Raw genomic sequence first — 144,179 nt, forward strand, 5'->3', positions numbered from 1 at the left:
CTATCATACCTCTATATTTTGTAGGGTCAACAAGTGTGCCATCTTCATCTTTGGACATTTTAACTGATGTACCCATAGGAGTAATAGAAGATTTTTGTCCAACAATGTCAAACTTTTTCAAAAGTTCTTTAAGATATTTAGTTTGACTAATGAAGATCCTATTAGGGTTTTGTTTAATTTGAAGTCCTAGAAAAAATTTCAACTCTCCCATTAGACGCATTTCAAATTCATTTCTCATAGTTTGACTAAATTCATGACAAAGTACTTCATTTATAGAACCAAAAATTATGTCATCTACATAAATTTGAACAATAATTAAATCATCTCTTTTATTTTTAACAAATAAAGTTGTGTCAATTTTCCCCATCGAAAATCCATTTTCAAGAAGAAGCTTACTCAATCTTTCAGACCAAGCTCTTGGAGTTTGTTTCAAGCAATACAATGCCTTCTTGAGTTTATAGACATGGTTTGGATACTTGGTATCTTCAAACCCTGGAGGTTAAATGACATGTACTTCTCTATTTATAAAACCCGTTAAAATACACTCTTAACATCCATTTGATGTAGTTTAAAGGTTCTTATAACATGCAAATATAAGTAGCATTCTAATGGATTCAAGTCTAGCTATAGGTGCATAAGTTTCATCAAAATTAATACCTTCTTGTTGGTTATAGCCTTGAGCAACCAATCTAGCCTTGTTTCTTGTTATATTTCTATCTTCATCAGTTTTGTTTCTAAGCACCCATTTTGTTCTAACAAATCCACGTACCACCCCTGAAAATTCCATGTACCACCCCTACTGTACCCCCTAAAGCCATTAAAGTCCACACCAGGTGTTAAATGCTAAAAAGACCAAACTACTCTTTCTTTTATCTTTTCTAAAATTTGAAAAGACCTAATTGCCCTGACCTATTTGCTAAAATTTAAAAATATCAAAATACCCTCATCTTCCCCAAATCATCATCTTCTTCTTTTACATACCCAATACTACCACCACCACCCACCATTAACACCATCGCCACTGTGAAGCCCCACCTCCAGCACCACCTCCAACTCCTCCAACTTTACCGATTCCACCATCGTGAAGCATCGGTCTCTTCCCCCAGCCCTCTCCTAGTCTCCCTTCTTCCTATTTAGTTAGCTATTTTAGGGTTTTCTTTCAAAAAAATCTGAATCAGATTATAACTCAGAATCCTACTATCTCAGTTATAAACCTTCCGCTGATTTTGACGATTCCACCTCCGCCTTTACTACCGCTGTCTTTACCGTCGTTGACTTAGATGATTCCACCTCTACATTTACCACTGCTACCTTTGCCGCCTCAGAAATAGCAGCATTATCCGTCTTCACAGTAAAGCTAAATTCAAATTGATTCGACCTTAATGTCACATATGGAGCTTTCGTGGTGTTTTTTGCTGCTTCCAATGTCGCCTTTGCAGCCTCTGCCACGTCTACCGCCGAATTTGAAATCATATCTAAGAAAGAACAAAAACTTTGGTATACCGAATCCTTTGTTAGGATGAGTCTTGACAAAATTGCTTTGATGACTATTTATAAAGTGTGGTAGCGCCTCTGTCTTTCTCTCTCACCACTCCACCCTAAGAAGAAGAAAAAAAAACCGGAAGCTCAAGGGGTTCTTGCATGATTTCCAATGCTTAATTAATTCATCGGTAAGTTTTTCTTTAAAATTCAAGGTAATCAATGGGACAATCTAGTTCATATTTTTCTCAACCACTAGTCAGATTTATAACTGAGATACAGGATTCTAAGTTATACTCTGATTTTGATTTTTCCTTCCGAAAGAAAACCCTAAGACAGCTAACTAAATAGGAAGAGGGGAGATTGGGAGAAGGGTGGGGGAAGAGACTGATGGTGGAATCGGTAAAGGTGGAGGAGTTGGAGGTGGGGCTGGAGGTGGGGCTTCACAGTGGTGATGGTGTTAATGGTGGGTAGTGGTGGTGGTGGTAGTATTGGATATGTAAAAGAAGAAGATGATGATTTGGGGAAGATGAGGGAATTTTGGTCTTTTCAAATTTTAACAAATAGGTCAGGGCAATTAGGTATTTTCAAATTTTAGAAAAGATAGAAGAAAGGGTAGTTTGGTCATTTTTTAGCATTTAACACCTAGTGTGGACTTAAATGGCTTTAGGGGGTAAAGTAGGGGTGATATGTGGAATTTTCAAGGGTGGTACGTGGACTTGTCTAAACCTTAGGGGGGTACAAGGAAGGGGGTACGCGTATTTAACCCTTATTTTTGTGTTCATACGTTTTGGTACTAGTTTCCAAACTTGATTTCTTTTAAATTAATTGAGCTCTTCTTGCATAGCAATTATCCAATTACTATCCAATAAAGCTTTTTTTATATTTTTGGACTCAATGTTAGAGATAAAGGCTACATTTGAACAAACATTTTGAATTTTACTTCTTGTTTGTATACCTTTCTCTAAATCTCCAATAACAAGGTCAAGAGGGTGATCTTTGTTGGATCTAATTTCCTTTGGAAGTTGATGTTCATCATCATTAGATTCTTCTAAAGGGATGTTTTCTACTCTTTTCCTTATTTCAAGTACTTCATCTTCATCTTCTAAATCTTTTTATTTTTCTGTAGCCATTGATTCATCAAATTTAATATTCATAGACTCTTCCACAACAAGAGTTCTCTTATTGAATATTCTATAAGCTCGACTATTTGTGGAATAGCCTAGAAATATGCCATCATTGACCTTTTCTTCAAATTTTTCCACATTATCTTTTGTGTTTAAGATAAAACAGGTACAACAAAAAACTTTAAAATAGTCTACTTTGAGTCTATCATGAAATAGTTCATAGGGACTTTTCAAAAGAATAGGTTTTATTAAGACTCTGTTCAAAACATAACATGCCGTGTGAACGGCTTGGGCCCAAAAGTACTTTGGCAAAGAATACTCATTGAGCATTGTCTTTGTAGTTTCTTGGATGTTCTATTTTTTCTTTCAACCACACCGTTGGATTGTGGTGTTCTAGGAGTCGAGAAATTATGAGTTATACCTTGTTCATTACAATAGTCTCCAAATTCATTTATATTGTCAAATTCACCACCATGGTCACTTTTAATTGTGGTGATTACATATCCCTTTTGATTTTGTATTCTCTTACAAAGAGATACAAATTCCTTAAAGCGTCATTCTTATGTTTGAGAAATAATGTCCAAGTAAATCTTGAGTAGTCATCTACTATAACAAAAGTATATTTTTTTCTCTTAAACTTGTGATGGAGATGGGTCCGAACAAGTCAAGATGGAGTAATTCTAATGGCCTAGAAGTAACAACTAAGTTTGTGACCTTATGAGAAACTTTTGTCAGTTTACTTCTTTGACATGTACGACAAATGTGTTGCTTGTCAAAGTTCAACTTAGAAAGGTTTCTCACCAAATTCTTTGAAGAAAGGGATTTAATTAACTTAGAGTTTATATGCTCTAATTTTCTATGTCATAAGATAGCATCATCAATTTTAGATATAAGGCAAGCATCATGAGAATCTAAGTTAAATATGTAAGTACATACGTTATTTTTCCTACATCCTTCAAGAATCACATGGTCATCATGATCTTTAACCACACATTGTGTAGCATTGAAAATTACATGATATCCTATATTGCATAATTGACTCACACTAAGTAGATTATATTTTAAATTGTCAACTAAGCTAACATTCGAAATGATTGTACCATTAAATTTGATGGAGTCATTTTCTATAATTCTTCTCTTGCCATTATCTCCAAAGAATACCCATCCACCTTTTTGCTTCTTGAGCTCGAAGAAAAGCTTTGGGTTGGATGTTATGTGCTTGGAGCAACCACTGTCAATGTACCATTCCATGTTGCTCTTTTGCTCTTACAAAACAACAATACTAATAAAATTTTGGTCCCCATTTCATGTTGCGTTCGTCAAGGTTAGTATCATACATTTCTCTTAGTCTCCAAACCATTCGGTTTTCATTCATCCTTTGTTTATCATAACAATTGTTGTATGATTGGGGGTTCCAAGGTCTTTGGTTTTGGGGTATCCTATGTGGTCCTTGCATCTTAGGAGGGTTCCTAGGTGGTCTTTGCACCTTTAGAGGATTTTTCCTATATTGACCATTTTCATGATAAGGTCTTCTAGAGTAATAGAATACTTGATTAGTATTCTTTGAACCCATATAGTGATTCTTCCATTAAGTATCATAACATTCCCAAATTGAATGTCCCTTTTTGTTACAATTATTACATACAGTACTTTGGGAGATTTTCAATCTGTTAATCTTTCCTTTAGGATTGGATTTCTTTACTTCTGGATTTTTTTTTTTGGAATAGCATTCCTCAAGAGAATGTCCTTTCTTTCTACAAAAGTTGCAATACTTATTTTTTTTTGTTCCCTTACTTGCTATTTTTCTTGGACTTGGCTTTTTGGTTTGGTTTGAATCGTTATTTATACCATAGCCTAACCCTTCTTTATTGAAAAATACTTTTGATGACGGTCCAAGTAAAATATCAATATTCTTTTTGCCATTTGTAAATGACTCTAAGGCTTTAGACAAATTTTCTTTTTCTTCTTCCAAGTCATCTACTTGAGAAGTCAAAGTCATGATTTGGTCCTTAAGGTAATTAATCTCTTTTAAGAGATTTTTCTTGGTGTTTGCTAATTCTATGTTATTTTGGTAAAGTTCCTCAAAAGTTTCTTCTAATTCTAAGTTATCTTTAGCTTTAGGAGATGAAGGTATAGAAGTTACCTCGACTTGGTTCTCCTCATCTTCAAGAGCCATGAGTGCTAAGTTGGATTGCTCTATATCTTGAGATTCTTCATCTTCCTCTTCTTCATCACTTGAGTCAAATGAGTATTCAACTTTGTATGCCTTTTTATATTTCTTCAATTTTGAACAATCTCCCTTGTAATGTCCTGGTTTCCTACACTCAAAGCAAACAATATCTTTTGAAGAAGTGTCAACATTTTCTTTAATTGTATTCTTACCTTTTTGATCTTTTGAGAATCTCCTTTTGTTGAATGAGGTTTTATCCTTGTTCTTTAGGAACCATGAGAACTTCTTTGAGAGATATGCAATCTCATCATCGGAAAGTTCTTCTTCATCTTCACTTACTTCATAGCCAGTTTTGAAGGCCACGATCTTTTTCTTTGGATCTTTTGGTTCTTCTTCTTTGGCATCTTACTTGAGTTCAATTTCATGGGTTTGGAGAGATCCCAATAACTCGTCAAGGCTTAATTTTTCAATATCTTTTGATTCCTTGATGGCTGTTGATTTGGGTCTCCATTCTTTGGATAGAGATCTCAAAATCTTTCTTACATTTTCTTCATTTGTGTAGACTTTACCTAAGCCTTTCAACTTGTTGACAATGTTAGTAATTCTAGTAAACATAGAATAAATATCTTCATCATTTTTCATTTTGAACAATTCATACTCATTTACTAGTATATCAATTTCGGATTGTTTGACTTCAGTGGTTCTTTCATATGTTACAATGAGTTTGTCAAACATTTCCTTAGCGGAATCACACATGCAAGTTTTATTATATTTCTTCTCACCTAGAGCACATTGTATATAACTAATGGTTACAAAGTTAAGTTGGATTTTTGTTTTTTCAATTGTAATCCATTCTTCTTTGGGTTTGGTCATAACGTTTGATCTATTTTCAATGACATCCCATGCATCAATATCATGAGCACAGACAAAGTTCTTAAAATGATTTTTCCAATAAGCAAATCCTTCACCTTCAAAGAAATGAGGTATGAAAATGTTATATCCCTCGATCTTTCGATTGCTAGAGGGTCCCATGGATTTTTGACTCTTAATAAGATTAAGTCTTTAATCAAGGTCTTGAGCTCCCGCTCTGATACCAAATGTGAATTCACCTAGAGGGAGGTGAATAGGTGAAAGTAGTAGATAATAAAATCTTTTGTGGAATTATACGTTATTAATACGAATTAAAATAATTGCACAAATAATACAAAGATTTTATGGTGTTTCGGCCAAATCTTGCCTACAACCACTCCTCTCTAATTTAGAGAGAATTTCACTAATTAAAACAATCTTGATAGAGAGCAAGATGACTCTTACACAACTCTTGATTTCGAGCAAGAGGACTCAAAACAACACTTGATTCCGAGCAAGAGGACTCAACGAATCTTGATTCCAAGCAAGAAGACTTAATCAATTTTGATTCCAAGCAAGAGGACTTAACCAATCTTGATTCCTAGCAAGAGGACTCAATTAATCATAAATAACTACTAAGTAAAAATGTTACCTCAACCTTCGTAGAAGTGTGTGCTACCTTCCAACTGTGAAGCTTGAAGCTTGATGTGGTGGAGGAGCTTGAGTGTGTGAGCTTGTGATCAATGAATGCTTGCAATCAATGTATGCTCACTTGAGACTATGGCACTTAGAATATTATAGCTTATGATGATGTCTCTTAGTAATGGTGATAGATGGCTTTAAAGCTTGAGCAAATAGTCTATTTATAGACTTGAGAGCTTAAACCAATAGAAAGTTGTTTTTGAGTTCGGATTCAGAAACAACATCAATTCGGTGTACCGATTTTCAGTTCGGTATGCTGGATCATGAAAATCACATAGGAACATAGCTGTTGATCCAACGGTTAGATTTTCTGATTCGTTGTGCTGGATCATGATCCGGTATGCCGGATCCAATCCGGAGCAAGCCGTTTGCTCTCGGAAAAAAACATGTCTGAGGTTTGTACAAAATCGGTATGCCGTTTTCGGATTCAGTATGCTGAATCAGCATTTTTGCTGAAAAAGGTTTAAGTCCCATGTTGGACTGACTTAGGGCGATTCCACTGGTCTTAGCCATATGGAATGAGTTCAAATAAACCGGCTAAGGTCATTCTATATGTATGCATGCATGTGTATGTCCATTACATCAATTTGTGACTTAAGAACAAATTCATAATTTAATACAAATTTAAGTCTTCAATACACTTCAAGTCTTGAGCTCCATTGCTTCTCTTGAGTGTTTGACTTTATGATGTGTTCTTCTTACTTCATGATTCTTTGATGTCTTGAAAGCTTGGGCTATGGCTTCAATTACTTTGATCATCAATTTCTTGAATCGAGTGCTCTCCCTCACTTGGTGCCATGCTCTTGTATAGGGATTTTATGCATCTCAAATAAGAGTTAGTATAATTTGGTTTATTCGTTATCATCAAAATTTTGATATCATCACAGTGGATGATGGAGTTTGTGTGTGAGGACTTTCCCAGAACATGGGGGACGCTGTCCGTCTTGTATAATTGCATTTATTTAAAGCGTACATGTGTACATTTCTTCCGTTAACTTTTTATTTTTAGTACGATGTAATCTTTTCAAGTATTCCTTGTGTAATGTACAGTAGTTAGTATAACGTAGTTTAATTTAATTAAATAGTTGGTGCATCATTATTTAACCATACATGCAAAAATATGACATTTATAAAGGGAGAATATTTGAAAACAAGCATCTAGTAGAAAGATCGGTTCATCCGGGCGAGGTGGGTGCCTAATACCTTCCCACTCTTGTAACCTAACTATTTATCCAAAATTTCTAACCAGACCAACCAAAGTCTCGTAGCCCTTATAGGGCTACACCAATGGGTCCTAGGCCCTAATCTTAGGTGGCGACTCCATTTCATTTTATTATATGATTCCCATCCCTTGATGAATTGAACCATACCCTTGAAAAGACGTATTCCTTCTCCCTCCAACCGAGGAGTAGACATAAAACACCTCTCCACGCGCCATTTGAGCATGCCCTGAGAGAGAAAAAAATAATGGATCCTCACACCATCAACAAAGTCAGAGAAACACATCAAAATTATTGTTCCAAAAGGAAAGGCAATGCCATAAAAAACAAAGATATAGGGTTTTGGATTTAAGTGTGGTATTCGGTTTGGTTTTAGTTCAAATCAATGGGTGTTTTTTTAACTAAAACTGAAACCGAGCCGAACCGAAACCAAATTAAATGCTAATGTATTAGAACCGAAACCAAATCAAATTTATTCGGTCTGATTCGATTAATTTGGCTCGGTTTCAAGTTCCGTGTTTGATATTCGGTTTTGACACCCTTAGTTGTAGGAGGAAGAAGAAAAAAGAGCAAAATTGTCTTCTACATTTCAAAACTAACACCTCACTAACACCGTTAACCTTCAGGAGTGTGGATGTAATTGTTCAAAATACGAGGTACATGTAATTTACTTAAAAAAAAAAAAAAGGAAAAAGGAAAGAAAGAGAGAAAAGAACAGAAAAGAATTATAGCCAGATCCGTCTCTCGGTTCTCATATTCTCTCATCGCAGGCAACAATAGAGGTAAAGTTCCGGTCATTCATCTCTATTATGGCGAATCCATCTTGCGAGATCTCAACCAGAGGACCCATCATCACTCATGTCATCTTCGATATGGACGGTCTCTTACTGGGTAATATTGGAAATTGCTTCAACTGCTTCTTAATTCGTTCTATCTTGGATTGTTTTTGTTTGGATTTCAATTTTCTAATGTATTTTTTTTAAGGCTAAATGTACCTGGAATTCATGCAATTATGAGAATGTATCTCATAATTTAGGCATTTGGTTACGACTTAATGACCAGAAACAGATTTCGAAGTCCATGGTGACTGGGCTCTTGAGAAAAAGGTGAATGACCCTATGGGTTTACATTAATTGGCTCAGAATCTCATAGAACACTCTTAATCCACTTCCTTCACCCATCTTCTACGACCTCTCAGACAACATTACCAATTGAGAGAACAAATGAAATCCCATGAATTCATGTGAAACTTTTGTTGATTCACATGCTGATTCACCCTTGGACTCTCACATAGTTCTCTCGATCTCTATATGTAATGTAAGCCAAACCAGGTCCTCTGTTTATCTTCGCCTAATTAATCCTATTCTTCAAATGTTGAATTTCTAGGTGAGTGGTAGAGAACCAGTGAAGCTTCTGAAATGTGTGTCAAGCCATTGATTGGTTTTAGAGTCTTGAAATAAGCATAATTTTTAGTGATGTCCATGATGGCCAGAATCGAAGTTTTTAAGTTTTGAGATTATGAAACCCTCCGTGGAATTCATGTCCTTCATTTTCCTTACCTGGTCAATTACTGATAAGTGTTGCAAAGTACATTGAAATTCTCATTCTCTATTTTGTTAGCATACATAAAATATGGCCACACAAGGTTCAATTGTTAGTGATATGGCCATGTGGCCACATCCCTATCCACAGTATAACGGAGATAAGAGGTATGGGCGATTCCGTGTCTTCTGGAAGAGCATTTAATCTTCCTTTTGTCTCCCAAACCAGTTATATGTAGAAGGGGTTGGAAGATGGAAAATAACAAGCGAAATTGAGACCAATCACAAAAGAGCCCTAATCTCTAGTCAGTGATTTACAATCCTCATTGTCACTGAGACTCAATACTAGTATTAGAGCTTCGCTTTGACATCCATTGCTATTGTTTTCTGTTTTCTTTTCCCGTCCTCATGTAAAAATTCTAGCCGGCAGTAGTCAAAACGGAAAGGAAAACTCAGGAGAGGTTCTTGTTTATAATACCCAGTTCAGCTAAAGAATTTTCATTTTTTTTCTCTCTACTTGGGACTGCACCTCGCTATCACTGCCGCTGCACCTCTCTATCCCTGCCGCTGCACCTTAGAGCTTTGGCTAACCAACCCTCTACGAGCATCCTTGGCTGCTGTCGCGATCTACGTCAACAACTGGATTGTCTGATCAAAGCCCTTTTTCTCTATTGTTGACTTGAATCTGCAACTAAGGCACCATTGTAACAATCGACATGTACTCGAGGAATGTGGCATAAATGAAAGTAAGTTGATAACACCACCACCAACTAGCCCGTAGAGCTTGTACTTAGTATCCTATTTATGTTGTTTCATATGACTCTTTCTCCGTCTTTCCATGCTTTGTTCCTCGTTGTCCTCTGTTTCCATTCCTAACAGTTGGCAGGAAGCACTAGGTAATTCAAGGTGGAAAGAAGCACTGAATGAAGAAATGAGTATCTTGGGAAAAAAATGACACATTGGATTTGGTGAGTCTTCCTCCAGGAAAGAAACCTGTGGGCAGCAAGTGGGTTTTCGTAGTCAAACAGAAGGCTTGATGAAATAGTGGAAAGATAAAAGGCGAGGCTGGCTGTTAGGGGGTTTACGTAGACACATGGAATAGACTATTAGGAAACATTTGCTCCAGTAGCAAAGATGAACACTGTCAAAGTCATTATTTCCTGTGCGGTTAGTCAAGGATGGGATCTTCAACAACTTGATGTGAAGAATGATTTTTTCCGTGGGGAGCTAGAAGAAGAGGTATATATGGATATCCCTCTTAGTTTTGCTGCCCCAGAAATCCAGAGCAAGGTGTGCCATTTAAAGAGAGCTTTATATGGTCTAAAATAGTCAGTTCCCAAGAGCTTGGTTCAGTCATTTCCATAGAGCCATGGTGTCAATTGGTTATAAACAAAGTAATGTTGATCACACTTTGTTTATCAAGAAGATGAGCCAACACATCACAATTTTGATTGTCTATTTATATGACATGGTAATGATGTTGATGAAATAAGTAGACTGAAGACATATTTGGTGATGGAGTTTGAGATCAAGGACCTAGGAAAGCTACAATATTTTCTGGGATTCGAGGTTGCTCATTCAGATCAAGGTATCTTCCTCTTTCTCAAAGGAAGTATACACTTGACCTCTAATCTGACATAGGAATTGATGCAAAAGTTGACCTCGAACCAGGGAAGAACCAGTGAGAGATTGATTGCAGCTAGGATCAACACAATAAATTGAATATAATTGAAACTTTATTGCTTTTTTTGGTTTACATATGAAAGAAGAAATATAAAAGGATAAGAATAAGAAGAAGGGGATATAGAAGGGGGGATAGGATCAGCTCTCTCAGCCAGGCTTTCTCAGCCCATCATCCTCTCACCCACGGTCTCTCACCGTTGCCGCGTCTTACAGCTTCAACCATAACTCTTTTCTCTTCAATCTTTGTCCTTCTCTGCTCAACCTCATACTCTTACTTATAATAACCCAATTACAAAGCAACCCAGTCTTAATCTAATTAAGAGCCTTAATAAATTTAGAAAAGGAAACTACTAATTCATAAAACCTATAAAATATAAACTTCCTATAAAATCTAGCTGCAATGCTCCAATACGAGTTGTGCCTCATTGGTCTCCTCCCTAAGGCGTTGGTGGTGGGCAGCCTAGTTGCCTGGTCTTTCCCATTCCATCACATCTTCTAGAACGGAATCAATGATTTCATGAACAACCTTTGAAGACGGATGATGCTCGTCAAAGGAAAATAGGGATCCGACATGGAACAGATCTACTAATTCTTTGATTCCAGTTAGTAAGAGGGATTTTGAACTAAGAATAGACCCTATAAGCTTCTTTTTTTTTTTAACCCAAATATTGCCTGGAACCCGGGCTGGCCCCTAAGCTTTTATTAGAATCATGAAAATTAATAAAGAATACAGGGGGGGACATTCCACCTTAACCCAACCCATGACACCAAGAGGACACACCACTCAAGATAGCCTAACCAACCCATACAAGAGCAAGAAAAACAGCCATTAACTTCGTAGGACAGGTAAACCTACCTTATCCTCACGAAGAATGGCTTGAAGAGGTCCCAAAGGCGTGCTCCCAGGCTGAAACCTGGCAGATGACTCCGTATCACAAGAAAGATTGGCCAACCAGTCAGCCGCTCTATTGCTCTCCCGGAAAGCAAATGACACGTGAGCCCGCATAGAAGCCACTAACTCCTGAATCTCCTTGAAATAGTACCAGCCTCCCCACAAACTGCACCTCTTCAGATTAACAACCTTGACAGTTGCCTCTGAATCACAATTAACCACCACATCCATAAAACCCATCACCTTGCACAATTTCAGTCCATCCCTCAATGCCCTTAGCTCCGCCAGTGAGTTAGTGCAAGGGCCATAAAAGTTAGAGAAAGCAGCTAGGACTTCCCCTTGTCGGTCCCTAATGATCCCTCCCCTGTCGCCCAGGTCAGGGTTACCACGACACGCACCATCCACATTCAGCTTAACCGAGACAAATGGGGGGCACCAGTATACTGGGATAGGGTGTTTCCTCCTGGGAGAGGGAGCTGACAAACCAAAACACTGCAATAATAATCCATCCCTAGCAGACCCGTGAGTGCCTACCTTGGCCGGATAGGGTAGTTCCCTCACCCAAGTTTTGATGCATTCAATTATGGAGCTAGCTGTCCGCCTCTGTTCCCTCACCCATTCTATTGTTTCTTTCCTCCCAGAGCTCCCAGATGATCAAAGATGGCAGAATCCTTGTTATATACGCACTGAGGCGATGGCCGCCCGCCATCCCCTGCCAAAGTAAAACTCGACTTCTGGCATCCTGGGTGGGGAGATGGACAATGTCAAAAACTCAGACGAAGTAGCCCCAGACCTTGGTCGCCATGCCTCCAGCAACGAGGCAATGATCTGTCGTCTCCCTCCGAGGCCTTCCACAACAATTACACTTTGAAGCCAGGGGGGATGCCTAGCGACATCAAGGAGTCATCAGTGGGTATCTTCCCATTCAAAAGCTGCCATGAAAAGAAACCCACTTTCACCGGGAGTGTATGATTCCAGATCCACTTCGCATAGGAAACCGTGGGTGACCCACCCCGCACCACATTCCAAACAGCCTTGGTAGAGAACAAGCCATTACTAGAGAGGATCCAAACCAACACGTCCTCGCAGTCAGACAAGAAGAAGGAGCCTGACGAAATACAATCTTTAATAGCATCTGAGTCTATGCTGTCCAACACATCTTGCCTCCAAGAACCATCCTCACAAATGGCATCCTTCACCCGCAGCCCCAAATCAACCACAAGCCCATTGTCCACTGTGTCTATCAGCGGGCCAAACCCCGTCCAGTTATCCAGCCAAAAGAATATGTTACCAGCCCCTAGTAACCATCTGGAGTTGTTCAACAGGAGATCCTTGTGATACAGCGTGTTCCGCTAAGACTTCGAACTAGTCCCAGACGACTTTGAAAGTGCCACATGTTGATTCTTAAAGAACTTGGCCTTAAAGAAATCACTCCACAATGACCGTTCCGCAAAGGCCCTCCACAGTCCCTTAAGCCTGAGGGAAAGGCCTACATCCTCTAGCAGCCTAATCCCCAAGCCACCTTCCTCGATCGGCTTGCAGGCCCTCTGCCAACCAACCCAGTGCTTTCGCTTTCCCCACTCCGAGCTGCCCCAAAGAAAATCAGCAAAAACTTCATAAATTCGCCTAGTAACCGCTTTAGGCGGAGCCAACGTAGTAAGAACATGTATGGGGATCGAAGACAGCACATGCTTTAAAAGGGTGATCCTGCCACCTGGGACAACAACTTTCCCTGCCAGCTTGCAACTTTGTTTCTAATCTTATCAACCAATCCATCAAACAGACAAATCTTCAGCCTTCCTGAGTGGAGAGGTGCCCCCAAGTAGGTGATAGGCAGAGACTTCCTTGGGAAACCTGTAATCTCCCCTACTAGGTGGGCCCTAGCAGGAGACGCCATACCACTTAAAACAAAACAGCTCTTCTGCCTATTGACAAGCTGACCCGAGAAACCTTCATATCTGCTGAGAAACCCCATAATCTGCTTAAGCGAGCCCTTCAGCGCCCTAGAGAATATAATAGTATCATCTGCAAATAGGCAATGAGAAACCCCAGGGCACCCTCTCGGTAGCTTGTAAAAGGATGCATGCCCTTCTGTAAACAGATTTTTAATACCCCTGCTAAGAACCTCCTCTGCAAGAATAAATAGAGCTGGTGATAGGGGATCTCCTTGCCTCACCCCTCTAGTTGACTTGAAGAAGCCCGATTGTCTGCCCCCCAGCACTATAGAGAACCAACAGTTAACCACCATCTTCTTAATTAAGTAGCCAAATCTTGAGGGGACCTGCCAAAGGGACACCCATTCCAGTCGGTCATAGGCCTTCGCCATGTCAAGCTTTAGGATGACATTGGCCCCCCTAGTTTTCCTGTTGATATCCTGGACTACCTCTTGAACAATGGAGATAGTGTCATGTATGCTTCTGCCCTACACAAAAGCCCCTTGCTCTTCCGCTATGACAGAAGGCAGGATACTTACCAGCCTGGATGCAAAAATCTTGGCAATAATCTTATAAGCAAAATTGCATAGGCTAATAGAGCGGAGATCAGACATTACCTCAGGGTTCTCCTTCTTGGAAATGAGCACCAAGTTGGCGGAGGTGAAGCTCCTGGGCAGTTCACCTCCCGCAAAAAAATCCTGGACCGCTGCCCAAACATCCTTACCCACCACATCCCAGTAAGATGTGAAGAAGTATCCTGAGAAGCCATCAGGGCCCGTCGCACTATCACAAGACAAGGAGAAGACTGCCCCCTTGACCTCGTCCAACGAGGGCAACACAAGAAGCACTGCATTATTAGCCTCTGAAACTACCTTAGGGATTACAGATAGCAGGTCCTCGTCCACCAAACAGCCCTGAGAGGTAAAAATGTCTGAGAAATGCCACTCTGCCTCCGCCTGAACCCCCTCCGGGTCTGTAATCCATTCACCATCCCCCCCTTTAATTCTCTGGATATTGGCCTGCCTCCTACGACTGTTCACCATAGAGTGGAAGAACTTCGTGTTTCGATCCCCCTCCTTTAACCAAGTCACCTTGGATTTTTGCTTCTAGAAAATTTCCTCCTGTAACAACATTTCCTGCAGGTTTTCCCTGGCCGTCAATAAAGCCTCCCTGGAGGCATCGGAGGCCTGTTGATCAAAAGCAATTTCTGCCCTACTTACTGAATCCTTCGCATCCCTGACCTTCTGATGGATATTGCCATAGACCTCCTTGTTCCACTTTCGCAGAGCACTGTGAAGTAACTTTAGCTTCATAAACAGAACGAAAAGAGGCGAGCCAGTAACCGGCCGGGCCCACTGGTCCTTAATAAAGTCATGAAAGCTTGGGTGCCTAAGCCACATCTGCTGAAATTTGAAGGTAGAGAAGGTATGATGTCCAGTAGCCAAGAAGGAAAGCCCAACGGGCGCATGATCTGAGCAGGTCCTGTTGAAGTGGGTGACAGTGCTCCTGGGGAAAGCATTAAGCCAAGTTGTATTAACTAGGAACCGATCCAGTCTAGGCTGCACCCTACCAGCCCCAATCTGATTATTAGACCAAGTGAACATGTTACCAACATAGCCCGCATCAACAAGGCCAGCCCTACTCACAAAAGACCCAAACTCCTCTAAAGAGAGCGAACAAGCCGGTCTACCACCCAACTTTTCCAAGGGAGACACCACTGCATTAAAATCTCCCCCCACTACCTAAGGTTGAGTGACGCTTCGAGAGAAAAGCTCAAGCCTCTCCCACAATTCCCTTCGCTCCATGGTTGAGCATCGGCCATGGACAAAAGTAACAAGGAAAGTCCCCCTGCTGGCCTCTTCACATTCGAGAGTGATAAACTGATCATGTTCCTGTACCACTCTGACTTTAATGGAGGCCCTCCAAAAGACCCAAAATCTGTCCAGCAAATGTAAAGAATCTAACCCAATTTTTCGCAGCACCATACGCGCTTTCGTAACTTGAGCTTTAGGTTCAGCTACAGCAACAATGTCCACTTTGTGCAAACACACCAAAGATTTCAGCCACCTGATCGTGGGCTTATTTCCAACTCCCCGGGCATTCCAAAAAACACAACTCATAAGGAATTATTGCGGGGGGCGGCTGTCGATCGCATCGATCTCGTTACATGTCTTTGGGCTCCCTCCCTGTTATGCCTACCCTGTCTTGCCTTCTTGATCTTCTTTCTGTTATACACAAGTGCCACACCGAGGAAAGCAGTTTTTGGGTGCACTCGGCTTCGAACATGACGACCTACAGGCATGGAGGCATTGCTCCCTGGTTCCAACCTCTCTAGAGTGTTGCGGATCCTCCCTTCTAGTGTGGCATTGAACGCCCTCAGACTTTCCAGCATAGCTTGTCGTTCCATCCGAGGGCCAGCCAAACCAGAGGCGAAGCCATCGTCCTTTGAACCCAGGGGCAGAGCTCCATTATCAAAATAATGCTGAGGCCTGTCACAATCAGGCTGCGATCGTACCCCATTCGAGCCACTGTCGAGGCCTAATAAGGTGCCATTGGCCCTCGAATCCACCACAGTCAAGCTTAGATCTTCCAACCTGCCTTCGCCCTCCATGGCCTCATTGGCTTCATTGCAAAGAATCTCGCCCTCCTCAACAGGCTGAGGTCTACCTTCCACCACTGTTTCGGTAATCTGCTCTACCAAACTTCCATCGCCCTGCCTGGCCTCCTTGGCTTCAACGCAGGGAAGCTCCCCCTCCTCCATTGGCTGGAGTATGCCACCCACAACTGTTTCGGGAAACTCCTCCTCACGTGCCAAAACCTCTCCCCTGCCATTCGAATCTAGCCCCCCAGCAGCAGGGTTATCGAGAGTGCCTCCACCTACGGACAAGACCCCATTGGCAACACCTACCTGCTGAGTTACAGGCCTCCATCATCCTTCCCTCCGGCGAGAGGGCCTTGAAAGCCCCAGCGAAGGCTCACCGGTGGTCCCTGCACCTCCGCGAGAAGTGCCTTCACCCCTTGGGATGAAAACTCCTTCCTTGTCTCTGTCACCAGGACCTCCACGAGAAGTGCCGTCGACGACAGTACCCTCTGTTGTTCTAGCTTCATTCATCCTCCGAAAGGCTCTTCTGCAGGCTTCATTCCTGTGCCCAATCTTCGAGAAGATTCCGCAATAGGCTGGCCGGCTCTCGTAAACCACCTTCTGGTAAAACCCCGAAGCCCCACACCCAATCCAGACTTTCGTTGGGAGTGAGGCACGTAAGTCGACCTCCACACACACCCGTGCTGCCACTGTTCTTGTACAATTTGCCGTTGCTCCATCGACATGCAGTACCCTTCTAATAGCTCTAGCGATCGAAACCAGGAAATTCCCTTGATAGAGATTAACCGGAAGCCCCGGCAAGGATACCCATAGCGGCGCCAGAGGGGAGACTCCCAACTAGAGACGAAGTCTAAAGACCATCTCATAAACCGAATGAGAAAGCTCTGGATGTGCATTTGTGCCTTCAGCCATACCTTGACGAAATCGGCCTAAATAGCAAATCGAAGCAGTACATGCCTGGGATCCAAAGTCGAGATGATCACATCGCCCTGCAGGAGTAGCGTCTTCTGAATATGCTCCTTCATTTGGAAGAGAGTAGGCTTCCCATAGCTACACTTGGTCACAAGCGTGGTCGCAAACGTCCTTTCTGAAACTTCAAGTTCCTCCTTGGAGGAGAAGATCGCAGGATCTCCAAAATACGACGATGGTTTTTTGATTTCCACATGGACAGGTGGCAAAGCAACTGATCTAGAAACCATCGAGGCAAATGACGCTGTCCCACCCGCAGCAATCCCTAGGAGGGGAGGGGGATCAGTGGGGCGTACCTCCCTAGGAGGGGGGACCGCCATAGCAGAAGTACGAGGGAGAAACCCTAAACTGCGCCACCAGACCCTATAAGCTAAAAAAGGGTATCCTGAGCAATTGCAATAATTGGGTTTATTGATAACATCAAAATAGAAACTTCTATTTTAGAAAACAAATAAAAATCGTAACAAACTGAAATTAGAAACTTAAGCCTACTTTCTAAATATGAAAATGGAAACTAAACTTTGGCAGCATTAGGATAGAAGCTTTCTCTACTTGGTGGGCCCATAAGATCTTCTAAAAAGCATCCCCATACAGGGCAAATATGGGCTGTGACATTGCTCATGTGAACAGTGTTTTGGTATTTTTTTCTTCATATTTCGATCTACATCAGGAATGCTGGGATGTAAGCCTGTAGATACTCCATTATAGAATAACACTCATATAAAGAGAAGGATGGAGAGCCAGTTGATAAAGGTAGCTATCAAAGTCTGGTTGGATAACTGATATATCTATCCTACACACGACCTGATATAGCATTTGCTGTGAGTGTGGTTAGTCAGTATATGCATGATCCTCACTCAACTCATCTAGAGGCAACATATAGAAACTTGAGGTACTTGAAGTCTTCCCCTAGAAAAGATGTTATTTTCTCTCCTCAGGATCACCTGCGAGTTGAGGCTTTCACCGATGCAGATTGGGTGTGATGTCCGGATGACAGGAGATCTACCTCAGGCTATTGCACCTTTGTTGGAGGCAATAACTGATATATCTATCCCACACACGACCTGATATAGCATTTGCTATGAGTGTGGTTAGTCAGTATATGCATGATGCTCACTCAACTCATTTAGAGCCAACATATAGAATCTTGAGGTACTTGAAGTTTTCCCTCGGAAAAGGTGTTCTTTTATCTCCTCAGGATCACCTACAAGTTGAGGTTTCATCGATGCAAATTGGGCAGGATGTTCGGATGACAGGAGATCTACCTCAGGCTATTGCACCTTTGTTGGAGGCAACTTGGCTACTTGGCAGAGCAAGAAGTAAGCTGTAATTGCTCGATCCAGTGCAGAAGTAGAGTTTCGGGATATGGCCCATGGTATATGTGAACTTCTTTGGCTCCAGGGACTCATTTGAGATTTATGTATTCCTATTGAGCTGCCCATGCGCTTATATTGTGACAGCAAATCTGCAATAAGCATTGCCCATAATCTAGTTCAACATGATCACGCCAAGGACGTTAAGATTGATCGTCGCTTCATTAAGGAGAAGCTGGAACAAGGAGTAAATTGTGTTCCTTCTATTCAATCTAGTGATCATTTAGCTGATATTCTCACTAAGGGAATTAGTAGTATAAGTTTTGGTTCTATTGTTAGCAAGTTGGGCATTATTAGGGAGGAGTGTTGTAATATGGGGTTAAGGGTATTTTTGTCCTTGGGTTATTTCAGTCCTTGTACGTATTCTAGACTGTTCTCTAGATTATTATAAATAAAGAGGGGCTGTGAACATAAAGTCACAAGCCATTATTCACAATTTCCACAAAAAGTTTAAGCAAATAGATCTAGAGGGTAGAGGAGTGGTGCAGACATGAGGAAATTTTGTTTGAAAGGGATAGATTGATTTTGGTTTGCTTTTGTCCTAGGAATTGATGATCAAGCCAATGCACTGTTCATTGTGAATGGATTTTTGCTTTCTTCCTCTTTTTGTCATTTTTGTCAATCTCTGCAATTCTGCTTTACTAATACGTTATCTATGTATCTTCCCCCCAGTTTGGTTTTTATTGTTCTGATCAGTTCTTTTTCATTGAATCAGTTCAATCGTCTAAGTTTTCCATTCAATATCTCATAGTTTTGTTTTTTGTTTAGAATCTAACATCTAGTTGACTATTTTTTTTTTGGTGAATAAAAAATGCATTACCAAAGCCCGAGAGAGGCGAAGGAGGAAAAAAGGGGGGGGGGGGAGGGGGAAACAATATGAACTCCAAACCAACTAGGAGGGGGGCTGTAAAATAGAGCTGTCTAATCCCCAGGAGCTAACAATATGCCTATTCCTTGGGGAATCCAAAATGTGCTGGTGAGGAAGAAAGCCTAGCTTTGCAGAGACATCAAAGGAGATGGCTTTCCAAATCAAGTCGAAGGACCGAGAATTGGAAGTCCATATCCTAAGGTTTCTCTCCATCCAAATGTGATAAAGAGCGGCGCCAAACACCAACTTCCCATTAGTGTCGCAGATAGAGCCTTCGGGGAAAGTCATGACCAACCAGAGCCACTCTCTAGCAAAGGGGAGAGGTCTCCTGCTACGGGGCCAAATAAACGAAAGGGCTTTTTCCAAATGGAAGAAGTAAAGGGGCAAGCAAAGAAGAGGTGTTCAATGTCTCCGGCTCCGGACCAACAAAAAATGCAAGAGGGGGAGGTTGGGACTCTACGGTGGATAAGGAAGGCTTGGGTGGGAAGGCAAAGGCTGAGGGTTCTGCAGGCTAGGAAGCTATGGCGAGGGATGTGGCCTTTGAACCAGGTAAGTTTGTGCCAGAGGACGGTAGGGGCATGGGGTCTAACAAAATTCCAGGCAGATCTGAAGCTAAAAAGGCCGTTAGAGGAGGGGAGCCAAATAACCTCTTTTGTGCTTTCCTCTGGAAAGGGAAGGAAACTTCCAAATTCTTCCATCCAATCAGTTGGAAGACCATTTATGGACTATTATCTGCAAGCATGTAGACTATCCTGCGTCTTCCTTTCTTTTTTTGGGGGGGGGGTCTCCTGCTCCATCGGCAGTGGAAACCATCGTGTCACTGTTGAATGTTGACTAAATGTGCCACGTGGCATCTGTGTTAGCACACAAACTTTATGGACTTATTATTCATGTTTTCCTCTAAGTTTTAAATTTAATGAAATGTTTTCAAATAATGCTTCGCAGATAGTTAGAAAAACCCTTCTTTTTGAAGCTTTTGTGACTTAAAAGAGAAAAGGGGAAGACTCACTTATGTGGTGACCATATGGCTGAGATATTTACTAGAACTATGTTAGTAGAACAATTAGAATGCAATGCTTGAATGATCAGAATAGATTAAACAAACTTTCTATTTATAATGAAGGAAAAATTACAAAAGGACAAAATTGCCCCTACTCTAGCTGACTCCTACAAGGAGAGTCAGCGGTTCATAATTAAATCATAATTAAAACACCCAAAGGACTAGAATACGGGTAATCTGGTGTACATAATCCGACACTCCCCCTCAAGTTGGAGCATATAAGTCAAACATGCCCAACTTGACGAGAATAGGATGATGAAACATTTTCCTTGATAATCCCTTAGTGAAAATATCAGCTAGCTGATATGCAGACTTCATAAAAGCAACATAAACCACACCACCTTCCAGCTTCTCCTTGATGAAATGCCTGTCAACCTCAACATGTTTAGTGCGATCATGCTATACCGGATTATGTGCATTGCTAATAGCAGCCTTGTTGTCACAATACAACCTCGTAGGAAGATTAACGAGAATATCAAGATCTTATAGTAGACCCTTGAGCCATAACAACTCACAAATACCTTGTGCCATAGCACAAAATTCTGCTTTAGTACTAGATCGAGCAACCACATTCTGCTTCTTACTGCGCCACGTGATGAGATTACCACCAACAAAAGTGCAGCACCCATAGATAGACTTGCGGGCAGGAGAACCAGCCCAATCAACATCAGTATAGGCTTCTATCTGTAGGTGATTATGAGGAGACAACAGAATGCCCTTTCCCGTGGCTGACTTCAAGTAAAGGATACGAAGAATAGCCTCCATATGAGAAGAGTAGGGATCATGCATGAATTGACTCACAAGACTCACTACAATGGCAATGTCTGGGCAAGTATGTGAGAGATAAATCAGCTTCCCCACCAACCTTTGGTACCGGCCCTTATCAACAGGTTCACCCTCCTTTTCCTTAAGTATGATAGTAGCATCCATAAGGGTATCGGAAGGATGACACCCTAACAAACCAGTTTCGGTCAACAAATCTAGAATATACTTCCGTTGGGAGAGAAAAATGCTTTTTGAAGACCTGGTAACCTCAATTCCAAGGAAGTATCTCAACTTGTCCAGATCCTTGATTTCAAGCTCCTTCCCAAGAAAAGCCTTCAGCCGACTGATCTCATCACCACCATTTTCGGTTATAACAATGTCATCAACATAGACTATGAGAATGGTGATCTTCTGACCAACCCTTTTTATAAACAGAGTATGATCAGCATTACTTTGTCTATAACCTACATAAATCATAGCCTTGTGAAACCTCCCAAACCAAGCTCGAGGTGACTACTTCAGCCCATAAAGTGCATGCTTCAACTTGCACATTTTGCCTTGGGTTTTCTCACAAGAGAACCCGGGTGGAATATCCATATACACCTCCTCATCTAGTTCTTCATTGAGAAAGGCATTCTTCACATCCAACTATTGGAGATCCCATCCCAAGTTCACGACACATGACAATAATACTCTGACAGTGTCCAGCTTTGCAACAGGTGCAAACGTCTCCTGGTAGTCAATCCCGTGTGTCTGAGTGAACCCCTTCGCCACAAGTTGTGCCTTATAGAATCCACAGAGCCATCCACCTTTTGTTTCACCACAATTACCCACTTACATCCAACTGGTTTTCTCTCTGGAGGAAGAACCACAAGCTCCCATGTATCATTTTTCTTTAAGGCTGTCATTTCTTCCATAATTGCTGCCTTCTACTTTCCATTTGTAAGAGCTTCCTGCTAGTTTTGAGGAATACAAACAGAAGAAAGAGAAGAAGCAAAAGCACGAAAAGATGCAGAAAGAGAGTTATATGATACAACATGAGATATGGGATGCTGAGTACAGGCCCTAGTACCTTTGCGAAAGGTAATAGGTAACTTAGGAGAAGGGATCTCATCTAATGGAGAAGTAGGCTCTGGATCCGGGATTGGCAATTGGATGGGCACTGGTGCTGGAGTGGATTGAAGTTGCTTATTTGTGGTCCGGTTCTTTGTATAGGCCTTCACAGTAGAATCATCAATCCTCCTCTGAAATGCACTAATGGTTTTCTGTTAGAACCGTAGGGTTATTCTAAACATTATTTTATGTTTTCGACTATGTGGTGTTTAGTCCCACATTGCTTATTTGTAATTCTATCTTTTCTATTCAATATTATAAATAGAAGAGCTTTGGATGGTCATAGATAATTCAAGCATTATTCCACAAACCTGTTTTGTTAACATTGTATTAGAGCCAAAATCCCTCTGATCTGTTTTCAAAACCCCCCACCCTCCCATCGTGTTTCCTTCCCTTTCCCTTCTCTCGAATTTTTTTCTCTTCCCCTTTTCTCCTTGCTTCTTCTACCTCTCTGAGGGCAGCACTGCAGGGGTGATCAGATGATCTAGTTGCTGCCCTATTCCCACCTCTTGTTATCCCTTTTTCAATGTGCTAAATTCTGCTCGATAGTTGCTGGTTCTCTCCTTGCGATATGTGGAGTTTCCAAATTTTTTGAAGATCAGGCCATGAAAATTATTGGGACTGATTTTCCCTCTGTTGGAGACTCTTCTGCGATATTGACTTACTGCTATCAAGTATCCACCAGGTGTTGAAGACCCCTCATCCCAATCGATTTCTTACTTTCAGGGTTTTTTCCAAAACCCTGATCATTATCGATTTTTGGGATTAGGGCTGCTTGCTGCTGTTTTTCTTATTGGAGCTTTTTCTCTTCATCAAGGACATCCTCTACAGGTTCCTGGACAGATTCGATCAAGCTTCTTCTTCAATTTTTTTTGGGATTCCCATCTCCACATAGATCTCCAATTTCAGGTTCTCTTCCAAAACCCTGACATTGTCGATCTCTGTGGAAGGGGTCTCTGCTACTGCTGATTTTTTGGGGGCTGTTTTGCCCATCATAGTGGACCACTCGACCTTGATTTCAGCTCTTGGTTTGGAGTAATTTTTGGTGTTTTATTCTCCACAGCCGTGTTGCAACTATGGGTGACTCTGCTGATTCCACTGCAACTTCTAATTAACCTGGACATGAAAAATCAAATTATCATACTTTTCAGCCCAATCCCATCAAACTTGATGGCAGCAACTACCTATTGTGGTCTTTGTTAGCCTCTTTTGCTATTGCTGGCCATGGTCTCATTGGCCATATAGATGGCATAAGTCTTAAGCCAACTGCCCCTGGTGCTGCCCAGACTTGATGGCTTGCCAATAATGGAGTTCTCATGTCATATTTGGTTGGTTTTAGAATTCAGACCTTGCACATGGATTTCTGCTGTTTGATACAGCTTTTCAAATTTGGACAGCTTGCAAAGAGACATATGGGCAGCTTGGTAATGATGCTCAGGTGTATGAACTGCGGCAGAAGGTTCTTCATACCACTCAGGGGGGCTTATCAGTCTTTAAGTATTATGCTACTTTGCGCAGCCTTTAGCAGCAGTTGGACCACTTCTCTGATTACCAACCTGATAATCCCACTAACTTGGCTGCCTATAAGAAACATGTTGACAAGATCAGGGTCTATGATTTTTTGGCCGGGTGGAATATTGAGTATGACCAGATTTGTGTTCAAGTGTTGGGCCATTCTCCTTTTCCCACACTTGAACATTCCTATGCCTTGGTCTCCTCTGAAGAAAACTGCCAAGCTGCTATGTTACACCCTCCTGTTACTGAAAAGTCAGCCCTCCAGACTGCTGTCCAGGCCCATGCTACACCTGTTGGAACTCTCTCTGTTGGTAGTACTACTACAGGCACTGTTACTTGTGAGCACTGGCACAAACCTTATCGCACCAAGGACAAATGTTGGAAACTCCATGGGAAGCTTACCGACTTTGAAGCTAAACGGGTTGCCAAGAAGAAGCTGAAAAACAAGGGCAATCACTCTGAGTCTGTTACTACAGCCCCTTACTACTGACATTGGCTTATCTCAGGAGGATCTACAGGCATTCCTACATGTGCTCAGGTCTTTCGCTGCCACTGCCTCTACTACATCAGCTACTGCCAATCCGTCTCCTCCTTCAAGTTCGCACCTTGCTCAGTCAGGTATTTCATTTGGTGGTCACTGTGCTTCTGTTGCTTCCCATCCTTGGACCATTGATTCTCGAGCTACAGATCACATAACCGGGTCCTATAGCTTGTTCCATCGTTATTCTCCCACCTCTGGGAGAGACAAGGTCAAGGTCGCTGATGGTTCCCTTTCTTCCATCTCTGGAAAAGGAATCATCAACTGCACTTCCTCTCTTCCTTTTTCTTTCGTTTTACATATTTCTAGTTTTACTACTAACCTCCTATTAGTAGTATTGCTAGAGATTTTAACTGCAAAGTAACTTTTTTTCCTTCCCATTGTGTTTTTCAGGATCTGGCCTCTGGGAAGACGATTGGATTGGGTAAGGTGCATGGTGGCTTGTACCTGCTTGATGATGGCCGTCTCACTCCACTACCACTACTACCACCGCATTAGAACTCCTTAGTATCTTCTGAAATTTACCAGTGACACTCTAGATTAGGTCATCCTTCGTTAGGGGTTTTAGCATCTTTATTTCCTACCTTGGTCAAAAAATGTGATAAGACCGATTTTTTTTGTGAGGCTTGTGTTCTGGCCAAACAGACACGTTCAACTTATTCTGTTTCTATTAAAAGGAGTTCTTCACTTTTTCAGTTGGTACATTCTGATGTTTGGGGCCCTAGTCCTAAGATATCGCTTTTTGGTCATCGTTGGTTTGTATCTTTTATCGATTGTCATTCTAGACACACTTGGGTTTACCTTATGCACACCAAAAGTCAAGTCTTTTCTTGTTTTCAACATTTTCATAATATGATCCAGACTCAGTTCTAGGCTACTCTAAAGGTTTTGAGAAGTGATAATGGCACTGAGTATAGGGAAAATCAATTTCAAAAGTATCTTGCTGATCATGGGATTGTTCACCAGACTAGTTATGTTGATACCCCAGCCCAAAATGGTGTGGTTGAAAGAAAGAACCGACACTTGTTAGAAGTGGCCAGGGCATTGATGTTTTCACGCCATGTTCCCTCCCAATATTAGGGGGATGTTGTCCTCACTGCCACCTATCTTATTAATCGGTTACCTTCCCGAGTTCTTGACTCCCGTAATCTGGCTGATATTTTACATGGGACTTCCACCTTTGTGATTCCTCTAAAAGTGTTCGGCTGTGTGTGCTATGCCAGGGAAACGAAATCTCATGGTAAACTTGAACCTAGTGGGCTGCGGTGTATTTTTTTGGGTTACTCTCCTGTCCAGAAGGGTTATAAGTGTTACCTTCCCCCTTCCTGTCGTACTCTGGTCAGTATGGATGTGATTTTTCATGTGAGTCTTTCCTATTATCCGTCCCCACATCTTCCGGGGTAAGAGTTCTAGTTCCAGTGAAGCTGTGTTTGTGATTCCTCCCCTTGAAATTCCTCCTCTCACATCTCCTTTGGCTGCTGTCCAAGCTCCTTTGGATGATATTGTGGTTACTGGGAACGATGGTGATGAGATCAGTCAGTTGAAAAAATTCCTTGGTCAGGAGTTTGATATTAAAGATCTAGGGAAGTTACGGTACTTTCTTGGGATTGAGGTTGCCAGATCTTCCAAAGGCATCTTTCTCTCCCAAAGAAAGTATGTCCTAGACTTATTGGCTAAAACTGGGTTGGTAGGGTGTTACCCTTCAGATACCCCTATGGAGGTAACTGTCCGGCTCAAAGAAAAGGAGGGTGAACCGGTTGATAAAGGCCGGTACTAAAGACTAGTGGGGAAGCTGATTTATCTCTCACACACTCGCCCAGACATTGCTGTTGCTGTGAGTACTGTGAGCCAGTTCATGCATGATCCCTATTCTTCTCATATGGAGGCTGTTCTTCGGATTCTTCATTATTTGAAGTCGGCTCCTGGAAAAGGCATTCTTCTGTCTCCTCATGGTCACCTAAGGGTAGAGGCGTACACCGATGCTGACCGGGCTGGTTCTGCAGATCGGAAATCTATCTCTGGGTACTGTTCTGTTGTAGGAGGCAATCTTGTCACTTGGCGCAGCAAGAATCAAAATGTGGTGGCTCGCTCCAGTGCTGAAGCAATGTTTTGAGCTATGGCACAGGGTATTTGTGAGTTATTTTGGTTGAAAGGCTTGCTACAAGACCTTGGTGTTCATGTTCATCTCCCTCTGATGTTGTACTGTGACAACAAGGCTGCCATCAGCATTGCACACAACCCGGTACAACATGATCGCACCAAGTATGTTGAAGTGGACAGGCATTTCATTAAGGAGAAGTTGGAAGAAGGGTTGATTGGTGTTCCCTTTGTGAAGTCTACGGATCAGGTTGCTAATATTTTCACCAAGGGATAGTCTGGAAAGTTATTCTATCCTAATCTAGTCAAGTTGGGCATGGTCGACATCTTTGCTCCAACTTGAGAGGGAGTGTTAGAACCGTAGGGTTATTCTAGACATTATTTTATGTTTTCTATTATGTGGTGTTTAGTCCCACATTGCTTATTTGTAATTCTGTTTTTTCTATTCAATATTATAAATAAAAGAGTTTTGGATGGTCATAGATCATTCACGCATTATTCCACAAACCTATTTTGTTAACATTTTCTGAACAAGAGTTTGCTCCCCCTGAATTTGCTCTCCCTGAATTTGAATGTCATTATTATTTATCTTTGTGGTCTCCCCTTGTATAGGATTCATGGTGGGAGGAACAGGAGGAATAGGAACAGACTCGTCATGAATATATTAAAGGGGAGCTTCTATAGGCAGCACACCTTCACTAATGCTCTCCCCCTGAAGATGTGGGGACGGATAATAGGAAAGATGTTCGTAGAAGACAACATCCATACTGACTATAGTGCGCCGGGTAGGAGGATAATAGTACTTGTACCCCTTTTGGGTGGTAGAGTAACTCAAAAAAATACAATAAAGCCCACGAGGCTGAAGTTTACAAGGGGATCTAGTATCCCGGGCATAACAAACACTGCCAAACACTTTAGGGGGAACAATAAAGGAGGAGTCGTCATGTAACAGCTCACAAGGAGAACCAGAGTCAAGGACATGCGTAGGCATCCTGTTAATAAGAAAAGTAGCAGTAAGGACAACATCCCCCCAATATTGAGGGGGGGGGGACATTGCGAGCAAACAGTAGAGCTGGCGCCACCTCTGGCGCCACCTCTAGAAGGTGATGATTCTTTCTTTCAGCCACACCATTTTGGGCTGGGGTATCAACACAACTGGTCTGGTGTATGATCCCATAGGCAGCAAGGTAGGCTTGGAACTGACCTTTCATATATTCCTTGCCATTATCACTCCTCAAGACTTTGCGAGTGGCATTGAATTGGGTCTGAACCAGCTTGTGAAAATGCTGAAAACAAGAAAAAACCTCACTTTTAGAGTGCATCAGGTAAACCTTGGTGTTCCTAAAGTGACAATAAAGGATACAAACCAACGTTGACCCGAGAGAGGAGCTTTACGGCTAGGACTCCACACATCAGTATGAACCAAATGAAATAAGGAAGAACTTCTTTTATTGGAAATAGGATAAGTTGAACGTGTCTGTTTGGCCAGAACACAAGCCTCACAAAAAAATTCCTCCTTATTCCAATTTTTAACTAATGCTGGAAATAAAGTAGACAAAGTGCCTAAAGGTGGGGGGGGGGGGGGGCTGACCCAATCGGAAATGCCATTGATGCAGTTCAGAGGAGAACGAGGAACTTTGATATAATTGAGAAGGTAAAGTATTTTGAGGGTGACCACCATCATCAAGCAAGTACAATCCACCATGCACTCTACCACATCCAATCTTCTTCCCTATTACCAGGTTCTGAAAAATACAACGGGTAGGAAAAAATGTTATTTTGCAATTCAGATCTTTAGTAAGACTACTAATGGAAAGGAGATTAGTAGTAACATTAGGAATATGCAAAACGAATGATAATGAGATAGAAGGAGAACAACTAATGGATCCCTTTCCAGAAACAGATGAGAGGGAACCATTAGCCACCCGGACTTTATCCTTGCCAGAAGTGGGATAATATTTATGAAAAAGACTGGAGGAACCTGTCATATGATTAGTGGCACCGGAGTCTATAATCCATGGAGTGGAGACAACCGATGCACAATGACCACCAAACGAAATACCAGAGTGAGCAAAATTAGAACCTGATGGAGTGGAAGAGTTGGTAGGAAGTGATGTAGTAGAGGTAGCGAAAGCCTGTAACATACGCCTGAAAGCCTGTAATTCTTCCTGGGAGAGACCATTGTTAGTAGTGGGAATTGTAGCTACACTTTCAGTGTGATGAGCCTTGTTTTAGTTTTGCCACGACCATGCTTAGCCTCAAAATCAGCAGGTTTCCCATGTAATTTCTAGCAAGTAGCCTTAGTGTGATAGGGTTGGTTGCAATGTTCACACTTTACAGGCTCCTTGGAGGAGCTATTGCCATTGGGTATGGGAGTAGGGCTAGAACCAGCAGCTTGCAAAGCAGATCTATCAACAGTGGGAGTGTGCAACATAGCAGCCCGACGGGTTTCCTCAGTGTGAACCAAAGCAAAGGACTGCTCCAATGTAGGGAAAGGGGATCAACTAAGAACTTGCACACGGATAGGATCATATTCAACATTCAGACCTGCCAAGAAGTCATAAACACAAATCTTGTCCACGTGTTTGCGATAGGAAGCAATATCAACTACAGTAGAAGGCTGAAAGTCTGAGTAGATCCGATTACTGCCATAAACTCTTGAGGGCAGCATAGTATTTAGAAATTGATAATTCCTTCTGTGGTGTCATGAACCTTCTTGCGAATCTCATACACCTGAGCATCATTCCCTACCTGTCCATAAGTTTCCTCGGCAGCACTCCAAATTTGATGGGTTGTATCCAATAATAAATAATTGCTAGAGAGATCAGGTTGCATAGAATTCAGTAAATAGGACATCACCATAGCATTGTTGGAAACCCATCGATCCTGAAGAGGACTAGTGTCACTGCCACTATTATGGCCAGTAAGTCCTCGACCAGCAATGGTTAAATAAGTGGATCTGAACCATATTAAATAGTTTGTTCCATTGAGTTTCATAGGTGCAGCTAAAGGCAGATATTCATTCCTTGTCTGTCCATCAATCCTAGAAGTAGCAGTAGTAAGGTCTGACATACTTGCAGAAACCAATCAATAGAACCAGCAAGGAGTAGATAAATAACTCAATAGAACCAACAGGAGATCAAAGCGGCCAGCCAAAGAAGAACCAGAAAAAGGAGATCGATATGCAGGAGAAATCGATCCAAAGAAGAAAACCTGAATTTTTTGCAAAAAACTCCGAGGATGAGGCTAATATCAGGGTTGAGTACTCCTCTGGTATGGACAGAACTCTCCTAAAAAAATCAGCAAGATGTGACAGCCCTAACCCTAAAATCGATGAGTGTCATGGTTTTGGAAAACCCTGAAAGTGAGATCGATATAGGGAAAGGGGGCTTCAATTGTTGATGTAGACTGGTGATAGATGCTGTCCAGGACTGCTAGAATGGATCTCCAATACGAACAACCAATCTCCAGTAATAATGAGACTTGATCTTTAAGAAGGAGAGAAACTCCAAAAATCGCAGAAGCAAAAAAGGGCAGCAGCTATCGCAAAAAGGAACTTCTTTATATCATCGGTTGATGAGGTATGATGGAGGGCAGCACTAGATCATTCAATCACCTTATTAGTGCTGCCCTTTAAGAAATGTAAAAAAGCAGAAACAAAGAAGAAGAAGAAGAAGAGGCCGAGAGAAAGAGAGAAGAAGAGGAAGAGAAAGAAATGATGGGGGGTGTTTTGTAACCTAGATCGGATGAATTGGCTTTGATGCCATGTTAGCAGAACAATTAGAATGCAATGCTTGAATGATCAGAATAGATCAAACAAGCTCTCTATTTATAAAGAAGGAAAAATTACAAAAGGACGAATTGCCCCTACTCTAGCCGACTCTTACAAGGAGAGTCAGTAGTACATAATTAAAACACCCAAAGGACCAGATACCCTGGGGGTATTCTGGTGTACATAATCCAACGAACTATGTCGCAAATCCATCCATACATCCATCCATTCATCCATTCAATAGTGAGAACATCCAAATTCTTCCTTAGGATGGCAAAAATAGTTGACAGTGATGGAAATCATTTCGTCTCTGCCAGTGTTGGAAAGCTTTCTCCCTTTTTTATTTTTTTCTTTTCCAAAATAGGGATGATATTATTTTCTGTTGGATAATTTCTCTGTATAGCATTTCTACTACAGATCACTTCGTCTATTTATTCTGATTTTAGTTTTTAGTTTTTTCTCATTATACTTAAATAGTTTGATGAAGTCTTTCAAATTACTTAAAAAAAATTGTGGAAAATAGTGAATGAATGGCTTGTGAAATTGATGTTCACAGCCCTCTTATTTATAAAAGATGGGGGAACATTCTAGAATGAGTACAAGGACAATAATACCCCTATTACTGAACTACTACCCTTGAACCCAAATTACAATACTCCCCCTTTAGTTGGTGCATAAATATCAAACATGCCCAACTTGCTAACTATAGATCAAAAATTCTTGACAAGAATTCCTTTAGTAAAAATGTTAGCTAACTGCTCACTAGTCTGAACAAAAGGTACACAAATAGTTCCCTGCTCCAGCTTTTCCTTGATGAATTGACTATCAATCTCAATATGTTTGGTACGATGATGTTGGATTGGGTTGTGTGCAATGCTGATGGCTGACTTACTGTCACAATAGAGGCACATGGGAAGATCAACCTGAACATGCAAGTCACTGAGGAGACCTTGGAGCCAGAGAAGTTCACAAATTCCATGGGCCATGGCCTTGAATTTTGCTTCAGCACTAGACCAGGCCACAACTGCTTGCTTTTTGCTCTTCCAAGTGACCAAGTTGCCACCAACAAAGGTCCAATATCCTGAAGTAGATCTTTTGTCATCTGGACACCCTGCCCAATCAGCATCAGTAAAGGCTTCAACTTGAAAATGTTGATGAGGAGTAAAGAGAATACCTTTGCCAGGAGAAGACTTCAGATATCGCAAAATCCTATAGGCAGCCTCAAGATGTGAAGTATAGGGATCATGCATATACTGACTGACAACACTTACGACAAAAGCAATATTTGGCCGTGTGTGGGATAAGTATATCAAATGTCCCACCAACCTTTGATAACCACCTTTATCAACAGGTTCTCCTTAATTTTCAGATGGGTATTTGGTTCCAAGGGTGTATTGGCTGGCTTACACGCTAACATGCCAGTGTCAGTCAATAAATCAAGAGTGTACTTTCTTTGAGAGAGAGAGATGCCTTGTGCTGAATGGGCAACCTCTATCCCAAGAAAATATCGAAGCTTCCCTAAATCTTTGACCTTAAACTTAGTCTCCAAATACTTATTGAGTTTACTGATTTCTTCATTATCACTCCCTGTAATTACTATGTCATCTACATAAACTATCAAAATAGTAGTGTTCTGCCCTACCTTCTTGACAAATAGGGTATGGTCTGCATTACTCTGTTTGTACCCAATAGACACCATGGCTCTATGGAAACGCCCAAACCATGCTCTAGGTGATTGTTTTAAATCATACAGAGCCTTCTTCAAATGACATACCTTCCCATGAGTTTATGAAGTAGCAAAACCAGGAGGAATCTCCATGTACATTTCTTCCTCTAAGTCTCCATGGAGGAAAGCATTCTTGACATCAAGTTGTTAAAGATCCCATCCAAGCTAAACAGCACACGAAATGATCACCCTCACATTATTCATCTTTGCAACTGGGGTGAAGGTCTCTTGATAGTTAATCCCATAAATCTTGGTAAAGCCTCTGGCAACCAACCTAGCTTTGTCTCTCAACTGATGCATCAGCCTTCTGCTTCACAGTAAAAACCCACTTGCAGCCTACAGGTTTCTTCCCATGTGGAATAGACACCAATTCCCAACTCAGATTCTTTCCCAGGGCCTTCATTTCTTCATACATAGCTTCTTTCCACTTTGGCTGAGCTATAGCCTCCTGCCAGGTGTTAGGAATAGAAACAGAGGCTAAAGAAGAAACAAAGGAATAAAAATATGGGGAAAGAGAATTGTATGACACAACATTAGAAATGGGATGCTGAGTACACATTCTCTTTGGCTTACGGAGAGCAATGGGAAGATCAAGACTAGGGGAAAACAACACGAGTTTGCTTAGCAAATTCTACAAGTATCACAAGAAAGAGTAGGTAAATTACAACTTTTAACTAAACTGGGAAATAAAGTAGCTAAAACATGTAAAGGAGGGTGACCAAGCCGGCGGTGCCACCGATGTAGTTCGGCCAATGCAGAATCGAAAGTATGGGAAGTTAAAGCAGATGTAGGAGAGGTACTATCCAACATATAGAGCCCACCAACCACTTTACCACAGCCAATCGTATGATCCGTTTTCAAGTCCTGAAAAACACAATGAGTGGGAAAAAAAGTTACTTTGCAGTTGAGATCACGAGTAAGACTACTAATGGACAATAAATTAGTAGTAAATTTAGGGACATGTAAAACTGAAGAAAGATGTAAAGGAGTACATTTATTGGTGCCCTTCCCAGAGACAGAGGAAAGAGAACCATCAGCAATCCTAACTTTATGGGAACCAGAAATAGGAGAAAAATGCAAAAATTGAGAAGAGGAACCTGTCATGTGATCTGTGGCACCCGAGTAAATAATCCAAGAATCGGACATGACTAAGGTAAAATTACCACTAGAAATACTTGATGTGGAAGAAGATGAAGGAGTGGAAGTAGGAGGTCCTGGCAGAGATGTAGCCGATGCAGCCGAAGGAGTGGAAATAGAGGAAGTGTCCAAGCGTGTCATAAGTTGACGCAGGTGCTGATTAAATTCTTTCTGGAAAAGGGGCTGGTCGACAATGTTTTCGTCAGAGGAAGTCTGATGTGCCCTGAAAGTAGAACGACCCTTAATGTAGAGCTAATCTAGGTTAGATTTAGCCCCAAATAAACCAGGAATACTCAGCCGTCACGAAACTCAAAATAGGAACAGAACCAGAAATTAGAAGATTAGGATTTTTATCAAACCAACCAACTGATGGATACCTCCTTTGGATCGAAGGCAGATAATGATAAGGAGAGGCTGTCTTCAAAATTCGGGTGACTTCTGAAGGCTTGATGTGAAGCTATCAAGGTTTCACCAAAATAGAAGGTTAGAGGAAAACCTTCCAAAACAGGCTGATGGTGCTCTCTGCAGTAGCCGAGTGTAAGACTTGGTGTAGGAAGCTTGATCTGCAGGTTTGGATCAATTCTGAGGGTGGGAAATAGCGATGGATGGCTGGGAATGAAAATAGAAAGTATGGAGGCTATGGAGGTTGCCGGCAGTGGAAGAGGATGGGAATGGAGATCGAGTGGAGTGGATGGTGGGGTGGTGTGGTGTTTAAAAACCCAGCAGGGTTTGATGGAGGGATATGGAGTTGTCACACCCAGAAGTTGCAGCAGGATTTCAAACACAGAGGACAGCAGTCTGCACTCGATTGAGTCAACAACCAGCAGCAGCTTCAGTTGGAAAGATAAGAGTCTTCAGCCCACGATTGTTCTTCTCCAGAAGCAGCAACAGTCTCAGCACAACAGCAATCTTCAGCAGGGGTCGAGCAAGGCAGGAGGGAGAGGAAGAGAATAAGAGAAAGAAGGGATAAAGATGTTCGGCTCTCTCAGCCAGGTTTCTCAACCCTTCAAGTCATTAGAATCACTTGATAAAAGGCACACAATTTGCATAAGCAATATAATCTTTCATCCATCAAATCATGGGGGAGGCTGAGAACAGCCTTTACAATATAAGAGGGCATAACTTGCTCCTTAACAAAATAGAAACTACTTGCAAAATAAAATAGTAACTAATCTAGGACTGAAATAATATAAAATCTAAGTGATAGCTGGAATCTTCAGATGGTCCCCACAAAAGAAAGAAATCGTCCAGCACTGAAGTCAAAATTGTGTCAATTGAATGGACACTTATGCCCCCCATGATCTGGGTTTGAGAGACCCAGCAACTCCCAGCTCTATTGGGCTGCCCCAACTTAAAGTTGGTCGGCCCTATGGCCCATGGGGTTGGTCCACCAATTGGTGAAGTGAACCAGCCCTTCTCCCATGTGTCTTCCTAGAATATTTCTTGCCAACCAGCTTGGCTTCTGCATCAACCCTGACCACGACCTCTGGTGTCAGTGGGACGCCCATGAAGTTTCCAACAGCGGTCCCTAGTATGTTGTTCCTTGCCACAAAAATCACATTTCAAGGGAGGTTTTTTTTTTATGTGGACCGATCACTGGCAGGGTGAGAAGGAGTCCCACGAGATGGCTGTTGTGGGATACTGAATTAAGCTGATCGTTCTTGAGGAGCAGGATGAACCATGACAGTTGGGTGCCCTTCCTCAGATGGAACAATAGCATAATGCCTGTTCCAGTGTAGGGAAAGGCTCTCTATTCAAAACATGCCTTCGGATATGGTCATACTCCATATTGAGACCAGCAAGGAAGTCAAAAACACGCAAGCCTTCTTCCCACTTCTTGAAGGCAGTAGCATCCTCATCATAAACAACAATAAATGGCCCATAAAAATCAAGTTGTTGCCACATACGTCTCAATTTGGGATAATACTGTGAAAGAGAGAGTTCTTGTTGCTTAGTGGTATGAATCTTATGACGAAGCTCATAACATTGGGCAGTGTTACCCACTTTAGAATATGTATCCTTACCAGTTTTCCAAATCTTGGCAGCAGTGTCAAGGAGAAGCTACCCACTAGCAATCTTGGGATCCATAGAATTAATGAGGTAGGACATCACACAGAAATTGGATGTCATCCATTTATCTTGGGCCGGACCAGCCTCAACAGGCATCGTAATTGTTCCTACAATATAGCCAGAGAGACCACGAGAACCAATGGCCAGAAAGCAAGAGCGTGACCACATAAGATAATTTGTCCCATTTAATTTGATGGGACTAGCAGGGAGGAATTCACGAAATGTAGTGCCATCAGTTCCTGTGGAGGCGGTAGAAAATTCTGAGTCCATATTGCTGGTGAAGAATAAGACGCCCACAAAGCAACTCAACTTTCACAACTTAGATCCCAAGAGATCATCAACAAAAAAAATCCTTGGCAAAGGATTTAACACATACCAATCACCAAAAAAGGACCCTTGATGAGACATGACAGTCAACTCACCACCAAGGGGGGAAGGAAAAGGCCGGCAGGTAGAGGCAGCAACGGCAAAACACGCAGGCAGAAATCACTGGCGGAAAAAGGATAGCAGAGACGGGAGGTGCTAGCAGGTGGCGCTGGCGGTTGTGCCGAAGGTGGCAGGTGACGCTGGCCGTAGCGGAAGGCGGTGCTGACGGAGGCGGCGCTGGCTGGTAGTGCTTGCGGCTAGAGAAGAGAAGCCGCGAGAGAGAGAGAGAGAGAGAGGCGGAGGCAGAGGCAGAGTTGCTGGTGGTGCTGGCTCGAAAACTGAGAATGAGAAAGGGGGACAGAGAAGAATGAGATTGGTTTCTAGGGTTGCGTGTATGGCATTAGGGTTGGAATCCCGATGTGGATCCCAGCTCTGATAGCATGTGGGAAATAGTGAATGAAGGGCTTGTGAAATTGATGTTCAGAGCCCTCTTATTTATAATAGATGGGAGAACATTCAGGAATGTGTACAAGGACAATAATACCCCTATTACAGAAATACTACCCTTGAACCCAAATTATAGGAGAGATAAAAAGGACTGTTATTCATTCTTATTTTCCAGTGTGATGGTTCTAGATCCCTCAGTACAAAACTAGATTTTCATTTGGTCCTAATCTGTTAGTATGGACTATAGACTATTCTTAGATGTTTTATATTCTAATTGTCATCAGTGTTCTATTTTTGTTTCCCCCCTGGGTTTTGTGTATTTTATCTTCACTTACAAAATTTCTGAGGCAAGAAAAGATTTTAGTGGATGGTATCTTCTGTTGCAGACACAGAGAAATTCTATACTCAAGTCCAAGAAATTATACTAGCTAGATACAATAAGACTTTTGATTGGTCTCTCAAGGCAAAAATGATGGGAAAGAAAGCATTAGAAGCGGCTCGGGTGTTTGTTGATGAGACTGGAATAAGTAATTCTCTTACTGCAGAGCAGTTTCTTGAGGAAAGAGAGGAGATGCTTAGGAACTTGTTCCCAACTAGTGAGCTTATGCCAGGTACTGTTTTCTGGAGGTATTGCATTTTCTTTTGATATTATTTTATTGCTGTAAGTATGTTGAATAATTGTTGATCCAATGATTTGGAGATTCTCCAGTCTCTAAGGATCCTTAATTTCTGCCTCGAAATGCAACACCACCTATCCAATGTTCCTTATTCATGTAGCCGACCCCATTTAGTTGGGATAAGGCTGAGTTGTTGTTGTTCCTTATTCAAGTTATTGCAGAATCATGGTTAGGGTTTCCCAAAGAAAACAAGTATCACATTGTTCATTGTTTTTTGATCATCGATGAGAACAAGCAAATGTGGCGTAGGCAGAATATTCAAATACCTTCATACCTGCAATTTGTAGGAATGGAAACTTATAATCTCTTATCTGGGCATTCCCCCATGAATGGAGTACCCATGCCTGAAATATATTAATGAGCAAAAAACATTTTCTCAGGCATAAGTATAGGGCATAAGGTAGCAATAGTTTTACTAGTATTTTCACCTAACGTACTATTTGTGTGGCAGTGTCCAGAATTTATTGGGGGCTGATGTTATTTGGATGCTGCCCAAGCTATATGGCCCACATCAATTTAGCATTTGCAGCTCATTACAAGGGCTTTCAAAATCAACTGCTTGAATTAGCTTCAATCTTGAAAATTATTCATTACTTCGGTTCTCGTCTGAACCATCAAACATTAACTTATGGGTTTTGTTTAGTAGCACCTACATCCCAATAACCTCAAAACTTAATGTGCAACATTAACTTATCTATCTATCTATCTATCTTAAGTTTGACGTAAATTCCATTTTTCTTTTACAAGGTGAAGAAATATATAAATAATCAAATTCTATCATGCTTTGACATAAATTTCAAAATTTTTTTACAAGGTGAAGAAATATATAATCAAATTCTATCATTTACAGGATTCTGATGTAAATTAGTTTATTTTGTTTATTTTTTTCTCTTTATCATTTTTGGGAACTTGAATGAGTTAACAGTTTTACCTAATGAAGTTATCTCCATGGACATTATGCTAGTTCTTATCAGCTTAGGTTGAAATGTTTTCTCCTTCTTCGTGAACAAGGGTGTAGGTGCAGGTGGGGGTAGATTTTACACCTCTGTCCTCTCTTGGCTCTCTCTATAGAGGGGGATGATTGGGTTTCTATTTGTGTTAAGGAGTCGCCACCTAGGTAAGGGTCTAGAACCCGTACATGTCTCTCCCTCTTGGGGAAGAGAGTTGACTCACGATGGATAAGGCAGGGGTCTTCCCAGATCATTGGGTAGGTTCAAAGTTACCTGTTGGGAAGCTTTTACATATCTAAGCCCCAGCCCTGCCCGGCCGGAGGCTAGTCTCTTTCTAGTTAGACCATTCACACTTATACCATTGATTAACTTAGCTCTGGCCTCCGTAACTGCCCAGACTGCCTACGTAACTAGGGATCAAGAGCACTTTGAAAGCACTTATATGCTATAGTAAGCATGGCAAGGTACTGAAATAAATAACATAAACCTATATACCTCGTTTGGAAGCCCGAAATTGTAGGAAATATCTTGGTCATCAACCTATGGCAAAAGATTCCTTTTTGGCCACCTTTGTTGGTAAAGGGAAGCGTACCGAAAACTAGGTGTGGCTTCAGACATTTTAGGAGTTATCTCACCTACTATGGTGATCGGGGGAATCCATTGACGATGACCATGTGTCTAATGGGAATACCCAGAAATATTCCTTTTGGGACCAGTGTTAGTATCTAGGGTATATATTTTCATTTGGGCAGTACAACGGCATATGCAAGATAGTTATTTAAATGTTTTGGAAATCATTTGGGGAGCCTTTCGGTGTAAGCAAGCATATTGTTATTTTGAAAACCTTAAATTGGTATTATAATAGCATAAATAAGGGACTTCAAGTGTTGAGATGGATGTGTGGGAAAACGAGGAAAGATACACGACACTCCTCCGAACTGGGGCATCCGGAGGCCTTCGTTGGACATGACCACCTCAAGCGACTCTCTCTAAGTTTGTCAAAAATTGGAGCTACTCCCAACCCAGCTCTAATATGGTCATTCCTTATTGAGGGAACCAAAAGAGCCAGGGGCTGGCCTAAGATAACCACAGGAAAGTGGTGAAGAGAGACATGCTTTGCTTAGGCCTTGTCCTTGGTATGACTTCAAATAGAGCCGATGGATAGCAAAAATCCATGTGGTCGACCCCATTTAGTTGGACCATAATGTTGTGATGTTTTTGTTGTATTACACTCCTCTTTTGAGACCTAGAATGAATGTTGGGCAGTTATGAAGCGGTACGTAGCTAAAAAGGGTCAATGCTTTAGAATTTGTGCCATTTTTTTTACTTGGATCCATGTAGCCAACCCCATTAAGTTGGCATAAGGCTGAGTAATGTTGTTGTTGTTGTTAAGGGACTTCAAGTAAATTCCTATATATGACAATTTTAGCATTATAACAGCATATATAGGGGATTTGGAAGACTACTGGAAAGGATATCTATATTAACGCTCAAGGGTAGTTCAGTTTCCATGGCCATCCTTCAGGTTTCCCACTTTACAAGTAGCTACAGACTTCATGTAAAGAGGAAAGTGGTAACTGGCCCAAAATTTGTACCTTGATTGGATCATATTCTGGGTTCAGCCCACCAAAGAGAATCAAGACATGCTCTTTCTCAAATGTTTGAGATACCTTTGCTTCATCGTATGGGTTGGATAGTTGGAAGTCCCTATAATGATCATACTCCTACAGACCAATAGATAGTATTGTAATACTCAGAGGTTGTCCTGTCTCCCTACTTCATTGTGATGACTTTCTTGAGGAGTTGGTAAACCTTAGCTGAGTCATCCACTCAGTCAAAAGTATTAGAGACACTATCCCAAATATCTTTGGTAGCCTCCTTTCTTATGTACCTCCTAGTTTCTTACCGATCTCAGGTTTCATAGAGAAAATCAACCAAGTCATAACAGTTGAATTATCGATCTCCCATTTTTGATGTCAGATCACTTGAGTTAGGTGCCTTAATGGCACCCGTAATATACCCTAACTTCCCCCAACTTCGCAGAGAGCTTCACAGAATGGGCACAGTTCAAATAGTTGGTGTTGTCCAACTTGACAATGGAGATCTAGGTGTTAGGGTTCTCAAAGGGAACTACTTGAACCACTTGCCGAAGTTGCTGCAGGTCCACTAACCTCATCAATAATGTAGGAACACACTTAGAAAGTGTGGATGATATCCAAAGTACCAAATGGGTAGTACACACTCAACCTAGATACACCTTCCCAGTACTTAGGAAAAAAAATCCAACAAGAAGATAAACCACAAAACTTGAAGAAACCCAACTCAAATACACACTTCAAAGTGTAGCATCATCTCATGACAACTCAAGAGGTCCAAACAAAGTAGCTCACCAATACAAAGCAACTAGAAGCATCACACATAGCATTTCAAATACAAGAATGAGCAAAAACAACAAGTCAGCAAATTAAACTGCTCTTGATTTAGAGAAATGTTCTTGTTCTCTAAGAAGTTTGACTGGTCAAATGATTTATTTTTACATGAGATTTTTTGTATTAGGTAGAGCACAAAACCAGCTTTCCAACAAATCCAAGATTTTTTAAATCTGATTTATTTTGAAGAAGTTATGTTTTGGTCAAACCTTATTTGGTGTGCACAAATGTTGTCAAAATCGCTTTGAATAAATATTCTTTTTAGATATCAAAACAAATGAATATTTTACTGCTCTTTTGATTTTAGCAATGTTTTACCATATTAAGATTTTTGAATTTTTTCGAGGAATTTTTTAGATTTGAGAAAAACCCCAACATTAGAAAGTTGAAAATTTCAGCTACCGTCGAAAATCCAGTTTCTGTTCTTGAACTGGGGGGTTGACTTTTTATCCTTTTGAAAATTTATTTTTTAACTATTTTTATTGGATTCAAATAGGGGGTAGTTGCTTATTTATGAATAATATCTTAAGTAAATGAAACATTAAACAACAACAACAACAACAAACTCAGCCTTATCCCAACTTAATGTAGTTGGCTACATGGATCCAACAAAACATAGTAGGGAAAACTAAGGCCTAAATAAGAAAAAGGGGGATGAAGAGATGGGAAAAGAGGGATGGGGAATGAGATGAGGAATGAAAAATGGAACTGACAGATGGAAAATAACAGCAAAATGATAGCTGAAAGTAAGAGGAAGGAGGCATAACCCAACAAGTCAGGAAAATCTCAGCTAAATGGGGTCCCCAACATGGATCCTAGCCTTCCAACAGGTTCTATCCGAGGTCATACTTGGTACAAGACCCAAATACTGCATGTCCTTCCTCACAGCTTCTCCTATGGTCATTTTAGGCCTGCCCCTAGTTCTTTTAGCTCCATCAATCGGAATCAAATCACTCCTCCTTACTGGGGCTTTCTTAGGCCTCTGTTGAACATGACCGTACCATCTCAAACGACTTTCTCGGAGCTTGTCATTGATCGGGGCAACTCCTAACTCAGCTCTAATACGATCATTCCATACCTTATCTTTCGTAGTTTTTCCACACTTCCATCTTAACATCTTCATGTTTGCTACACATAGCTTCTCAATATGACACTTCTTAACTGCCCAACATTCAGCCCCATACATCATTGCCGGTCTTACAACAGTCCTATAGAACTTTCCTTTAAGCTTTAAGGGAATACATCGGTCACACAGTACTCCAGACACACCTTTCCACTTCTTCCATCCCACTTTAATTCTCTATGAGACATCATCCTCTATGTCACCTTCTTTATTTATGATTGACCCGAGATATCTAAAATAGTCACTTGGCGGTATCTCTCGTTCCTCAATTCGCACCATGTCATTTTAGTTGGACCACTTGGGTCTACTTGATGCATAGTAAGAGTGATGTCTTCACCTGTTTCACCCTATTTCATAAAATGGTCCAGACCCTGTTCGATGACAAAGTGAAAATTCTCTAGTCAGATAATGGAAAAGAGTACATGGATGGTGCCTTTCGCTCCTATTTGGACAATCATGGAATAATTCATCAGACCTCTTGTATGGATACCCCTGCTCAGAATGAGGTTGCTAAACGAAAGAACCGACATCTATTGGAGGTTGCTCGGTCTCTTATGTTCGATATGGCTGTTCCTCCTCGCATCTGGGGTGATGCCATTCTTACAGCCACTTACCTTATCAATCAGCTTCCATCACGCGTCTTGGGCGGTCGCTGCCCATTGGACATTTTGTTGGGAAAATCCACGTTTGTTGTGCCCCCAAGGTCTTTGGTTGTCTGGTATTTGCTCGGAATCACCATGTCCACTACAAGTTTGATCCTAAAGGGCTGCGGTGTCTTTTTCTTGGCTACTCGGCTACACAAAAGGGTTATAAATGCTATCACCCTCCTACAAGGAAAGTGTGTCACCATGGATGTCATGTTCCGGGAATCTGAAGCTTACTTTAAACAACCGGTACATCTGCAGGGGGAGATTCTACGAGATGAAGAGGTCCCGCTGATTGCTCCTCTAGATATATCTACTATAGAGGATGCCTCTGTTGAATTGGAGGATGGGATTACAAGTTAGGAACAAGAAGTGGGACAGCAACAAATAGTCTAGGGGGAGAATAATGTGCAGACTTACTCTAGTGGAACTGATTTTCCTTCTTATAGCCCTTGGTACAAAGAGACCACCACTACTGATTCTACACAGTCGACACCTGCTCCAAGTCCTACTCTTAATCATTTTCCTTGTAAGCTTCCTTCTGATCCCAATCTTGATTTACCCATTGCTGTTTGGAAACCAAAGTGGAGTTGTACACAACATCCTATTTCCAATTTTGTGTCATACAACTCTCTAACCCCTTCATGCCATGCCTTTATGTCTTCGTTGTCCTTTGTTACCATCCCTAACAATTGGCAGGAAGCAATAGCTGAACAGAAATGGAAGGATGTGATGAATGAAGAAATGCTTGCCATTGAGAAAAATCAGACCTGGGATTTGGTAAATCGTCCACCAAGAAAGAAACCCGTTAGCTGCAAATGGGTCTTTGTTGTGAAGCACAAATCAGACGGTTCAGTGGAAAGATATAAAGCAAGGTTAGTTGGCAAAGGGTTTACGCAAACCCAAGGAATTGACTATCAAGAGACCTTTGCTCATGTAGCAACGATGAATGTTGTGCGAGTCATCATTTCTTGTGCGGTGAATCAAGGTTGAGATCTTGAACAACTTGATGTGAAAAATGCCTTTCTGCATGGAGACTTGGAAGAGGATGTCTACATGGAGATACCTCCTAGTTTTGCTTCTCCAGAAACTCAGGGAAAGGTATGCAAGTTGAAGAAGGCCCTATATGGTCTCAAGAAGTCACCAAGGGCTTGGTTTGGTTGCTTCCATAAAGCCATGATTGCATATGGGTATAAGCAGAGCAATGCTGATCATACCTTGTTTGTTAAAAAGGTGGGTCAGCAAGTGACAATTTTGATTGTCTATGTTGATGATATAGTAATTACGGGCAGTGATGTACAAGAAATTCAGAAGTTGAAGACTTATCTGGGTACTGAATTTGAAGTCAAAGATTTGGGGAAGTTAAGGTATTTCTTGGGAATTGAGGTTGCCTATTCAGCCAAGGGCATATCTCTCTCCCTGAGAAAATATACCCTGGATTTATTGAGTGAAACAGGGATGCTTGGTTGCAAACTGGCAGATACACCTCTTTAGCCTAACACACACTTGAAGAATAAGGAAGGTGACCCGGTGGATAAGAGTAGCTATCAGAGGTTTGTTGGCCGGTTGATATATCTCTTACATACTCGACCAGATATTACATTTGCTGTGAGTGTCATGAGTCAATACATGCATGATCCTTACTCCTCACACTTGGAGGCGGCATATAGAATACTTCGGTATCTGAAGTCATCTCCTGGAAAAGGAGTCTTGTATTCTCCACATAGTCATCTCCGGATAGAAGCATATAGTGATGCAGATTGGGCTGGAAGTCCTGATGATAGGAAGTCAACATCAGGTTATTGCACATTTGTTGGAAGAAACTTAACTACTGGAGAAGCAAGTAACAGGCAGTTGTGGCCCGATCTAGTGTTGAAGCGAATTTAGAGCTATGGCACAAGGTATTTGTGAACTTCTCTGGCTCAAGGGACTTCTTCAAGGTTTGGGGATGAATGCTGATCTTCCAATGCGACTCTATTGTGATAGCAAGTTTGCAATCAGCATTGCTCACAACCCGATTCAACATGATCGTACCAAACATGTTTTGATTGACCGACATTTTATCAAGGAGAAGTTGGAGCAAGGAATTATTTGTATCCCATTTATTCAGTCCAGTGAGCAACTGGCTGATATCCTTACCAAAGGAATTAGTAGTAAGTTATTTTGTCCTATAATTAGCAAGTTGGGCATGTTTGACATGTATGCTCCAACTTGAGAGGGAGTGTTGTAATATGGGTTCAAGGGTAGAATTGTCCTAGGGGTAATTTTGTCCTTGTACCAATTCCGGAATGTTCCTCTTTACATTATAAATAAAGATGGCTGTAGTCACTCTGACTCAAGCCAGTATTCACGGAATTCCACATAAATAAAGTGGTGGCCTCTGTCATCTAGACAAGCCAAATCATTCTCTTTATTTTCTTCTCAAACTTGGTCTCAGAGCAGGAGGTCAAGTGTTCGACTCCTAGGAAGCACATCAGAAGAGTTTTCCCAACATTTCTTCTCCCTTAGTGCCGTGCGAAGGATATGCTGCGTGAGCTTCATGTGCAAGGACCATGGGATCTTGGCCTGCATGTGCGGGGATTGTTGATGTATACATTAACGTTGCCCTTCCCTATCAATTCGAGCTTTTAGGTGAAAAGTATTTAACCAAATTTCTACTTTCTAAATAATTGATTTATCACATTTTTTCCCATATGTTGAAGTTGAACTCCCGAATTATGGTCCTTAATTTGCATAAGTAGCATCCCTTTATCTGAAAAGTGCATATGCTAAAGTTTAGTCCTTGATTAAATTTCAACATAATAAGAGTGAGGTACTTAGCCATAGGTTTTTTTTTCCCTCATAAAAGCCTCAATTTGCGTAAGTTAGCATCCCATTATCCAAAAAGGGCAGGTTTTAAAGTTAGTCTTCAATCAAATTTAATTGTAACATGTCAGGATGGGGGTAGACCTTCTAATCGAGGAGTTAGGTACTTTATTCATAGGTTTTTCTACCTTTTGTTTGTCCCCATTTGTGTGAGGTTCCCTGACTATTGTGTAGACTTGCATAGTTTGTGAATGATTTTCTCTACATAAGTCTATTGTGCTCTAGTTGATGTAAACATGTTCCATTTTTGTTTCACATGTTGTTAGCCACCATATTATGAAGTCTCATTGCTCATTCTAGGCTTTTTTTTTTCTTTCTTTATTTTTTTTTCTATATGCAAATTTCCATCTAGTTTTATGATCTTTGTATTAATTGGATTCACTGTGGTGTTATATTTTTAAATTCAACCTTTTCTAGATTCTGTGGATGACTCGACACAGGTTCTTAAAAACTGAAACAGTAGTACCCATTTCAAGCTTCAAGACTTAGTAGGTTTTAGTTTTTACCCCATTTTACTTAGTTCTCAACATTTTCTTGTAACTGGGAATCTATTTATCTGATGCACAGTTCATTTCTAATTTTTATATGTTTATAGGAGCCACCCGTCTGATCAGACATCTACATGAAAATGGAATCCCTATGTGTGTGGCAACGGGGTATGCTTGATCTCCTTGATTTTTTTGTATATTTTATAGAACATTTTACATATTTGTTTTCCTATTGTAGTTATTTTGCTTAGTGGATTTCATTCTCCTCTGCATATTGATGAAGCCAAGCAGATGAGTTGATCTTACCTTAAAATACATTTACAGTTCTCATGCACGGCATTTTTCATTGAAAACTCAGAGACATGGTGACGTATTTTCAATGATGCATCATGTGGTTCTTGGTGATGACCCAGAAGTTAAGCAAGGCAAACCTTTTCCAGATATTTTCCTTGCTGCTTCCAAAAGATTTGAGGTATCACATCTCCATGACTGTTGCAGCTACTATATGTTACTCATGTTATGTTGATTGGAAACTGCTACACTCCTTTTATTTTCTCCCATACCCTCCCTTTTTTACCTTGAAGGTTCATTTATATTGTTACATCAACAGCTAAAATCTTTATCTCAACAATGGGAAATCAAAACTTCTTACAACAAATTGTGCATGATTAGGGTGGTCCTGTGGATCCTCAAAAGATCCTTGTATTTGAAGATGCGCCCTCGGGTGTTGCTGCAGCTAAGAACGCTGGGATGTGAGTCTTTTTATATGAGTTTTTAAATTTTTTTTTAAATCTACAGATGTTCTATGATCAATATCAGACATTTAGTTAGCATTCATTTGTTAATTGTACTGAAGAGATATTATGTAGTCCTAGGTTTGAATAGTCAAACTAGGAACCAAACCAAGATCTTTTATCAAACGGTGAATTAGTTTTAGGGTAAAACCAGAACAATGGAGCCAGAAATCATATGAGGAAGCCAAGAGAACAATGGGAAATAAATTATAGGGAAATTTACACATACCACCCCTGAGGTTTGACGAAAGGATAATTTTACCCCCCAGTTTTAGAAAATTCTGCGTACCCCCCTGAGGTTTGCAAACGGTAACAAATAAGCCCATTCTGTCAGTTCATGACTAACAGTGTTAAAATTAAGAGAGAAATTGACCAAACTGCCCTCATCTTCCCCAAATCATTTCTCTTATTTTTATTCTTGAAGAACCCTAACCTGCAACTGAAACCCTCTTCACCCCTTCAACCCTTCACCTCTTCAGTACCTCTTCTCCTTCTTCTTCTAAAACCTAATCGAATTGCTGCTCCACCATCGCCACCTACTGTTTAAGCAGTCGTTCTATCCCGGATTCAGGATCATTGTCTGTATCATCAGATTTTGTAGAAACCAACCTACGATATGAATTCAACTGCTCATCCAACTGTGCTTCAAGTTTCCTTGCCTGAATCCACAGAACAAAAACATCTAGAGATGGATCTAAGGTATAAAAAATTGAAATACACTTGTAAGGTAAACAGATCAAAGTTGAAAAGCAAAGAACAACTAGAATTCATACTTTTCGTTGCCACCTGAGTCAATTCAACGTTCAGTTTTCACTTGAATTCACAACAGAAAAGAAAAAAGAATTCCCCTCAAAATCAGAAACTCCAGTTGTGGCCATTTACCAATTAAGGTCAACCATCAAATCGCAGATACCTAAGGGAATCTCTCCAACACCCAAGTAGTAAACCTCAAAATTTCGAAACTTCAGAAAACCATATATTTTTTAAATCACAGAAGAACACTCCATTACAACCCGATTTTAAGTTATCTCTGTATATCCAAAAATTGCCTTTATTGAAAATTGGAGATATTTATAAACATATCAACTGAAGAGAAGGTAAAATCGAGTTGCTAATCGGTCCTCTATAGTATCTTATTTCAATTCCAAAACCCTAATAAGAGACGAAGCAATCATGAAGGTAAAACAGAATTGAAGATTAAAGCAAAAAATGGCGCGATCTTCCCCTTGTTAAATCCATCTTCTACACTCGGATCCATCTCTTTCCTCATGATTCCCAAGAAGAAAGCCCAACTCATCTTCCCCTTTTTCAAACCCTAAAAGATTTGGGGAAGATGGATTTGACATCGCTGGAATGGGATTCAATTCGTTTATTTAGTTCTGGAAGCTCCCAATTTTAATGGGTTTTTCACTGAATGTATGTATAGCCATGGTCATGGTTATGGATATAGACTTTCTTATTATCTAATTGTGAGTATTTGGATACTTGCAACTCATCTTCCCCAATCGATTTGGGGAAGATGAGTTGCAGGTTTTTTTTTTGTGTGTGTGTGTGTGTGTTTAATGCAAGGGCAATTTCGACAATTCACATCGTATTTTTAACAGTGTTAGTCATAAACTGACGGAATGGGCTTATTTGTTACCGTTTGCAAACCTCAGGGGGGGTATGCAGAATTTTCCAAAACTGGGGGGTAAAATTATCCTTTCGTCAAACCTCAGGGGTGGTATGTGTAAATTACCCTAAATTATATGAGGAAACCAAGAGAACAATGGAAAATAAATCATATGAGGAAATCAAGAGACAATGGGAACCCAAATATATTATGTTCGGGATGGGGGTAATAAATCATAAGTACTCCTCAAGTTTCTCATCTTTGAAAAGAGCATTCCCTTCCATCTTTCTGCAGTTCTATGGGTTTGGGGATTTGAACGAACTTGTTGATGATGAATAAAACTTGAGGTCAGATAGCTTGAATGTAGAATAGTAATGGAGAAAACAAACCAAAACAAACCACCCAGGCTTCCCACCACAAGGTGTCAATCGGATCAAACACCGATCCCACCAGCCTTGAACAAACACAAGACAAATCTTCAAAGAAGAAGAAGAGCAGCAAAAAGCTTTTCATTAATATCAAAATTCGTGTCCAATACATGCCCCCCTTACAACCTTATATAAAATACTCAAAAATAGACTCCTACGCTAAAAATGAAGGCCTAACCCAATCCTTAACCTATTAGGTACCTAAACTGACAAGGAAACTAAAATAAACTCAAAACAGAGTCCTAATCCGGCCCAACTAAACACTTAAAAAGAAAACTGCTAAAGTCACTTAAATTTAACCATTGGTTGAACTGGTTCAATTTAAGAACAAAAACACGAAAATAAAACGAAGTACGGAACTAAAACATCTAATCCTGTATGCAACCCTACTAACCATACTTTAGGTCCATAAAAGTGGCCTATTACATTGAAAACCCATGGGATCAAAGGCCCAACATGTATAGAACCCAACCCTATAGTTATTCCTAAGCAAAAAAGCCCAGTTTAGTTATAAATCTGCATCAGAGATTCAATTAGAATGCCTTTATTATTATTTTTTTTTGTGATGAATTAAAAAAATTCTATTCTACCCAACGGCCCCATTTAGTTGGGATATGCTGAGTTGAGTTGAGTTGAGTGAATTAACAATAATTTATTGGACACAGACAAAAAAGGACTGTATACCTCTGATGAGACAGGCAATAGTATACAACGATACATGTTAAGCTCGCAAACTTCCATCCCTGGGCCCTTCTACATAATAAAGGTGTCATTTAGAGCTGCAATAATTATAGAGGCATAAAACTATTGAGTCATACTATGAAATTATGGGAGAGGGTTATTGAAACCCTCCTGAGACCAGAAACTATTATTACGGAGAACCAATTTGGTTTATGCCAGGAAGATCCATAAAGCTATTTACGTACTTAGTAGACTCATAGAGATTGCAAGAAAGATCTCCATATGGTCTTTATTGATCTAGAGAAAGCTTATGACAAAGTCCCTAGAGAGTTAATCTGGCAAGTACTAGAGAAGAGAACTGGTTCAAGTAACTATGTGGATATAATTAAAGATATGTATGATGGTGTGGCGATTAGTGTAAGAACTGTGGGGGCTCATAGTAGTGAATTCTCAATTATAATTGGGTTACATCAAGGATCAACTTTAAGCTCCTTATCATGAATGATTTAAGCAAGACATTCAAGATGAGGTTCCTTGGTGTATACTTTTTGCTGATGTTATTATTTTGGTGGATGAAACTAAAGCAGTGATTAATGCTGAGTTGGAGTTATGGAGATCAACCTTGGGATCAAAAGGTTTTAAGATAAGTGGAACGAAGACAAAGTATATGGTGTGTAACTTTAGTTACACTAGGATGGATAATGAGGTGGTGAATATTGATGAGAGATTCCGCAAAGTGATTATTTTAGGTATCCGGGCTCAATCATAACTAAAGAAGGTAATATAGCGGATGATGTTTCATAGAATTAAAATAGGATGGATGAATCGAGAGGTGCGTCCGGAGTATTGTGTGGTCGACGTATTCCTATAAAACTTAAAAGGAAAATTTTATAGAACAGTCATATGGCTATGACGTATGGTGTTGAATGTTGAGCAGTTAGGAAGCATCATGTAAATAAATTCATTATAGCATAGATGAGGATGTTAAGTTGGATGTGTGGCAAAATAAGGAATGATAAAGTAAGGAATGATCATATTAGAGCTGATTTGGGAGTAGCTCACTAGCTCCGATACGTGATAAGTTACGAGAAAGTTGTTTAAGGTGGCATGACCATGTTCAACGGAGGCCTTTGGATGCTTTAGTACGGAGGAGTGATTTGATTCAGATTGAAGGAACTAAAAGAGCCAACTATGACCTCGAATAGAGCTGATTGGAGGGAAAGGATCTATGTCGCCGACCCCATATAGCTAGAATAAGGCTGAGTTCTTGTTGTAGATCACCATGAGAATAAGATGTCCTCCCAATTTGTTAGCTTTCATAAAAAGGTCAATGTCTATGTTACAAATCCTGAGAAGAAACAATAGAAGAAGAAAAGATGGGGAAGAAAAGAAGAGAACTTGATACCCTGAGTTCCTCTCCCACAATTTGTATTTATAATAATAACCAATTACATCAAAATAGGAAACTCATTCCTTGACAACCAAAAAACTAACCCTAACTAGGAAACTAACATAAAACGGTGGAAACAAACTAAGAAACCAAGATAGGGACAATCCCCCTATTTATGGTAAATTACCCAAACTACCCTTGTACCACCACGGCACAAGGGCCCATTCTCAACACTCCCCCTCAAGCTGGAGTACACATATAGCAAAAAGAAATCTCCAGCTTGAAACAAAAGCACAAGGTAACAATTGTAGACCACACCCAGCAGCCTATCACCAGCTCAAGCACAATGACCACCAATCAACAATAGTAAGTAAAAGTGTTAAAATACTGTCATTCCCCGATAGGGGTATTTTTGTCCATTTTTATATTTCCTTTCCTTAGCCGATTCTTATTAGATATTCCTAATTAGAATCAGCCAAGGTAGCTTTCCTAATTACAGTTTGATTGATTGTAACTCTTTGAATATAAATAAAGAGCTTGGTGATCCATATTGATCACTCAAGCATTCAGTTTCAAGGCTATTTCCATGGTATCAGAGCCACCTCTGATCTAGAAGAGCAGCCTTCTCAGTTTTCAGGTTTTTTGTTCCCATCACTCTCGGTTTCTGGTTTTCTTCTTCTCCACCACTCTCGGCCTCTCTCTCTCACTCAGGGCAGCAACTATGAGGTAATCTAATGAAGATTTAGCTACTGCCCTCAATTTCACCTCATTGAAGATCGAAGACAATTGGGATGACCTGAATCTGCCACAGGTTTCCTCCACCCTTGGGGATCGAGCTACTTCTTCAACTCAAGCTTGATTTCTTTTTTTTTGGAGATTGATTCATGCTCTTATTAATCTACACCCTTCCCTGATTGAAGACTGCAGCTTTGGATCAAAACCAATTCAGATTCAACCCTGCGATTTCTCTGCATTCATGTTTTTCCTAAATTTTAATAAATGTAGGGCTTTTTATTGGCTCATCAGAAGGAGCTAATTTTTGGAGGATATCTTACCTACTACTAGAGGGAAACTCGACCTCAGTTTCAGCCTGTTCTGACGGCTGAAAAATTCTACAATATTAAAACCCAGGACTCTACTCGATTCTGGTAACTGCCCTGCTGTGGTTTTTTATTTACTCATCAGAAGTTGCTGATTTTGAAGACTTACTCCTCACTATTTGAAGAGAATTCGATCCCAGTTTGAGCCTATTCTGACGGTTAATTTTGTGGGAATTTCAAAACCCGTTCATTACATACTTTCGACATCATGTCTGATCTTACTTCAGCTGACTCAGATGGATTTGCTTGACCAGAGTACCTTCCTTTTGCTTCTCCCACTAAATTAGATGGGACTAATTACTTGATGTGGTTAAGGTCTACTTACCTTACAATTGTTGGCCGTGGCTACACAGGACACCTTATAGGCAACCTTCCCAAACCTGTTGAAGAAGGACCTGCGCTGGCTCGATGGTTATCTCATGACTCTATGGTAATGTCGTATCTTATACATTCTATGCATTCTTCCATTGCACCTAGTTATCTTCTCCTAGACACTGGTATCCAAATATGGAAGGCCGCAAAGGATACCTATTCCCAGGTTGGGAATGATTTTCAGGTATATGGGTTAAGGAAAAAAATTCATGAAACTAAATAGAATGAGTTGACTGTCTCTCAATACTATGCTGAACTTCGCAAGTGCTGGCAAGAACTTGATTGCTCTGATTATAAGCCCACTACTGCCAATGACATTGTTGCGTACAGGAAGCATGTCGATAAAATTAGGGTTTATGTTTTTTTGGCTGGCCTTAATGTTGAATACGATCCAATTAGGGTTCAGATTCTCAGCAAGGATCCTTTCCCTACACTAGAACAGTCTTATGCATTGGTTCATATTGAAGATCGACGACGTTCAACTATGCTTAATACTACACATCTGGATCAATCAGCTTTACACACTGGGACTGGTTCTACTCCTCCTATTGCTGAAACTTCTAAATCTGAAAAGGCAGCAGTCAAATGTGATCATTATGGTAAGTTGTGGCACACTAAGGCCACATGTTGGAAGATACATGGAAATCCAACCGACTTTGAAGCTAAGCGTGCTGCTCGAAAATCGAAAAACATAGCCAATCATACTGAGGCTGTCACTACTACTCCTCCTCCTGATACTGGACTATCCAAGGATGAACTTCAGGCTTTCCGTCGTATGTTACAGGCTTTCGCTACTTCTACTACATCGACTCCTGCTGGTTCTTCCAACCCTCCAGGTTCAAATTTTGCCCGCTCATGTATTTCTTTTGCTGGTCATTATGCATCGGTAGTCTCTTCTCCTTGGATCATAGACTCCGGTGCCACTGATCATATGACTGGATCCTCTAGTCTATTTCATCGTTATTCTCCTACTTCTAGTAAAGATAAAGTCCGAGTGGCTGATGGTTCTCTCTCTTCTGTCTCTGGGAAAGGATCTATCAGTTGCTCTCCTTCTCTAACTTTATCCGCTGTTTTACAAATCCCCAAATTTACCACTAATCTTCTATCTATCAGTAGTCTTACCCGTGACTTAAATTCCAAAGTAACTTTTTTCCCTTTACACTGTGTTTTTCAGGATCTGGCAACGAGGGCAACGATTGGATGTGGTAAGATGCATGGTGGATTGTACCTGCTTGATAATGGGAGTCCTACTTCACCACCACTTCCTTCTCCTATTCATCAAAGCTCATTAGTCTCTTTTGAACTTCAACAATGGCATAAACGACTAGGTCATGCCCATTTAGGAACCCTATCTATTTTATTTCAAGCATTAGTTAAACAATGTAATAAGGACGAATTTTTTTGTGAGGCTTGTGTTTTAGCCAAACAACATCGTTTCACTTATTCTATTTCTAATAAAAGAAGTTCTTCTCCTTTTAATCTTGTTCATTCTGATGTATGGGGACTTAGTCGAAAACCTTCCCTCTTTAGCCATCGTTGGTTTGTTTCTTTTTTTGACTGTTATTCTAGGAGTACATGGGTCTATTTAATGCATAACAAAAGTAATGTCTTCTCTTGTTTTCAAAATTTTCATAAGATGGTTTAGACCTAATACAGTGCTATTCTCAAGATATTAAGGATTGACAATGGAAAAGAATATATGGATGGTCGGTTCCAACACTACCTTGCTGCCCATTGAATACTCCATCAGACCAGTTGTGTCGATACCCCAGCCCAAAATGGTGTGGCTGAAAGGAAAAACCGCCACCTCCTTGAGGTGGCTTAGGCTATTATGTTTGCCCATTATGTTCTTCTCAATATTGGGAAGATGCTGTCCTTACTGTAGCCTATCTCATTAATAGGCTGCCTACTCGAGTCCTTGACTCCCAAACCCCTGCTTCTTTATTACAGGGCTCTTCCTCCTTTGTTGTTCCCCCAAAAGTTTTTGGTTGTATCTGTTATGCTAGGGATACCCGATCCCCAAGCAAACTTGAACCCTGTGGCATTCGCTATATTTTCTTGGGATATTCTCTATCCCAAAAGGGCTATAAATGTTACCATCCCCTCACCCGTCGTACCTTGGTCAGTATGAATGTTATCTTTCATTAAGCTCTCTCCTATTATCCATCTACACCTCTTAAGGGGGAGAATTTCAGTGAAGATATGTTAGTTGACCTTCCTGTTCAACACCAGCCGAATATTGACCCCACCCCTCTTGACCCTCCTACTCCTGCCCGCCCTCCTCATGAAGACAAAGAGGATTTTCCACAGGGGGAGAACTTAGATGCTCCAAATCCTATTGCTGAAAATTCCATTCAAGGGCAGTTGACTCCAGTCCAACAAACCATTAGGGTTTTAGAAGAGAATTAATGACTCTAACATCAAAACCTACCAGTGAGGATGTTCCAAAAACAAGCAGCTTCCATCACTACAGCACCAGTACCAATCCAGTTGCCGGCTCTGGAACCAGATCATTCTCCGGGTAACATCTCCTCTCCTTCTCCTGACTTACCTATTGCTCATCGCAAAGGTATTCGGGCTTGTATGCAACATCCTATTTTTGATGTAGTCTCTTATGATTCCCTTTCTCCATCCTTTTGTACGTTTGTCTCTTCTCTTTCTTCTGTTCATATTCCCCAGAATTGGCAGGAAGCTTTTACAGATGGAAAGTGGAAGGCAGCAATGATGGAAGAAATGAAAGCCTTACAAAAGAATGATACATGGGAGCTTATGGTTCTTCCTCCAGGAAAGAAACCAGTCGGATGTAAGTGGGTGTTTGTGGTGAAATAGAAGGTAGATGGTATTGTGGATCGATACAGAGCACAATTGGTGGCGAATGGATTTACTCAGACTTATGGGATCGACAACCAGGAGACCTTTGCACCGGTTGCAAAGCTGAACACTGTCAGAGTATGACTATCTTGTGCAGTAAATCTGGGATGGGAATTGCAGTAGTTAGATGTGAAGAATGCCTTCCTCCACAGAGAGCTTGAAGAGGAAGTGTATATGGATATTCCACCGGGTTTCTCATGTGATAAAACCAATGGCAAAGTATGTAAATTGAAGCGTGCTTTATATGGGTTGAAGCAATCACCCTGTGCATGGTTTGGATGGTTTCATAAAGCTATGGTTTCTATGGGTTATAGGCAAAGTAATGCTGATCATACCCTGTTTATAAAAAAGAATGGTGAAAAAATAACCATTCTCATAGTCTATGTTGATGACATTGTGGTCACTGGGAATGATAATAATGAGATTAGCAAGTTGAGGATTTTCCTTGGCCAAGAATTTGAAACAAAAGATCTGGGAAACCTAAAGTACTTTCTAGGGATAGAAGTTGCTCGATCTTCTAAGGGCATTTTTCTTTATTAAAAGAAGTACATCCTAGATTTGTTGACAGAGACTGGAATGCTAGGGTGTCATCCATCTAATACAACTATGGAAGCTACTACACGGCTTAAAGAAAAAGAGGGTAAACCCGTTGACAAAGGTCGTTATCAGAGATTGGTCGGCAAGCTTATTTATCTATTTCACACACGACCAAATATAGCAGTCGCTGTGAATATGGTAAGTCAGTTTATGCATGATCCTCATTCTTCTCACATGGATACTGTTCTTCGAATTCTCCGGTATTTGAAGTGAGCCTCGGGAAAAGGAATCCTTTTGTCTCCAAATGGCCATCTTCGTGTTGAAGCATATACTGATGCTGATTGGGCTGGATCCTCTGATAGGAAGTCCATCTTTGGCTATTGCTCATTTGTTGGTGGAAACCTTGTTACATGGCGTAGTAAAAAGCAGAATGTAGTAGCAAGGTCCAGTGCCGAAGCAGAATTTTGTGCTATGGCACAGGGTATTTGTGAATTGTTATGCTCAAGGGCTTATTGCAAGATCTTGGTGCTCCTGTCCGTCTTCCCATGATGTTGTATTGCGACAACAAGGTTGCCATTAGTATTGCTCACAATTCTGTTCAGCATGATCATACCATTCATGTGGAGGTTGATAGACACTTTATCAAAGAAAAGTTGGAAGAAGGGCTGGTCTGTGTTCCTTTTGTGAAGTCTGCTGGCCAGTTAGTAGATGTGTTCACTAAGGGATTAAGTGGAGGTTTTTCATCCTATTCTAGTCAAGTTGGGCATGTTTGATATTTATGCTCCAACTTGAGGGGGAGTGTTAAAATTTTGTCATACCCAATAGGTGTATTTTTGTCCTCTTTTTATATTTCCTTTCCTTGGCCGATTCTTATTAGATATTCCTAATTAGAATTGGCAAAGGTAGCTTTCCTAATTACAATTTGATTGATTGTAACTCTTTGAATATAAATAAAGAGCTTGGTGATTTATATTGATCACTCAAGCATTCAGTTTCAAGGCTGTTTACAAAAAGAAACCGTGTCGAATAGAACCAAACAACAACGAGCAATAATAAGCGGTAGAGAACCCCAACCGCGATCAAAAGATCATATAACAGCAATAGCAACAGCAGCATCACAAAATCTTCCCAAGGTAGATAGGTAGTAAATAGCATCTTCCCTAAGAAGACACGTAAAAGTGCAGCTTCAACAACTACATCACAAGAAGATTCTCGCAACTCTCTCAAAGGCACCATTTCACAAAAGGCGTCTCAGAGGTACTACTGCGGTACTTGTAGAATGCGGACCCAAATCACAAAGACAGCTTCTGGTTGCTCAATCATAGTAGTTTAAGTCCAAAAGTTGCTTCCACTCGACTGCCATAGTCCCCAATGCAAAGGTAAAAGATGAATGGATGAGGGTACTAAACCTGATGGATTAAGGGAAACAAATCGATGTTTGGTTAAAATCTATTTTTGCGACCAATCAAAGACAACATATGGTTGCTGACCGACCACACAAAGACATCATATAGTTGCTGACGAACCACTCGTCATAAGGCAGCCGTGGACCAAGTAGATAAAAGCTGTACTGTTGCTGAACCAAACACAAACTCTTAATGTTGCTCTGGATACGAACAGATGACACGTATAGATAAAAATAATCTTCAAGAATGAGTGACTGAAGCAAATACATCTTCAGTCATGTAGAAACATCATGCTAATGGCCAGATAAATCAGACAAATTTCCAAATAATTCTTGAGCAACGCAATAACCACAAGCACCAATAATCACCAAGATAATCTCTAATGGGTACTTGGGTAAATAAACGAGAGAATGACAAAATTGTAAATAGCACAGTTAAAAAGTGATGGCATTGTTGTAATTAACCAAACAGTAAAGGGGAAACCAAAATAAGACGTTTGGTTAACTATGTAAATCTAATACCATTAGAGGGTAAACTAGGAAGAGTGGAGAAAATATAGGTAAAACGTAATAAGAGAGAGGAGCAAGGGTAATTTTAGACTTAAAAATAAAGCAGGACAAAGCCACAAAGGGAAAGGCTACGATGGAGTTGTTTTAGATAAAACAAAGGGTATTTTAGGTAATGATCCAATGAAAACAAATAAAGAAATTTGGGTCAGATGGGAAACTAAAGTAAATGAATTAAAGTATCAATTTCATCAGATTGAACTCATCACCCACCTCTACCGTGAACCTCCACTGTGAACTAGAGGCGAAACCAAGAATCGGGGCAGGAAGAAACCCACCGAGAAAACCAGCGGACATACCAATATTATGATTAGGAATGAAAACCTTGCAGCAGAACCCGGCGGTAAGAAAACAAGAAAGGAGGGGGGAAAGCTCCAGCAATAAACTCACCGTCGCTGCTGGATTCATTGGAGCAGTTCCGCATCTCTTCCCTTGCCCTTTTCAAGAAGCTCAAACACAGCAGAATTGACAGCCATAGCTATTGCGAATCTCAAGAATATACCAGCAATTGATATCGATCAATAACAAATAGCTCGAATCAGCCGAATCGATTCAGCAAATCAAGGTAGTATAACAAAGCAAATCAGAGGCGCATGTAGCGAACCAGCAATAATGCCTTCGAACCAGAAAACTCAAATGATAGCAGATACTTATACAGATCCGCAGCTATGATAGAGAACCCAAATCCAGGTCAACAAACTTCAACAAGATGGAAGAACTTTGAAACCCTAGCAGCGGCAGCCGTAACGGACAAGACAATAAACTAGCAGTCTGGTTCGATTCAAACAACACTAACGAAAAACATCTCCAACAGAATCATTCCACGTCTGTGGCTGCTCACCATAACGGAGACCTTTAAACGACTCTCAAACCGGCAACGTTTTGAACCCAGATCGATTCAAACCATCAGCTCTGATACCTTGTTACAAATCCTGAGAAGAAAAGGAAAAATCGGAGAAGAAATGATAGAAGAAGAAGAGATGGGGAAGAAAAGAAAAGAACTCGATACCCTGAGTTCCTCTCCCACAGTTTGTATTTATAATAATTACATCAAAATAGGAAACTCATTCCTTGACCATAGTTGTCATGTTGTCACGGTGATCCAAGTCGGTGGAGGGGTGTCATGTCGATATGTCGACATGTCGCCCGCCATGGCGATCATATCGGCCATGTTTTATTTTTTATTTTCTCTATTTTTAATGTCATTTAGTAAGCTATAATATATATCCTGTAACATCAAAAATTAACATGAAAGTGTACTACTAATCTACTATGGTTTAATTCATGAAAGTTTAATATCCATTAGTGTATATGAAATCATGGATTATCAAATAATTGATAGCAATAGTCTTACTGATAATAAAGTTGAAAAGTCATGAGAGTTGAGATAGGATTCATATGAAAGTGACTACAAAAGTAACAAAACAAAAAAACTATTACAAGAACGGAATTTATATTGAGTAAATAAAGCTAATAAACAACCCATCTAAATTATAAAAAAAAAATTGCTGATGTGAATATGTGATTGTGTATTAGTCAATAGTTGTATTAGTGTTTTTTGTTCGATGTTTTTTTAATTTTTTTTTTGTTAAGGAAAAAGAAAAAATTATTGTTAAAAAATTGAGTTTTATAATTTAAAATAACCATGTCGCCCGATATGGCCATATGTCGTGGTATGGCGTCCATGGCGGCACCATGGCGACGACATGGAGGCCATATCGGTCGATATTTTTACATCATCCATATCAGTGGTCGATATGCCCACTTCTCCAGTGATATGACGCCATGGCGTCGATATGGCGACGCCATGACAACTATGTCCTTGACAACCAAGAAACTAAAAATAATAAGAAACTAACCCTAACTAGGAAACTAACATAAAATGGTGGAAACAAACTAAGAAACCAAGATAGGGACAATCCCCCTATTCATGGTAAATTACCTAAACTACCCTTGTACCACCATGGCACAAGGGCCCATTCTCAACAGTCTACAACCGCTTATAGCACCTTCATAGATGGTTGCCTAGTTAATTGGAGAAGTAAGAAGCAATCTTTTGTGGATCTGTCTAGAAGACTGGAGAAGAAGAGGAGAAAAGGAGAGAAGCACACTGCCGAGAGAGAAGAGAAGGCAGCCTGCGATTGGAATTAATTTCCTATCGCAGGACCTGGGATTTATTTATAATAAAGACATAACTTTTTTTAGGTGTGGGGTTTAGGAGTTTATAATGAAATTACCCCTAAGCCCTTACGTATTACAACTTATCAAATAAGGACATTAAAGCAGAAAAATAAAATAGAAACCCAAAACCCAAAAATAACAAAACTAAACTACCCTGAATTCTCACCAAACATCATATTAAATGCGCTCTACTCCCATGTGTCTAGGCACCGTAGCCCTAGGGGAGGACCCCTCGTTTAATCAAACATCATAATAGATGCACTCTACTCCCATGTATCAGGCACCGTAGCTCTGGCGGAGGACCTCTTGTCTATTCTCTTTCTTTTTCAAGACCCTCATCCAGTACATAACCCCCTATTTTAAAGGGGTGGTAGCCACAGTGGTGTTTAATGCAATAACCATTAATCAAACACACATATTTCTCTTTCATTTCCATTCAACCTTTTCTTTCCATTTTCATTCATCATATAAAAGTAACATTTTCATGGAGCTCATAAGACATTCCTTAGCATTCTCCACAACATACATTAAAATATTAATTCATATTCCAACAAACTAGACATTTCAACATTTCATATATCATTACATGGCATACAAAACTAAGTATTCATGTACTTTCATTTAAATCCGTAAATACATGAACTTCATTCATTCTTTTTTTTTTTTCATTTCATATCTCTTTCTTACATTTATTTATTTACTTCCTTTCTCATTCTTTCTCCTTCATTCCATTTTCATTCTTTTCATTTGACATGATATATAAAATCACTTCCTTACATTGATCATTACATAGCATGTTAACAAAACAGAAAATAGGAGAATGCTTGAATGATCTGAATGATCAAGCAAGCCTTTAATTTATAATGAGAAACATTACAAAAGAGGGACAGAATTGGCCTTACATAAGCCGATTCTATTAAGAGAGTGGCAGTATATAAAAATAACTCCCAAAAGACCAGAATACCCCCACGGTATTCTGGCCGGCCAAACCAAGCTCTAGGTGACTGCTTCAGCCCATAAAGTGCATGCTTAAATTTACACACTTTGCCTTGGTTTTTGTCACAAGAGAGCCCTAGAGGAACATCCATATACACCTCTTCATCAAGTTCTCCATTGAGAAAGGCATTCTTCACATCCAGCTGCTGTAAATCCCATCTAAGATTGACTGCACAAGATAGTAAAACTCGGACAGTATTCAGCTTTGCAACAGTGGCAAAGGTGTGAAACCCGGTCAAATTTGCGAATAAATTTGAACTTTTGGAACTTGTGTGATTATAGGTTCCCAATTTGCCCTTCTGGAGTCAGAGGACCCCTGTGAGACCCCGCACCGGAGTTACCTGTGCCGGATCTGTTGCTTGGAGACTATCCAGAGGCTCTCCCTCAATTAAAATGATTGTAAGTGTAATTTATATATATTTATATATATTGTTTGTACGACCAAATAGAAATTCAGGGGTATTTTAGTTAAATTGCCCCTGTGGGACCTATTTCCCTAGTGGGGAATGCTGTTCCAGACAATTACCCGTGTTCGGATGACCTTTAATGTCGCCCGGCATCAAGTTATGGATAGAATAGACCAATAAATACAAATTCAGGTTTATAAACTATTTTAGAAATTAGTTTAAATCTAATTTCCGTCCAAAGGACAGAATTGCCCTCTAGTGCTTAAGTTATAGATATATATCAAATCTATTGTAAAATCAACACTATTTACAACTCTAAGCTTAGAAATCAGAAACGAATTTCTCTCTTGGAGAACAAGAAAGAAGAAAGAGGAAAAGAGAAGAAGTGAAGGGAGAAGGAGGGAGCTTACCTAAAGGAATTCGATCCTAGTTGATTTTGAAGCTGAGAAGTCTCCCTTAGAGACCTTGGAGCAGAAATTCCAAGCTATCTCATCCATCTCTGCTGCTGTACTAGTTAGGTAAGCCCCAACTCCTGCTGCCCTCACCTATACTTATCTAAATTCTCCTCTCAAACCTCTCTAGCTGCAGTCCTAATCATGGCAGCCATTGTAGCATGTAAACCAAGCTTTAAAAATAGAAATTTTATAAGTTTAAACCTGTTTTACTGCTATTGGGGTTCAGCCATGCCTGAATCTTCATGGCTGTACCTCTAATGAGCCTAATTGCTGTTTCTAATGGCCAAAACATGAACCCTAAGCTAACTAATTTAGGGTTAATTGATGAATTTCTAAATTAGGGAACCAACATTAAATTGAACCCCCATTTAGGCTGACCCACCTTGAAATGATGCTAAAACCCCAAATTTGGGCCATGCATGTAAGGATCTGCCCAAATGAAGCAAAAACCCCAAATTCGGACAAGCTCCCAGATGGAGTTGCAGGCCCAAGGCGGATGATCCGGCCCTGAAGCTCCCTGCATCCGGCTGGTCCTTTTGGGTGTCCCTGCTGCCCTGTTATGTTAGGAAATGCCCTAACTTCTATTGGGACCTAATAAATGCTATTTTTACATGTTGATTAGGTCTGATTTCTGCTGTTTTTGTCTGCTTTGCTGGTTTATTGGAGATTTTGTTGACTAGGGATAGGCTACGCTACAAGTAAGGGGACCTTGACCTTAATTTCTGTGTGTTTATCATTTTAATTTCAATGTTGTGCTGATTGCCATGCCATGCACCATTACAACTATATCTGATGCATATAGTTTTCTAGTTTTGATTTAATGCATTAGAATGCACGTGAGCTAGGCTACATATGGGCAGGCTGCATTGCATTGCATTGATATTTTATTTATGTGGAATTGTTGATGGTGGAAATCAGTACTCTATAACTCAATCCATGCTTGTATCATCATAATTAGACTGCACTGAGTTAGGTTGATATTCATTACCCAGTACTACGCCCCTTACCAACAGGGGGAGAGGTGTTGGACAACCCGTGGTACAGCCGAAGGGACATGCCCGGGTGCCATCTTCTGTCCCATATTAGCGTGTCCGCTCCGCTGTAGGAATAAACAGACAGGGTTGGTCTTTGGGGGTCTGTCGGATCCGTTGCCTGGTGTCATGCCGATCTGGCGGGTCCTCACCGTGGTAGAATGGTTTCACTCGGGTGACCGATGTGTTAGTTCCGGGACCGAGGTTAGCATCTACCACCAGTAGTACTTAAACCTCATGAGACTTAGTACTTGTGTTAGGAGCATATTAGATTAGGGCATGCATCATGGATTTATTGTGTTTGGGTGCTTGTACCCCCCTTACTGGGCTCAGTAGAGAGCTCACCCCCGTGGACGTCCTTTTACAGATGAAATTACTACCGTTGCTGTTGCAGGTTCTGTAGGGACTGCTCCTGCTCAGGATGCTTCTCCTACTGCTGGAGTTGATACTCCTTTCTTTGTTAAGCACGCTGCTTCGTGCTCCTGCGACGACTGTGCGTTCTCCTGAACGTCCAGACTGATCAGGCTCTTTCTTTCCCTTTTTGTTTATAACACTTTTGTAAATGTGATAGCATATAACTTTTTGGGTTCTTGAGCTGTAGCTTTTTGGGAAACACAATGTAACTGCTGTACATACAAGTTCATATGAATATAATGCTATCACTAGTTCTTCCTTATTTATTGTTTTATTGCTCTATTATTGCTTCCGCTGCATTTAAATTCTGATATTTGTGAATGAGATTGCGAATAGAATACGGCATTTGCGATCCTGGTGGGAATGATTGGGTGTCTGAGACATCCAGTCACACTCTTGGTCCTTATTAACCGGGCCGGAGTGTGACAAAAGGTCTCCTGGTAGTCAATCCCATATGTCTAAGTAAACCCTTTTGCCACGAGTTGTGCCTTATATCTATCCACAATGCCATCCACTTTTTGTTTCACTACAAACACCTACTTGCATCCAACAGTGCTTTTTCCTGGTGGAAGAACTACAAGCTCCCAAGTGTCATTCCTTTTCAAGGCTTCCATTTGTTCCATCATTGCTGCCTTTCACTTTCCATCTGATAGAGCTTCCTGCCAGTTGTTAGGAATACGAACAAAAGAAAAAGAAGAAACAAAGGTACGAAAAGATGGAGAAAGGGAGTCATAAGATTGGATATAGGGTGCTGAGTGCAAGCCTTGACACCTTTGCGTAAAGCAATAGGTAGATCAAGAGACGAAGTATTACCAGGTGGAGAAGCAAGTTCTAGAGACAGGTTCGGCAACTGGATGGGTACTGGTGCTGTAGTGGATTAAAGCTACTTATGTTTCCTCATATAGGTCTACACAATAGATTCATTAATCCTCCTTTGAAATTCACTAATGGTCTTTTGGGCTGGAGTGTTCTCCCCCTGAATAGGAATATCAACAACAGTGTCTGTGATGGTCTCCCCCTGAGGTAGAGGGAGGATTAGGAGTAAGAGGAACAAGAGGAATAGGAACAAACTCATTGTGAACATACTGCAGGGGAGGTTCTAAAGTCAGCACATCTTCACTAACACTCTCCCCCTGAAGACGTGGGGACAAATAATATGAGACACTCTCATGAAAGACAACATCCATACCTACCATAGTACGTCGGGCAAGAGGATAATAGCACTTGTACCCCTTTTGGGTAGCAGAGTACCCTAAGAAAATGCAGCGGAGGCTATAGGGCTCAAGTTTACCAGGGGACCTAGTATCCCTGGCATTACAAACACAGCCAAACACCCCATGGGTAACAACAAAAGAAGAAGAGCCAAGTAAAAACTCGACAGGTGACTTGGAACCAAGAACCCGACTAGGCAGTCTATTAATTAAATAGGCCGTAGTGAGGACAGCATCTCCCCAATAAAAGCACGGGACATGTCGAGCAAACATTAGTCCTCTTGCCACCTCCAAGAGATGGCAATTCTTCCTCTCAGCCACACCATTCTGGGCTGGAGTATCAACACAACTGGTCTGATGTAAAATCCCATGGGCAGTAAGGTATTTTTGGAACTGACCTTCCATATACTCTGTCCCATTGTCACTTCTCAAGACTTTGAGAGTGGCATTAAATTAGGTCTGAACCATCTCGTGAAAACGCTGAAAACATTAAAGAACTTCATTTTTTGTGTGCATTAGGTAGACCCAAGTGAATCGGGAATAACAGTTTATGAAAGTGACATACCACTGATGACTAGAAATAGAACGCTTTTCTACTAGGACCCCACACATCAGTATGAACCAAATGAAACAAGGAAAAAGACCTTTTATTAGAAATAGGATAGTTTGAACGTGTTTGTTTGGCCAAGACACAAGGCTCACAAAAAAAATCTTCCTTATTATAACTTTTAACTAATGATGGAAATAAATGTGATAAAGTTCCTAAAGGGGGGTATCCTAGTCTAGAATGCCATTGGTGTAATTCAGAGGAGAAAGATGCAGATTGACAGAGCTGAGAAGGTACTGCTTGTGTAGCAAGAGGTTCACCATCAAGCAGGTACAATCAACCATGCACTTTACCCGATCCAATCGTCTTCCCCGAGTGCAGTTCTTGAAAAACATAATGAGTAGGAAAAAATGTCACTTTGCAATTCAGATTTTAGGTAATACTACTAATGGAGAGAAGGTTAGTAGTGAAATTGGGAATATGCAACACAGAAGACAAGGTAAGAGAAGGGGAATAGCTAATGGATCCTTTCCCGGAAATAGATGAGAGGGATCCATCAGCTATTTTGACTTTATCCTTGCTAGAAGTAGGTGAATAGGTATGAAAAAGGCTAGAAGAACCTGTCATGTGATCAGTGGCACCGGAGTCTATAATCCATAGAGTGGAGACAATTGATGCATAATGACCAGCAAAGGAAATACCTGAACGGGTAAAGTGGGAACTTGATGTAGTGGAGTAACTTGCAGCAAATGTAGTAGAGGCAAGCAATGGAAGTCTGTAACATACGCCTGAAAACCAGTAGTTCTTCCTAGGAGAGGCCATTTTCAGTGGTTGGGGCTGTAGCAACACTTTGAGTGTGATTGGCCCTGTTTTTAGTTTTACCACGACCACGTTTGGCCTCAAAATCAGCGGGCTTCCCATGTAATTTCCAGCACTGAGCCTTAGTGTGATATGGTTTGTTGCAATGTTCACACTTTATAGGCTCTTTTGCAGGATGAGCAGTAGAAGCACTACTCTCAGAAGGAGTAGAGTTGGAACCAGCAGCCTGTAGGGCTGGTCTCTCAACAGTAGGAGTCAACATCATAGCAGCCTGACGTGTCTCTTCAATATGAACATAAGAAAAGAACTTGCGCACGAATTGGATCATATTCAACATTAAGGCCAGCCAAAAAATCATAAACTCGAATCTGGTCCACATACTTTCGATAGGCAGCAATGTCGGCGGCTGTAGGGGGCTGAAAACAAGAGTAGTGATCCAATTGTTGCCATAAGCTCTTGAGGGTAGCATGGTATTTGGCGATAGACAACTTCTTCTGAGTAGCGGTATGGAGTGTCTTCCGAATCTCATAAACCTGTGCATCATCCCCAACTGTCCATATGTTTCCTTGGCAGCAGTCCATATTTGTGTAGTTGTATCAAGGAGAAGGTACTGTGCAGAAAGTTCTGGTTGCATGGAGTTCAGAACAAAGGACATTACCATAGCATCATTAGCATTCCATCAAGCTAGAAGGAGGCCCTCTTCAGTAGGCTGTGGAGAGGTTCCAGTAAGTCCTCTTCCAGCCACAGTCAAAGAGAGAGATCTGACCCAAATTAGATAATTGGTACCATCAAGTTTAATGGCAGCAGCATAAGGGAGGAACTCAGTCCTGGACTGATCCTCACCTCCAGAAGTAGCCATGGTAATATCAGAGTCTGGCATGATGATAACAAAAGCTTTGTAAAAAATCAGAAGAGGAAGCTGAATTTGAAGTCGAATGATCCTCTTGGCAGCAGAAATTCCCTTGAAAGTAATAGCAGCAACAAGCAGCCTTAACCCCCAAATATCGATAAGGCTCAGGGTTTTGAAAAAACCTTGAAAGAGGAGATTGATTGGGGTTAGGTGTCTTCAAAAAACTTGACAGGGGCTGATAGTAATGTCGAGTACTCCTTGAAGCAGTGTGAATAGGATCTCCAAAGATCAGCCAAAGCAAAGAAGAGAAAAACCAAAAATCGATAAGAGTTAGGGTTTTTCAAAACCCTGAAGTGAGATTGATAATGGGTATGGGCTTCAAATAAGTTGAAATTCCTGTGATAGTTGCTATCCAATACTGCTTTGATGGATCTTCAATAAGGAAAAACAGCTTCCAAGGCAAAAGAAAAACTGATCTTCAAGAAGGGGAGAACTCCAAAAAAATCGCATAGACACAGGACAGCAACTATCGAGCTTGATATGTGATTAAACCATCTGTTGAAGAGGTTGGATTGAGGGCAGCATCTAGATTGTATGATCACCTCATTAGATCTGCCCTAGTGAGTGAAGGGAACCAAGAAAAAACAAAGAAAAGAGAAAGAGAAGATCGAGTGGAAGAGGGTGGAAGAGAAGAACAATGGAAGGGATGGGGTTTTGAAAACCTAGATCAGAAAAGTTGGCTCTGATACCATGTTAACAAAACAGAAAATAGGAGAATGCTTGAATGATTTGAATGGTCAAGCAAGCCTTTAATTTATAATGAGAAACATTACAAAAGAGGGACATAATTGCCCTTACATAAGCCGACTGTATTAAGAGAGTGGCAGAAGATAAAAATACTCCCAAAAGACCAGAATACCGCCACGGTATTCTTTTTGTGGCGGTATTCTGGTGTACATTATTCAACATAGCACATAACAGATTTCATTTTACAGTCATTAGTCACATGCATAGTATCACTTCATATAAGCACTTCATAGTACACACCAGCCATCATTTATGTACTGTTGTGTTAAGCATTTTATTTAATAGAAACTTGATAGCATATTTGCTAACACTGATCAAATCATACTGTTAGAATCTGAGAAGAAGGGTAATAGAGCTGAAGTGCTTGAATGATCAATGAAATCAGTCAAGCTTCTATTTATAAAGAGTCACTTAGAAGTGAAATTACATAGCTACCCCTACTTTAATTAACTCTAATATTTAGAGTTATTAGATAGGGGAAAAAGGAAAATAAAGAAAGGGAAAATTACATAATAGAATACCAATTATACCCCCACGGTATACATCATACAATTTAACACTCCCCCTCAAGTTGGAGCATAGATATCAACATGTCCAACTCTGATACAAAAGGATGAAATAACTTTCCACTCTGCCCCTTAGTAAACACATCAGCAAGTTGATCTTCAGACTTCACAAAGGGAACACAAATAAGACCATTTTCAAGCTTTTCCTTAATGAAGTGTTTGTCAATCTCCATATGTTTAGTATGGTCATGCTGAATTGGATTGTGGGCTATGCTAATTGCAGCCTTGTTGTCACAATATAGCATCATAGGAAGAGGAGTAAGAACACCAATGTCTTGAAGTAAACCTCGAATCCATAACAACTCACAAATGCCTTGGGGCATTGTACGAAATTCAGCTTTGACACTTGATCTGGCTACCATATTTTGCTTCTTGCTGTGCCATGTAACTAGCAAGGTTCTAAGACTCGGGTCTCGGTGGCATCTTGGCCAAGCCAGAAACCGAGTCGAGTCAAGATCTCGGCGAGTTGGTGCAAAGTTTTTTTTGTTGACTCGGACCCCCAACTCGGTGGGTTTTACACATATTTTGGGTCTGAAACTTGGTATCCAGCCTATTTCGGGCCATTTAAACACAATGGCATGCCCAGATTTGCCAAAAAACAAGTCCAAATATGAGTTTTACTTTGGACCATAGGTTGGTAGGCGACGAGTCGTACTAAAAGTCTAAAACAACCTACTCTACATATAATTTAGTAAAACTTAGCAAATTTAGCAATCAAAACATTCTAATTAGTACATATCAAATTATCAATCAAAACATTCAAATAAAAAGTACATTACATCAATGTTCACTGAATTTGTTACATAAAATATGATTGAGTAATAAATTCATCCCCAAATTGATCCACAAAGAATTCCCATGTCATGGAATTGCTATAGTGTTGCACATAGTGTGACACAGCTGTCATATAAGTCTTCTCATCAACATATACCAATCTCCCTATCTTAGGGTACATGGGAGGCTGTTGGTATGAAGTGTAAGATCCACTGCTACTGTCATATTGAGTTTGAGGCATGTATGGCTGGTTTGGGACTGGGAATATGTACCCAAAACCTGACCCAGAGCTTTGTCTGTCATACTCAGCTGCTGACTGCCCATATTGACCATAGGCACTATAATTAGCACAAGTGCTCTCCTGGCCATAATCATAGCCATGATGATGCTGAGATGATTGCCATGACTGATGCTCACTAGTAGTATCTATACTCATGCTTCCGAAACTTGCAAGCATGATGTTCATACTATTGTCATCATCTTGAGCATCTGACTGATGTAAGTGTTGGTGACCCTTCTTTCTTTTGTATGTTTTAGGGTAGCCACCATGGTCTTGATCTTGAGTGGCATGCGTAAACTGAGACTCACCGGTGAAACGCACAGGGTCCCCCTGCGTTCCCACCTCATACTGGTACTGCTCGCGCATCCCCTTATGACAATCATCATAATAACCGCTACTCGGCATGCCACGACCACCACCACCACCACCATCACCATCACCATCATCACCATCACCACTGTCATCACCACTACCATCATCATCAGCAGCAGGACTTCCTACAGCAGGCTCAAAAGGTTTCGGTGACTCTGCATATGCACGCCCCTCTTGCGACGACATATAATCCTCAACATCAGTGCCGGTTACAGACGCAATGGTGGGGCCGGGCCTACCCCCAGGCTGATCCATATCAGGTGTACCACGATCCCTCACCCACTGGAATAGGGGATCCTCATCGTCATCAGAGTCCTCTTGGAAAATGTTGGACAGTTCAATGGATTCTTTATCATTGGCCTTAATTCCTTCACGTATGTGCCTCATCCTTAATCTCATATTGTAGTGCACATACACAAGCTGCTCCAGTCGTTCGCTACCCAACCTGTTCCGCCTCTTTGAATGTATCAATAAGAATGTACTCCAGTTACGCTCACATCCGGAGGATGAACAAGTTTGTGAGAGCACTCTCACTGCTACCTTCCTCAGGTTGGGTGCACTTGTACCATAAAGCACCCACCAGTCGGCTGCATTACATATATAGAATAGTAAGAATATGTACATTCTAAAGAGATAAAATTATAATTCATAAATGTAAATATGTAATATCATGCCACCTACCAGGGTCTGACTTTGTCTACCCTCCACTGCAACTTGTCGACCGAAACTTGCTGAGGCCTCTCTAAAGTATTTGATCTAATTTCAATTTGAGGAATTAGTATTTCCTATTTAGTAATTACATTCATAAACTAACTACCAAAGTACCAAAGTCTCATACTCTCACCTCATCATTGCAAACAGATTGTGTCTTTAGATTGAGCTCTAACTTCGCAGTAACAGTTTGAACTGCCTCTAACAATTCTATGTCTAGCCCAAGATCATGGGAGTAGTGATACTTTGGATTCAAATAGTATGCTGGTAAAGGAGACACCACAAATATGATTTGTTAGTGACTTTACTGACTTAATGCCTTTGGGTTTTGAATATGTAAATGTAAAAAAGTTATAACATTTAAAGTGTAAAGTATGTTGAACTCACCAGCTTTATGCAATGAATGACTCAAGTGCTTCTCCCACCGCTCATCAATGATGTTAGTGTAGGACTTTGCACTTCGAGGTATAGCAGCTCTAACCATTTCCTTCATTTTTTGGATGGCAGCATAAATGTGGGCCAAGGTAGGCTTCTTCTCTGTATCAACCATCCTCGTACTGCCACCACTGGCTCTAATATGACAACTACTTTCCCCAAGTCCTTCCAAAATCCATCACTTGCAATGGTCTGTTGTGCTGCCTTTGCATCTCCTAACTTAGAACCTTACCAACCAAACCATTTATCACTTGCAAACATAGACCTCAGACCTATCGCCTTAGTCTGAAAGCTCTTCAATACAATGTAATTGGTGGCAAATCGAGTGATACCAGGCCTCACTAAATCTCCATTGCATTTCTCCCTCAACAAGGCTAAAGCATAAGAATGGTTATACATAAAAGTTGTCACTTGTCTTGCCTTATTTACCACACCCGCCACCAAAGTCTTTTTCCCCATGTCCTTCAGCATTAAATCAATAGAATGAGCTGCACATAAGGTCCAAAAGAGCCGGATCCTCTTACTCTTCTTATTCATCAACTTCTCTCCAGCCTTTTTAAAGTTGGAACCGTTATCCGTCACAATTTGGATAACGTTCCTTGGTCCTACCTCCTCCACCACTTGCTTCAACTCCTTATACAAGTATGATGCATCCTTTACATTATTTGATGCATCGATGGACTTCAAGAATACAGTCTTTCCATTGCAACTCACCATGAAATTTATGATGGATAGTCTAGTAGGTCCAGTCCATCCATCAGCCATAAGAGTAACCCCATATGTCTCCCACATTGGCTTCAAACTATCAATGTAATCTTTCAGCTCCTGTACCTCCTGAGGCAAATATACATTGTATAATTCATGTGGTGAAGGTCCCTTCCATCCTGCACCAGCCCTCCCTGCAGCATCAAGGAATGCATTATAGTATGTTCCTTGTGCTACATTGACTGGAATGCCATGGTAAAGCATGAACTTGCTGAAGGCTTTTCGTGCTTCCTCTTGTTTACCACCAAATATTTGCGGTATGGTTGGCTGGTAGGCATCTTGTTGCCTAAAAGTTGTGGGATCCTGCTAAAAAATGGGATCTGGAGCTTGTACTCGTGGTCGGGTTTGGGGTCGTGGTATATTTCTTGTCCCAGTGCTTTTCCTCCTCTCATCTTCTTGCACTGGTGCAGCTGAGCCAGATCCACCAGCTCCTCTTGCTTGCTCATATGTTCTTATATTCTCAAAATGAAAACTTTGTCTACTCTCAGCCAAAGTCTGCTGGTAAATTCTCCATTCAACCTCTGATTGAAACTCACCAGGTGGAGGCCCAATGTCAGTATCATCTCCGCCACGGACCTCTACACCAGTCCTCTCTAGTACTGCCTCATCAAACTCTTGTTGCATTCTTTCCCTCTCAGCTTTCTTTAATCTTCCTCCTTTCAAGTGTTGTGCCATTGTCACTTTCACTTGGACAGGAACATTTGGGCATGAGACAACATCCTTGCCTGTACCAGACAAGTGTTGCTTTAACCTAGTGGCTCCTCCAGATAGCAACTTCCCACAATAATTGCATTTGGACTTCTTTTTGTCTGCGGACATGGGGACTCCATGTTGCCATGCTATATCATACATTGTGTACAAAATGTCTTATATTTTACACTGTTACACTTAAAGTAAGGTATTCAAGACTTAAAGTATGCTATTCATAACTCTTAAACGTAATGTTAAGCAACTAGAACTATGAAATAACTATCTCTTATTTATCCCCTAACCCTAGTATTTATTTCTTAATTAAAAATAATATTTTGAATTTTTAAAAAAAATATTTATAACTTAAAGTATAAGAAAAATATAATGTAATGATGTATTTGACACAATTTCAAGTTGAATATTATGTACATATGTTGTACATAATTTTCCATAAGCAACAAGTATTTTTCCTTAATATTATATATATTTTATAAATTTTTATAATATATTTATTAAATCTGAAAAATAAAATAATTTTTTTAATGGGTGAAAATAAAAAATTAATCCATGGGGCTGTAGAGCATCCCAAGTTGTTTAACATATATCAAATTCATTTTCAAACAATCACTATTCATCCTATTTTTTTCATTTTCTTTTTTCAAATAAATCATTTATTTTTTCAGAAATTATAATAAAAAATTTAATAACTGAAAAAAAAATCTGGCTCCATCAAGTGATAGACCGGGCAAAGATGTTTAACATATATCAAAACCACATGAGTCTAACAAGTATTACATAAATTTTTTTGAAAAAAATAGATTTGGGAAAAATTAGAAAATACCTTTAAAATCCTACAAATAGGTGATGATTTGGAGTTGAATCTTCACTTTACCACTTGAATCTCACTTCAAACATCATAATCCACCAAAGATTTGAGAGAAATAGGAAGAAATTTGAGAGAGAGAGAGCTCTTGGAGTGTTTTTCTCTAAACTTTGAAGAGCTTTGGACAGAACTCGAGATTTCCGAGTTCTGTACATTGCTCTCTTTTAAAAAAATGGGCATATGGGCATTAGGTCATGAAAACTAGGTAAAAAACCATATAACTCGATACCGAGATCTTGAGATCTCGGCGAGATATTGAAATTTTATAACTAAAAAAACAGAGAAATGGCAATCGAGACTCCCATCTCGACTCGCTATCTCACGAAACCGAGAAACTCGGCGAGATCTCGCTAGTTCTCGAACCATGGTAACTAGATTGCCTCCAATAAAGGTGCAATACCCTATCACTGACTTACGATCTAGAGAACCACCCCAATCAGCATCTGTATAGGGTTGAGAATTCTTTTCGCTAGAGCAGCCTTCAAGTAACGGAGAATGCGAAGAACCTTCATGTGTGTGGAACAGGGATCATGCATGAACTGGCTTACAAGGCTCACAGCAAAGGCAATGTCAGGTCGTGTGTGAGATAAGTAGATTAGTTTTCCCACCAACCTCTGATAACGATCTCTTTCAACTAGTTCTCCATCACTTTCCTTTAGCCTGGTGTTAGCTTCAAGATGAGTATCACTTGGATAACAACCCAACAGCCCTGTCTCTGATAAAAGGTCTAGGATGTATTTCCTCTGGGAAAGATAGATGCCTTTTGATGATCTGGCAATTTCTATCCCAAGAAAATACTTGAGCTTTCCTAGGTCCTTGATCTCAAATTCACGTCCGAGGAACTCCTTAAGGTGATTTATCTCACTGTCATTTCCAGTTACAACTATGTCATCTACATATACAATAAGAATTGTGACCTTATCACCATGACTTTTGATAAACAGAGTGTAATCAGCATTGCTTTATTTGAACCCCACAAATGTCATGGCCTTATGAAATCTGTCAAACCAAGCTCTAGGAGACTGTTTGAGGCCATATAGAGCACGCTTCAACTTACAAACTTGGTCACTGGTTGTGTCAGAGGAAAAACCAGGAGAAAGTTCCATGTACACTTCCTCATCAAGCTCTCCATGGAGGAAAGCATTTTTCAGATCAAGTTGCTGTAGATCCCACCCTAGATTCACAACACATGACAATAAAACTCTAATTGTGTTCAGCTTGGCAACTGGGGCAAAGGTCTCCTGGTAATCAATCCCATAGATTTGAGTGAATCCTTTAGCCACAAGTCTTGCCTTGTATCTGTCCATACTGCCATCAATTTTCTGCTTGACCACAAACACCCACTTGCACCCAACTGGTTTCTTCATTGGAGGAAGAGCTACAATGTCCCATGTGTTGTTTTTCTTTAAGGCATTCATTTCTTCTACCATGGTTGCTTTCCACTTCAAATCTGTAAGGGCCACCTGCCAATTGTGTGGAATACCAACAGAGGAAAGAGAAGAAACAAATGTACGATAGGAAGTAGATAATGCATCATAAGAAACAACTTGAGATATAGGGTGTTGAGTGCAAGACCTAGTGCCTTTACGATGAGCAATTGGTAAATCAAGATCAAGAAAAGGTTGGGGAGAAGAGGGATTACTAGTGGAGCTCGGTTCTGGCTCAGGAGGCTCCAATTGGACAGGTTTAGGTGTTGTTGTGGTAGTGACCTCAACTTGCTGGTTCTTCTTTAATTTCTTCCGATAAAAGGTTGTGAGATTGGGATCATCTATCAACTTCTTATTAACTTGAGGGGTAGGCTCCCCGTATGTTGGAATCTTGGTGATGATAGGAGGAAAAAACTCATGGGCAGCCACATTTTCACTATTACTAGTACTCTCCCCCTGAATAGGAGGCGGGGAATAGTATGAAACTGACTCATGAAAGATAACATCCATACTCACCATAGTACTGCGAATAGGAGGAAAGTAGCACCAATAACCCTTCTGGGTTGGAGAATACCCAAGAAAAATACACTACAGCCCACGTGGTTCAAACTTGCCAGGAGAATGTGTGTCACGGACATAACAGACACATCCAAAAGTGCGGGGAGGAACAATAAAAGAGGAAGACCCCTCCAGTATTTCAATAGGAGATCGAACACCCAAAAAATGAGTAGGCATGCGGTTTATGGGATAAGCAGCGGTAAGAACAACATTACTTCAGTATTGAAAAGGGACATGGTGAGCAAACATGAGAGCACGGGCTACTTCCAAGAGGTGGCGGGTCTTTCTTTCGGCCACCCCATTTTTGGCAGTGGTGTCAACACAACTGGTTTGGTGAATAATGCCATGATTAGCTAGGTATTTTTGGAACTGGCCCTCTGTGTTATCACTCCTAAGAATTTTAATGGTAGCTTGGTACTGGGTTGGAACCATTTTATGGAATAGCTGAAAACAACGAAATACCTCACTCTTATGTTGCATCATATAAACCCAAGTAAGACGGGAATGACAATCTATAAAAGTAACAAACCAACGATGACTAGAAATGGAAGTACGAAGAGAGGGACCCCACACATCAATATGAACCAAATGAAAAACAGCACTACTTCTTTGATTAGTAGGAGAATAAGTAGAACGAGTTTGTTTAGCCATAACACAGGCTTCACAAAAAAAACTCAGTTCAATTACATTCTTGAACTAGTTTAGGAAACAAAATAGATAAAATCCCTAAGGGCGGATGACCCAAATGGTAGTGCCATCAAAGTAGTAGAAAATGCAGACGGAAGCTGAGGATGAGGAGAATGAAGCTGAGAAGGCAAGGCTGTTGATGTAGAAGTGCCCTTAAGCAAGTAGAGACTACCATGCACCCTACCCAATCCAATCGTCCTCCCATGCGCCAAATCTTGGAAAGCACAATGATCATGATAAAATGTTACTTTACAGTTCAAATCTCGGGTGAAACTACTAATAGAAAGAAGATTAGTAGTAAAGTTAGGAATATGTAGAACTGAAGACAGGGTAAGAGAGGGAGAGCAGCTTATAGAACCCTTCCCAAATATAGAAGAGAGGGTGCCATCTGCTACTCGAACTTTGTCTTTACCGGATGAAGGGAAATACTTATGAAATAGATTTGAAGAACCTGTCATGTGGTCAGTGGCACCAAAGTCTATAATCCACGGAGTGGAAACAACCGATGCACAATGACCACCGAAAGGAATACCTGACTAGGCAAAATGGGAACCTGAAGTTGTTGGTGCATTGGTAGTGGAGGATGCAACAGAAGCAAATGAAGCCCTCAACATGCGACGGAAGGCCTTTAGCTCCTCTGGGGAAAGACCTATATCAGTAGGAGGTTAAGTGTCAACTGTCTTTGTGTGATGAGCCTTGATCTTGGGTTTACCCTTGGCTGCACGTTTGGCTTCAAAGTCAGCTGGCTTCCTATGGAGCTTCCGTAGCCTTTGTGTGAAATGGTTTGTTGCAATGCTCACATCGAACAGCCTCTTTCGAAGAATCACCTAAATGAGCTGAAATCTCTGTAGTGGGAGTAGGGCTGGCCCCAACTTGGAGGGCTGATCGGTCAATGGTAGGAGCGTGCAACATAGCAGCTCGGCGACTCTCCTATGTGAGGACCAATGCATAGGACTGCTCCAAAGAAGGAAAAGGAACTCAGCTCAAAATCTGAATCCGAGTCTGATCGTACCGTACATTCAAACCAGTAAGGAAATCATACACTCGTGCTTGCGATATGCAGCAATATCTGTAGCATTGGTAGGCTGGTAGTCGGAATAATGATCAAGTTTCTGCCATAAGCTTCGGAGGGCTGCCCAGTATTGGGAGACAGATAGTTCCTTTTGGGTGGTGTCGTGAACCTTCTTACGAAGTTCATACACCTGGGCATCATTCCCAACCTAACCATATATCTCCTTTGTACCTTCCCAGATCTGGGCTGCAATATCTTGTAACAAATACCCACTAGAAATATCAGATTGCATCGAGTTGAGTAAGAAATACATCACATTAGAGTCATTTGTAATCCATCTTTTCTTGGTAGGACCTTCTTCAGCTGGTTTAACAGTGGTGCCAGTGATGTGACCAGTAAGGTCTCGGCCTGCAATAGTCAAGTACATGGATCTGGACCACATCAAGTAGTTGGTACTGTCAAGCTTAAGGGCAGCAGCATAAGGGAGATAATCACTCCTAGGCTGTCCATCGGAGGATGCTGAAGTGACATCTGAAACAGTCCCTGAGCCAATCATGTTGAAGATGCAGCAGTGTAGGAGAAGGGCTGAGAAATGTAGCAGCAGTAACCCAAGAAATCTTCAATGAACTGAGCTAAAAAATTTAATTGAGTACTCTTCAATGAGGATGGAAGTAGTCCTCAAAAATTCAAACCAATAGGAGAAGGAGAACTATAAGAGGCAATTGATCAAACACCTGTTGAGCACCCTGGTAGCAGTGTAGAAGGGCTGAGAAGTGCACCAGCAGTAACTCCAAAAATACCCGATAGAAAAGGCTTAAATTTGGATCCAGTACTTTCCTAATATGAGAGAGACTACCCTAAAAAAATCAGCCTCAACAGAAAAAGGAAACCCTAAATCGATTAGGGTGTTAGGGTTTTGAAAAACCCTAAATGCTGAGATCGATTTTTCTGCTTTTTTGGCTGAATCTGAAAATTTTTGATGGAGATGATCAAGGCACTGCTGTCCAATGTATGCTGGTGTGGATCTTCAAGAGGGAAGACTCGAACTCCAATAGTTGGCTCGATCTTCAATGGATGAAGACTCCAAAAACGCAGAAATAAAGGCAGCAACTCTTCTCGATCTCCAATGGACTGTCTTTAAGACATTCTGATTGAGGTAAAGGAAGGACAGTACAAGATCAATGTCTACCTCATACGTGCTGTCCTTTATACAGATTTAGGACCAAGGAGAAGAGAAGAAGGAGAAGAAAAAAGGTTTGAAGGTGAAGAAGGGGCTGTTAGAGAAGGAGAGAAACAGTGAAGATGTTTGTTCTAGTCTCTAGATCAGTTTCAGCTCTGATACCATGTTAGAATCTGAGAAGAAGAGTAATAGAGCTGAAGTGCTTGAATGATCAATGAGATCAGTCAAGCTTCTATTTATAAAAGTCACTTAGAAGTGAAATTACATAGCTACCCCTACACTAATTAAGTCTAATATTTAGAGTTATTAGATAGGAGAAAAAGGGAAATAAAGAATGGGAAAATTACATAATAGTATACCAAGTATACCCCCACGGTATAATCATGCAATTCAACACAGACAACATTCTTTCATTTCCATCTCATAGCATACACACATTACAATAAAATACAAAGTCATGATTTCCCTCACCTTGTTCCATTGTAGTTATTGAAATCTCTCTGCAACTCATAAGTTTCAGCAGTTCAAACACTCAATCTCAGCTCCAAATTTGATGTAGGATCCTCTTAGAACCCAATGGTTCAGCAATCCAGATCAACATGAAACTCTCTCTATTACAGTGTCTAGCAATCTCTAATCTCTCTTCCTCTTACTTTCTTCTAGTAACAGTGATGCAGTTCCTTTAGAGTCCAAGGTCCTTAAGAATACCTTTTGTTCACTCAATAATTCTCTCAATCCTTCTTGTGGAGTCTTGAACCCAGTAACATAACACCGTTTTAATTCATTTTCTGCTCACAAATCATTTCTAATTCTTCAGCTTCTTTTTCTCTCTATGATTCCAGCCACTGATTTCACATAATCCCTGGTAAATTGGTTCAAACTCTTTTTTCTTTAAATGTTTTTTTCAGCAACTTAAAATCACGAGTTTCTCATTGTTCCAGTTCACAGTTCATCTCCTACCATGGCCTGAATCCTCTACTCAGCCAGAACAGAGCACCAGCTCTACCTCTTCTTCTTTCAATTTCTTGAACTCAAATGCATACCTCTTTTAGTTCAAACAGTTCAACTATTAATGAACCAGCACCTCAAATGCCCAGATTTTTAATTGATTCTCAAAGTCACAGCAGCTCCATTAATCCAGCTTCCCTTCTTCTTCTTCTTCTTCTCTTGCTGTCCTTCAAATTAGAACTCCAGGTCCTCTGTTGGTCAACTCCAGTCCTCAATGGTTAAGGTAAACCCTCAGAAATTGATCAAATTGACATTATATCTCCTGTTCCTTAGTCTTTCAATTTCCCTTCTTAACTCCCTTGCTGAACTCAGTTGTATTCTTATCTAATCACAAGAACCTCTTGAAGATTTGTTGGTAAAGCACCTCAACAGTTCATTAATCATACTGGTTTCCCAAGCTCAGCCTCTATTCTCTTTAACTATTGCTTTGAATATACCAAGTTCTTCAAGTAAAACTTTGTTGTTCTTCTATTTCTTTCTTGAATTCCCATGGTTCAGCATCCTAATTTCCCCATCTCAAGTGATTACATACACATGCACTAATTCCCTTCAATTCCCTGCACCTCTTCTTCTTCTCCTTCCTTCTTCCTCCGTTTCTTTTTTCTTCTATAAGTTCCAGAATTTCAGCAACTCCAGCAACACCTTTGAACTTCAGCTTCTCATCCTCTTCCTTTCTTCTTCTTTTTCCTCTTCTTTTTCTTCCGAGTCTGAAACTCTGCAGTGTGCTAACCGATTCCTCTCTCTTTGGTCTGGCTTAGGAACTTTTAACTAGTCTAATTACTAATCTTATTCAGGACTTACTTTAGTTTAACCAACTAGTGAACTAATCAAAATTCTAATTGATCTTAGAGTTAATATAATTTAATTAGATTAATTAACCTCAATTTACTTAGCAAATCCTCATTGCCCTAATGTTCAGACACCTCAACCCTTATGCTATGTGGCTCACTATCATGACACTTCCTACTAACCATGCACAGCCTCATAGGCCACCTCCTCTTTCCTCAGCCATGTGACTGGCTTTGAGCAGCCACTACCTCCTTCCCCATGCACAGCCTCATAGGCCACCTCCTCTTTCCTCAGCTATGTGGCTGCCTCTTTGAATCTCCATAACTCGTACACACCATAGTTATCCATATTTGAACCACTTGGTTCAGCCAAACCAAACCAGACCAGACTAAGCCAAGCTACCTCCTACTTCACTATTCACTTAGTTTATAAATTATAAAAATAAAACCTTATGCCATATATCCTTAATAACATAGGCATACATGGGCATTAATAAAATAATTTACTTGCCATAACAATTGTCACACCCCGGCTCTGTTTATAAGGGCCAAGTGTGACTGGATGTCTCAGACATCCAACTAACCCACCAGGATCGCAACTGCAGTACTCTATTCGCAATTTCATTCACAATAATCAGAATTTAAATGCAGCGGAAGCAATTAAAAAGACAATAAGACAGTATTAAAGAAGAACTAGTGATAACAGTTATATTTATATAAACATTTATATATAAGTGAGTTACATTGGTGATTCACAAAAAGAGTAACTCAAAGGCCCAAAAAGGCTATATATTATAGCTACTACAAAAGTGTTATATGAAAAGGGAAGAAAGAGCCTGATCATTCGGGAGGATCAGGAGAACGCGCAGGCATCACAGGAACATGAAGCATCGTGCTCAACCAGGAGAAGAGTATCAGCTCCATAAGCAGCAGGAGAGTCCTGAGAAGGAGGAATCCCCACAGAAACACTAGCAGTAACGAGAGTAGCTTCATCTGAAAAATAAGGTATACCACAGGGGTGAGCTCTCAACTGAGCTCAGTAAGGAAATGCATGCAAAACACAACACAACAATTCATGATGCATGTTCTAGTCTAACATGCTCCTAACATGGATACTAAGTCTCATGAGGTATAAGTACTACTGTGATAGATGCTAACCTCGGTCCCGGAAACACATACATCGGTCACCCGAGTGAAGCCATTCTACCACGGTGAGGACCCACCAGTTCGGCATGTCACCAGGCAGCCCAACCAGCTAGACCCCCAAAGACCAACCCTACTGTTTATTCCCACAGCGGAGTACACACGCTAACATGGGACAGTGAATGGTACCCCGGCATACCCTTCGGCTGTACCACGGGTTGTCCAACACCTCTTCCCCTGTTGGTAAGGGACGTAGTACTGGGTAATGATATACAACCTAACCCAGTGCAATCTATTCATGATAGCACATGTATGAATAGCTAAATTATAAAAAAGTGCCGTACTTCACCATCAATAAATTCACAATAACAGTAAATATCATGCAATGCAAGATGCCAATGCAGCCTACTTCACATGGAGTCTAATGCAAAGAAAATAAAGCTAATAAACTACATGAATCAGTATGATATGACACACTTAACAAGTAGCAATTAAGATAACAAACACACAGAAATTAATTCAAATTTCCTTGCCTGCATTGTTACGCTAGCCTAGGCAACAAGATCCCAGCAGGTCAAACCACAACAGGAGAAAAACAGCAAAAGTAGTCCTAAAACAGTAGGAAATAACAAGAATTAGGGCTTGGAACAGGTCTAGGTCAGCACCCAATCATTGGAGGGCAAAATGGGCATAGAAGGGGTGAACCGAATTTAGACCCAGGCTGAACCGGTCGACCTGTTCAAACCCTGGTTCTGCATCCGATTCAAAGGGCAGATTTGGGGGTTTTGTCTGTGCTTCATGGATCTTGACATGCAAGCATCCAATTTCACCTTTTAAGTCTTATTTAAGGTGGGTCATTATAATTTAATAGGTTAATTTCAAAAACCACTATCAAATTGGAGGTTTTAACAAATAAACCCAAATTAAATGTTTTAGGGTTTATCATTTAGTCAATAGAACCTGAAATTGGGTTCAGTAGGGGAACAGGCATGAGGTTTCAGGTATAACTGAACCTGATTTGACCTAAAACAAGTTTATATTTACAAAATTTCTATTTTTAAAGCTTGGTTGACATGCTTTAATGGCTGCCATGGGTTAGGACTGGGTTAAGGCTTAGGATTAGAGAAGAAAGAGTGTGACAGTAGTCTCAGATTGTGCAGGAAGAACTCCAATTGCACTCCCAAGCTCCAATTCCAAGTGTAGAATCAAAGCCCTAAGGTATAGTTTACTTCTCCCTTCTTCTTCTTCTCCTTTTTCCTTCTTTCACTAAGCTTCCCTAAGGCTCTCAAGGCTGGATCGATTCTGATTTCTAAGTCCTTAGATTAATGAATAGTGAAGCTTGGTTTATATTTATAGTGGTTAAGTTATTTAAGGGCTGTTTGGTCTTTTTAAGTAAAAATCAGTTTTAAAACTAATTTCTAAAATTGTTTTTAACTAGAATTTTGTATTTATTACATTCATCTAACCATAGAATGATGTCACATAAGGGGAAATCCGAATACGGGTAAATGTTAGGAACAGGATTCCCCACTGGGGACGTGGGTCCCATAGAGACAATTTGACTAAAATACCCCTCTAATTCTATTTGGTCGTATAAAACACTGTATAATTACATTTAAACTATACTTACAATGAGTTTTAATTAAGGGAGAGCTTCTGCATAGCCTCCAGACAGCAAATCCAACACAGGTAACTCCAATGCGGGGTTTCACAGGGGTCCTCTGACTTCAAAAGGGCAAGTTGGGAAGAATCCTTGGAATCTTCCATAGGAGTGTCGAGAGATTCATCTGGATCCTCGACCGATGCAGCCCAAATCATTGAAGCAATTATGGACACAGAGCTGGAACCTGAAATCACACAAGTTCCAAAAAGTTTAAATTTATTGCGGATTTCACAACAATACTATAAAATATTGCATCTCATTAAAATAATAAAAAAGATATTAAAATAGAATATTGGGCATTAAATAACTTACAATCTCATGCCATTGGTCATACTTGAAAATTACAACTATGCCATGCTCACTTACATTAATAGAATAATACAAGTATACAACTACATCATTAAAATAATGATAAATAACAATTACACACACCCTTATAATGCAAATATTATTAAAATATTCACAAAGACATTAAAATATTCAAGGATATCTAAAATACTAATAAAATAATCAAGACATGCATGACCAAATCATAAAATTCCTTAGAAGCCTTGAATTCTTTGATTACCTTCTCTTTGGCAACTCAAAGGTCTTCCTCGGCCTTCTTCCAGAGGTCGCTGGTCTCCTTACGCTCATCGGCTAGCCACTATTCCATGTCTTTGTTTTCGTTGTGGAAGCGGTCCCTCTCTTTAGTGAGTATGGTGGTTTGTTCAGAAAGAACACTGAGCTTCTTCTGTAGGTCCTGGATTGTGAGTTGCGATGCCTCATAATTTCTCGCGAGTTCGCCTTTCTCTCCTAAGCTATATTTAGCTTTAAGCTCGTATCCCATAGCTTATGAACGACTTGCTCGAGGCACAGACCAGCTTCAGCAGAGTAGGCGAAACCCTGTATGCTAAAGAGTATTAAATTTAGTTCGGATCGGATGTCATGGTTCAGCTTGGCAAAAAAGGCTTACCGTAGCAGTAAATTTGTAAAATTCGAAGGCAAAGACCCCATCAAAGAGGTCCTTCAGCTCGTCCTGATCACGATGGAGCCAACTCTTTAGTGTCCACTCCTGAGCAACGGCAGCATCATCCATCATCAAGTCTTCTGGACGGAGCTTTAGTCATGAACATTGCATTGGTCTCCCTTCGGGTCAGACTTGACCCCTACGACAGTCTTCCCCTTGTCCACGGTTTCGGTTGCATCCTTAGCCGAGTCGGAACGCTTGGCTGGAGGGAGACCGCCGTCATCGCGTCCGCTTGTGCACATCCTTGTTGTCCTGACTGTCCTTGCCATCCCTAATGGTGATGATGTTAGCACTGGGGGGCATGGCCACCCCCTTGTTCTTTGACAAGCTTGGGTCGCCAGCCCTATTCTTCTCTTTTTGACCCACCGGAATTGGGGCCCCTTTGTCCGGGCTTAGCTTATTAGCCCGGTTCAAAAACTGACTTCTTCTCAACAGCCTTCTTTTTATTCTCCAAGTGCATCCTGGCGAGCTTATCTTTGTCCAACTTGAAAGACAATGCAAAATAGGTAAAAATTAGAACACCAGAAGCTAAATTAGAATGAATGTCGAGCTAGATTAATTCACCAAGATTCTATTTGCAAAGAAAGTCCTTGGAGTTCAGCTTCTTAATGTCTAACCTCTTCGCCTTTAAGGCTAGTTCGACTGACTCCTTCTCACCTCTACTCAAGGGAAGGGATTGGTTCACAAACTTTAAACACACCCCTAGCCACTCCGATCTGAAGGGCGACCCAGGAATGTCGGGATAGACGAATCAATCTTTCCACTTCTTGACCGAGCTGGGCATCTGTGCAAAAAAACGAATGCCCTTTCCAGCACTTACCCAAGTTGTCGGATGAATTAGTACCACCCTTCTCTTTTACACTTCTTCAAAGTGAAGAAATAAGAAAACAAGGCGAGGGTCAGCTCGCGCTTGAGTAACTTAAAGAAAACATGGGAGCCGAACATGATCCTCCACGAGTTCGGTACTAGCTGACACGGAGCTAAGAGCCAATGATAAAAAATTTCCCTAACCCAGTAAATAACGAGGAGCTTTAGCCCATTTTGAAAGGTGACCTCGTAGAGGCTGACCCAAGGCTTTTGCGCATCAAGCCTTCTCATGCTCCGAAGGTATTCTGAGGATGAAGTCGTCTGGGATCTTGAACTTCTTCCTTAAGTAAACAAGATCCGACTCAACCAAAATACTGAACACAGCATTGGCGCCTTCTGGCAGCGCAATCTCCACGTCAGATTCGGTCTCTTCATCACTACTATGATCGGCTGAACCTTGACTCTCCACGGCCTCGGCATTAGCCGCACCCGTACCTATGACTTCGATATCGGCCTCATCCACCTCTATAGCCTAACCAGAAGTCTGATCACACTGTTTTAAGGTCGGACGGGAGAAGGACCAGCTTCAATCTTCTGATCGGGTTCTAATGCGCCACCTGAACCAAGGCGGACCCTCCCTAGGTCGGTGTTTCACTCATAATTCCCCCGCTGAAATCTCCTCCAAGGCCATGCAAGGGATTTCGTCTAGATGGAAACTACTCAACAGGTCGGAACCACTACTCATCCTGGGGATCGAACCATCTACGTCAGGTAAATCATAGTCACTACCACTATAAGCCATGGATTGAGTACTTATGACTAGCCAAACCGATTCAAATTTGGAGAACCGAACTAAATGCTATCGCCGAGCCGCACTGTCGAACTAAGTAGCCACACCGTCGAAAGAGCTGCACTGCATAACTAAGGAATTGTGCGACCTCCGAGAACTAAAGCGAACGATGAGCAATGAATATGAAGGTTGAGGGTCTCCTATTTATAGGAGAAGATGAGCGAAAATCAACGGTCAGGATTCATCACGATGAACGAACACGATTTAAAGTTGTTTCAATTAACCGAGATGTAGTCTCAACGAACCAACACGTGGCAGGCCGCGAGAGCTTCCCGCTAAAAGACGAATTACGTGTCGCTCATTCCCGAGGAGGTACGGGCCCGTGCATTAAATACGAGCCTGTAGATGGTAAAAACCGCACCGATCGGTACTTAATCGAGGACCCAACAATACTCACTCAGGTCGTCTCTAACCCGAATGAGTGGGGGGCATTTGATGAACCAGATTGGTGCCAACCAATCATGTTCTGCCACCTGTCATCAGGAAGCCAAACCGAACTAATGAACCGACCTAAATTAGGGTAATTAACCAACAGTCTGACCATCAATGAATGTGCTACCAACCAACGAACTACCCTAACTCAAAGATCGTTCCACAAGGACCACAACCGAACTCAGTTAATAATGTCGGCTCAGAGTTGGCTGAACCAACCTAAGTAGTACAGTCAGCTAATCCTATGCATATCCAGATCAGCGCCATCTCTTTAGAACTTGGCTAGCAAGGAAACCAAACCAGAGGAAGAAATTAACTCGGCTGGTAACCAGCTGAGTTAAAGGCAGGCGTTCTGCATGACCTTCCAGCAACAGGTGTCCTTCCCGGAGGATGCCACCTATGCAAATGAGAGTCTCAGAGAATGGTCTATGATTGACTAAAGCCTAACACCAATCTACCAGCTCAGCCCTATGAATTGCCATCCCTAGCATAGGTAAAGGGGCCAATTCACTTCTTACTTTCTCTACTTGGAGATTTATTTGTTGCAAGAGGTCTAATTTAGGCCTCGGAGTGACTCCACCGGTTCAGACCGGCACTCCCTTGTCTAGTTCTGTTCTTCTGTGTAGGTCAGCTTGGGCCCATGAGAGCACGGTTCGGATCTTGTAGCAACAGCAGTAACAAGGAGTCCTTTCTCACCCTTTAAATAGCTCAACCCCCAAATATCGAGTAGAAAAGTTGCAAGTTGTTATGCCCAACGTCTCAAAAATGACATGCTTTCTATGGGGTGCTACCCTCACAAAAAAGAATTTACTCTTTTCAAGATTTATTTGCTGGCCCGAATAATCTTGATATAAAGCAAGGAAAGATAGGAGATGCCTAACATACCTGATGGAGGCATTGGAACCTTGCACGAGGACCTGGGAGGGGCTTTATTCTGCTGTCATGCAAAAGCCACTTCAAACCTCTACAGAGACTGCTACTATGAATAGAATTGGGGAGAGCGGATCACCTTGACGGAGGCCCCTATGATCATCAAAGAAACCTACTGGCCCTCCATTGAGAATGACTTGTAGTGGACAAAATTGGATGCAATCACCCTATTAGTTTGTGGCTATTGGCAAAAACCAAATTTCTTTAGAATGGCAAAGAGGAACGACCAAGACAAGGAGTCATACGCCTTTTGAACGTCAAGCTTAATTCCCATGCCACCACCTCTTATAGAAGAGCCCATCAGGTTTGCCAGTTCCGAAGCCATTCTAATATTTTCAGATATTTAGCATTCCTTTTTGAAAGGTGCCTTGCTCATAAAACACACATCCTGTCACGAACAGGTTCTCTATTAGCATTATGTATTGTAGCTTAGTCCAGTTATTTTAAATTTTAGGCCCATTGGAATGGTGACAGGAAAAGATTATCAACCAAATGGGAAAGTTTCAATATCTGAAAATATGGTCACAAAAAAAGTGGACTTTGGACCGTTTTGGTTCTGCTTGTTCTTCAATTAACTGGCCACAAATTTTCCGCATCATATCTTCACTGTCATTTGGGTCCTCTGTCTATAACAACTTGGACTAAATGATGTTTGAACTTATCTCAAGAGCTCATCATTTGTTGGGTATTTTTTTACGTGACATTATCAAATAGTGTCTCTGCAAAAAATACCTTTATTTGACTTTTCCAAAAGGTTAGGGTTGTGTATCGTTACTATGACTGGCTCCGATTATTGAGGTTCCATGAGATGTAATTAGCTTAATTGAACATTTACTGTTTGGTTGTTCCTCATTTTCATGCCCATTGCTTCCCTTTTTGCCATTTCCTCCTACCCCCTCCCCCCGCTCCCAAAACTTAACTGAATGTTCTGAGATGTAATCTTTTCTCTCTCTTTTCTGAGGTTTTATGTTTTGGTTGCATTTGGTATACAGGTCTGTTGTTATGGCCCCAGATCCAAGGTTAGATATTTCTCACCATAAAGCTGCTGACCAAGTTATCAGCTCACTACTGGATTTCAGCCCTAGAAACTGGGGCCTGCCCCCATTCCAAGAATTATAGGTCGTAGTTCAGGTTACAAAAACTTAAATTTCTAGTGCTACAGTAATTTCACAAGCATTCTTGAAATCATGGTTTAGTTTCCTGTAATCTCATTAACATCTACAGACATTATTCATTTCTTTTAGGGGATGATTGTAGTTGACAATGAATTCTACAGTTGTGAAGTATTTATATTTCTGTAGTGACTACAAGGAGGATGTGACATCTTTGATATCAAGAATGCTTGTGAGGATTACTTTTTTATATTTTTAGTTTTGCAGCAAGGAAATGTTTTTTCAACTTTTAATTGGTAGTTAACCCTGCCGTATGATAAACAAATGTCGTATATTCAATTATGACTCATGAGATACAGGAAGTGTAACTTGTTTCAGATTGGGAGTGGTTAGGGCAAAAGAGTTTTCCTTTTTGAGTTTTGCAGAAGAAATGGATCTTGCACTATAAGCAAATTTAATGTTCCATATATGTCCCCGCATGGTTGAAGATATTACAGTCTCAATCCTACTACGTCACTAATCTGGTCTTCGGAAGGGTGGAAACATGTCAACAATGCAATTATCTTGCTTGGAATGAAAATGGGGTTATCAGAAGGGTGGAAACCTGTCAACAATGCAATTATCTTGCTTTGAATGAAAATAGGGTTAATCTAGTCTAGTTTAAAACTACATAAGTTGAGCAGAGGGAGAAAAACAACTGATTGTTTGAAGTTTTAATAGTTAATACCAGAAATGGTTGTTGATTAAAACTTTGATCATTGAATTTATTTGTAAAATGAATCAGTAGTAATTGCATGGTTTTCAACATGGAACGTCTCATAAAGCCTTAGATCGTAGACGTATTTATCTCACTGAGTATCTTATGAGGTTGTTGGAAAAGTTCTTGCAGGATGAAAGATAATTCTGAAGGCAGTATCTGCCATTTTGGCTTTCGCAGCTTGTGTTCGTGAGAAATAAAGGATCTATTTTTCTAATCCCTGAATTAATTCATTTATGCCTCCCACGACGGAAATCCAGGCATTTTGCCAGCAGTGGTAAGCACAGATCCGTCTGATGATATTTATTTTTATGCAATTCATTTTCCAGGTTCATTTCAAAGCAGGGTAGAGGTTAACCATTTGATTTTATTTTATTTACAGCTTTATGTGTCCAGGTATCCATTACCAACATGAGGTTGTCATTTTGCCTTTAATATCACCTATGTAAAAGCAATTTTGGTGCTTATAGGTAAACAAGGGATTCAATTTCTTATTTTTCTTTTGCCTGAAAAATTCGATGTGTCTCTTGAGATAACTTGGTGACTTGGGATTTTTAAAATCTCTTTTTATTTTATAGGAGACCAAGGTTAGGTGGTAGATCAACTCAAAAGTCGAACGTTGTTTCACAACTCTGCTTTTTTGGGACAAAAACTGATGAATCTTATTGGAGGAAGAAAAGCCTAGATGGGCCAAAAGGAACCATTATCCTCTCCTGTTACAGCACGGTGCAGTAGCGCATCGTGCGGTGTTACAGAGGCCATGTGGCACAGCAAGCCCCACATGATGCACATGGCCTCTGCAGCCACCGCACGATGCGCTACTGCACCGTACTGTAACAAGAGAAGCCAAAAGAGGATAAAAATATGCCCATGACAGAACCCCAAATTTTTTTGTTGGATACAAAACCCCAACTTTAGTAGAACTAGCAATCAAAGTTTTAACCGCACCAAATCAGCAGTCAAGCCGGCCTGAACTGAAAAGAACCCCTTTTTGGAGGATGGTTTCTTCACTATAGTAATCACCAAGAAGGGGAGGAGAGAACATTATGTTACATGCTCCATGTTTATCTTATTTAATAGTTATTTAATATTAAATAGTTAATTATTAATAGTGAGAGTAAATTACATGCACCCCCGTGTAGTTTGAGACAATAACAAAACATCCTCTTGGCTTCACTTCTACAAAAAACCTCCTAATGGCTCACGGTGTTAGTAAATTGTTAGTTTTATAAGTAAAAAGACCATTTTACCCTTTTAATTCAGTGACCTACATTTAAGTACCATTTTATATTTTTACCCTTCATGACCTCTCCCAAAACAAAAATTCCCTAAATTGATTTAGGGTTTTTCCTTCACACCATCTTTGGCGGAAATCCCTTGGCCCCCCCAACCTGTAGCGAAGGTTAACTTCTCCATTTCCCCTCTTTCTCTATATGTTATTGTGAAGTTCAAACACCTGAACCGTCTTCAACCTCACGCCAAAACGAAAAATAGCCGCCCAAACCTCTTGAATGCAACCAATAGCACATCTAATAATTGGCAAAAAAATTAAGAAAATCTCTGAAACTGTTACAGGCGGAATGAATATAACAGCCTTGAAGATGGATTCAAATCTCACGAACCCAACTTGGTTCAGGCTCAAATTTTGCAGGCTGGTTCGCTTGATGATTGACGAACACTCCACAAAATTTCAGGCAAATGGGTTAATAACTGGGGAGTCTTAACAATGTTTCTCTGATCCAATTGTAATGCAAATGGCAGGAACAAAGGGGAAGCAGTAGCAAGAATAATAAGAAAGAAAATGGATTAAAGAACAACACAAGTATCAATTCTCTCTCAATTCTAGGCGAATCTTCATCCTATTATCTCCCATTGGATCTAAGTTCTTCAGGGTTAGAAGTGCATTAAGGATTCTGCATAATGGCATGATGTGGATGGAATATGGACAGTGGAGCAGAGTAGAGCAGCGCCAGTTTGGATATGGTCTAGCAGTAGTAGGTGGAGCAGAGCACAACATCTCCTCCCTTTCTTCTCTCAAAAATAGATGGTACAATAACACCTCCCTCGCATGCCTTGCCCTACTCTATTGGTTCGCAGATCACCGGACAAGAAAGAGGGTGGAGGTTTTGTTGGACTTGTGTGTCCATCAAACCCGGTTCGGTCTGGTTCAACCCGATTCTTCTTTGTATTGAACTTTTATACATTTTAGTTTGATATCATCACATGTGATATAAATTTTTTGAGCATTATGTGTCCATAAGTTTTACTTAAAATGGTAGTCACGACTAGGGTTTGGGCTGGGCACCCTTATCATTTGGCCATCGCATTGGGTATGCCTAGACATGTGATGTCAGGGTACGAATGTGAGTACTCACATGTTTGATGTGTGTATTGGCAAATAATCTACTTTATCGATTCCCTCATGTATTACTGCCAGATGTAGGAAGGGACAGACATGTGTCACCAACACCCTTTGCCTAAGGGAACCCTGTCACTGCAAAGTGTGATTGCATTCTTTGGTTCATCAATGATCGAGACTCAACCGAGCCAAAGCCGGTGTTCGGAATGTGGGTTACTCAACATGCGATTGGGAACACTAAGATTGTGAGTGAAGGATCAATGCGTTTGGAAATGGTTTTGCAAAATCATTTCATAAAATAATAGATTATATATGATTATTTGAACAAAGTGTTTTATCGAGTTTTGCGGGACCCGATCAGATGCACAGACGCTCTTATATGGACATGTACTATGGATTGGGGTTTGGCAGTACATGTGTACATGCCCTAGATTCCATAATGATGGTGTTGATTAGTGGGGGGTTGTATATGATAATTTTTTATCATATAGGGAGTTATTTAGAATTTGCTAAATTAATTGGTTCTTTATTTAATTAATGGATATGGTGCTAATTGTAATTATCTATAAATATTAAATAAAGTAACTAATTAATACTTTCTCTATTAGATTCTGCTTCTTCATCTTTTAGAAGCACTTTGAATTTAAACAGAACTGCCAAACAAAGAGAGAGAGAGAGAGAGAGTCAAACTCTCACAGGGATTAATCTAATCCTATCAGGGTTTTTAATTAAACCCTAGCTCTATATAAGGGGACCAAAAACGCAGAAGGGGGCAGTGCTCCACGTTTTGGCCTGGCCCCTCTCTCCTGCGTTTTGGTCTCTCTCTCTCTCTCCCTCTTGTGATCTCTCTCCTTCTTCTAATTTCTCTCTACTGCAATTGAGAGTTAAGGTTTGAGAAACCCTAGATCTGTGCTGAAGAATTTGAGAGCTTTTGGGATTGGTTTGAAGAACCTTGGTAGCACCATTGGAAGTTCAGATCTGTTTACTTGGAGCGGTCATTGGAGGAAGAACCATTGTCTATTGGAGGAGCAACACTTGAGGCTCACCAGGTTAGCAATTCTTAATTGATTCCTTCAGTTATTAATTATTTAATATTTATGGGATGCGAAAGAAACTCGAATCAATTTATTTTCGCAGCGCATTCGAGTATGGGATGGATCCCTCTTGCCATGTGATGGATTAGAGATGATTTTCTTCGTCCCATTTGTGTTCTATAATTGCATGGGACACATGAGGGAAGAAGAAACCCTAACAGGGATGCACTAGGGTTCCCATGGGCAACCATGAAAAATCCTAAAATTAAAATGGGGCACCCATGGGACACCATGGGCTAACCCAGGGCGTGCAATACCCTAATTAGTTTATAATTGGTTTCCCTAGGAAACCATAGTTTGATCCCAAGACCGTAGTTTGACCTACAGGTTTAGCTTAAGGAAGATGATGTTGGAACAACTGAGGAGATGGATTTGGGGGTTAAGTAATAATAGACCGACAGTCTCCATTTTTCGTTTTGGGAGAGAAGAAGGTCCCATCTGTTGGTCTCTTTATTCAATGGGCTACCTCATGCCGGAGAACTTCATTCCAGCGACCATGGCTCCATTTCTTCTAGTTAAGATTTTCTTTTTCCACTCCATTTCATCTGCTGCCCCTTGCTGGTTGGGCAGCCATGTCAGCCCATGAAATTAAATTTTTTTTTAAACTTAATAGGAGCAAAAGGGTTTGATCCAAGAATAAAAGGAAGAGAGATGCAGTGGATGAACACACTGCTCCTTGCTGGCTGGGCGGCCATGGCAGTCCATGAAATTATTATTTTTTTAAACATAATAGGAGCCGAAGGGTTTGATCCAAGAATAACGGTAAAATGGTCCATGGAAAAAATTGAACGGTAATATAGGGTTTTTCAAAAGTTTAACTACAACTAACGGTTTAAACTAGACGGTAAGGATCTATTTGTAAGCCTCCCAATAATCCAGAGGGTGCACGTAAAAAGTAAAACTAGGGGGTATTTTATTATTGTTTCAAACTACAGGGGGGTGCATATAATTTGCTCTAATAGTTAGTTAATATTAAGTAGTTAATTAGTAGTAGAAAGTGTGTAATTAGCTATTAGTAACGGGATGAATTGATGAGAAATTGTAGGAGAAATTGTAAGAGTGAGGAGTGGGTAGTTGTGATAACCACTTGTTGTACATGTATTTATTTTGGAATGGTGAAATAGAAAGTAGACTTGGAAAATTTAAACTAATCTTGAGTTTATCTTGAGAAAGACCGGCTACCTCCCAACAAACCAGACGCCCGGCTTCGTCCGTAAAGCCCCTCTATTTTTTCTCCTATTTCTTCTCTCCGACCCTTAATTCCTATTATTCTATTATTTTCTATCTTTCTCTCCCTATTATCTCTCCTTTTTTCCTTATTTTATTTTGGATTAACCGTGCACATATCATTTGGTATCAGAGCCAGTGAATTACCCACACGCTATGGAGCAAAATTTCATCAAGATCCAGGATATTTAAGCAAGAAATTTGGCTTTGCTTGATGAAATCATGAAAAAGATGTCTGACAAATTTGACTCCATACTACCAATTGAAACCACCATGACAGTGCACCCAGAGTAGGCAACAAATAAGAAGAAGAAGAAGAAGATGATGAAGAAGGAGAAGGTGGAGAAGAACAAGAACCACATCCTTCAAGGTGATAACATTCCCTACAATGAGATCGAAGCACCGTGAGATGACCATTCTTGATTTCTTAATTTGGATTTTTCCTATTACGATATGGGATCCTGGCATCATTGATGAAGCAACACGGAGTATTTAAATGCTACAACAATTAATGATCTTGAAGACAAGACCAATTTCAGGGGGAAGGATTGTTACGTACTCCATGTTTATCTTATTTAATAATTATTTAATATTAAATAGTTAATTATTAATAGTTATTTAATATTAAGTAGTTAATTAGTAGTAGAAAGTGTGTAATTAGTTATTAGTAACGGGATGAATATATGAGAAATTGTAGAAGTTATAGGAGAGAAGAGTGGGTAGTTGTGATAACCACTTGTTGTACGTGTATTTATTTTGGAATGGTGAAATAGAAAATAGACTTGAAAAATTTAAACTAATCTTAAGTTTATCTTGAGAAAGGCCGGTTACCTCCCAACAAGCCAGACGCCCGGCTTCGTCTGTAAAGCCCCTCTATTTTCTCTCCTATTTCTTCTCTCCCACCCTTAAATCCTATTATTTTATTATTTTCTCTCTTTCTCTCCCTATCATCTCTCCTTTTTCCTTATTTTATTTTGGATTAACCATGCACATATCACATTATCAACCCCAGCTTCATGCGTAGAGGTGGTTGGAGGTTGCAATTGTGCTAGGGCGGTGGGGGTGCAAAAGGGTGTGCTGGGGTACAACGGTGGTTGATGGGTACATCATGTTACGTAGGGGTGGACAGAGGTTGCAGCGGTGGAGTGCACAATGGAGCGATGGTTGAAGAATAAGAAATAGTGGTTGGTCCCACCTTTTTATATTAAAAAAAACATAGTAAAAGGTAAAATTGTTAGGGGTAAGTATAAGGAAAAATTTGTAATTCTACTCTCTCAAGGGTAGAGTGGTCATAAAAATCATTCAAAACTTCTACAGAATTCACTAACGGCTGGGCTCAAGTGTTAAATAGTGTGGAAAAGTAGGGTAGTCTATATACTTTTTTAGAAACACAGGGGGGAAGGCGTCAGTTCTGTTGGGTCAAGAAATTTCCACCAAGAGTCCTCCTGAGCTCGGACCTACACAAGAGTACAAGATGGACACCAGAGAGCTGGTTTTCACCAGCGGGGGACTCTCTGATGCCTAAGTCAAATCTCTTTTAGCAACAATTGAGAATAGTGAAGATGATTTGCAAGGGGTTATACCTGAGTATATATAGAGTTGGTGATGAACCTAGTAGCTCTAGAGAGAGAGAGAGTCTCGTTATGGCAGTTTCTATTCTTGGTGAGAATATCTTTGAGAGAGTGTGATCTCTCTTTTTCTCTTTCTTGCTTCTATTTCAGTAGTTTCCATATCTAAAGAGATGGACCTAAGGAAGGTCTGTGAATTCATCTAGAGGGGGGGTGAATAGGTGAACGTAGTGGAAAATAAAAATGTTATCAATATAAAACAAATAAATTACAAAGATAACACCGAGATTTGTAGTGGTTCAGCCAAAACTTGCCTACATCCACTCCTCTCACCTTAGAGAGAATTCCACTAAAACCAATCTTGAGAATGAGCAAGAGAACTCGTACAAATCTTGATTGAGAGCAAGAGGACTCAACCAATCTTGATTTCGAGCAAGAGTACTCAATTAACACATATAATAAGAAATTACAAGGAAAATGGTTACCTCAACCTTAGTAAGTGTAAGCTACCTTCCACCCTTGGAGCTTGAAGTTAGATGAGATAGAGGAGCTTGAGTGTGTGAGCTTTGTGATGAATTGATGCTTGAAATCAATGAATGCTCACTTGAGGCTATGGAAATTAGAGCTCATATTGAAGTCTCTTAATGATGGTGATTAATATTGATTAGAGCTTAAACAAGTGCCTATTTATAGGCTAGCTAGCTCAAATTAATTAGAAATTTGTCTTAAGATCGGATTCAAAAGATAGAGCTAATCCGGTATGCCAGATCCCAATCTGGTATGCCGGATCACCAAATTACTTAAATTAAAGCCTTTGACTCAACTGTTAAATCCCAACGGTTATAATTGGATTCAGTATGCCGGATCCATGTCTGTAGTGACAATTTGATCTGGTATGCCGGATTCTAATCCGAAGCATTTTGTTTGCTCTCTATGACTTTATATTTATGGGATAATATGATCTGGTATGCCATTTTCAGATTTGATATACCGAATCAGCAGTTTTGCAAGAATACTACAAATCCTTTAAAGGACTAATATGGGGTGATATCCACTTGGCATGGGCAGATATTCCTAGAAGCGACCCAAATAGATGCTTGTCTCCTACAGATCGTCAGAAGGTGTATCGGACACTCACCAATGACAAGAGTGATGATAGTGATGACCTCTCAAGGTTTGGTTCTTCTCAGCGGGTTCTTACCTTCCTTGCTAAGACCAACTTGGCTCCCTCTAAAGGGCATAGCACTCAAGCTCCTTTGATGGCAGCAGCACTGGCGTACTCCCTCTACACAGGCCAGCAGACTTGCCTTCCCTATGTTATCATCTAGCATGTGGCTCATGCATTGGCCAACCGCAAGAATACTTTGCCCAATGGTAGACTGCTCACCCGGATTTTCCTTCATTTTGGAGTAGTCCTCGACAATGGAACCAAGGGAACAAGCTCCGAAGGGCCCTTGGGTTTAATGCATTGTAGAGGATGGGCTTGTATTGTGAATATTACAGCTCCGGGGAGCCAGTCAACTATGGGGAGGATGGAAGGGCTCGAGAGACTGATGATGTTGATGTAAATTTTATGGGATCTAGACCGCATGCCACAGGAGCTTCCACTGCTGGGGATGCAGGTGCAGATGTTGTCCTCCTAGCCATCAGGCGGATGAATTTGAGGACAGAGGGGTTTGAAGAAATCAAGGGGCAGTTCTCTTCTCATGGCCGGTGCCTCGAGAGGATTGAGAAGGAATTGAATAACATCAACACTTTCCTCTTCTAAGGTGGTAGCGAGAGGACCGATGATCGTGATGGCATGGAGAGCTAGCCCCGCCTCTCTTTTCAGAAATCAAAAGTTGTCTTTAATTTGAACTTTTCCAGATTTGTTTTTTTTTTTTTGGATCTGTTGGAACTCTTTTTTACTTTTGACTTGCCTTTATTTTCTTTTCTGTCTTTAGTTTTTTTTTTTTATCAGTAGTTTCAAAAGCTTTGGTGGTGGTTATGGTGTATGTTCTTGTTGGGTTGGGAGAAAATGTAATTATCTCCAAAGGAGGAGTTGGAACATTTGGGCAGTTGGGTATTGACTCAATATATATATATATATATATCCAACCTCACCAACACAAACAGATATGCAACATGATGCACAAGTTAGGGTCGTTTCTTTAGAAGAATTCCAAATAGACAAATTAAAACTCTGACAAGATTTTCTCCTCCCCAAAAACAAAGAAAAAAGAGATTGGTTTTCTAGCCATTTCTCTACAGAACAGCAACAACAGATTAAAAATATTTGGTATGAGAAAATGAATACTATTAAAACCAATATAATGTTTTTCACATATCTAGACATCTATACAAGTAACAAGAATATTAGTTACCCTTTTACACAAATTAATGTTAACAAAAAAATCTTTCATACTTGGACGACGTCAGAAGATAAGACCCTTGAGTCAATACACCCTCCGTCCTCAAAATTAAAACTCAAAGTCCATAATGCAGAAATTCCAACAACACCCTTCCGATCTATTGAAGGTGTTACTGATGGATCCAAAAAGGTTATTGAACAAGTTTATTATACAAACCAATATTTACAAACTATAGGACACCAACTGATCAGAATAGAAAATCTTGTCCAAAAAGATCTACATACTGAGTCATAATCTCCTATTCTAACGAACAAAAGCAACTCTTCAACAACTATGCTATTCAAACCTTTTACCATTTCAAATAACATTCTAAAAAATCTCAACACCCAAGAAGGTAAAGATTTCTTAGACCAAGTCTCTACAAGATTACATTCCCTAGTCATCCCCGACGCATCCCAGAAGGAATCACAAGGTAGCACTGTTGCTACCATACAATAACTCACTCCTTCTGCAACATCCAGTGACGATGACGAACATGTTAATGCTATAACCAGTTCTTACATGTCACCAAATTACTATCCCCGGCCTACTTACCCAGATCTCCAAATCGAAAATAGGAAAGAATTTTCTCAAGCAAATTATCAAAGCGGCATCATCTATGAATGGAACATAGATGGAATGTCTGATTATAACCTTGCTAATAAGCTCCAAGAAATGACTATGGTCAGCAATGCCCATCGTATAAAAAATATCCTTGATCAAACCATTGCAGAAATAATTATTCCTGGGTTTACTGGTCAACTCAAAGGTTGGTGGGATAACGTTCTTAGTCCAGACGAAAAAGAATTAATATTAAATGCAATACAAAACTGAAACAGGAATTCCTATTCTTGCCAACAACCAACCAATAGGAGATGCTGTTAATACCCTTATTTTCAGTATAACAAAATACTTCCTAGGAGATCCTACCCGACTTAAGGATAGATCCTCAGAGCATTTATCAAACCTCAAATGTAAAAAACTACATGACTTTAAATGGTATAAAGATACATTTATGACAAAAATCCTAACACGAGAAGATGCCAATCTTTCATGTTGGAAGAAAAAATTTATTACAGGACTCCCTAGTTTATTTTCTGAAAAATTAAAACAAAAATTAAGACAAGAAAACAATGGGGATATCCCTTACCAGAACCTAACTTATGGCGACCTTATCAGTTCGGTTCACAAGGAAGGTCTAGCCTTGTGCATGGATATCAAACTTTGAAAACAAATCAGAAAAGAATCTAAATCTTATACAAAAGATTTGGATTTGAATCCAAAGAAACTCCGCATAAAAAACATAAAACCCATAGACACATTAGACACACTAGGAATAGATTTTATAATAAAAAACAGGCACCAGGAAAAGAACCAGATAATAAACATCAAACTTCTTACAAAAAATCTTTCTAAAAATAAAAAACCTCCCAAAAGCTTGGATGTTACAATTGTGGTAAATCAGGACATATTGCCAAATACTGCAGACATGCCAAAAAGATAAATTCTCTAATTATGCCTGATGATACCAAAATCCAACTCTTAGCTAATTTAGAAGACATCAACACTGACTCAGAAACTGAGTCTGAAGACATTGAAATTAACCAAATAGAATCAAACACTGAAGAACAAATCTCCCCTTGCAATTGTAGTCAAGGAATTTTTTGTGAGGAATGTGACGAATCTGAAGATTCCAAATCCATTAACATGCTACACATAAGTCCAGGAATGAAAAATTTTGAAAAACCAGAAGAGTTTTTTAATTTTGTTGACCAAATCAAAGATAGAAATACCCAAAAAATGTATCTTCAACATGCTCAAGAACTCATACAACAATTATCCATAGCTAAACCTCAAGCTAAAGCCAACTCTTACGATATAAAACATATTTATAAAAGATTTGAAAAAAATCCCACTTCTTCACAAACATCTGACCATACACGACCGACACATCTAGAAGCCACCACTAATGATCTTAAAACTGAAATCAAGAATATCAAGGCTCATATAGCAAACCTCAAGAAAATCCAACAATATATTGAAATAGAAGAAGAATCAGAACCACAAACAAGCAATGCAGAAGATTTCGTAGATCTTATCAACAATGGTATGTGAATATCACACTAGTAATATCCTCTTCTCACAAAATTAGCACTGTAGCAGTAATCGATTCAGGAGCACAATTAAATTATATACAAGAAGGATTAGTCCTAACGCAATATTTGAGAAATCAACACAAAAACTTACAGGAGCAAATGGATCTAGACTTCATGTAAATTATAAACTCTCTGATGTTCATATCTGTAACCAAGGAACCTGTCTTAAACAAGTATTTATTTTAGTCAAAGACCTGAATACAGAAGTAATCCTAGGACAACCATTCCTCAAACTCATCAAACCTTTTATAGTAACCAACCAAGGAATTTCTACCCAAATCTTAGGAACACAAGTTGATTTTGAATTCTTAGAACCTGTCCAAACTAAACAAATTGATCTTCTCAAAGCCGCAGCCTTTTCTACACAACCTACTGGTTAACTTAATCAATAGCAAACAAAAGCATCTTAATTACCTAAAATAAGAAGTAGCACATAAATATGTTGAACAAAAACTCTGCAATAAAACCATAAAGAAACAAATATCCAGTATCAAAGAACAGTTTCGAAAAGACCTCTGTTCCAAATTTCCTGATGCCTTTTGGTTCCGAAACAAACATATTGTTAAGCTACCTTATGAACCAGGATTCCTTGAGAAAAACATTCCTACCAAAGCAAGACCTATCCAAATGAATCAAGAACTCCAAGAAACTTATAAAAATGAAATACAAGACCTCCTTGACAAAAGATTGATCAGCAAAAGCAAGTCCCCGTGGAGTTGTGCAACTTTCTATGTCAATAAAAATGCTAAAATTGAAAGAGGAACACCTCGATTATTAATCAACTACAAACCTTTGAATGATGCCTTACAATGGATACGGTATCCTATACCTAATAAAAAAGACTTGCTCCAGAAACTTTACCAATCTACTATATTTTCCCATAACAACCAAACCTCCTCAAATTCTTTATCCAATGCCGTTTAGCATGGATCATATATTGGGAGTATGCTGTTGAAAGGGCTGAAACTCTTGAATGGTCTATTCCAGTTCTTATCAGAGGATTCAAAGTAAAATGATGGGACAAGTGTGGCCTCAGCAAATGCACTAAAGAAGCTCTCATCAAAGTCTTAACAACACTCAAATCCACCCCACAAATAGCTCTATCCGACAAGTCCACTAACAGTAAACACCTTCAACTTAAGGCTAAGTAGGCTGAAATTGAAGCCCAACTTGCTGAATTGGACACTGCAGAAGATGATGACGATGATGAACAATCCAGTGTTGGATCCATTACCCCTCATCTTCATGAAGGCGCATATGCCTAAGATCCAGATGATGGGCTTGAATTTCTTGGCCAACAGTTTTCTTCCTCCTCTGCAAGATCTACAAGAAGATCCATGGGCCAAATTGGCCAAACATCCAGAAAGACCCTTGCTAAGCTCGAGGGCTAGTTTCCAGGCCCTGATATTGGAAAATCGTCACCCATGATGATATCAAAAGAATGGCTAAGCAATTGACACGCGGTTGATCCAAAAGACGTGTCTCAGCCACTATCCCTGATTTTGGATAGTCAAGCCACCATTGGGCCCATACTAATACAGTGTAACATCTAAACCAAACCAATGAGAAAAATAGTGTTTTTACACGTGGAATGCCTCGATGCCGTTCATGAAGATGAGGGAAAATGGACCCAACACTTGATCCAGCATCATCGTCATCATCTTCTGCAGTGTCCAATTCAGCAAATTGGGCTTCAATTTCAGCCTGCATAGCCTTAAGTTGAAGGCATTTGCTGTCAGTGGACTTGTCGGATAGAGCTATTTGGGGTGTGGGTTTGAGTGTTGTTAAGGCTTTGATGAGAGCTTCTTTAGTGCATTTACTGAGGTCACGCTTGTCCCACCATTTAACTTTGAATCCTCTGATAAGAACTGGAATAGACCATTCAAGAGTTTCAGCCCTTTCAACAGCATACTCCCAATACATGATCCATGCTAAACGGCATTGGACAAAGAATCTGAGGAGGTCTAGTTGTTCGGGGATTTGTTCAGTATGCTGGCAAAAAATATGATAGGCCTAAAAAATTGGATCTGGTAGTATATCAAGAATTGGGCCAAAGTCAACCCACTATCTTGGGAACCAATTGGGAGTTGGGCTTCAGAACTTGTAGTCAAAGCAAAAGAACCAGGAGTGTTGGTTCTTACTATTTTGGTATAAGAATGCATGGTGCCAGGCATCCATATAGTCAAAATAATGATATTCTTGGGGTTGATAATTTTGGGAAAATCTTTTGGTAGTGAGAGGGTGTGTACCCCAGTCTTTTGAGCCAAAAATTTGAAGAATAGTTACTGAAGTATGGGAGACTAGGTTAGAATCATTTTTATCAAAATTCTGCTTGAGTCTGATAGAGTCAGTATCTACTAGAATGAATTCATAGAATTCTTGGGTTTTGGAGCTGTTTGGTGAATAGAATTGCCAGCCTTGGTAGGAGATTCGTTGGGAAATTTCAAGAGGGGATTTGCATCCCTTGGTGAGTTGGTCATCGAGGGAGAAAAGATCTTAGTAAAAAGATTTTTGGACGTATTGGCTTCTAGGAATGTTGTGGGAGGAGGCTGGTTTAGAAATTGTGACAGAAGAACTTGGCTGAGCAATTGACTGTGAGGATCTGGTTGCTGGAACTAATTGGGTAGAACTGCCTACCACAATTTGAGTGAAAGGGATATTTGCACTAACCTGTTTGGATGCTGAGACTTTTATCAACTGGTTTGAGGGGACTGATTTGGTATAGGAATCTTTGGATTTGATTGTGGTTTTGGGAATAGGGGGCTCCTTTGGAGCCATAATGGAAGAAATAGTTTTTGGACCCTGCAGGAATTCACGGGTCAGGAAATCAGGAATTGAATTCATATCTCCTTTTATATAGGTGATGTCAAAATCAAAACTTGATAAAAGAGCTTGCCATCGAGCAAAAATTTATTTTGAAACAATATTTTGAACATCGTTCTTTAAAACCTGTTTTGCTGCACTATAATCAACTCGAACAAGAAATCTTTTATTTAATAAATCTCCTTGAAATTTTTGGATGCACAAAACTACGAATAAAACTTCTTTTTTGATGGTGCTGTAATTTCTTTGGGCTTGGTTCCATAGTCCTGAAGTAAACTAGACACGTTGTTCTATATCTCTGAGAATCTGGACCTGTTTAAGTATGCCTCCATAGCCTAAATCAGAAGCATCAGTTTCGACAATTTTGAATAAGGTAGGATCTGCAAAGTGGAGGCAGGGAATTGCTTTGACCAGCTTTTTGATTTTTTGAACAGCTGTAGTTTGGTTAGTAGTCCAAGGAGGAGGTTTCTTTTTCAGTCTGGAGTATAAGGTCTCACAAATTTGACTGATTTGGGGGATAAAATCACGTACATAGTTGAGACGTCCTAAAAACCTTTGGAGTTGTTTTTTATCAAGAATTTGATCAGGGAATTTATCTGCAAAAGCAATTGACCTTTTTATTGGAATGATTTGCCCCTGGTAGATATAGTGTCCTAAAAATTGGATCTTTGTATGAAATAATTATATTTTTTTCTGGGAGAAGACTAAGCCACTGTTTTTCATAGTGTGAAAGAAACTGTTTAAATGTTTGAAGTGTTGTTCAATAGATTTGGAAAATATGAGGACATCATCTATATAGACTATTATAAAATTTTCAAAAGGATTTAAGATATCATTCATAATGTTTTGAAATTCGCTAGGAGCATTTTTTAGGCCAAATGGCATTACATTCCATTCATAATGACCAAATGGTGTAGTAAAAGCTATTTTGTACCAATCGTCTTTGTGGATTTGGATCTGCCAAAATCCGGACTTCATATCAAATTTGGAAAATATAGTAGCCTGGTAAAGCTTCTGAAGCAGGTCTTTTTTATTTGGTATAGGATAACGTATCCATTGTAAAGCATCATTTAAAGGTTTATAATTAATTACTCATCGAGGTATCCCTCTTTGAATTTTAGCATATTTATTGACATAAAAAGCAGCACAACTCCATGGGGACTTGCTTTTGCTGATCAATCTTTTGTCAAGGAGGTCTTGTATTTCTTTTTTACAAGTTTCTTGGAGTTCTTGATTCATTTGGATAGGTCTGGCTTTAGTAGGAATGTGCTTTTCAAGGAACCCTGGTTCATAAGGTAGCCGAACAATATGTTTATTTCCGAACCAAAAGGCATCAGGAAATTCGGAACAGAGGTCCTTTTCATACCGTTCTTTGATATTGGATATTTATTTCTTTATGGTTGTGTCGGAGAGTTTCTGTTCAACATGTTTATGTGCAACTTTTTATTTTAGGTAATTAAGGTGTTTTTGTTTGCTGTTGATTAAGTTAACAGTAGGTTGGGTAGAAAAAGCTACAGCTTTAAGAAGGTCAATCTGTTTTGTGTGGGCTAGTTCTAAGAATTCAAAATGAACTTGTCTGCCTAAGATTTGGGCAGAAATTCCTTGGTTGGTTACTGTGAAGGGTTTGATAAGTTCGAGGAATGATTGCCCTAGGATTACTTTAATATCGAGATCTTTTACTAAAATAAAGACTTGTTTGAGACAGGTTCCTTGGTTACAGATGTGAACATTAGAGAGTTTACAATTTTTTGGTATTCCTATCCTTGATTTGATCAACAAAATAAAAAAATTCTTCTGGTTTCTCAAAATTCTTCATTCCTGGGCCTATGTGTATTATATTAATGGATTTGGATTCTTTGGAATCGTCACGATCATCACAAAAAATTCCTTGACTAAAAGTACAAGGAGAGATCTGTTCTTCAGTGTTTGATTCAATTTGGTTAATTTCATTGTCTTCAGACTCAGTTTCTGAGTCAGTTTTGATTTCCTCCAAATCGGCTAAGAGTTGGATTTTGGTATCATCAGGCATAATTAGGGAATTTATCTTTTTGGCAAGCCTGCAGTATTTGGCAATGTGTCCTGGTTTACCACAATTGTAACATCCAGGCTTTTGGGTGGGTTTTGATTTTTGGAAAGATTTTTTGTAAGAAGTTTGTCCTGTTATACGTTTATTATCTGGTTCTTTTCCTGATATTTGATTTCTATGATAAAATCTATTCCTAGTGTGTCTATGATGTCTATGGGTTTTATCTATGCGGAGTTTCTTTGGTTTCAATCCAAATTGTCTGCAAAATCCTCCTAGTTTTTTTTTATAAGATTTAGATTCTTTTCTGATTTGTTTTCTGAGTTTGATATCGGTGCATAAGGCTAGACCTTTCTTGTGAACCAAACTGATAAGGTCGCCATATGTTAGGTTCTGGTAAGGGATATCTCCATTGTTCTCTTCCCTCAATTTCTGTTTTAGTTTTTCAGAAAATAAACTCAGGAGTCCTGTAATAAATTTTTCCTTCCAACATGGAAGATTGGCGTCTTCTCGTGTTAGGATTTTTGTCATAAATGTGTCTTTGCACCATTTAAAGTCATGAAGTTTTTTACATTTGAGGTTTGATAATTGTTCTGAGGATCTATCCTTAAGTCTAGCTGGGTCTCCTAGGAAATATTATGTTATGCTAAAAATCAGGGTATTAACAACATCTCCAATTGTTTTATATCATAAGAGTTGGCTTTAGTTTGAGGTTCAGCTGTTGATAATTGCTGAATGAGTTCTTGAGCATGTTGAAGGTATAATTGCTGAATGAGGGCTATCCTCTGAGTGTGATAAAGGGTCCATTCTGGATAATTGCTGAATGAGTTTTCAAGCCCTGATGTTGGAAAATCCCAACACCCAAGAAGGTAAAGATTTCTTAGACCAAGTTTCCACAAGATTACATTCCTTAGTCATCCCTGACACACCCCAAAAGGAATCACAAGGTAGCACTGTAGCTACCATACAACAACTGGCTCTCTCTGAAACTTCTAGTGATGAAGAAGAGCACGTTAATGCTATATCCAGCTCTTAGAGGTCACCAAATTACTATCCCCGACCTACTTACCCTGATCTCCAAATTGAAAATAAGAAAGAGTTTTCCCAAGCAAATTACCAAAGTGGTATCATCTATGAATGGAACATCGATGGAATGTCTGATTATAATTTGACCAATAAACTCCAAGAAATGACCATGGTCAGCAATGCCCATCGTATCAAAGATATCCCTGACCAAGCCATTGCAGAAATAACTATTTCTGGGTTTACTGGTCAACTCAAAGGTTGGTGGGATAACGTTCTTCGTCCAGAAAAAAAGGAATCCATATTAAATGTAATACAAATCATTGAAGCAGGAATTCCTATCATTGTCAACAACCAAATAATTGGAGATGTTGTTAATACCCTGATTTTCAGAATAACAAAATATTTCCTAGGAGACCCAGCCAGACTTAAGGATAGAACCTCAGAACAATTATCAAACCTCAAATGTAAAAAACTTCATGACTTTAAATGGTACAAAGACACATTTATGACAAAAATCCTAACACGAGAAGATGCCAATCTTCCATGTTGGAAGGAAAAATTTATTACAGGACTCCCTAGTTTATTTTCTGAAAAACTAAAACAGAAATTAAGCGAAGAGAACAATGGGGATATCCCTTACCAGAACCTAACATATGGCGATCTTATCAGTTTGGTCCACAAGGAAGGTCTAGCCTTATGCACCGATATCAAACTCAGAAAATAAATCAGAAAAGAATCTGAATCTTATAAAAAATAACTAGGAGGATTTTGCAAACAATTTGGATTTGAATCCAAAGAAACTCCGCATAGAAAACATAAAACCCATAGACATCATAGACACACTAGGAATAGATTTTATAATAAAAATAAAAAATCAGGTAAAGAACCAGATAATAAACGTATAACAGGACAAACTTCTTACAAAAAAACTTTTCAAAAATCAAAACCCACCCAAAAGCCTGGATGTTACAATTGTGGTAAACTAGAACACATTGCCAAATACTGCAAGCTTGCCAAAAAGATAAATTCCCTAATTATGCCTGATGATACCAAAATCCAACTCTTAGCTGATTTAGAGAAAATCAAAATTGACTCAGAAACTAAGTCTAAAGACAATGAAATTAACCAAATTGAATCAAACATTGAAGAATAGATCTCTCCTTGCACTTGTAGTCAAGGAATTTTTTGTGATGAATGTGACAATTTTGAAGAATCCAAATCCATTAATATGGTACACATAGGCCTAGGAATGAAGAATTTTGAGAAACCAGAAGAAATTTTTAATTTTGTTGATCAAATCAAGGATAGGAATACCAAAAAATTATACCTTCAACATGCTCAAGAACTCATTCGGCAATTATCAACAGCTAAACCTCAAACTAAAGCCAACTCTTATGATATAAAACAAATCTATAAAAGATTTTAACAAACTCCCATTCCTTCACAAACATCATATCATATATGACTAACAAATCTGGAGGCCACCACTAATGATCTTGAAACTGAAATTAAAAATATCAAAGCTGATATAGCAAACCTAAAGAAAATCCAACAATATATTGAAATCGAAGAAGAAGCAGAACCACAAACGAACAATGACGATGATTTCAAAGATCTTATCAACAATGTTTCATATCAACAATGGTATGTGAATATCACACTAGTAATATCCTCTTCTCATAGAATAAGCATTGTGGCACTAATAGATTCAGGGGCACAATTAAATTGTATACAAGAAGGATTAGTCCCAACACAATATTTAGAAAAATCAACACAAAAACTTACAGGCACCAATGGATCCAGACCTAATGTAAACTATAAACTATCTAATGTTCACATCTGTAACCAAGGAACCTGTCTCAAACAAGTCTTTATTTTAGTAAAAGATCTCAATACTGAAGTAATCTTAGGGCAACCATTCCTCGAACTTATCAAACCCTTTACAGTAACCAACCAGGGAATTTCTACCCAAATCTTAGGTAGACAAGTTCATTTTGAATTCTTAGAACTAGCCCACACAAACCAGATTGACCTTCTTAAAGCTGTAGCTTTTTCTACCCAACCTACTGTTAACTTAATCAACAGCAAACAAAAGCACCTTAATTACCTAAAACAAGAAGTTGCACATAAACATGTTGAACAGAAACTCTCTGACACAACCATAAAGAAACAAATACCCAATATCAAAGAACGGTTTGAAAAGGACCTCTGTTCCGAATTTCCTGATGCCTTTTGGTTCCGAAATAAACATATTGTTTGGCCACCTTATGAACTAGGGTTCCCTGAAAAGCACATTCCTACTAAAGCCAGACCTATCCAAATGAATCAAGAACTCCAAGAAACAACTAAAAAAGAAATACAAGTCCTCCTTGATAAAAGATTGATCAGCAAAAGTAAGTCCCCACGGAGTTGTGCTACTTTTTATGTCAATAAAAATGCTGAAATTGAAAGAGAGACACCTCGATTAGTAATTAATTATAAACCTTTAAATGATGCTTTACAATGGATATGGTATCCTATACCAAATAAAAAAGACCTGCTTCAGAAGCTTTACCAGGCTACTATATTTTTCAAATTTGATATGAAGTCCGGATTTTGGCAAATCCAAATCCACAAAGATGATCGGTACAAAACAGCTTTTACTACACCATTTGGTCATTATGAATGGAATGTATTGCCATTTGGCCTTAAAAACACTCCTAGCAAATTTCAAAACATTATGAATGATCTCTTCAATTCTTTTAGAAATTTTATAATAGTCTATATAGATGATGTGCTCCTATTTTCCAAATCTATTGAACAACACTTCAAACATTTAAACAGTTTCTTTCACACTATGAAAAACAGTGGCTTAGTCCTCTCCCAGAAAAAAAAATGGAATTATTTCACACAAAGATCCAATTTTTAGGACACTATATCTGTTAGGGTTAAATCATTCCAATAGAAAAGTCAATTGCTTTTGCAGATAAATTCCCTGATCAAATTCTTGATAAAAAAACAACTCCAAAGGTTTTTAGGAAGTCTCAACTATGTACGTGATTTTATCCCCCAAATTAGTCAAATTTGTGAGACCTTACACTCTAGACTGAAAAAGAAACCTCCTCCTTGGACTATTGACCAAACTACAGTTGTTCAAAAAATCAAAAAGCTGGTCAAAGCAATTCCCTGCCTCCACCTTGCAGATCCTACCTTATTCAAAATTGTCGAAACTGATGCTTCTGATTTAGGCTATGGAGGCATACTTAAACAGGTCCAGATTCTCGGAGATAAAGAACAACTTGTCCAGTTTACTTCAGGACTATGGAACCAAGCCCAAAAAAATTACAACACCATCAAAAAAGAAGTTTTATCCGGAATTTTGTGCATCCAAAAATTTCAAGGAGATTTATTAAATAAAAGATTTCTTGTTCGAGTTGATTGTAGTGCAACAAAACAGGTTTTAAAGAATGATGTTCAAAATATTGCTTCAAAACAAATTTTTGCTCGATGGCAAGCTCTTTTATCAAGTTTTGATTTTGACATCACCTATATAAAAGGAGATATGAATTCCATTCCTGATTTCCTAACCCGTGAATTCCTGCAGGGTCCAAAAACTATTTCTTCCATTATGGCTCCAAAGGAGCCCCCTATTCCCAAAACCACAATCAAATCCAAAGATTCCTATGCCAAATCAGTCCCCTCAAACCAATTGATAAAAGTCTCTACATCCAAACTGGTCAATGCAAATATCCCTTTGACTCAAATTGTGGCAGGCAGTTCTACCCAATTAGTTCCAGCTACCCATCCTCACAGTCAATTACTTGGCCAAGTTCTTCCGTCACAATTTCTAAACCAGCCTCCTCCCACAACATTCCCAGAAGCCAATACGTCCAAAAATCTTTTTACCAAGATCTTTTCTCCCTTGATGACCAATTCACCAAGGGATGCAAATCCCCTCTTGAAATTTCCCAACGAATCTTCTACCAAGGCTGGCAATTCTATTCACCAAATAGCTCCAAAACCCAAGAATTCTATAAATTCATTCTAGTAGATACTGACTCTATCAGACTCAATCAGAATTTTGATAAAAGTGATCCTAACCTAGTCTCCCATACTTCAGTAACTATTATTCAAATTCTTGGCTCAAAAGACTAGGGTACACACCCTCTCACTACCAAAAGATTTTTCCAAAATTATCAACCCCAAGAATATCATTATTTTGACTCTATGGATGCCTGGTACCATGCATTCTTATACCAAAATAGTAAGAACCAACACTCCTGGTTCTTTTGCTTTGACTACAAGTTCTCAAACCCAATTCCCAATTGGTTCCCCAGATGGTGGGCTGCCTTTGGCCCAATTCTTGATATACTACCAGATCCAATTTTTTAGGCCTATCATATTTTTTGCCAGCATACTGAACAAATCCTCGAACAACCAGACCTCTTCAGATTCTTTGTCCAATGTCGATTAGCATGGATCATGTATTGGGAGTATGCTATTGAAAGGGCTGAAACTCCTGAACGCTCTATTCCAGTCCTTATCAGAGGATTCAAAGTAAAATGGTGGGACAAGTGTGACCTCAGCAAATGCACTAAAGAAGCTCTCATCAAAGCCTTAACAACACTCAACCCCACACCCCAAATAGCTCTATCTGACAAGTCCACTAACAGCAAACGCCTTCAATTTAAGGCTAAGCAGGCTGAAATTGAAGCCCAACTTGCTGAATTGAACACTGTAGAAGATGATGACAATGATGCTGGATCAAGTGTTGGGTCCATTTCCCCTCATCTTCATGAAGGCCAATTTGCCCAAGATCCAGATGATGGCCTTGTTTTTCTTGGCCAACAGTTCTCATCCTCCTCTGTCAGATCTACTAGAAGATCCATGGGCCAAATAGGCCAAACATCCAGAAAGACCCTTGCTAAGCCCAAGGGCTAGTTTCCAAGCCCTGATGTTAGAAAATCGTCAGCCATGACGACATCAAAAGAATGGCTAAGCAATTGACACGCGGCTGATCCAAAAGACGTGTCTCAGCCACTATCCCTGATTTTGGATAGTCAAGCCACCACTGAGCCCATACTAATACACTGTAACAACTAAACCAAACCAATGAGGAAAATAATGTTTTTACACATGGAATACCTCGGTGCGATTTTTGAAGATTTTCTAAAGATCCACCGCTCAGGATGACAGATCCACCACTCAAGATGACACCAGCATAAAAGACCAAAAGATGAATAGTAAAAAAGTCAATTTTACTATAGCACTCCAGTCCAAAATTACTTTCGGTGCCTTTTGCCTCAAAAGTCAAAAGTATTTCGACATTTTACTGCAATCCATGTGATCTTTAGATTCCTTCTGGATAAGGCTCACTGTCGGTGGAACACAGCAAGCGCTCTATATAAAGACCACTTCGTCTTCCAAAGAGAGGGAGGAGAATTCGAGAGACAAAACATAGTGCAGATCCTCTACAACTCATCTCTTTCGAAGACTTCATCAACAATAGGAATTAAGTAGTTCCTCAAGTTTTTTCATTTTTTTTATTGTAATCTTCCAAAGGAGAGTCTCCGACGGTTGATCATCAAGTAGCCTTCTAAGCTTGTCTCTTAAGCTTACCCAAAGTTCACCCAATAGTACTAGTAAGTCTTTTCTATCAAATTCTTTGTTTGTATCAAGTCTTCCAGTCCTTTATTCTCTGTATATAAAGTTCCCGCTTTATCATGTTTGTAATTCAAGATCTCCTTCAATATAAAATTTTAAGTTTTATTTCCATATCTACTTGGTCGGCACAGCCGCCTACTTATTCATAGCAGAAGACTACCTGCAAAATGGTAGATCGCTGAGGGTAACCCCTCTGAGTGTGAAAAAGGATCCGTACTGGATCATCAGCACCTGCTAGCACCCACATCCCTGCATAATTTTATTGAGCATCCTGGTTATCCTACTGGTATCAGAGCAAGTACTTATTTCTGTCGGCTTTTGCTTCTTTGTATTTTCCTCTCCTTTTCTTTTACTGTATACCATCCTCTAGGAGTTGCGTCGGGGGATTTCGTTGCTTTCTGGAGCCATGTAGGGCAGCTGTGTGTAAGTCCTGTTATCGGTTGTTAGCACTGAATCACCCTTCACCCTTTGGTGGCTAAAGTTTGATTTCTGTATGGGAGGTTAATACCGATAACCATGAGTCGACTAAATAGGTCTATGTCTTTGCGACTTGTAGGCGAACCTAGTTCGCACAGTAATATCATCAGTGATGAGGTTTTCATAGGGGATCTTAACCAGTCCCTCCAAAATTGGACGATGCCTAAAGTCCCAACCAAAGAAGTCTATAAACAAGATTAGTACAGTTTTCGTGAAACTATCAAGACTGTTGAACAAACTATTAACTACTCTCCTGATATGGAAGAGATCCAACTTCTAGAGCCAGTCAGCCTCAACAAGCTTAAAAAAGACTTCAATTACATCCATGTAGGACACATCCAAGTGGCCATCAAACCTCTCCACAGATAAGGACTCAACGTCTCTCTCCTTCTTGCTCTCAGAGACTAGCGCTTTATAGATTTTGAAGACTCTCTCCTAGGAATGATCGAAACAAGCCTTTGTAAAGGACCAGTCTATTTCAACTGTTACCCTGATATCAATCTTCCACTAAATGACGCTAATCTTCTTGATGCCCTAAAAGTTAATGTTAACACTAGCGGTTACAAAATGAAGAAAGGATCTATTCCCATTGCAATAGTCCACCAAATTCAGTATAAAGCCATGAAGACCGTAAGATCCAGAGCCCTTAAAAGAACCATTAAAGGACAAACTACGTTCATTGAAACTGACTTCGTCCATTCTCGAACAGTTCCACCAAAAACCATAAACTGGAAGGATGTCAAGTTCCCTACCAAGTGGTGTCTTCAGTGTCCACCTGTAGAGCCACCTATTGAACCAACTACTAAAATAGAATCTATACACCAAAGCCATGATGGAACCGTCACCGTCACGTTCCATAGAAAGAACGAGAAAGCTAAATCAAACTTAGAGGATTTTGAAAACCTCAGCCAAGTACCTAGCTGGGCTTCAACCTCCAATGCGTCTGCTTCTACCATAGCAAGTCTACATCTAAAAAATCAAAAGTTACATGAACAAATAAGAACTTTCAAATTATTAGGATTACAGACACATAGTAATGTAGCCCAAGGGTTTTATGAAGATCGATCTAGCCCATGCAAAGATTAGAGCCGTTTATATATATATGTTTATATTCTTATATCCTTTGAGTTCTGGGTTTTCATGGATTATTATGGATTGTTTTGGATTATTCTTGAGGTTGTTCTTATTTTACTCCCTTAGGGGTCTAACGATGCAATCTAACAGTTATCACTCGAGCAACATGCACTTCTTGTCCTAAATTCCATAAATTGCCTATTATCTTCTAAGGTTCTCAAATGCACCACAACCAGTCTTCTCCTATGTCTGCATACACTTATTTATGATCTTGAGGCTTTTAATATAGAACCTAATTGTTGGGAGTAAATCAAGAGGTTATGCCAGACTGTGGTCGGTGCAGAGCATCACGCTCTGATACCAAGCTGTCAAGCCCCCATCCCAATAAAGGATAAATTGTAAGAAAAAGGGGTGACTAGGACGACAAGTGTCATCCCACTACTACTCAATGGGTGAGGACCATTAAATAACAACACCTCCTAATCAACCACTACACGGACTAAGTCAAAGGTCTGGTCAAAGCGGGGCAGTGCCTACATAGCACGACAAGTCAGGATTTACAATTTCTCTTCCTTACAAAATTGCATCACCAAAGGGGGTGTGGTTCATGGTAACCCAGGGCTCAATTGTGGTAAGAGTCGATGCTTAAAATATCTCGAGAAAAGTAGGGCCTCAAACTCTAGGTTAAACTATAAAGAACAATAGGTACCTTTGATCTTTCAGATCAGGTCGGTATTACACTCTAATCATCCTTGAGTTACAAGGTTTAACTTTATCTAGTCCTTAACATAGGATTTGTATTTTGAATGCTTTCACTTCGGATCTTTTCATTACCTAAACCAACTTTAGAATGATTTGGAATATCGATGGAATCTCCTATTGTTCACTCCCAATATGGAGGGAACGCATTTGGTGACCCATTACTCCATTCATATCTGTTGTTGGAGAAGGTCCTGTTACATCCCTCAGTTCCAGTCTTCACAACCTTATAGAACTACAACTCGGCCAACCAACAGAAAGGAAGTCATATTAGCCCTCTTTCGAGAACTAAACAATCTCTTACTAGTCTCGATCTAAGTCATCTCTTCGAAGCAGGCCCTACCAATTAACCTACCCGTGACCTACCCCGGCCAACATCAAATTTATTGACTACTAACCCACAATTAACTTGATCAAGATCAAGACTCGAACTAGCTAACATAGTAAGATCGAGGTAAGGTCATACTAGCAGTGCAGGAAAACCATCCTAGTTAAACATTTAAGGATTATGGGAGGTGCTCATTTGGTTTCAAATATCACACATATAGAAGTACAAAATAATTCCAAAAGAATATATTCACATCCCTAAGGATGTACCCGCCAAACAAGGCTAATGTATGACGGAAGGAAAATCTCGAGTACGACACAGTAGGGGTTTTGGACCAAAAGATATTTAAACACAGATGGACTGGATATAAGCATAGGACACCACCTGGGTATGGGTCTGATAGACTCTATAAAAATGGAGGAACCCAAAATTTGTAATCCATTCACATTTTGGGGTCCGGCCTATATTATAAACCTCACTATTTCCATGATCAAGGTCATTTAGCAATTCAAAATACAATTTGACACTCTATCCATAGCTCTAGTAGAAGGTTTATATGGTCTAAGTTAGAAATTTAACTTAGGGCTGTTACTAACTTGGGAGATTTCATGAGTGGCTTTCACTTGTACAAGGTCTTCTTTAATCGCTTAAACAAAGTTAATTACAATAACAAGCCTGATATTAGGTCGTTACCTTTCTTACTCTGTCTGGCCACAAATTTGGATTCTATACTTTCATTAAGGTTTCTACACTATATAGGTTCGATCTCCTTTTACTCTTAACTTAAGCGGGTTAATAATACTTATCTCACACTTGGTTCCTTATCCTATGACTCGAATTCGGAATGGACGAACTCCACTCCATTCTAAGTTCCTACTGAAAATATTTAGTCTAAGAGTAGTGAACAGGGTTCGAGCTTCTTAATCAATTTAGGTTTCTTGATCACGAGCCTTAAGGATTTTCATCCTCAAGATAATCATTCCCTCTCATATAAGATGGAAGCCATAGCACATGCTAATATCTGTCATTCCCTACTGGCTTGTCCAGCTGGTGTAGACCCTAACATTTGACCTTACACCAAGGAATAGGGATGAAACAATTTCATGAGTAGATCACTGGACATGGGTGTAGATTCAAGGTATATTCATATAGTTATCACAAATAGGTATGACCACAAGGTTTCAAAAGATTGGGCTTAAATTCCCAAAAGAATATAGGTAGAATCATTGTTGTGAGTCCGTTTGTGGCTCCAATAACAAGCAGGATGAATTAACGGACGGATTATGTAATGTGAATCCGTTCGTTCGTCCGTTCTCAGAGAGCTTGGTTTAGTAAAAATACCGAAATGAATGGAACTACGGATGGAATCACGATGGTGGATCCATTTGACGTTCCGTGCAGTTCTAGGAACGAAAAATTACAATTTTGTGCTGGATGGATTCATGGACGGAATCACGATGGTGGCTCTGTTCGTGCGTCCGTTTGCTAAATTTTATATAAACACAGACATGAGTTTTTCAAACTCATTTTGGCTCCAAAAGGTGAGGACGGAACTGCAGCGCAAAGGCTCTCCAAGGGACTTTCGTTCGCGCCTCCCTTGCCCTCTTTTGGTGACTTTAGTGACTCAAGGCCTCAAGGTCGATCTCCGTTGCCTCTAGGTAAGGGATCTTTCCCTACATCCCTCTTTCTTTCCTTCTTCTTTTCTCCTCTCCAGGGTTTCGATTGTCTTTCAAGTTTCTTCCTCTTTTCCACCGATTAAGGATATTCATTTTAAGTTTGTGATTATATTTTGCTTTAATTTGCATTTTCATAGCCATGTAAACACCGAAACCATGCCAAAACTCTATTGAGGCTAAGGTTTTTCGATTGAATCAAGCCCTAATCGATCAAAGCCACTATTTTAGTAAATTTTTGTATACATAATGTGTTTTGATTAAGTTTAAAATTCCTTTCAAGGAACTCTAGAGATTATTTGTCAAGTTTACCATGCTTAGTTGAATTATTTCAATTGTTTCTTAGTAATGGTTGAGATGGATTCTCGAATTATCACTGTTTTGGGAAAAACATCCAAGGCATGGCTAATTCCATTCTATGCCCTAAAATTTCATGGAAAAATAATTCATTAGCACATCCTTAAATATATTTATTTATTTGTGTGGTTACTAGAATAGAACTTGAGGTTCATCCCCTTCACTTTTTCTCTTTCACATCCAATCTTTGTTACTTGTTAGGGTTTTCATTTAATCAAGTCACTTGTTTGATATTTGATTGGGGGTATGGGGTAACCAAGAATATAGGTTGTTTCTATAATTCACATCCCCTCATATCCATGTTCTTGGGACTTATATATATATATATATATATATATATATATATATATATATATATATATATATATATATATATATATATATATATATATATATATATATATATATATATATATATATATATATCTTATCTCTTTCTCCTAGTTAATCATACTTCCCAATGGTAATTATGTTGTCTAATTATTGTGTGACCTTTCTCATCCAAGAAATTCCCATATAACATATGTATTTGCATCAATAAATGTACACACCAATCTTCTCTTATTTATTTAAGTTTGGCTCAATTATTGTTGTCCTTTGGTGGTTTCTTGTGTCTAGGGATTATCCATGGCTCCACACAGGCGAAATGATCTAGCCATTGTGCTAGCCCCTCCCCTCGCCTTTAATGTTGGGCTGATTTACATCTGTAGAAACTGAGGGCATTTACCGAGAGCAACTCCATAATAGGAAAATTTTAGTAGAGAGAGATGTCGTGGTGGAGGAATTGATTACCTTCAAGGTGGGCATTAGATTCAATAAATTGAGGTGGAGCCGCATGTTGACCAACCTGGACTTCTACTATCCCACACTGGTCAGGGAGTTTTACTCCAACTTGGTGCTAGTCAATGAGGATGGAGAGGGCATTAGGTTGACCTCATTTGTGAGAGGTAACCATTGCCTTCAATGAAGTGGAATTGGGGATACTCTTGAGCATTTCTGCAGAAGGGGACAGAGTTTATTATATTCCCAGAAGCAACCCAAACAGATGCTTGTCTCCTACAGATCGTCAGAAGTCGTATCAAACACTCACCAATGACAAGACTGATGATAGTGATAACCTCTCAAGGTTTTGTTCTTCTCAGCGGGTTCTTACCTTCCTTGCCAAGACCAACTTGGCTCCCTCTAAAGGGCATAGTACTCAACCTCCTTTGACGGCAGCAGCACTGGCGTACTCCCTCTACACAAGCCAGCAGACTTGCCTTCCCTATGTTATCATCCAGCATATGGCTCATGCAGTGGGCAACCCTCGCCATAAGACTACTTTACCTTCTGATAGACTGCTCACCCAGATTTTCCTTCATTTTGGAGTAGACCTCGACAATAAAACCAAGGGAACAAGCTCCGAAGGGCCCTTTGGGTTCAATGCATTGCAAAGGATGGGCTTGTATTGTGATTATTACAGGTCTGGGGAGCCAGTCAACTATGGGGAGGGTGGAAGGGCTCGAGAGATCGATGATGATGATATAAATTTTATGGGATCTAGACCGCATGCCACAGGAGCTTCCACTATTGAGGATGCAGGTGTAGATGCTGTCCTTTTGGCCATCAGGCTGATGAATTTGAGGATGACAGAGGGGTTTGAATAAATCAAGGGGCAATTCTCTTCTCATGGTCGGTGCCTCGAGAGGATTGAGAAGGAATTGAATGACATCACCACTTTTCTCTTCTATAGTGGCAGCGAGAGGACCGCTGATCGTGATGGCATGGAGAGCTAGCCCCGCCTCTCTTTTCATAAATCAAAAGTTGTCTTTAATTTGAACTTTTCCTGACTTGTGTTTTTTTTTTTTTTTTGGATCTGTTGGAAATTTTTTTACTTTTGACTTAGCTTTATTTTCTTTTCTCTCCTCTTTTTTTTTTATTAGTAGTTTCAAAAGTTTTGGTGGTGGTTATGGTGTATGTTCTTGTTGGGTTGGGAGAAAATGTAAAAGGAGGAGTTGGAACATTTGGGCAGTTGGGTATTGACTCAATACATATATATATATATATACTTATTTCCTTTGAGTTCTGGGTTTTTCATGGATTATTATGGATTATTTTGGATTATTCTTGAGGTTGCTCATATTTTATTCCCTTAGGGGTCTAACTATGCAATCTAATAGTTATCACTCGAGCAACATGCACTTCTAGTACTAAATTCCATAAATTGCCTATTATCTTCTAAGGTTCTCAAATGCACCACAACCAGTCTTCTCCTATGTCTGTATACACTTATTTATGATCTTGAGGCTTTTAATATAGAACCTAATTGTTGGGAATAAATCAAGAGGTTACGCCAGACTGCAGTTGGTGCAGAACATCACACTCTAATACCAAGCTGTCATGCCCCCATCCCAATAAAGGATAAATTACAAGAAAAAGGGGTGACTAGGATAACAAGTGTCATCCCACTACTACCAAGATCACAAATACAGTGTCCCAATCTACAGCCTATCCAATATCAGGGTCTGATGATGTCAGGGTTCGTAAACCAATGGAGAAATCATTCCAAAATAAAGAGATTAAATTCAGCGGAATCGTAGATCATTTTAAAATTGAATAAATACAAGGTGTCGGTTCACTAATGGTATCATATATTACAGTTACTATATCCTGTGTCCATCTGGTAGTTTCCATACGTTTATACATGGAGTCTGTATATGACTAAAGATGAATACAAAAGTAAAGATTTAAATCATGCCATAAGGGCACCCCTCTTGGGTGTACATCGACATCCTAGTCTATGTCACCGGCTCCACTCGATTCGCATCCATAGGAACTCATCAAGAGATTACCTGCATATCAACTAAAAGAGGTTACACAATAGGGTTAGCTCTACAAGCTAATGAGAGAGCAAAGCCACGCAAACATACAATTTGAATTAATCCATGGTGCATGCACATGTTAGATTTATTTTCCACTTAGCACACAATTCTAAGCCTGTTGAGGTAAAACCCTCACACATCATCCATTATAGTTTTGATGATAACAAATAAACTCTTTGTACTAACTTGTGTTAAGTTGTATAGAGATACTTCACAAGAGTAAAGCATCAAGTGAGGGGGAGCACTCAAAAGATTGATGCACCAAGTCAAAGCTTTCAAGACAATTGAAGTGAAGAACACAACACAAGACATTTCTTCAAACAATTTCATGGGATACAAGACCTTTAAGAACTTGTTTTAATATTGCATTGAGTTGTATTTAAGTTAAGGTCCATATTCAAATGTAATACACACACTCATGCATACATACATGTAGTATGACCTTAGGAGGTTATATTAGACATATCTCACATGGACTAAACCAAAGAAAATGACCCAGACTTATCCAACTATGGACTTAACCATTTTCAACAAAAATAACTGATCTAGCATACCGAATCCAAAATCGACATGCCGAATCCCATTTGGCCTGCAAAATACAATCTCAGGATTTTGCTCACAGAGAGCAAACGGAATGTGCAAATCAGAGCTAATCAAAGGCACTAAAAGACATTGCTACTTGATCATTCAAAGCATTGAAGTGTACATTCTTCATCAAGCATTCATTCATGCACATTCTCTCACAAGCTCCTTCAATTCACTTAGCATTAATCTTCAAGTTGAAAGGTAGCATACACTACTAAAGTTGAGGTAACTCCTTCTTTAGTACCATTTATTTTAAATGGTAGTTTGAGTCCTCTTGCTCAGAATCAAGAGTAGTTTGAGTCCTCTTTCTCGAAATCAAGAGTAGTTGGTTGTGTGAGTCCTCTTGCTCTCAATCAAGATTTGTACGAGTTCTTTTGCTCATTCTCAAGATTATTTTTTATGAAATTCTCTCTAAGGTGAGAAGAGTGGACATAGACAAGTTTTGGCCGAACCACTATAAATCTCGATGTTGTCTTTGCAAGTTATTTACTTTATATTGATAACTTCTTTTATTTCCGTAAAAAAATTTACTTTCCACTACATTCACCTATTCACTCCCTTCTAGGTGAATTCACATTTGGTATCAGAGCTGGAGCTCAAGACCTTGATTACTTTTAATCTTATTAAGAGTTAAAAGACCATGGGATCCTCTGCCAATTGAAAGATTGAAGGATATAACATTACTAGGCCACCTTTCTTTGAAGGAGAAGGATTTTTCTATTAGAAAATTGCTTCAAAACTTTGTGTGTGCTAATAATATTGATGCTTGAGAGGTCATTAAGAATGGACTAAATACCATAGACAAACCCAAAGAAGAATGGACCATCGTTGAAAAAGCAAAAGTCCAACTTAACTATGTAGCAATTAGCTATATTCAATGTGCTTTGAGAGAGAAAGAATACAATAGAACTTATATGTGTGACTCAGCTAAGGAGATGTTTGACATACTTGTTGTAACCTATGAAGGTACCTCGGAGGTCAAACAATCTAAAATAGATATGCTAGTAAATGAATATAAATTATTCAAAATGAAGAATGATGAAGATATCTATGCTATGTTTACTCGTTTTACTAACATTGTGAACAAGTTGAAAAATTTAGGTAAGATCTATACAAATGGAGAAAACATGAGAAAAATCTTGAGATCTCTTTCCAAGGATTGGAGACCCAAAATAATGGCTATTAAATAATCAAAAGATATCGATAAGTTGAGCCTAAATGAGCTATTGGGATCACTCAAAACTCACGAAATAGAACTCAAACAAGACACCAAGGAAGATGAACCAAAAGAATCGAAGAAAAAGGTCGTAGCTTTCAAATCATGCTACGAAATTAGTGACGATGAAAAAGAACTATCTGATGATAAAATTGCAAATCTCTCCAAGAAGTTTTCAAGATTCCTGAAGAACAAGGGAAAAACCTCATTCAATAAGAGGAGATTATCTAAGGACCAAAAAGGTAAAAGTGTTTTCAAAGATAATACTGATTTCTCTTCAAAAGACAATGTTTGTTTTGAATGTAAGAAACCATGATACTACAAGGGAGATTGTCCGAAATTGAAGAAATTCAAAAAGGCATATAAAGTCAAACATTCATTTGACTCAAGCGATGAAGAAGAGGAAGATGAAGAATCTCAAGAAGAAGAGCAAACTAACCTTACACTCATAGCTCTTGAAGATGAAGAAAATCAGAATGAGGTAATCCCCACATTTTCATCTCATAAGGATAAAGATTTCCTAGAATTAGAAGAAGCATTTGAGGACCTTTATCAAAGTAGCATGAAATTGGCAACCACCAAAAAGAATCTCTGAAAAGAGATCCATTCCCTTGAAGACCAAAACACGCCTTTAATTTCTCAAGTTAACGACTTGGAGGAAGAAAAAAAAAATTTGTGTAAAACCTTAGAATCCTTTACTAATGGTAAAAAGAATCTTGACATTTTACTTGGATCTTCATCTAAAGAACCTTTCAACAAAGAAGGGCAAGGCTATGATATAAATAAGAATTCAAATCCAACAAAAAAGCCAAGTTCAAATAAAATAGCAAGTAAGAAAATAAAGAAGAACAAATACTGTAATTACTGCAGAAAGAAGGGACATTCTCTTGAAGAATGTTATTCCAAGAAGAAAAGCCCTCAGGCCAAGAACCCCAATCCCAAAGGGAAGACTCTCAGTCCAAAAACCCCTTTAATTGTTGTATGCAATAACTAGAACAAAAAGGGACATACAATTTGAGAATGCTATCATATGAACCAAGCATTTTATTATCCTAGAAAACCTTATAATGGCCAAAATATGAGAAATCCTCCAAAGATGCAAAGACCATCTAGAACTTTACCAAAGGTGCAAAAACCATCTAAGAACCAAAGATCATATAGAGTACCCTAAAACCAAAGACCTTGGAACCCCTAATCATACAAAATTGGTATGGTAACCAAAAGATAAATGAAAATCAAATGGTTTGGAGACCAAGAGGAATGTATGATACTAATAATGATGAACCCAACATACAATGGGGACCAAAATTTTATTAAGTATTATTGTTTTGTAGGTGCACAAGAGCAACATGGAATGGTACATCGATAGTAGCTGCTTGATGAGCACATTTATGTATGAAATCTTAGGGCATAAAACATACATTTTACCACATTGGAGAAAGTTACTCGGTGCTTTCTTGTGCTTTTCAGGGTTTAGGTGAATTATTATGAAAATGGAGAAGATGATGCTAAGGAGATGTTTTTAAGCTTTTTAGAGGTGTTAATAATATGGATGCATAGCCCATCAAGTCAACTTCGTAACGGTTCAAACGACACTTGATTTTGAGTTGAAACGAAGAAGCTATGGTTGTTTCCGTAACGACGCACGAAAATGGTCTATAAGGGTTTATTTACAATTATTGACAGTTAGATGGAGACAAAGTGAAGCGGAAGTTCGGATTCTAGGGGCCTTAACACAATTATCAAAAGTTACTTTACTGCACCCGAAAGATTCCATTTGGAAGGCTCTGGACAGTCCAACTTCAACTTAAGATATCTTGGGCTCCCCAACTCCGAATTGGACGAAATTTGGGTTTATTTTGGGTGATTTTTTGCAAGGAACACAATGGTGAGGCCTATATAAGCACCCCATGCTCCACGTTTTTTGAAAGACAGAATGGGTATTTTATTTATTCTTGAAGGAATCCTAGTCATCACCCTTACTCTCTCTCTCCTCCAACTTCTCAAGGGCACTTTTGAAATTCTACTTGGGATAGATTTATATTTTCTCATCTATGGAAGGTTGAAAAATCAAAGATGCTTTAATTTTATTGCTTGGAGAAGATATCTACAAAGAAAAGGAAGCACTTGTTAGAATTGAAAGTTTACTTTTCTAGAAATAGAAGGTCTATGTAAACAATCTTCTCTTCTTCTTCTTTCTATTTTTTTCTTTTTTCTTAGGATTCAAGGCATTGTAACAGAGGAAAGAGAAGAGAATATTCTCTTTTCTTAGGGAATATTTCTCCTACACTTCCATCTTCTCTCTTCTCCTCTCTTCCCCCTATAAATACCCCCTACCTCTCTTGTAAAACTTATTCATTCACTTAGTGAAATTTTCTCTTCTTCTCCTATTTTTGGCTTTAGTTCTTAGTTTGATTTCATAAGATTAGCTCTTTCTAGTTCTTAATTTTGCTTTCATAAGATTAGTTAATGATTGTAATAGGATTAGTTTATGCTTTAATGACTTCAATATGGTTGTAATAGTTTTAGTTTAAAGCTTCCTAGTCTAAGCTCCTATGTTGATGACAAGACTTGGAGATTTAGAAGAGGAGGCCATGGTAAGTTTATGCAAGTATTCATTCAAGCTTCTTCAATTAATTCGGTTCAAGCACACCTAGGTTTGCATCCTCTAAACTCTCAATCTCATTCTCTTCTTCTCCTTCTTCTTCTTCTCCCTCTATTTCTTTTATTTTTCTTATGGGTTACTTTGTTTATGTGGTTATTTTGTTTATGTGGATGTGGATGTGTGGCTGTATTTTTATTACTTTCAACTTGGTAGTATAGGATTTTATTTTTAATTACTCCCAATTTGCGTTAATTTGATAGGTTAGATGCTCATGTGTTAGGACGTCAACTTAATCCCATAGATGCGTAATTTGTTAGATGCTTGTGAGTTAGGATCCGTTAGTTTAATTATCATTAATTTAGTAATTTAAGTAATTTGGTTCACTTTGCATTATTTTTAAGATTAGTTAAATAGAGTGGCATATATCTCCTCGTGTTCAACCCATAGCTACGATTGACTCATACGTTTGTGGTTTTATTTTAACTCAAACAAGTTTTTGGCGTCGTTGCCAGGGAGATTATAGTCCATTTATTTTTCTGATTTTTAAGTAGTTTGAAGTGTTTTAGTTTATTATTTTCTCTTCTTTTTCTGAAGAAAAAAAATCAATTTTTGAAAACCTCTTCTTGTTTCTCTTCTGTTTCAAATAGTGTGTGCCCAATCTAAAGTCCTTCATATGCCCAAACCTAGCCAATCTTGGTGCCCCTTGATTCGTTGGGTGGTTTGGATTGGCATGTGACGTATCTTTAGAGGTGACCACTCTTAATAACAGGAAAGCGACATAGTGAGAGCATTGGAAACATACACGTATAGTAGTCCTCCACCCTACATCAGAATCCATTTGGAGTCGCCCGTAGGTGGCTCGTAAAGACTATATAGGTTCTCTTACTGTCAACCTATATGGCAACCTTACAGCTTTGGAATCATTGTTTCGATTTTTGAGAGATATATGCACTATCTACCTTGGGCTCCCTCTTGTTTTTAGTACTTCTTTTTTCTTAAGTCTTTTATTTTTTATTATTATTATTTTTTCCTTTTAATTTTTCAAAGGAGACCGACCTCATATCTGTTTAGGTGGCTAAGGTGTGGACTCGTGATTCAAGTAATCGTCTTATTAGAATACCACCTTCTCCACTACCTTTAACCCCACCTTTGACCATGGGTGACCAACAACCTAAGACTCTTAAGGATAGGTTCTACCCCACCAGGGCTGCCCAACCCTCATGCATTAGTCTGCCTATTGTTACAGGGAATAACTATGAACTCAAGACCAACTTCATCAGCATGCTACCCCATTTCCATGGGATGGCTAATGAGGATGCATATCTCTTCCTTAGGGAATTTAAGGAGGTCTATGTTCTAATTAAGGTCCAAAATTTGACTGATGATGTAGTTAGGCTTAGATTTATACCCTTTGCCCTGAAAGACCAGGCCAAGAAGTAGCTCTATGGACTACCAACAAACTCCATTAATACCTGGGATGAGTTCACCATTGTCTTTTTGAGAAAATTCTTCCCTCTTCACAAAACCAATAAACTTAAAAGTGACATCCTCCAGTTCAGGCAGAAACCACATGAGTCCTTTGCTAAATTCATGGAAAGATTGAAGGACCTCCTCTTAGAATGCCCTCACCATGGTTTTGACTTGTGGCAGTTATGCCAAATTATTTTGGAGGGTATTGATTATCATACCAAGCAACTTGTAGAGTCCATGTGTCCAGCAGGCTTTATTTCTTTTTCGGAGGAGAATGATGCATGGACATTCTTAACCAACTTGGCTGATAAGACTAGGGAATGGGAATCTTTCCAAGAGGCTGAAAGGACCATTAAGGGGTATCTCATTGAGGGTATGCCAGCCAAGGAGGCCAAACTTGACAGCCTCATAAAACGGTTGGAGTCCATAGTTCTTAAAGAGTCTATACCAGTTAATCCGGTCAACCAGGTCAACCATGTGTCAGTATGCAGTTGGTACCAAACCCCTAGACACCTTTCTGAGGAATGTCCCAACACCTTGGTGGGCAATTCCAGCACTAAGAATGTAAGTGTTCTCTACCAAAATAACCCATATAGCAATACTTACAATCCAGGATGGAGAAATCACCCCAATTTCTCTTAGAATCAAGGAAACCAAGCAGGCCCATCCAACTTTAACCATCAAGGCCAGTTTGGTGCCCAAAGGCCCAACTATGCACCACAAAGCCAAGGAATGTCTCCTAATCCCTTTCCCCCTCATCCTCATCTAGGACCTTCTATAAATTCTGCTAGGCCTCCTCTCCTTGCACCTTATCAGCAACCCCCAAGGTTTACCGATACAGGAGAGGCAACAAGACTAAATGAGATGGACAACAAGATAGCTCTTCTTATGACAAGCCATAATAACATGGAGAAACAACTCACCCAGCTTGTCACAGTCCTGCATGAGAGGGAAACAGGAAAGTTACCTAGCCAACCTGAGCCAATCCTAGGCATCAGGTTCATATTCAGCAAGGTACCTAAGCTCCTCCAACCAATGTTGCACAAGGCCAATAGCACCAAGGGCCCTCCAGATAGGTAAATATTGTATATGCTTTAAGGAGTGGTCGTGAGTATCAACAGGCTAGTGCACCTCAGTCTTTACCATCATATACTCCTGTTGACTCTCCCCCTTCTGAAGAGGGCATTGAAGTGCCTACTGTTTCAAGTTCGTCTGATGAACCTGAAGATATTCCAGATGATTTGGTTGAGAAAACCAAAGAGGATTCTGTTGAGAAAGTTAAAAAGACCAACCCTGAAAGAATTTATACCCCACCTGCCCCTTTCCCAAATAGGTTGGTTAGCAAGAAGTCTCCTTCTGTGGAGAAGATATTAGATGTGTTCAAACAGGTTCAGGTGAATATCCCTTTGTTGGATGTCATTGCCCAGATCCCCGCTTATGCTAAAGTCCTCAAAGACTTATGCACCCAAAAGCGGACCACCAATGTGCCCAAAAAGGCATTCTTGGCTGCTAACATTAGTTCTCTAATCTCACAACCAGTAGCAGCCAAGCATAAGGATCCTAGAAGCCCCATCATCTCTTGCACTATAGGTCATACCACTATTGATCATGTCTTATTGGACCTTGGTGCAAGTGTGAACCTCTTACCCTTTCATGTCTACCAACAACTGGGATTGGGAGAACTGAAATCGACCAAAATTACTCTTTAACTTGCAGATCGATCGGTTAAAGTTTATAAGAGAATGATTGAGGATGTCCTGTTGAAGGTTGGGGAATTCATTTTTCCTGTGAATTTTATTGTTTTAGATACCCAACCCACTGCCAACTTCAAGGACCAAAGCCCAATCATATTGGGTAGACCATTCCTAGCTACTAGTAATGCTTTAATCAATTGCAGGAATGGTCTCATGAAATTATCTTTCGACAATACTTCTGTTGACTTCAATGTGTTTAGGTTGGGCAAGCAGCCTGATATGGATGAAGAGGTGCATATGCTTCAACGATTTTCCGATGATATTGATACGTTCTTTGAGATTGATTTTGATTCGGGATTTCAAGAATGTATGTAGGAATTGGAGGGTGTTGATGATACCCCCTTATCTGAGGTCTGGAGCGTCCAACCATCTTTGGAGCTTCCTGGACCCCTATCTACCTCCATTCCCAAACCCTCTATTATTGAGCCCCCCACATTAGAGTTGAAGGCATTGCCCTCCAACCTCAAGTATGTCTTCCTAGGACATGATCATACCCTTCCTAGTATTATTGCTTCTGATTTGACTTTTATTCAGGAAGAAGGGTTGATTAAGCTTCTAAAGGACCATAAGAAAGCCATAGGTCGGACCATGTCTGACATCAAAGGTATTAGCCCCTCCATTATTCACCATCATATACATCTGATGGAGAGTTCCACACCTTCTAGGGAACCCCAAAGGAGGGCTAATCCTGTGATAAAAGAGGCAATCAAGAAAGAGATCCTAAAATGCTTGGATCATGGAATCATTTATCCTATTTCTGATAGCCAATGGGTGACTCCTGTGCAGGTTGTACCTAAGAAAGGAGGAGTCACTGTAGTTGAGAATGTCAATAATGAATTGATTTCAATCCGTATCCAAACGGGGTGGAGAGTGTGCATTGATTACAGGAAATTGAATGCGGCAACATGGAAGGACCATTTCCCCTTGTCTTTTATTGATCAGATGTTAGACAGACTAGCTGGCCATGAATATTATTGTTTTCTTGATGGATATGCACGCTACAACCAAATCCCCATTACTTTAGAGGACCAACACAAAACCACTTTCACATGCCCTTATGGAACTTTTGCTTACCGGCGTATGCCTTTTGGGCTTTGCAATGCCCCTGCTACATTTCAAAGGTGTATGATGAGTATCTTTTCTGATATGGTAGAGCACTTCCTAGAGGTGTTTATGGATGATTTTTCTATTCACGATTCTACCTTTTCTCATTGCTTGCATCATCTCTCTTTGGTTCTTAAAAGATGCATAGAAAAGAACTTGGTCCTGAATTGGGAGAAGTGCCACTTCATGCTGAAGCAAGGAATAGTTCTTGGTCATATTGTGTCCAAAGAGGGGATCAAGGTTGATAGATCTAAGGTGGACCTTATTGTCAATTTACCACCACCCAAGAGTGTGAAGGATATTAGATCTTTTCTCGGCCATGCAGGTTTTTACAGAAGGTTTATCAAGGACTTTAACCATATAGCTAAACCCCTCACTTCCCTTTTGGCAAAGGACTGTCCATTTGATTTCTCTTCTGAGTGTCATGATAGTTTTGAGTAATTGAAAAGAGCATTGACTTCAGCCCCTAGTATTCAAGCTCCAAATTGGATAGTTCCATTTGAGCTTATGTGTAATGCCTCTGATTTTACTATAGGGGTTGTTCTTGGGCAAAGAATCAACAAATTGCCCCATGTGATTTATTATGCAAGTAGAACTCTTAATGATGCACAACTTAATTATACCACTATTGAGAAAGAGTTCTTAGCTGTTGTGTTTGCTTTGGAGAAGTTTAGGCCCTACTTGGTTGGATCACATGTGATTGTTTATACTGACCATGCAGTTATCAAATATCTTGTGCAGAAGAAAGATGCCAAGGCTCGCCTCATTAGGTAGGTCCTTTTGTTACAAGAATTTGATCTTGAAATTAGGGATAAGAAAAGTGGTGAAAATTTGGTTACAGACCATCTATCCCGGCTGCCTAATTCTTTGACTGTCGATTCTCCAGTCAACAAGAATTTTCCTGATGAGTATCTGATGGCAGTGTCTAGCGAACCTTGGTTTGCTGATATTGTTAATTATCTGGTTACGGGTATGACACCTGCATATTAGTCCACCCAAGATAAGAATCGTTTCTTTTCACAAGTTAAATATTTCTTTGGGATGATCCTTATCTTTTTAAAACTTGCCCGGATCAAGTAATCCGAAGATGTGTTCCTGATCATGAGCAACAATCTATCTTATCTTTTTGCCATGATCAGGCTTGTGGAGGCCACTTTGGGCTTAATAAGATTGCGGCCAAGGTTTTATAGTGTGAATTTTATTGGCCTAGTCTTTTTAAAGGCGCTTTTACTTATTGCAAGGCGTGTCCTTCATGCCAATCTTTAGGGCGCCTTGCCAGGAGGAATATGATGTCCCTCAACCCAATTCTGGTGGTTGAGGTGTTTGATGTATGGGGTATTGATTTCATGGGGCCTTTCCCTAACTCTTTTGGTAACCTGTACATATTACTTGCTGTGGACTATGTGTCCAAATGGATTGAGGCTATTGCTTGTAAGACCAATGACCACAAGGTGGTTGTGAAATTTCTGAAGGAGAACATCTTCTCCCGTTTTGGTACTCCCCGTGCTATCAGTAGTGATCAGGACAAGCATTTTTGTAACCGGCCCTTTGAAGCCCTCATGAGAAAGTATGGTGTCATCCATAAGTTGGTCACACCCTACCATCCCTAGACTAGTGGTTAGGTTGAGGTTTCAAATCGACAGATAAAGCAAATTCTTGAGAAAACCATCAACCTGAACTGAAAGGATTAGGCTAACCGATTGGTAGATGCGTTGTGGGCCCATAGGACAGCCTTTAAGACCGATCTTGGTCAATCTCTGTACCATTTGGTGTATGGAAAGACATGTCACTTACCTGTAGAGATTGAGCACAATGCCTTTTGGGCTATCAAGAAGCTTAAGTTTGACCTACCCACTGCAGGTGCCCATAGGAAACTCCAACTATCTAAGTTGGAAGAGATTAGGAATGAGGCATATGAGAATGCCCGGATTTACAAGGCAAAAACCAAGGCTTTCCATGATAGGTACATTTTGAGAAAATTTTTTGAAGTAGGCCAAAAAATTTTGTTGTACAATTCTTGGTTGCACATTTTTTCAGGTAAGCTGCGGTCTAGATGGGATGGCCCCTATATTGTTCAAAAAGTCTATCCTCATGGGGTTATTGAAGTCCTTCATCCAAGTACTGGAGCTACTTTCAAGGTCAATGGCTAAAGATTGAAGCCGTACATAGTGATGCCTACTTCAGTTGACGAAGAGGTCATGGATCTCCATGAGCCTCTTTACCTTGACCTCTGATATCCTGGTATGTATCCCCTCCTTTGTCCTTATTCTTTCTTTTCTTTATGCATTGAGGACACTGCATGACTTAAGTGGGGGGTTGTTGGCCTTTAATTGTGAATTTTGATTGTGACGAGAGTTTTTGGTTATGTGCATAAGTCTCTTCGATTTGCAAAGCGAGAGTGAGAGGGAATTAGGTGCCCTAGCATGCGAAATAATAAAAAAATCCCTTTTTAAGGCCTGTAGTTGGTTTGTATCCAGTGATGAGGATTGAGTTGGAAAATATGAGTGCTACTTCATTTGATGGTTAGATTCCTCTATGTGTTTATGGACCCCTTTGATCTTTTGGTTAGTAGTTGAGACTAATTTGTTTGTGGCAAGACATGAAAGTGAAAGTGAATAAAAAGAAAAAAAGAGAGAAACAGAAAGAAAAAATGGAATTCTTTGGGACTAGACAGGGCACTGTGCCTCATAAAGCAGGGTGACTTGATCGAAATTCCTTGGACGAAAATTCAAAAAAAAAAAAATAAACTCTTACATCAATGTCTCAATGTCTTATGGATACATGCAAAAACTGAAGCTACTAAGTATTTGGGTGTCTGGTGTATGCTCCACCATGTCATTCAAAGAACAGTAGTGGAGTAGAAAAAGAGTTTATAGTTAAGAAAAAAAAAAGTTTTTGCCTTAATGCCTAGAAAAGAAAGTATGGTAAAAAATACTCAATGCCTAAGTCTTTGGTTCCATCGATGCTATGAGTGGTTTACTTGAAGGTGAGTAGTGTTCAGAAAATATAAGGAGATCCCTTGACCTTGATGCATGCTTGTTACTTGAATTGATGTGGGGTGATAAAATTCAAGTGTGGGGGAACCTTTGGCTCCTTAATCTTTAGTTGAGTATTTCTTTGAGATTGTGTGTACTATCTTACTTATGCCATCAGAAAAATTTACATCATTCTTTTTGATTTATTGAATTTTGGGTGTATATTCACTGCAAACACCCACGAGACACAACTCGTCCACTAGGGGTAACCTAGGGGTTGAAAGGTTTGTTGCACATGCTAAGTGCAACCGTGATTCCTACGAAAGTGAGTTAGGATTTTTTGCATTCTAGGTTAGTTTATCTTTTGCTTTACTTGAGGACAAGTAACGTTCAAGTGTGGGTAATCTGATGAGCACATTTATGTGTGAAATCTTAGGGCATAAAGCATACATTTTACCACATTGGACAAAGTTACTCGGTGCTTTCTTGTGCTTTTCAGGGTTTAGGTGAATTATTATGAAAATGGAGGAGATGATGCTAAGGAGATGTTTTTAAGCTTTTTAGAGGTGTTAATAGTATGGATGCATAGCCCATCGAGTCAGCTTCTCAACGGTTCAAACAACACTTGATTCCGAGTTGAAACGAAGAAGTTATGGCCGTTTCCGTAACAATGCGTGAAAATGGTTTGTAGGGGTTTATTTATAATTATTGACAGTCGGATGGGGACAAAGTGAAACGGAAGTTCAGATTCTAGGGGCCTTAATAAAATTATCAAAAGTTACTTTACTGTACCCAAAAGATTTTATTTGGAACGCTCTGGACAGTCCAACTTCAACTTGAGATATCTTGGGCTCCCAACTCCGAATTGGACGAAATTTGGGTCTATTTTGGGTGATTTTTCGCAAGGAACAAAATGCTGAGGCCTATATAAGCACCCCATGCTCCACGTTTTCTGAAGGACAGAATGGGTATTTTATTTATTCTTGAAGGAATCCTAATCATCACCCTTACTCTCTCTCTCCTCCAACTTCTCAAGGGCACTTCTGAAATTCTACTTAGGATAGATTTATATTTTCTCATCTATGGAAGGTTGAAAAATCAAAGATGCTTTGATTTTATTGCTTAGAAAAGATATCTACAAAAAAAAGGAAGCACTTGTTAGAATTGAAAGTTTACTTTTCTAGAAATAGAAGGTCTATGTAAACAATCTTCTCTTCTTCTTCTTTCTATTTTTTTTCTTTTTTCTTTTTTCTTAGGATTCAAGGCATTGTAACAGAGGACAGAGAAGAGAATATTCTCTTTTCTTAGGGAATATTTCTCCTACACTTCCATCTTCTCTCTTCTCCTCTCTTCCCCCTATAAATACCCCTACCTCTCTTGTAAAAATTATTCATTCACTTAGTGAAATTTTCTCTTCTTCTCCTATTTTTGGCTTTAGTTCTTAGTTTGATTTCATAAGATTAGCTCTTTCAAGTTCTTAATTTTGCTTTCATAAGATTAGTTAATGGTTGTAATAGGATTAGTTTATGCTTTAATGTCTTCAATATGGTTGTAATAGTTTTAGTTTAAAGCTTCCTAGTCTAAACTCCTATGTTGATGACAAGACTTGGAGATTTAGAAGAGGAGGTCATTGTAAGTTCATGCAAGTATTCATTCAAGCTTCTTCAATTAATCCGGTTCAAACACACCTAGGTTTGCATTCTCTAAACTCTCAATCTCATTCTCTTCTTCTCCTTCTTCTTTTTCTCCCTCTATTTCTTTTATTTTTCTTATGGGTTACTTTGTTTATGTGGTTATTTTGTTATGTGGATATGTGGCTGCATTTTTATTACTTTCAACTTGGTAGTATAGGATTTTATTTTTAATTACTCCCAATTTGCGTTAGTTTGATAGGTTAGATGTTCATGTGTTAGGACGCCAACTTAATCCCGTAGATGCGTAATTTGTTAGATGCTTGTGAGTTAGGATCCATTAGTTTAATTACCATTAATTTAGTAATTTAAGTAATTTGGTTCACTTTACATTATTTTTAAGATTAGTTAAATAGAGTGGCGTATATCTCCTCGTGTTCAACCCGTAGCTACGATTAACTCCTGTACGCTTGCAGTTTTATTTTAATTCAAACACTGCTCAAAGCACATGACATCCAATTTAAAGCTTTTCTTCGAGCTTAAGAAGCAAAAAGGAGGATGGGTATCCTTTGAAGACAATAGCAAAGGAAGAATCATTGGAAATGGCTCAATCAAATTTGGAGGTACAATAATCTCTAATGTTAGCTTAGTTGATAACCTAAAGTATAATCTACTTAGTGTAAGTCAATTATGTAACAATGGATATTTTGTGAATTTCAATGCCTCTAAATGTGATTAAAGATTCTGAAGATAATGTGATTCTTGAACGATGTAGAAGAAAATATTTAATAATGTTTATACTTGCATATTTAGTGTAAACTCACATGATGCATGTCTTATTTCAAAATTTGATAATGCTATCTTATGGTATAGGAAATTGGGACATATAAATGCTAAAATAATTAGATCCCTATTCTCAAAGAATTTGGTGAGAAATCTATCAAAATTGAACTTTGATAAGCAACACACTTGTGGAGTATGTCAAAGAAGTAAACTTACAAAGGTTTCCCACAAGGCCATAAACTCGGTTGCTACTTCTAGACCTTTGTAACTACTCCACCTTGACTTATTTGGACCTATCCAAACTACAAGTTTAGGAGGTAAGAAATATACTTTTGTTATAGTAGATTAGTAGATGATTACTCTAGATTCACTTGGACCCTCTTTCTCAAGCATAAAAGGGATGCATTTGAGGAATTTATATCTCTTTGTAAGAGAATACAAAATCAAAAGGGTTATTTGATCACTTCTATCAAAAGTGACCATGGTGGTGAATTTGACAATATATATGAATTTGGAGACTTCTGTAGAAAATAAGGTATAACTCATAACTTTTCAGCCCCTAGAACACCACAATCACATGATGTGGTTAAAAGAAAAAATAGAATAATCCAAGAAACTACAAGGATAATACTGAATGAGTACTCTTTGCCAAAGTATCTTTAGGCTGGAGCCGTTTATACAGCATATTATTTGTTGAAGTTTTAATAAGATCAATACTTGTGAAAACTTCTTATGAACTTTTTCATAATAAACTTCCTAAAGTTGATTATTTTAAAGTTTTTCATTATGCATGTTTCATTCTAAACACAAAAGACAACTTAGGAAAGTTTGAAGAAAAGGCCGATGATGGAATATGCCTAGGCTATTCCACAAATAGTCGAGCTTATAGAGTATTCAATAAGAGAACTCTAGTTGTGGAAGAGCCTATGAATGTCAAATTTGATGAATCTATGGCCAATGATAAATATAAAGACTTAGAAGAAGAAGATGAAGATGAAGTACTTGAAATTAGGAAAAGAGTTGAAAATGTCTCTTTAGAAGAACTTAATGATCATATACATCAACTTCCAAAGGAAATAAGAATTGTCAAAGATCACCCTCTTGACCTTGTTATTGAAAACTTAGAGAAAAGCATACAAACTAGAAGTAAAATTCAAAATGTTTGTTCAAATGTAGCCATTATCTCTACTATTGAACCTAAAAATATAAAAGAAGCCCTATTGGATAGTAATTGGATAATTGCTATGCAAGAAGAGCTTAATCAATTGAAAAAAATAAAGTTTGGGACTTAGTGCCAAAACTCATGAATACCAAATAAATTAGAACTAGATGGGTGTTTAGAACCAAACTTGATGAAGATGGAAACATAACTAGAAACAAGGCTAGATTGGTTGCTTAAGGCTATAATCAACAAAAAGGCATTGACTTTGATGAAACATATGCACCTGTAGCTAGACTTGAATCCATTAGAATATTGCTTGCATTTGTATATCATAAGAATTTTAAATTGCATCAAATGGATGTGAAAAGTGTTTTTTTGAATGGTTTCATTAATGAAGTATATGTCATCTAACCCCTTGGATTTGAAGACTTTAAGTAGCCAAACCATGTCTACAAACTCAATAAGGCTTTGTATGGTTTGAAACAAGCCCCAAGAGCTTGGTATGACAAGTTAAGTAAGTTTCTTATTGATAATGGCTTTTTAATAGGTAAGATTGATACTACTTCATTTATTAAGCATAAGAAAAATGATTTGATTATTGTTCAAATTTATGTTGATGACATTATTTTTTGTTCAACTAATGAATCACTTTGTCATGAATTTAGTAAATCAATGAGTAGTGGGTTTGAAATGAGTCATATGGGAGAACTAAACTTCTTTCTAGGACTCCAAATTAAACAAACTCCTAATGGAATTTTCATTAGTCAAACTAAATATCTTAAGGAACTCTTGAAGAAGTTTGACATCAATGGACAAAAATCCTCTAGTACTCCAATGAGTGTATTTGTAACTTTGTCCAAAGATGAAGATGAAACTCTTGTTGACCCTACAAAATATAGAGGTATGATAGGTAATTTACTTTACTTAACGGTTAGTAGACCTGACATAATGTTTAGTGCCTGTGCTTGTGCTAGGTTTCAAGCCCAACCTATGCAATTCCATTTGAGTACTGTAAAGAGAATCTTCAAGTCCTTAAAAGGAACTCCAAGTATTGGCCTTTGGTACCCTATGGACAATGACTTTAACCTAATTAGCTTCTCCGACGCCGACTTTGCCAGGTGTCATGTTGATCGAAAGAGCATAAGTGGGACTTGTCACTTCCTAAGATCTTGTTTTGTCTCGTGGTTTAGCAAAAAACAGAACTCTATTGCTTTATCAACCACCGAGGCCGAATACATTGCAGTCGGACGGTGTTGTGCACAGGTGTTATGGATGAGGTAAACTCTCTAAGATTACGGAATTACATTTGACACTTCCTCAATTCAGTGTGATGTGATAACACCAGTGCCATTAACTTAAGTAAAAAATCTGATTTTACACTCTCGAGCAAAGCACATTGACATTCGTCGTCACTTCCTACGTGATACTGCTCAAAGAGGTGAAATTCGACTCGACTTCGTCGAGACTGAGAAACAGCTTGCAGACATTTTTACAGAACCCCTGAATGAAGATAGATTTTGTATGTTAAGAAGGGAATAAGGCTTATGCAATCCTTTTGATTAAATTATGTCAATGATTTTCATTAAAAATCAAAATTCTGGAAAAAGCTACTGAAACAGTCGATTCGGCATACCGGATCCAGATTCGGCATACCGAATCACTTCCAGATTGTTTTACTTACAGATATGAATAATTGGTATTTAATATTCGGCGCACCGGATTATGATTCTGTACACTAAATCAGATCCAAATTTTAGCCATTTATAGCCGTTAGTCAGGAAACGATATACCGGATCCTAATTCGACATACCGAATCAGTCCCAGTGACTATTTTCTAGTCATTGGAGAGTATTTTTTTGCCTATAAATACCCCATTTTTTTCACCCTTTCGGCATATTCTTTCATTATTCATTAACCATTGTGCCCAAGTGATTGTGAATTACTTCCATCTCTCCACTTTCATCACTTTCCCTCTTAACTCTCAAATTCTCAACATAAGTCAAAGGGGAAAAGAACCAATGGCAAGCGAAGAACAACCCTCCAAGCGTGGGCGACGAGGAGGTTGATTTACTCCCATTTGGGGAGCTTCTTCTCGATCCCAAGGGGCTTCTCATCTTGAACAACAGCCCATCCAACACTTTCCTTCCCAGGAATTCTTGAAACTTGGCCCTTGTTTGTATCAAGAAAAATTGAAGAAGGCCGCTCCGTTGACACTACCTCCTTCCAAAGTATTCATTTCAAAGAGAAGTTTCAAGCACTAGGTTGGGAATTCTTACTTCAACCTCTTGAATCTTGCTACCCCACACTTGTTCATTATTTCTACAGTAATCTTCAGTTCAGCGGAATGGAATAAGACCTGAAGCTCACTTTTTTTGTCAATGGAGTCACCATTAAGCTTACCATCGATGATCTTGCCGCATTGCTTCATGTTCCTACTACCGGAACATGTATTTATTGGAATCCAAAGAACTCCAATTTCGGAGACTTAGTCAATCATGAAGACATCTATTCCAATATTCTCACCGAATATCAAGGCAATGAATCATCCGTCCTAATCGGTCGACTCAAAATGGTTTCTCATGTCATCTCTTACATCATCCAACACAATTTTATTCCAAGAGGAGGAGACCGGAGCAAATGCTTGACCCCACAAGCTTACCTCACCTATTGTGTTTTCACCGGCACTCCAACATGCCTTCCCTACTTTATGATGAGATATATGCAACACATTGCTAAACTCTCTCGGAAGACCAATCTTCCTTATAGACGCCTACTTACCCACATCTTCAACTCCTTCAATATTAATCTTCTCCATGAAGTGGATGTGAATTCACCTAGAGGGGGGTGAATAGGTGAAGATAGAAAAATTAAAAAATTATGCAGAAATAACCAAGTAAAGATACGCAATAAACAAGCAATAAATCAAAAAGTGACACAAGAGATTTATAGTGGTTCGGCCAACACTTGCCTATGTCCACTCCTCCCACCTTAGAGAGAATTTCACTAAATCGAATCTTAAGTAAGAGCAAGAGGACTCGTACAACTCTTGAAATAAAGAGCAAGAGGACTCAATAACAACTAATCTTGATTTAATGAGCAAGAGGACTCAACCTACTCTTGATTCCAAGCAAGAGAACTCAACTTACTTATAAAGTAAAAAATAAATCCACTAAAGAATTAGAGTTACCTCAATCTTTAGTAATGCTTTGCTACCTTTCAAACTATGAAGCTTAATGCAAGTTGAATGAAGGAAGCTAAGTGAGAGTAAATGTCTTGAATGAGTGCTTGAATTCTCACTTGAGAGTGCCTTGTTTTTGGAGGCTCTTGATTATGATTAGTAGTGGTGTTTAGAGCTTTAAACAAGTGCGTATTTATAGTCTAGATGGCTTAATTTAATTAGGAATCTAAATTAAGATCAGATTCCAAAAGCCATATATAATCTGGTATGCTGGATTCCAATCCGGTATGCCGGATTACCAAATTTCCATATATGAATAAGGAGTAACGGTCAAATTCCAACAGTCAAAACTTGATCCGGTATGCTGGATTATGATTCGGTATGCCAGTTCAGGGTAGAACATAGCAAGCCTTTGATCCGGTATGCTGGAAGCCTATTGCAGGTAATTTCCTGAGATTATAACTGATCCAGTATACCTTTTCATGATCCGGTATACCGGTTCACCAAATTTATGATGAAATTTGTTAAGTCCTTTATTGGACTTACTTGGGTGATTTCAAATGGATTTGGTCACATAGATTGGGTTTAATTTAAACCTCCTAAAGTCCATCTAAATGAATGCATGCATGTGTGTGCATTACATCAATTGTGACTCTAATTATGATTTAACAACTTAGTACAATTCTAAGTGTTCAATCTTCTTCAAGTCTTGAACTTCACTTCTTTACATGAATGTCTTCAAAGTCAGTTCCTCTAACTTGTCTTGATCTTTGTCTTCAAAACTTGTTCTCCATTCTTTATGATTCTTTGATGTCTTGAAAGATTGGACAAAGGTGCAATTTGCTTTGAGCATCAATCTTTTGAATTGAGTGCTCCCCCTCACTTGGTGCCATGCACTTATCTAAACATCTTAAACAAGAGTTAGTACAATTCGATTTATTTGTTATCATCTAAACATATAGGTCATCATGATAGATGACTAGAGTTTATGTATGAGGACTTTTCCTCAATAGTGGAATCATCCGAAACATCACAACCTATTTCTTAGATTCTATTTCACAACATCAACATTCCGGACCCTTTTGAAGAATCTGATGATGAAGAGGACGTGCCACCAAGACGTCAACAATGTTCATAAAAGTTTGTACCGAAAACCTTCCAAGATTGGGTTTCCAATATTGATGAATATCTGGATGAAGCCAACACCCGGATGGTGGACCTTGAAATGGGACAACAAAAAATCCAAAAATATGTTTCCTCCCTTCGACAAGGTATGAAGACCAATTTTGATTCTCTCAATTCTAGACAAGATAGCATCCTCACCGCGATTCGCTCCTTGTCTCTCAATCTTGGTCATCTCCCTTTTGTTACACCGAGAGCTAGCCGGCCATCTCCTCGGATTTAATCCTCCATTTTCGGGATGCCATCTCTCACGGTAATTTATTTTGTCACCCCCTTCTTTTTGATAATGCCAAAGGGGCGAAAAATTTTTATGAGATTATGATATTTTATGCTATGCTAGGAATGTAACTTTCTTGTGAAATTAATGCAATTAATGTTTTGGGATTATCTTTTGAACTTTATTGTTCACTCCTAGTACGAGAGGAACGCATTTGGTCCAACCCATTACTCCATTCATATCTATTGTTGGAGAAGGTCCAATTACATCCTTCGGTTCCAATCTTCATAACCTCATAGATCTACAACTTGACCAACCAACGTAAAGAAAATCCATATTAGCCCTCTTTCAAGAACTAAACAATCTCTTACTAGTCTCGGTGTAAGTCATCTCTTCAAGCAGGTCCGCCAATTAACCTACCCGTGACCTACCCAGGTCAACATCAAATTTATTGACTCCTAACCCACAATTAACTTGATCAAGATTAGACTTGAAGTAGCTCACATAGTAAGATCGAGGTAAGGTCATACTAGCAGTGCAGGAAAACCATCCTAGTTAAACATTAAAGGATTAAGGGAGGTGCTCATTTGGTTTCAAATTTCACACATATATAAGTACAAAATAACTCCAAAAGAATATATTCACATCCCTAAGGATGTACCCGCCAAACAAGGCTAATGTATGACGGAAGGAAAATCTCAAGTACAACACACTAGGGGTTTTGGACCAAAAGATATTTAAACACAGATGGATTGGATATAAACATAGGTCACCACCCGAGTATGGGTCTGATAGACTCTATAAATACGGAGGAACCCAAAATCAGTAATCCATTCACATTTCGGGGTCCGGCCCATATTATAAACCTTACTATTTCCATGATCAAGGTCATTTAGCAATTCAATATACAATTTGGCACTCTATCCATAGCTCTAGTTGAAGGTTTGGATGATCTAAGTTAGAAATTCAACTTAGGGCTGCTACTAACTTGGAAAATTTTATGAGTGGCTTTCACTTGTACAAGGTCTCCTATAATTGCTTAAACTAAGTTATTTACAATAACAAGCCTGTAATTAGGTCGTTACCTTTCTTACTCTATTTGGCCACAAATTTGGATTTTATACTTTCATTAAGGTTTCTACACTGTATAGGTTGGGTCTCCTTTTACTCTTAAGCTAAGTGGGTTAATAATACTTATCTCGCACTTGGTTCCTTATCCTATGACTCGAATTCGGAATGGACGAACTCCACCCCATTCTAAGTTCCTACTGAAAATATTTAGTCCAAGAGTAGTGAACAAGGTTCGGGCTTCTTAATTAATTTAGGTTTCTTGATCACGAAGCTTAAGGATTTTCATCCTAAAGACAATCATTCCCTCTCTTATAAGATGGAAGCCACAGCACATGCTAATATCTGTCATTCCCTACTGGCTTGTCCAGCTAGTGTTGGCCCTAACATTTGACCTTACACCAAGGAATAGGGATCAAACAATTTCATGAGTAGATCACTGGACATGGGCTTAGATTCAAGGTATATTCATATAGTTATCACACATAGGTATGACCACAAGGTTTCAAGGATTGGGCTTAAATTCCCAAAAGAATACAGACGGACTCACGGATGGAATCATTGTTGTGAGTCCGTTCGTGGCTCCATCGCAAAACAGGCAGGATGGATTAATGGACGGATTATGTAACGTGAATCCGTTCGTTCGTCCGTTCTTAAAGAGCTTGGTTTGGTAAAAATACCGAAACGAATGAAACTACGGATGGAATCACGATGGTGGATCCGTTCGATGTTTCGTGCAATTCTAGGAACGAAAAATTATAATTTTGTGCTGGATGGATTCACGAAAAGAATCACGATGGTGGCTCCGTTCGCTAAATTTTATATACACAGCCACGAGTTTTTCAAACTCATTTTGGCTCCAAAGGGTGAGGTCGGAATCGCAGGGCAATGGCTCTTTAAGGGACTTTCGTTTGCGCCGCCCTCACCCTCTTTTGGTGATTTTAGTGACTCAAAGCCTCAAGGTCAATCTCCGTTACCTCGGTAGGATCTTACCCTACATCTCTCTTTCTTTCCTTCTTCTTTTCTCCTCTCTAGGGTTTCGGTTGTCTTTCCAGTTTCTTCCTCTTTTCCATCGATTAGGGATATTCATTTTAAGTTTGTGATCATATTTTGCATTTGCATTTTCATAGCCATGTAAACACCGAAACCATGCCAAAACTCTATTGAGGCTAGGGTTTTTCGATTGAATCAAGCCCTAATTGATCAATGCTACTATTTTAGTAAATTTTTGTATACATAATGTGTTTTGATTGAGTTTAAAATTCCTTTCAAGGAACTCTAGAGATTATTTGTCAAGTTTACCATGCTTAGTTGAATTATTTCAATTGTTTCTTAGTAATGGTTGGGATGGATTCTCGAATTCTCACTGTTTTGGGAAAAACATCCAAGGCATGACTAATTCCATTGTATGCCCTAAAATTTCACGGAAAAATAATTCATTAGCACATCCTCAAATATATTTACTTATTTGTGCGGCTACTAGAATAGAACTTGAGGTTCATCCCCTTCCCTTTTTCTCTTTCACATCCAACCTTTGTTACTTGTTGGAGTTTTCATTTAATCAAGTCACTTGTTTGATATTTTATTGGGGGTATGGGGTAACCAAGAGCATAGGTTGTTTCTATAATTCACATCCCCTCATATCCATGTTTTGGGGACTTATATATATCTTATCTCTTTCTCCAAGTTAATCATACTTCTCAATGGTAATTGTGTCTTGTGTAATTATTGTGTAACCTTTCTCATCCAAGAAATTCCCACATAACACATGTATTTGCATCTATAAATGTACACACCAATCTTATCTTATTTATTTAAGTTTGGCTCAATTATTGTTGTCCTTAAGTGGTCTCTTGTGTGTAAGGATTACTCATGGCTCCACGTAGGCGAAAAGATCTAGCCATTGTGCTAGCCCCTCCCCTCGCCTTCAATGTTGGGTGATTTATATCTGTAGAAACTGAGAGCATTTACCAAGAGCATCTCTATGATAGGAAAATTTTAGTGGAGAGAGATGTCGTGGTGTAGGAATTGATTGCATCCAAGGTGGGCATTAGATTCAGAAAATTGAGGTGGAGCAGCAAGTTGACCAACCTGGACTTCTACTATCCCACACTGGTCAGGGAGTTTTACTCCAACTTGGAGCTAGTCAATGAGGATGGAGAGGGCATTAGGTTGACCTCATTTGTGAAGGGGGTAACCATTGCGTTCAATGAAGTAGAATTGGGGATACTCCTGAGCATTTCTACAGAAAGGGACAGAGTTTATTATATTCCCGGAAGCGACCCAAACAGATGCTTGTCTCCTACAAATCGTCAGAAGTTGTATCGGACACTCACCAATGACAAGACTGATGATAGTGATGACCTCTCAAGGTTTGGTTCTTCTCAGCGGGTTCTTACCTTCCTTGTCGAGACCAACTTGGTTCCGTCCAAAGGGCATAGCACTCAACCTCCTTTGATGGCAGCAGCACTGGCGTACTTTGTCTACACAGGCCAGCAGACTTGCCTTCTCTATGTTATCATCCAGCATATGGCTCATGCAATGGCCAACCCTCGCCGTAAGAATACTTTGCCCTATGATAGACTGCTCACCCGGACTTTCCTTCAATTTGGAGTAGACCTCGATAATGAACCTAAGGGAACAAGCTCCGAAGGGCCCTTTGGGTTTAATGCATTGCAGAGGATGGGCTTGTATTGTGATTATTACAGCTCCGGGGAGCCGATCAACTATGGGGAGGGTAGAAGGGCTCAAGAGATTGATTATGATGATGTAAAGTTTATGGGATCTAGACCGCATGCCACAGGAGCTTCCACTGCTGGGGATGCAGGTGCAGATGCTGTCCTCCTGGCCATCAAGCGGATGAATTTGAGGATGACAAAGAGGTTTGAAGAAATCAAAGGGCAGTTCTCTTCTCATAGTCGGCGCTTCGAGAGGATTGAGAAGGAATTGGATGACATCAACACTTTCCTCTTCTATGGTGGCAGCGAGAGGACCGATGATCGTGATGGTATGGAGAGCTAGCCCCGCCTCTCTTTTTATAAATCAAAAGTTGTCTTTAATTTAAACATTTCATGACTTTTTTTTTTTTATCTGTTGGAACTCTTTTTACTTTTGACTTGGCTTTATTTTCTTTTCTCTCTTTTTTCTTTTTTTTATCAGTAGTTTCAAAAGCTTTGGTGGTGGTTATGGTGTATGTTCTTGTTGGGTTGGGAGAAAATGTAATTATCTCCAAAGGAGGAGTTGGAACATTTGGACAGTTGGGTATTGACTTTGGATTATCTTGAGGTTGTTCATATTTTACTCCCTTAGGGGTCTAACGATGCAATCAAACAGTTATCACTCAAGCAACATGTACTTCGAATCCTAAATTCCATAAATTGCCTATTATCTTCTAAGGTTCTCAAATGCACCACAACTCGTCTTCTCCTATGTCTGCATACACTTATTTATGATCTCGAGATTTTTAATTTAGAACTTAATTGTTTGGAGTAAATCAAGAGGTTACGCCAGACTGTGGTCGGTGCAGAGTATCACGCTCTGATACCAAGTTGTCATGCCCCCATCCCAATAAAGGATAAATTGCAAGAAAAATGGGTGACTGGGACGACAAGTGTCATCCCACTACTACCAGGATCACAGATACAGTGTCCCGATCCACAACCTACCCAATATCAAGGCCTGATGATGTCAGGGTTCGTAAATCAATAGAGAAATCATTCCAAAATAAAGAGATTAAATTCAGCAGAAGTGTAAATCATTTTAAAATTGAATAAATACAAGGTGTCGGTTCACTAATGGTATCATATATTACAGTTACTATATCATGTCCATACGATAGTTTCCATAAGTTTATACATGGAGTCTGTACATGACTAAAGATGAATACAAAAGTAAAGATTTAAATCACGCCACAAGGGCACCCCTCTTGGGTGTACATTGACATCTAAGTCTAAGTCACCGACTCCACTCGAATCGCATCCATAGGAACTCATCAAGAGATTACCTGCATATCAACTAAAAGAGATTGTGCAACGGGATAAGCTCCACAAGCTGGTGAGAGAGCAAAGGGGAATGCACATACACGCAAACATACAATTTGAAATCAATCTATAATGCATGCACATATTAGATTTATTTTCCACCTAGCACACAATTATAAGTCAAGTGTATGCTACTATGATAACTCGGGAGACACTGTGGGTCACTTAACTTATCGCTACAATGAAACCTCAGTTATCACTAAGGAGCCTATGCTGGTCGAAGCCATCAGACCACCCAGTGGCAGACCCCGAGCCGTCACTACCCCTGACCTGGCCTCTCTCCCACAGACAACAGGTGCTCAGACTATCCAACACATAAACCCCTGTTGGTAAGGGTCGTAGCATAAGGGAATAAGAATCCTAACCACAGATACACTACATACAAGTTCTATCGTTCCGAGAGGTATTCCGAGTGCATCAATGTCCTATTTCATCTAGTATCCGGGTACCAGCACGGCACGGTGTATACAGGATAGGATGACAGTCAACATATTTTATAATTATTCTTGAGGTTTTGGTATCGGTACACCCGGCACCGTAACCCGATACAATAATGAACCTTTAACACATCACATTCATACCAGTTCACAATCAAGATAAATAATGCAAATGCATAAGATGCTTATAAATCATTTAATAGCATGATATTGAGTATTTAATAGATATTCAAGCCCAAACAAATCAGCCAAAAACCCACTCACCTAACTCGGGTATCACCTGGTGTGGTTAACATGAATCTCACCGGTGCATATTTTTTTCATCGAGTTGGGTAGCCTAAAAATGTGAGAGTAAGTGTTAAAAGATGTATAGAGGAGTCCTATGTTATGCCTCCAAAGTTAAAGTTGGGTTTCAAACAAGACAGCACGGATAAACTCACGGACAGAACCAACAGGTTGAGTCCGTCTCTGACTCCGCTCAGGCCAACAGGTCAAAATATGAGGGATGGATCCATGGACGGAACTTCCACCTGAATCCGTTCCTGCATCTGTTCAAACCCTAAGACATCCCCGAGAGTGAACGAAACTACAAACGGAACCTCTTTATAAATCCGTCCCTGCATCCTTTCGATCCCTAAGACATTCCCGAGAGGGAACGGAACCACGGTCAGAGACAACAGAGTAAATTCGTTCCTGGCCCACAGACTCTATCAGGTCTAACTAGATAGGGCATGTTTGGCCTAGCCTAAGGCCCCATAAAAGCATTTTAGTTCTAGGGCTGGTTTGGCTCAAGTTAGTCAAAGAATCCATTATTCATTTTAATTAAGTCATGTGGGCCCATATTCATGGCCCAATAACCTCTAAGAAGGTAAGGGTGGGGGTCCATCTTGTCTGAAGACCTACTTACTGTGTTCGGAGCACGGGGACATGGGTCCCACATGAAAATACATCAAAAGGGCAAGAAATAGTACAGACGGAACCAGTCTGCTGAGTCCGTTCGTGACTTCGTTGCCGTTGTAAGGGCCCAAACCACAAGGAAAGTTGTGAGGCTTTGACCTACACTTCCAAGACTCCGAATGGGATATGTATAATAGAATTTAGGGTTCAGTTTTACCCATGGTGGGATCCAACCGCCCATCAAGGTGTGAACACAATTACCTATGTTCGAGCCTCCCACTGGACTGTTAGGGTTCAAGGTCACAGGTGTTGACCATTAGCATCGTGGTATCACCCATCAGTAAAAGCTCAATTTGACCTGGGGTATTAGGGTGTATTTCATGTGCGGATGTAACAACCTTGGCCTCAGTCACTTGGTCACTTGGTACCTTGGCCTCGGTCACTTGGTCACTTGGTACTTTGGCCTCGGTCACTTGGTACCTTGGTCACTTGGTCACTTAGTCACTTGGTACCTTGGCCTCTTAGTCACTTG

The 144,179-nt window shown here is 39.6% G+C and overlaps 1 protein-coding gene across 1 annotated transcript; it reads left to right on the top strand.

Moving 5' to 3' along the window:
* The first annotated feature begins 8,284 nt into the window (after positions 1 to 8,284).
* Positions 8,285 to 87,106, top strand: LOC122657546 ((DL)-glycerol-3-phosphatase 2-like). The gene is made up of 6 exons (XM_043852280.1): positions 8,285 to 8,438; positions 36,402 to 36,626; positions 45,299 to 45,359; positions 45,516 to 45,663; positions 45,864 to 45,943; positions 86,629 to 87,106. The coding sequence occupies exons 1-6, from the start codon at positions 8,357 to 8,359 to the stop codon at positions 86,753 to 86,755; spliced, it is 723 nt and encodes a 240-aa protein (XP_043708215.1). The 5' UTR covers positions 8,285 to 8,356; the 3' UTR covers positions 86,756 to 87,106.
* Positions 87,107 to 144,179: the final 57,073 nt, after the last annotated feature.

Source organism: Telopea speciosissima, chromosome 4 (assembly GCF_018873765.1).
Source record: "Telopea speciosissima isolate NSW1024214 ecotype Mountain lineage chromosome 4, Tspe_v1, whole genome shotgun sequence".
Lineage (NCBI taxonomy): Eukaryota > Viridiplantae > Streptophyta > Magnoliopsida > Proteales > Proteaceae > Telopea > Telopea speciosissima.

Coding starts and splice junctions, on each gene's coding strand:
- LOC122657546 (XM_043852280.1), top strand. CDS start 8,357: ATGGCGAATCCATCTTGCGAGATCTCAACCAGAGGACCCATCATCACT. Junction 36,627..45,298: donor AACTAGTGAGCTTATGCCAG/GTACTGTTTTCT, acceptor ATATGTTTATAG/GAGCCACCCGTCTGATCAGA. Junction 45,664..45,863: donor CTGCTTCCAAAAGATTTGAG/GTATCACATCTC, acceptor GTGCATGATTAG/GGTGGTCCTGTGGATCCTCA.